This window comes from Dipodomys merriami, unplaced genomic scaffold, assembly GCF_024711535.1.
Source record: "Dipodomys merriami isolate MVZ:Mamm:240054 unplaced genomic scaffold, mDipMer1.0.p SCAF_21, whole genome shotgun sequence".
Classification (NCBI taxonomy): domain Eukaryota; kingdom Metazoa; phylum Chordata; class Mammalia; order Rodentia; family Heteromyidae; genus Dipodomys; species Dipodomys merriami.
Window position 1 is genome coordinate 10,188,003 of NW_027203493.1, and position 144,179 is coordinate 10,332,181.

General features: G+C 40.9%; 2 protein-coding genes across 3 annotated transcripts in view; both read right to left on the bottom strand.

Annotated features, from left to right (window-relative positions):
* Positions 1–42,020: 42,020 nt before the first annotated feature.
* Positions 42,021–118,950, bottom strand: Ttc17 (tetratricopeptide repeat domain 17). The gene is made up of 24 exons (XM_070032548.1): positions 118,786–118,950; positions 97,179–97,268; positions 96,126–96,295; positions 95,114–95,225; positions 94,822–94,953; positions 91,037–91,146; positions 90,497–90,641; positions 89,962–90,101; positions 89,193–89,353; positions 86,870–86,982; positions 84,785–84,931; positions 83,253–83,368; positions 82,931–83,096; positions 81,682–81,759; positions 81,322–81,546; positions 76,126–76,312; positions 61,501–61,760; positions 60,905–61,058; positions 56,983–57,103; positions 53,387–53,546; positions 52,126–52,209; positions 46,099–46,218; positions 44,595–44,738; positions 42,021–43,100 (listed from the first exon to the last, which is right to left on the bottom strand). The coding sequence occupies exons 1-24, from the start codon at positions 118,942–118,944 to the stop codon at positions 42,969–42,971; spliced, it is 3,426 nt and encodes a 1,141-aa protein (XP_069888649.1). The 5' UTR covers positions 118,945–118,950; the 3' UTR covers positions 42,021–42,968.
* Positions 118,951–122,713: 3,763 nt separating this feature from the next.
* Api5 (apoptosis inhibitor 5) overlaps positions 122,714–144,179 on the bottom strand; it is a 22,843-nt gene continuing 1,377 nt past the window's right edge. The window contains exons 2-14 of one of the 2 annotated variants that reach the window (XM_070032547.1): positions 139,068–139,229; positions 137,497–137,590; positions 136,962–137,027; positions 135,721–135,872; positions 134,315–134,521; positions 133,375–133,479; positions 132,283–132,372; positions 130,900–131,081; positions 129,969–130,062; positions 129,516–129,572; positions 127,669–127,745; positions 126,678–126,814; positions 122,714–124,760 (exon numbers count right to left, since the gene is read on the bottom strand). In XM_070032547.1, the coding sequence (XP_069888648.1) occupies positions 124,738–124,760; positions 126,678–126,814; positions 127,669–127,745; positions 129,516–129,572; positions 129,969–130,062; positions 130,900–131,081; positions 132,283–132,372; positions 133,375–133,479; positions 134,315–134,521; positions 135,721–135,872; positions 136,962–137,027; positions 137,497–137,590; positions 139,068–139,229 (1,446 nt within the window). In that variant the 3' untranslated portion in view covers positions 122,714–124,737. Of the gene's footprint in view, positions 124,766–126,677; positions 126,815–127,668; positions 127,746–129,515; positions 129,573–129,968; positions 130,063–130,899; positions 131,082–132,282; positions 132,373–133,374; positions 133,480–134,314; positions 134,522–135,720; positions 135,873–136,961; positions 137,028–137,496; positions 137,591–139,067; positions 139,230–144,179 lie in introns of both variants that reach the window. The other variant, XM_070032546.1, reaches the window with a different exon arrangement.

Below are 144,179 nucleotides of genomic sequence, written 5' to 3' on the forward strand. Positions count from 1 at the left end.
TTGAGGGGCTGAGGATTCTCTAGTTGTCCCTTTTGGTCTAGACTGCATTTTCTCTACCTGTTCTGGGAGGCTGGCCTTAGGGACTGCATCCACACATTCTCTTGATCCCTAGTTCAGCTAATGGAGGACACTGGGTGGGGGATCTAAAGAGGTGAGGAGAATGTGATATGTTTATTTTCTTACCTCCCTGCCAACCCAAAGGCTTCTCAGTGGCTGTGCCCCTCTACTAAGGTCACAGATCCTGCCATATGGCGACTGTTATGGTTCTTTCCTTACCCCTGCTCTGTGTGTGTGTGTGTGTGTGTGTGTGTGTGTGTGTGTGTGTGTGTGTGTGTGTGTGTGTGTGTGTGTGTGTGTGTGCACATCTAGACCAGTGATTCTTTCTAGAACTCTGAAATAGAACAAAAGTCTACACATCTCATGGACACCTACTCACTACCTAAAATCATCTCTCAGAAATGCTGGATAGTGTCTATATTCTGACCAGAACCAGGGGGGAACAGAAAATCAGAATAGATGGCACCACTGGTGGTTAAGGAGTGCTCTAAATGTAGGCCATCTGCCTAGCTGTTTACCAGCTTTGTGCTTGTGGGCAAGGTCCTTAATTTCTATAAGGCGCCACTGCTTCCTCTGAAAAAATGAGAATATTTACAGCACCTTGCATTCAGACTTGTTAAAGGGATAGAGCAGGTAAAATGGTGTAACACAGTGCCTGGCAGAGAGGTAACCCACAGAACATGCTAGAACATAAGTATGCATTCTACAAATGATAATCTATGGGACATCTTAAGCAGCTGAAGTTTTTGGGATATAGTCAACCAAAAGGTATTTACTTTAAATCATGACTTAAGATACACACACACACACACACACACACACACACACACACACACACTAAATTAATACTTAGATTTAAATCTACAACATGCTCTGATATTTCCTTGTTCCTTCTATTTCATCAAAATATATAGGTTTACAATCCATTAACAAGTTGAGATCCATAGTTAGAGAAATAACAATATGGTAGACCTACCAAATATCACCCTGATGAAGCCTGGATCATCTTCAGGGTATCAGAGTAGGTAAAAACTATTTCCTGGTATCTTCTAAACACTTGTCCCCTCTGATTAGCAGTTTTGTATTCCTTGGTTTCAGTTAACCTTGACCTAAAAATACTGAACAAAAATTTCCAGAGTTAATTCCTGTTTTAAATTGCAAGCCATTCTGAGTTGTAGGAGGAAAACACTGTCCAGTGTATCCACACTACAGATGCTATATACCCCAGCCACTTAGGTGCCACCTTGGTTGGCAGATCCACTGTCACAGTTAATTTTGGTCACTAGGCCACTACTCAAGGCCTACATTGTTCACCTCACTTCATCCCATCACTGAAGCATGGTGTCATTTCACATGTGCACAAGAAGAGTGAGGACAGTACATAAGATCTCAAGAGAGAGACCACATTCACACAATTCTTATTATGTTATTCTATTTTATTATTATAAATCTCTTACTGTGCCTGGATTATAAACTAAATTTTATCAGAGTCACATGGCTTACGTACATAGAACTTTGTACTCTTGGGAGGGGGTTTACAGGCATCTGTTGTTACAGGCATCCCCTGTGGATAAAGGGACTACCAAAATTGACTTAATGGTGAGAAATCATGTGGGAATGGTCTCTTCACAATCTGAAATTCACACAACAAATAGATGAATAGACTTATGGGTAAGACACAAGGAAGGATCTGAAAAGGAAGACTCAAATGTCTAAAACATGGTACTTGTCCTCAATCAAAATCCATTAACTTATTCACAGAGTTAACAAACTGAGCACCTTGGATGTGTTAAGAAACTGTTCTATGTCAAGGAACAATGAAGTTCCTGACTTAAGGCTTACCTTCTCATTGTAGTGACAGATCAGAAATAAATACCTATCAAATAAACCTATTATGTTTAGTGACAATGTTTCTGAAGAAAAAAAAGCAAAGGAGAGGGGAGTCACGAGTTGGAAGGTGTATTCTAGGTTAGTTGCCAGGGGACAGTTCTCTAAGCAGAGACAGTTCTCTGAGCAGAGACAGGATTGAAGTGCTGGAATGAACCACATAAATGCTAACAGACATGGACTCCATTGAGGGGCCAAAAAGTGCAAAGACTCTGGGACAGAAATAAGCTTGCAATATTCTAGGAAAGAAGAAAGCCAGGCTGATCAAAGCTTAGTAAGACAAAATGAGAGGTTTCTGAAAAAGTAGATGGAGCCAGAAATCTTAGGTCTTCACCATCACATTAAGGTCTTAACATCTGCATATGATGGGAGATCATTACAAGGTTTTGCACAGGAGAGTCATCTGTGTGTGTGTGTGTGTGTGTGTGTGTGTGTGTGTGTGTGTGTGTGTGTGTGTGTTTTAATTACTCTTGGTGCTTTGAGGAAAGTTGACAGAAGAGAACAAGAGGGAAGCAATGGAACTGCTCAGAAGGCTGTGACATAGCAACCCAGACGAGAGATGATGAGGCTTGCAATGAGCCTATTGGCTCATGAATGGAGGTGGTGAGAAGCAGCCGGATCACCAGCACTGATTTTGAAGGATGTCTCTACACACCCATAATACAACGTCGAACGTGAGGTGCCAAGAAAGAGTACACAATGTTGTGGGAAGTCAGAAGAAAATTACATCTGGCTGGGGGATGAGCTGGCAGTTGAGCTGTTTTTTTCCAAGGATGAGTAGGCAGAAATGGTGAGGGGGAAGAGGACATTCCTAAGAAAGGAAAAAGCATGTGAGTGAAGACACAAAAAGAGAACACAGAAGGGAGTGGGTATGGATGGCTCACTCCTGTAATACTATTTGGGAGGCAGAGATTGGGAGGATTAAGGTTCAAGGCCAATCCAGGCAGGAAAATTTGCAAGACTCCTTCTCAACTGAGAATTGTCAGCAGTAGTATGTAGCTACAACCGGAAGCCTAACTTAAGCGTTAGGCTTAAGTTAGCGTTCAGGTATCTTCAAAAATAACCAGCAAGGCCGGGTGCCAGTGGCTCACACCTGTAATCCTCGTTACTCAGTAGGCTGAGATCTGAGGATCACGGTTCAAAGCCAGCCGGGGCAAGAAAGTCCATGAGACTCTTGTTTCCAATAAACCAATAGAAAACCGGAAGTGGCACTGTGGCTCAAGTGATAGAGTGCTAGCCTTGAGCTGAAGAGCTCAGGGACAGCGCCTAGGCCCAGAGTTCAAGCCCCAGGACCGACAAAAAGTAAAAATAACCAGCAAAAAATGGCATTGGAGGCACGGTTTTGCAGTAAAGAACCTGTCTAGCAAGTGTGGGGTTCTGATGGAAACCCAAGTGCCACTGAAAGTACCAAAACAGAGGGCATTTGGGGGGGTGGTGAGAGGTTAAGTGTGTGGATAGCATGGACTAGAATAAAACCATCTTCAGTGTTATTATTGGGCAATGGACAGGACTTGCACTGCCTTTCTAATAAAAGTGAGAATTGAGCTTTAGAGTATTAGACACCCAGGAGCTTCCAAAGAACTCAGAAGTCTCTCCTTTAAGCCTCAGTAGATTCATTCTTCAAGCATATCTTCCTGCCTTTGCCCATCCTGAATCCTGTGTTCCAGACAAATCTTCCTGACCATAATCATCCCTTCCTCTTTGATTTTGCTTTTACACAGTGCCTTCAACTAAAGCTTCTGTCCATTTATCCAAACCTTCCCGTTCTTGTCTGGCCCCTTGGCTTTGGCCATTCTCTCCCTTCTATCAAAGTCATTCTATACCAGTCATGGTAGTTCTCGATCTCATATACTGGCATTTCCCCTAAGGGTGTATTTTAAGAGCCTACGATTTCTTCTCAAAGATAAAAATTCCTTTGGGCTAGGGACCTTACTTGGCATTCCCTTTGTCTCCTGGTGGCGTCTAGCCATTCAGTTGCACTGACCATTCTCATACCGAATTGAGCATCCAAAGGCAAGTAGCTTACTAGATGATCTAGGCTAGAAAAGGTAGTTGTCTAACCCAGGGATATTCAGCCAAAGAGGACATCTCCCTGCCTCCATCCCTTCACCCACTCCCCCATTTCCTGACCATTCTGGAAATGAACACTAAGATCTATCCTATGGCAATTACCCTTGCCTAGGAAATAAAATCCACACTCAAACACACACTGCCTGATTTCTATCAGGCAATGCGCCCAGGTCAGATCAGTCCTCCCCATCCTACCTCAGCCCTGCCCTCTCCCACAGCTTGGCATCGGTTGACAGGTGGCTTCCCTGGCTCTTCAATCCCAGGCTTGGTAGCCACTTTAAGCACGGCACTGTGGAGGCATTTTATTTGCTTTAGGAGGCTTGGCTTTGGAGTCATTTCAGGCAGCCCTGCCTTCCTGTTCCGCCAGCCACTAGACAGAGCAACCAGCGGAGGCACAAGTTTCAACACAGCAGCAAGGCTGTGTTGGCACCTGACACCTTGCAGAGATGGGTCACTTAAGGACATACTGCACAAGCACAGAAAACGGGGTTCCTTCGAGTCTGTTGCTTGGGGAGGCTCAGTTTGCCTGTCCTGTCCTTGGCCTGCACTCCTTCCTCCCGATTTGTTCCCAAGCCGGGCCTGCCTGGGGGTTCCCGCAGGGGTGGGGATGGGGGGTCCTGGGGAGTCCATGAAGGATGACGAGGCTGGATTCGGGTTCTTGCCCCAAGCTCGCTGCTGGGCCCAGATTCCAGGAAGTCCGGGCGCGCGGGCCACCCAGGCCAGGCTGGGGGCGGGAAGGGAAGGCTGAAGATGCTGCTGGCCAGGGGGGTCCCCTTGACCCCCAAGGATCTCTCTCCAAGCCCGGGTTTAAGCACGGACCCGTGTTCCCTGGGGCGAGAGTTCCCTGGCACTGCCTCTTCCCACGGCGGGTGGGGGGCACGGCAGGTGCGAGGGGGGGGAGCGAGGCCTAAATCCGGGCCATGTCCCCCCCACTGCCCCCCCCTTCGCTCCCTCAATCGCTAGGTGAAGAAGGGAGGGGGGCGGATCTCCAGACCTGGGGGGGGGGGGCGAAGGTGCTGGTGCAGACGGAAGACTTGCCTGCAGGCCCTCCCTCCCCGCCCGCCCGCCCACCCACCCACGCGGGAAAAGTGTGTGCACGCGCGTGCGCGCGCGCGCGAGGGCGCTGGCGGCGGTCACGCGGGCAGCACGCGGCCCGGGCGCCGCGGGCACGTGAGGGGGCGGAGCCTGCGCCCAGGATCCCCTCTCCCGGCTGCTGACGTAGCAGCCGCCGCCGCTGCCCCCCCTCCCCGCGTGCCACCCACGCCTTGAGAGCTCCCGCGCGGGGGCGGACGTCGCGGGAGCTCGGGAGCGGGGGGGGAGGGGGTGCAGGGGGACGCGGAGAGGCGTGGGCGGAGGCCTCGCGGGCGGCGGGACGCCCCCCCCCCGACCTCTGACCCTCCAACAGCGCGCGGGACCCTCCCGGGGGTCGGGGTGCGGGCGGTGGGTGGTGGGGACGCGGCGCGGCCCCCTCCGCCCGCCCCCGCGCGCGCGTGCTCCGGCGCTGACGCCGTCCTGCCCGCTCCGCCGCCCCGGCTGGGCTCGTGACTCTGCTTCGTGCTGGCAGAATTCCGCAGCGTGCGCCGCGGGGAGGAGGCGGTGGGGAGCGGGCTGGGCTGGGGAGATGGGGCCTGGTCACCACCGCCCCCCCACTGCCTGCCCTTTCTCCACCGCAGGCCAGCCATGCCCCCCCCCATCCCATCCCAGGCCCCGGCAGGCCAGCCATGCCCCCCCCCCCACCCCAGGCCCCGTCCCCAGCGCGGACCACCTCGCATCAGGCAATTTTGCAAACGCCCCTTGATTGTGGACAAACCTTTCCCTGCCCGCCCTTCCCTCCAAGCCCCAGTGCTGGGGTGGATGTGGCCGTGTGCAGCAGAGGGGGTAAGGGTGTGGGGAGATGGACCGATCGGGGCTCCACAGAGATCAGCCGTGGACACACCCTGGCCCTGGGCAGTGGAAAAATGAACAGGAACTGACTGCAGTCAGACACCATCCATTCCCCCCGCCCCCCCCAGGTAAAAACTGTGACTTAGGTCTGCCCAGGTCACCCAGGATTCAGGCACCCGGTGCATGGGGACACACAATGGGATGATTGAGACAGCCAAGAGATTCTGTCCTCAGAAATCAAACCAGAGCATTCGCCCTGATGGTAACACCTTGCCCTGCTCTGTCTTCTAGTTTGGGGCTTATTTTGGATGGTGTCCAGAGAGACGGCTCGAAGTGGCTGTGGCCTGGGCTGGTGTTTGGCTGGGAGAGAGTCAACAGGGCCAGGTTTCTGAGCTGTGTTTAGGATCCAAGGTTCCAGCACCCAACGCTATCTGAACTTTCCTTACAAACAAGCTTAGTCAGTTCCCAAGGAGAAGCTGGAGTAGATGACTCAGTTTCTCTTCCTCTTGCTTCTGCTACAGCCGAATGGACATGTTGAATCTGGATGTCTTTAGCAGAACCTTTTTCTCCAGTGTGTACCCTCAAGTTTGGCTCTCTACTACTTGAGCCACATTTCCATTTCCAGTGTTCATTGGTTAATTGGAGACAGGAGTCCCTTGTATCTGTCACCTTGGAGCTGGCTTTGAAATGAGATCCTCAGGTTTCAGCCTCCTGAGTTAGCTTGGATTATAGGCATGAGCTACTAGCTAGCTCTCTGCTTTTCCAGGGTTGGTTCTCAGAATAGCCGTTCCATACAAGTTAGCAGCAACTTGTTTCTTAACTTGGATTTTGTCACCGGATGTCACTTTGAAGGCAAAGGGTCTCAAGAGGGATGCACTCCTGAGAGAGGAAAGAATGTGTAGAGCTTTAGGATTCTTTGACTATTCGTTAATACTCTTCCATGCTGGCTGTGTTCCAAGCACAAGGGAATAGTTAAATGGTATGGGTCCTGCAAGGGGGGGGTGGTGGTTGGAGAGGAGGGGGCGTCAACAGGACATGGTTTTGGATCTACTGGGAAGTAAAACTGTAAATGATCATATTAGTGTGAGGTAATGGATAGAATTGAATTTGCACATGAGTTGCAATGAGAACATATGGAAAGAAGCTGTGGAAATCTGCCCCAGGGAATGAATTAGTCAACTCAGGCTACATTATGCTGCAGAAACAACTGAACCCAATATCAGTGACTAAAACAAAACCACGAAAGATTTATCTTTTTGATATTCACATCTCTTGTAGTTCAGCTTTATGTTCTCTTCCTTCTAGAACCAAGAGTAATGATGCCATCCCTACATGGGAGCTTAAAGATCCTTTGTCATTTATTCATGTTCTTGTGTGAGACTGGATGGTCCTCTTGGCAGAGGAGGAGAGGTGGTAGAGCCAGGTAATGGCTTCTTCTGCTCTATACTCCCACGCCCATTTCATTAGTCAAAACAGGTCATGTGATTGAAGAAGAATAATCCTTCCACGGGGTTAGGCAGGTAGGGAGGGCTGGACCGAAAATATCTTGGCTTCCCAGAAGAGGTAATGCTGAGACCCATTGAATAAGTAAGTAGGTTAGAACTGGAACCAGAAGCCAGGCAGACAAGACAGGAAATTCCTGTAATGGAACCCGGTTGGCTCACAGTTGTGTAGGTATAAAACTGACTGATGTTGTCTGGACAAATGAGACATTACTCATTGAACAATCTTTCCACCAGGTCTACATAGTGTTAGGGGCACATTATTTGTCCATCTTCATCTACCATGTTTGGATCTCTCTTTAAGAACTTACCCTGTTTCAGATACTGTCACTGGGAAGGGAGGAGGAGAGGATGCTGACTGAATGTTGTACATCTTCCCATGGAAAATTGGCCCCAGGTACTCAAAAAGACTTGGCTTCCATGAATATTGGAATATCTCTGGCAGAGAGGTGTCATTAACAATGACTCAAAAAGTCATCAGGTTCCCATGATATTGAATCCTTGAAGCCTTAAAGACTACCCAGTGGTGGGTCAAGATTGCTAGGTGTGAATCACCTGCAAGTGACCACTGCAGAGGCTTCAAGATTTCATCTGCCTCCTGGAACAGAGCAAGTTCTCCCGCAACCCAGCCTCTCTCACCTTGTGAGCTCAGTCAAGATAGGCCCCACAGTACCTCTCTCTTTCATTTCCTATCCTGCTTTGGGTGTGAAGAAAGAAAAGTTGGCCAAGATGACGTGGTAGTGAACACTCTCCCTCAAATGCTGTAAGGCAAAATAAGAAATGTGTTGGTGTTTAACTATAATATAAACCTCTTATTGTTGTTCGGATGTTATTTAAGGGCCTAGCTCTACTTCCCCTCTCTTAATCCCCTAATAATTTCCTGGGTACCAAAGTTGCCCCAGGATGGTTTGCTGATGGGTTGGCTAGTTGGAAAGCAACCATAGTATAATGAAAAATCCAGCCTCATTGATTTAGGTTAAAATGAATTTTGTTTTTAAGTTCTTAAAATGAAAAAGTCTCTGGAGTCAATTTAACCTCAGACGTAGCTTCATGTAAGGGCTTAAGGAAGACACTTTTATCACTCCTCTCTCTCTCTCTCTCTCTCTCTCTCTCTCTCTCTCTCTCTCTCTCTCTCTCTCTCTCGTGTGTGTGTGTGTGTGTGTGTGTGTGCACATGTGGTGTATATATTAAAATAGTGGTAATTACTTTCTCACTGAGTCATGTGGTTAGGATGTTTGTACTCAAGGCTTTCCAGGTTGGAGAACTTGGTTTCAGGGTGGCTGTGCTCAGATCGAGGCCATTCTCTGGTATCCTCCTTGGAACAGAAGCCATATGGGGTGCATTCTTTTCCTAATGAATTTAGGAGTGTAGGTGGGGTGGGGGAGCAAAAATACACCAAACCTCTCAAGATGTTGGTTTGGAATGGCCATGCAATTGGCTCTGTCCATATTCTTTTGGCAAAAATAAAAGTCACAATGAAATCCAACATCACTGGGTCTGAGAAATATGTGGGAAAATGATCCCATTATCATAGTGTCATATACAAAAAATGAGATCAACAGTAGGTAGGGTTAGAGTAGGCTGTTCCACATTTTCCAAGCCCCACTTCCTTGGTGGCTTTATTCACATTTGTTGCATGTCCACATGCAAGAAGTTTTGACACTGCACTGATTTACCCATAACCTAAACCCAGTATTAGTCTTCCTCCAGATTTTCCTGCATCAACTATGATTCATTTTGCCTTTCTTGAAAGCCACAGGACTGGTCCAGGTGGGACTGTGATGGTGGGTGCTGATAGCAAACAATGCTCACCTGTCAGGAACATTGTGGAAGGTGTTCTTGCTGCATATAGGAGATTGGATACCATGGGACTTTTTTTTGGGGGGGGGGGAAGGTCCGGTCGTGGGGCCTGAACTCTGGGCTTGGGCGCTGTCCCTCAGCTTTTCAGCTCAAGGCTAGCGCTCTACCACTTGAGCCACAACACCACTTCTGGCTTTTTTCTTTTTGCTTATGTGGTGCTGGGGAATCGAACCCAGGGCCTCATGCATGCAAGGCAAGTGCTCTACCACTGAGCCAACTTCCCAGCCCCCATGGGACTGCTTTTTGAGCTCCTTTCCAGTGTAAGGTTCACTGATTCTGAGAATCCTACCTCAATACCTTACCATAAATACCAGGATGATTGTGTGAGAGCTGCCCTTGGCACAGATTCATTCATTCAATGGTCCCTGCACACTTGCTCCTTCTTGAGCCCTGTGATTCATGCAACTAACTCTGCTAAGATAGACTTCAAGGTGTGTGTGTGTGTATGTGTGTGTGTGTGTGTGTGTGTGTGTGTGAGAGAGAGAGAGAGAGAGAGAGAGAGAGAGAGAGAGAGAGAGAGAGAGAGAGAGAGAGAGAGAGAGAGAGAGAGAGAGAGAGATTTTACTTTTTTTTTGGTCGGTCGTGGGGCTTGAACTCTGGGCTTGGGCACTGTCCCTGCACTCTTCAGCTCAAGGCAAGCGCTCTAACACTTGAGCCACAGTGCCACTTCGGGTTTTCTAGTGGTTTATTGGAGGTAAGAGTCTCACAGAGTTTCCTGCCTTGGCTGGCTTTTAACCATGATCCTCATATTTCAGCCTCCTGAGTAGCTAGGATTACAGGCATGAGCCACCGGCACCCGGTGATATTTTATTTTTTTGTCAGTCACAAGGCTTGAACCCGGGGCCTTGGTGCTGTCTCTAAGCTTTTTTTGCTCCAAGGTTAGCTTGTACCACTTTGAGCCACAGTTCCACTTCTGGTTTTTGGGTGGTTAAAATAAGTGTCTCATAGTCTATCCTGCCTGGACTGGCTTTCAGTTGTAATCCTCAAGATATCAGTCTCCTGAATAGTCAGAATTACAGGTGAGGGCCAGTAGTACCTAGCTCTATTTACCTTTTCTGTGAACTTTGTCTATTTTAGAAACCACATGTAAGAGCAATCCTATAGTATTTGTCCTTTCCTGTTTAGTTTGGCACCATGTTTTCAAAATTCATCTATGTTTTATTCATCTATCCCTTTATCAAGCTGAATAATATTTCATTGTATAAATTTACCACATTTGTTTCTGCATTCATCTCTGGATGGACAACTGGGTTATCTCTAATTTTGGTTATTGTTCAAATATTCATTGGTGTCCTACTTCTAATTCTTTGGGGTTGTCTATGTTCTTATTATACTTTAACTTCAGTTAAATAACCAGCCTCCACTTGTTCTTTTGTTCATAAGTAAGTGTTTCATAAGGTAATAAAGAACACTTGGCAGGTCCACTTTACAGATGTAGAAACTGAGCAACAGATTAGGGGTGGGGACTGGAACCAGAAGCCAGGTGTTTGGGGTCTGTTCTCCCTTACTGGCTGTCACTTCTCTGAGAACAAGACTCAAGTCTGTCCTTGTTGCTGACACATCTATAAGACAAATAACCAGAATGTAGTAATATGTTTTGAAAGAATGAATGAATTTAGTGTGTATGTGTGTATATATTTGCTTAACACTATAAAAAGCCTTTACAATTATCTCCTAAATTGGAATTCCTAAACTCCACTCCTTTTCTCTCAATCCCCTTTCTCCATTAATTAGACAAACCCTTACCCTGACCCCTGGGGGGATAAACTACTCATGATTCCTGTCTCCAGTGACAACTTCAGCTTCAGCCAGGCCCTAGACTCCCCACATTCTTCCATCCACAGTCCTAGAAACATAGACTTCTCCAGCTAGTGTGATGTTGCTCCTGAGAAGCACTTGGTTCCTGGCTGGTGTGAGAAGCATACCTGGTACACCTATAGTATGGAAGATGGGGATATTTGACTGTGTGCTAGATTTTGTCAGGAAAGGTATAGTGTGTTTGGGGGGGGGGGGGAGGTGTCAGGAATCTCAACTCCAATTCTCTTTTCTTTAAAAATTGAGACAAATGTAGTCCTAATGGAGTGGTTTAAAAAGATCAGCTCTTGGTAAACCAGAGTATTGACTTTTAGCATTTGTTTAGAAAAATGGGATCTCTGAAAGGCTTGCCCATTCTCTTCTCAGAGGTGCCCCCTCTGTGCTCTCGGAGGAAGTGAGGGGTGCAGCTTAAATCATTGTGGTCCTTTCCACTGCTGGGTGCTTACACCACAATGAATGCTGTCGTTCCTGGCACAAAGAATGCAGAAGGCATCTGGACTGTCTCCTGATTCTGGGGAAGGGTCTGGACAAAAAAAGGCCAGTGATCCTGAGAACTACCCTGAGCATCCATTTCCCCCACCCACCCAGTCAGGCAGGCTTGCATTTCAGCTCCACCAGGGAAATAGCGTACTTAGAGATTCTGAAACAAAAGATTTAGTGGGGTGGGGAGGGTGAAGGTTTAGCATAAACAGAGGACTTCATCCATTGATATTGCCTAGGCACCTGAAGGCATATGGCACTTCTATCTGAAAGTGGGCAAGACATATGTTTGGATTTATTGGGATTTGGTTCTCTTTTTTTGATGTTTAAAATATTTAGAAGGGATTAAAAAAAATTCATCCCAGTGAAAGGATTGGAAAACAACTAGACCTAGAAGGTAGGGAATTAATTGAGCACCCCTTAGAAATCCCTGGTTAGCCCATGAGCAGGGCAGCCAACCTTACCTGGCTGCCTTCCATCTCTCCATGCCTCTGAACTCTGAACATGGCCACCTAGGCAATGAGATTTCCTGTACTGATCTTCTGTGAGGACAGTTATCATTTCTGGAAACACCAACACTCCAAGACACAGACCCCCTTCTGATCAGCAGCCTCTGTGTGGCTGGGGTAGGAAGCAGAAAGATTACATACTCCTCCCCACCCTGCCTACATTCTTTTCTATACTGATGAACCCAAGAAAAATGGCTTGAAGGAGTAGACATACATTCTGAAAGCAAGTAAGGAAAATGATTGCTACTGAGAAAGATGGAAGAGATTAAGTTAAGAGAAATTAGGGTAAAAATCATCTTGAGTACTCAATGACAATTTAGAGTTCCTCAGACAGCTGTTTAGAAGATATTTTTGTAAAGAAATGTCATAACTGGGGAAGGACTGAATGTTCAGCCCATGGCCATATGGGTCCATATTTTCTCAAACCAACAGGTTCTATATTAAGAGTCATTAATCCGAAGCAAAAGGCACTGAGCACTAAGATCAGGTGAAAGGTAGATGAGATACCACCTGGATGTGAGAACTTGGAGCTGAAATTTGAATGGAAATGAAGAGAGAACCACTGAAGACCACTGAAGGCCAGAGATGGAAGAGGCACCTGAGAGCATCTAGGCGTAATTTGTTGCCAAGATCAAGAGCATGAATTGTGTTGATGGTTGGCCCTGAAATGGAAGCCTCCATCCAACTTGCATACTTTGGACCCTAATGAATCATGAGAATGGACAGTTTTTACTTCTCAACAGAGCCTCATAACTTGAAAGCCTTGGAAAATTGCATATGTTGGGAGTTCAGAATGCAAGACAAAAATAGCATTTGCATCATTTACTCAAGTATGTGGTAACTGATACAGAGAACAAGCCATGGTTAGTGGCCTGCTAATGTTCAAGATCAGAACTGAGTCTTCGGAATTAAGACATATAAAAGAGACTTTCTGCCAGGCATAGTTCATCTGATGGGGATTGTGACAGTGGCTCTTAGAAGGAAAATCTCCATCAATAGAACTTGGAATTTAAAACTAGAAGGGAGTTTTAAAAAAGAATCCCAAATACCAAGTGCCAGTGGCTCACACCTGTAATCCTAGCTACACAGAAGCTGAGATCTGAAGATCATGATTCAAAGCTGAAAGTTGGGCAGGAAAGTCTGTGAGACTTGTATCTCCAATTAACCACCAGAAAACCAGAAGTAGAGCTGTAGCTCAAAGTATTAGAGCTCTAGCCTTGAACACAAAAAGCTAAAGGACAGTGCCCAGACCCTGAATTCAAACCCCGTGACTACTACCACCACCACCAACAACAATACAAAGAATAGAAGTGAAAAGTTCTCAATTAAGAAAAAATAGTCTTAGATTTGTTCTAGATAACTTGCCTTCCCCTGTAGTTCTACTCTCCAGCTATCTGTTTTGTGCCTTGGAGGCCTTCCAAAGCCTGCTCTTAGGCCCACTGGCTTCTTTTGGTTCATCCAGTTAGACTCAACTGGTATGAAACTCGCATCCCAGCAAAGTCTCAATTACTTTTCTCAAGTTCATAACTCTTGCTAAGTGATGCTTTCTTTAAAATCTGGTATCGATGCCTGTCCTAACTCCTCCAGGCCTTGGGATACTAACAGATCCCTATTGTTGGCAGCCATACCCGCTGGGTTCCCCTAATCCCGCCCACACTATTTCACCAGTCCTTTTATTAAACTGTCCTCAATTATCCCATCTGAGAGTGCCATCTGCTTCCTATGAGGACCCTGACCAACACAATAATCTAATAAACCATATAAAGTTGCAATTGTAACATGAGGTTAATATGAGTGCAAAGCCATCAGTAAGATTTGGTTGAATGAGATGTATGACATGGATTCTCTGTGTGATCTCTCTTTATCTGAACAAATTGCTCTCATTGCAGTGGGCTAAGGAGAACTTAGTTCATTTATTTGTTTAAAGAAATACTGAGTACATTGTGACATGTACTACATTAGGTTCTGGGGAGTCAAGAGGGGACAAAATAGACAAACCTTCATCCCTTGTGGGGTTTTCAGTGTAGTACTAGGAATACAAATGTTAATCACATGGCCACTGACATAAATATTGTGTAAGTTTCCATTGCGGGGATAAATACTTGAAGGAAATAGTTTGTGGGAGGAGAAGCCACAGTTGCAGAGGTTTCAGTCCATGATCACTTGCCCTCTCTGCTGTGGGCCTGTGGTGAAGAAAGAACATCATGGCAAAGAAGATGTGAGGGAACAGAGCTGCTTGCCTATAGCAGCCAGGAAGCAGAGAGACAGAGAGACAGAGGAGGTTCCTGGAACAAGACAGAACCCTAAAAACACACCACAAGGACCAGCTTCCTCCAGCTAGGCCCTATCTTCCAGTCACCCCTTGATGAACTTAGTGCTCTCATGATCTATTCATGATCCATCAATGATTGCTTTTGCCAATTAGGGAATCAAGCTTTCAATACATGATCAATTTTCTTTGTGTGTGTGTGGCGGGGAGATACTTCATACCAAAATTAGAGCAAATATTTAGGTAATATCTGGTTACCTTGGAAAGGTAACCATATGATTCTCTGAGAGTAGCTAAGGAGCAGCCAATAAGGGTAGACCATCAGAGAAGCCTCCTCTAAGGAAGCCACATGGGCTTACCCAGGTAGGGAATAAGAGAGGTGGATGCCCCATTTGTTAGGAAATGGAAAGACTTGGAAAAAATAGTGAACTAAGCTAGACCCAAAGAAACATAGGTCCCATGGTTTCCCTTATTTGCATTAACTAGTATACATCTAGGATAATCTTACCAGACATGCAGAAAACATCAAAAGCTATGTACATATGACCACATAAGATGATGCTAAGCGAAATGAACCCCAAGATAGGGACACAGAGGTTTTTTTTTCTTTGTTGCTGTTGTTTTTAATGTACTTATAACATACCGTGTACTTTTTTGTTTCTTTTGTATGTTCTTCCCCCCTGGTATGACCCTTGTTGTCACTGTATTTGATTACAGTGCCCTGAATCTTGTATATACATTTTTCTAATTTGGGGAGGGGAAGGGAAATAACAAAATGCTAAAACAAGGATATAGGTTGACCCACTATAACAAGGAGATGTACAAGACAATATATTGAAAATGAACTTTACAACTTTGGGGTTTGGAGGGAGAAGTTGGGGAGGTGGGAGGGAAGGGATGGTAGGAGAAAAACAAAGGAGGGGATAACAGTGCTCAATAGGAAATGTACTCATCACCTTACTCATGTAACTGTAACCCCTCTGTACAGTATTTTTACAATAAAAAATTAATAAAAAAGAGAGGTGGAAAAATTGCACCATAAACAGAAAGAAGAGAACACCCAAAGAGCTGAGGCAGAAGCCGACCATGTTGTCTCTGAGGAACCTCTGTATGTAGAGATTTGCTTTGAAGTCTCATGGGGAGTCATTTCTGAGTTTGAGAAGGGGAGCATGAAAATTGTTGGTGGTACCATCGGGAGCCCTGGTAACCATGAAAGGAGAGGAACAAGTGACATTACTGTGGCCTCACCTGGTTTACAGTGATGTATTGCTTTTCTTGTCCAGGAAATCTGAGTCAGGCTTGGAGGGAAGATGCCAGCTGGATTCATGGGCACAACCATTAGGTACCCGGTTCTGTCACCCACATTGCGTAGATTAAATTCTTGGTCTGACAGGTTTGTTTTGTTTCAAAACATGAGAAAGCAATGAGAGGAGTTGTTACTTGAATCTCAGTTCTAACCAACCCAGAAGAAATTGTTGGTAAAGTTGAGGGATATGCTTAGGAGAAAAGTGTAGGTGATCTTGTGGGGGCAGAGAGAGACAGAGACATAAATACAGAGACAGAGAGATATGCTGGAAAAGCATAGATCATAGACTACAGAAAGAAAATAAAAACAGGAGTTACCGGCTTCTGTTTAGAGATTTAAACAAACAAAGGATTGAACAAGTACTTCAGATTGTTTTCTGTGTTTCAGTTTTAATGTGTGCCTGTCTCTGTACCCAACTACCCCCAAATGATTTATTAGAACACCAATCATTTTGAGCTAGGACACACCCTAGTTCACTTTAACTTACCTACCTCTGTAAAGACCCCATCTCCAAATACGATCACATTCTAACTGAGGATCTGGGGGTTAGTCTCTAACATATTTGTTTTAGAGGGATATAATTTGACCCACAGATAGTAAGCAAAACAGGTACCTATTCTGTCCCAGGCCCACTGATGGTAGAGAGAGGAGTCAGTGGAAGTGAGAAAAGTATACCTGACTCTTTTAGACAACTGAATGTGGGATTATGTTTTCATTTTCACAAGGAAAGATCAGTGGTGTTTCTCTAATGAGTTAACGTAGGAACAAGAATCAGGGGCCTAAATGCAGGAGGACGTGGGGGTGGGGGGAATATGTGTTATGAAAAAACTGATATCTAGAGCAAAGTGGATGTTAGCCTTGTAGGCAAGATACAGTGGAGATGATGGTGGTGGTGAGTCCAAAGATGAGCAATAGCAGGAAGTTGAGAAGCTCCCAAGTAATATCATCTGTTTATCTGTTTATTTTTCTCCTGAAATGTAAGAAATAGTTCTTCTCTAGAGAGGAAGATGAGAGGTGCCTGGAGAGCAAAGATGAAAATTGGTAAAGAGAAGAAAAGCTTGAAAGGGAGGCATATTAGTCAGAATTCAGTTGCAGATAACAAAATCCATTACAGATACTCTAAGAGAAAACACGGTATAGTGAGTTGGGTATTAGGATGGCTGGAAGGCCGAACTCTGGAGATTTCAAGAACAAATCTAGAGCATCTCATCACTGATCTCCCAGAGGACTCGCCACCTCTACCACAATCAAGAGACTGAGGAGTCTGGAAACCACTCAGACAAATGCTGAATCTAGGAACCTTCCCTTCTACTGTGATGTGAGAATCAGAAAGCTGATATGGCAATTTTTGGGTACAGAACCAAGGTTTCAAATTCAAGTCTTACCAAGTGTTTCTCATGGACACAGCACAAGTTATGATTGAAACTCCATCTACAAAGAGTCTGGGGAAGATTTTTGGCTTTTCCATATCGGCAATAAGAAATGCTCTCCTTTGCTCTCACATTTAAATTGAAGTACAACAGGCTACTGCCTAATGTAACTATCCCTTACAGAAATTATCTATCCATCCATCCATCTGTCATAATAGGTGTCAGAGGCTGTGTTGACATGTTAAAGAGAACAGATACTGAACAGCAACTACAAGTCCAAGAAACAGATCAACAAACCAAACAGGTAAGTTACATGTAAATATGGAAAGATCAGTTTTTTTTTAAAAAAAAAAAAAAGGAAAGAAAAACCCTACTGATTTGTAATGTTTGACAATTTCCTTGGTGGAATGATTCCCACAATAGCTAATTTCAAACTACCAAGTGGCATCCCTGAAGATCTCATGAGGACAACTCCCACAGATTCATGGTAAGAGCAACACCAGCCTTCCTGAACCTCCCTCAGCTGATTCCAGTTCACGACCATATCACTGGCCTTGCATTTTCCCAAGTCTGTGGCTGTACTAATCTCTATGATCCTCTTTAAGATGTGGCATTGGTTTTGGATTTACCACTAAATTAGGAGGCTTCACAAGGAGAGTTTCCTGGGTCCTTCATGTCATAACAGTCTCTAATCTAGAGGTTAGGAAGCCAATATGGAGAGTCTGCCCATCTGTAGGCAGAATCTAACCTTACATTCAGGATCTAGAAGAAAAAAAATTGAACGACACAGGACCACATGAATCTATTTTGGCCCACTATGAAATGGTCTAAGCCCAAACTCCATTTATTTCCAGATTCCTGCTAATTCCCACTGAACTCATGACCAGGGATGCAGAGACAGTAAAAAGCCCTGAAGAGTATTAGTCTTCTCAACGCACGGTCACTCTACTAAATGACAGTGATTCCTTCGGGGGGGAAAAACTGAGAGGAAGATTTACAATATAAACTTGCAATGTCATGTGCTATAGACTACATAGTTTTTCTCTTCACCTGACTTGTGTGGGAATTTAGTGAAAAGTTATGTCCCTTTGATGTCCATGGGCTATTTGTCAGATCTATAGGTGTCTAGGGTTTTTGTTTTTCCAGATCAAGAAGGACCTTAATGTAATGGCCCATATAGTTTAATTCATAGCATTCCTGAGCAATTAACTTCTACCAAAGGCCCTGTATCAGTCTATTCTGTCACTCTGACTGCTGCCTTCAATGGACACTTTATTTGTGGTCACTAAGTGTTACTACATAGCCAGTGTTAGGATCTCATTATCCTCATTAAAACCCAGGAATGTATTTTAATGGCAGTATCTCCCATAATCTCTAGCATACTATTGTACTTTTTAAAAGGAGATGATGCCCTTGCCCTCCCTTGCCCTCCCTTGCCCTCCCCTCCCCTCCCCTTCTCTTCCCCTTCCCTTCCCTTCCCTCCCTTTCCCTCCCCTCCCCTCCCCTCCCCTCCCCTTCCCTTCCCTTCTCTTCCCTTCTGTTCCCTTCCCTTCCCTTCCCTTCCCTTCCGTTCCCTTCCCTTCCCTTCCCTTCCTTTTCCTGCTTTCTAGGTTTCCATGATCAAAGTTACATATTCTGGCATGAACTATCTCCTAGGTGAACTTCATAACTGGTTCCCTGGACATGGAAATTGGTTTTCAGCTGTGGGTATGGAGGCCAGGTGAGGCATTTGAGGGCAGGAAATGGCCACAGAGTCTTCCAGCAGGGCAGGGTCAGCTGCATTAGCCTAGGTAGAAGAGGTTGTTTCTCCTGGCAACAGAGAGGAATCTTCAGATTTAATGGAATATTCCTAAATATTACCGCTGCAAATTCCTAACCATTTCCATGATGTTCATCTAGTAACTAGGTAAGGCAGGAATTTAAGCCATAAGCCAGCAGCGTGTAGGATTAAACATTTGGATGATTTTGGCTATATCAGTTCATTAGTTCTAAGAGAGAGGATACTAGTTTAGGGCAATGGACCATAGGGTGTTCTTTTAGGGTAGTAGGTACAAGAGTATCTGATTCTCTATCATCTTGAATGATGAGTTCAAAGTTATCAGCTTGTTATTGTATTAGTTTAACATTCACAGACGATTAGAAGCAGCCAGCCTGCTGCTGTCTGTGTATTCCTCAGGGGTCTGTGCCCCAAGTGGGCATAGTCTAGAGGAAGAGGGGGATGGAGGGGATCCTGCAGGCTGGTAGGAAACACCACGGAGTGAGGGTAAACACATAGGGATATCAGCAGGTGATATGGTTTCATAAGGAGGACATGATAGCAGGAGGACCTAGGAGTAGAGTGGGAAAGCAAAAGGATACCCCAGCTCCTTCCTCTAATCTTCTGCCCTGGAGTAAGGGGTCACCTCCTCTCATCAAGTGATTAAATGAAGAACATTTGCAAACACATAGTCAGTGCTCAGTAAATATTGGCTCTGGTTATTGTGAAAATAAAGGAGTGGTGGAAGAAGAGAAGGGCTGGGGAGGGGAGGGAGGGAGCAGGTCTTCTGGTAGTATAAAGGGTCAGGAAGGAGTGACACTGGCCGCTGCCTATGGAATTTCCCGTCCTAGAGTTGATGAAGGGCTCCACCTCCTCTTCTCTTTTCTGTCTCAGCCTTTCCCTTCTCCTCTCCCCCACCTCATCTTCTCATAATAGCCAGATAAAGAAACAATATACATCCCATACTACTCACCCATGTAAACTACCCACCCAATTCAGTGTTTTTTTTTTGTTATAGAAAGATAATTGTACAACTATCTGTACAATTATAGAACATTTTCATCACCTCAAAAACAAAACAAGGGCTGATGGGGGGGTGGAGTAATAGGACGGTGGCAGTGTTCTACCCTAGCATGGGTGGGACTCAGAGTTAAGCCCCCAACACTGCAAATAAAAACAAAAGCAAAACTCAAGAAACTAATCCGTCCCAAACCTAACAAACCAATCACTAAATAGGCAAGGCAGCGAAAGACAGACTTCTCAGAAGAAGAGATAAAAATGGCAAAGAAAACCCTGAGATTGATTTAACACTGGTTTTGAGACACAGACTTTGTTCAGCTATCCCTCTATAATAGTACCATCAACAGTGCCATTAATCCAAACAGTGGGTATTTTCTAAATATTAATTGGGGGACTTAATTCAACAAAGCCACAGATATGTATTTAAATATTCTTCAGGAATTTTCTAGTGAAAACCCAGGTCTAAAGTAGCTCCAGAAAGGTATATGTTCTGTGTGATTATTTTTCTTCATATGCTATATCCCCAGTTTTTCAGACTAAAGGCCAGAGTGAGTAAGGAATAGAATCAAATGAGGTAGGTGTCTGAGCCATGAAGTATAAATACTGAAAGATGTCATTTTTATTCAGGAATAAGGGGAGATTCAAGTCATATAGATCCCTAAAGACTTCACTTCACACCTGACTTTCCAGGATGCACATTTTCCTACATAGACCAGTTTTCTCTTGGTTTTCTTCAGTTAATTTCAAACTACATGTTCCTCCTTGCCCATATATTTTGCTCATTAGTGTATTTCTTGGGCTGTTTTCATATTATGCCTTTCCTTTCTGTGAAATGGTTTTTGTTGTGTTGTTGTTGTTTTTAACTTGGGATCACCAAGTTGTACCACAGGTGGATTGTCAAGTTACGGAGAGTGAATTGATAGCTTATATTTGTTCTTAAAATTAAATCAATCCTTGATAAAAGTTGCTTTTTTTAAAAGGAGTTCATCTTTGATCACGAGTTTGATACCATCTCCATTTTGGGTGACCCGTTTCACCAGCAGGCCTGTTAATCTCCATGACTAACTGCGTGAGTGCTTATAATGGAATAAATTGCTTTTCTACATAAAAAATGGCAAAGAAACACCTGGAAATGTTCATCATCCCTGGCTGTAAAGGAAAGGCAAATAAAAACAATCCTGAGATACCATCTTACCCCAGTCAGAATGGCCCACATCCTAAATTCAGCCAAGGACAAATGCTGGAGGAGATGCAGAGAAAAAGGAACCCTATTACACTGCTGGTGGGAATGCACACTAATACAACCACTTTGGAAAGCACCACTTTGGAGGTACCTCAGAAAGCTAAATATAGACCTCCCCTATGACCCAGCCATACCACTCCTATGCATCTACCCTGAGCAACAGGAACCAGGATACAAGGATACATGCACCTCCATGTTCATTGCAGCATTGTTCACAATAGCCAAGATATGGAAATAACCCAGACGCCCCACTACAGATGAACAGATCCAAAAATTGTGGTGCCTATATACAATGGAATATTATACAGCCATTAAAAAGGACAAAATAGTGGCATTTGCAGGGAAATGGTTGGAACTAGAACAAATCATTCTGAGCAAGGTAGCCAAGAACAAAGAGACAAATGGCACATGGTCTCCCTGATATGTAGATGTTAAATCCAAAGCAAGGAGATATGACAAAGTAAACAGGACTTGAGAAACAAAGGACCTCCATTCATTTTGTCATATCATTATTAAATGACTCCATGTTCTTGACCACGTATATGGTATATATATATATATATATATATATATATATATATATGCACATCTGAGGGAAGCTAGGAGGAAGACACAGAATCAGAGGGAAACAGGGGAAAATATGCAAGAGAGGGGCCCATCAGCTGCTCTGGACATTGTTGAAAACGAACTAAACAACTCAACGGCAGCGATGGGAGGGAGGGATGGAGAGGGAAAGGGAACAGCTTACACTAAGCAAAAGGAAAGAAATGTACATATCACTCCGTGTAGAAGAAATAGTTGAGTTGTCAAAGCTCATAGACTTCACAAACCTTATAGACCACGATAATGACAACTTGCATCATGAAGATTAAAATGTGTTTGTGACTTTAACCAAGGATCACTGTATCACAATACTGTGAAATTTATGTAATCACAATCTCAATAAAAAATTATAAAAAAAAGATGCACTGTATTCATAAACTGCTTTGGTGAATGTCAACTCCTTTGTACAACTACTCAATGATAATAAAAATATTTTTTAAAAAACAAAAGCAAAACAACACCAAAAAAACCCTCCAACATCCTTCAGCTACCATCCTCCAATTCCCATTACCCTTGACCCCAGGGTCCCATCACGAATCTACTTTCTGTTTCTATATGTTCATTTGGTTTAGATATTACATACGAAATGAATCAGAGTACAGGATAAGCCAATTCCTTTCTTAAATTACTTCGTATTTCAGTGGTAAAATTACTTTAATACAAAGGACTGAAGCACTAATAACAGTGGACTGTCAGGCCCTAGGGGTGTGTGTGTGTGTGTGTGTGTGTGTGTGTGTGTGTGTGTGTGTGTGTGTGTGTGTGTTGGTAGGAGGAGAATGATTTGGAAATTCTGGTCTTACCTCCTCTGTACATAATGTTATCTTGCGTGTTTTTCCTCTTCTAACTGCTTATAAGGGAAAATGTCAAAAGCCCACCAAAAGCCACATCTAGAGTCAGCCATTGAATTGTGGTAGTGTCTGAGACCCTGCTGAGCACTGCACAAAGAGGGTTCTTCTCTGGAACCAACCAGTTGATCTGTGAAGAGAAAGAGACCGAACAGTGCTGATCTGGAAGTGATTGGTGAGGTAAGCAGAAGGGATGTGAGTAGATCCCATAGTAGACCATCCTGGCTAAGGTCAAGGATCATGGAAATTGATAGAGGACCACACGGAAGAGAAGTGCTGGAGGTTATAAAGTGTCATCTGAGGGAAATATGGAAATATGTGCAGGGAAGGGCTAGGACTCCCATCAGTGTTTCTCAAAAGTCTTGGAATCACATAATGGTCCCAAGATAGAGTTAAGGTCCTGGCAGGCCAGTGGGGCGCACTTCCTTCTTAATTCCCTTCCATGCCTTTTGAGTAAAAAAGCAAATTGTGGTATAGGGGATCAAACACTCCAGTAACACCAGCTAATTTCCCATTTCAGTAGAGATTAAGCCTTAGAATTGGGCTTCATGGCAACAATATTAGCCTCTTAGAATTTAATAACATTTTTAAACAATATTTTATAACATAAAATACATAGTTGGATGATAAAGGGTTGGTTGGTTCAAATGGTAAAGCACTTGTCTAGCCAGCATAAAGTCCTAAGTGCAAGCCCCGATTCTGCAAAAAAATAAGGTAAAATGCAGGCTGGAGATGTAAAGCTCCCATTTCCCCCCCCCCCCCAAGGCTTCTTAGGGAGGTCAGTGTAAAGACAATGGTTAAATAACAGTAAGTGACATGGAGACATGGTTGGGATGTAACGTAAAGTCGCACCCAACACAGAAAACAAACTGGAAGAATATCATGAGCAGTTGAGCTCAGATGATCTGGAACTCAATGGCTCAGCACATGAGAGATGCCATTGATGTCAGCCTCAGGGGGCTTCTGACCTTGAGTCACAGATACCACATTAAGGAATGGCTTCCAGCACCTACTCTGCCCATTGTCAAGCTCCCGGCTGCAGGATGGGTGGTTTATTCATCTGACTTTCTCACCTGACATGGAATGAACCAGCTATCTGTCTTGCTGTCATCATGTCCCTAGCACCCAGCACAGTGTCTGACAGCAAAGTCTCACTGCTTATTTACTGGGTGAGGGAGAGGGGAATGGGTGGGTGTGTGGTGGTCTTCCGTGTGATTGCCCTGATACAGTTTCAAGTTCCTCTGAACACCGACGTTGTCCTTCACTGCCAGACTTACCAAGCAGCTGCCATGTGCAAGACGTCCTGCCCTTCGCTTCCTTGAAATGGCTTTATTTTTAGTCAATAATCAATCTACTTATTGTGCACAGCAGTAGTCAAGATGTTGTCAATGGCAGGGAGAATGTGATCTCGTCACTGGAAAGCGGTGATGAAGGAGCCAGGCAGACCTGAATCTGAATCCTGCTGGATACTATCTGGGGCACCTTGAACCAATTACCTTCAGAAGGGCTTTAATACTATTGCACATGCACTTGGTCCCAAATCCCTCAGCGAATGTGGTTGAGTGAGAGTCCAGTGAAGGAATGGGTGAGGGAAGAGCCACAGCCCCCGCCCAGGAAGGCAAAGCCCTGCTTTTCCCTCCTAGCCAGGGACCTGCTTACTGGCTGAAAATTCAGGGTGGGTAAGAGGAATCCTAAACCCCAAGCTTGTTCAACCAAGAAAAAAAAAATGGAGCAAATTGGGCCAACGCCCAGAGACCAAGGAAAATCCTCTCCCACTGTGGATTCTAAGGCTTGTGGCCAGCAGCAGGGGCCCTTAGGCAGGTTACTCAAGGGACATACCAACTGTTTTCCTACACTGCACAGTGTCCCACTGCTCCCTCGCTTCCCCCTCCCCTGCAGGGACGTGGGCAGTGTGAGGTTGGCATGGTGACCAGCCAGCCTGTCTCCCCCCTCCTCTGCATCTTGAGGTGACAAAAGAGACCCCCGAGGAGTAGAATGGGGGCCTGCTAGCTCTCCTGTCTCAAGAATGGTAAGGAAAGAGTGGGGTCCCACCACTGAGGGGGCCTGGCACTAAACTCCTACAATGCAACAATGGAGCCGTTGCCCTGGCAACCGAGTGCAGCCGCTCCTGGGGCCTCAAGGCAGAGTCTGGAAAGAGGTGTCCTAGGAAAAGGAAACAGAGGATTCTGCCCTGTTCTCAGAGCTGTTTATTCCACAGGGAATGGCAGCCGGGACCCCTGTTTGACTGTCCCCCCCCGCCCCGTTCTCCAGAGCCACTCATGGAGGCCTTGGGGTGGAGGCCAAGGGGCTGGGGGAAAATCAGAAACCTGGGGCTGACACCTCAGGGGTTGTCCTAAGAACTGTGGGACGCAGGTGTGGAGGGGATCTTTACAGGTGGTGCGTGTGGAGCTGTGGTAGGGAAGGGAGCGGCTGTGCTTGCTGACCCTGAGAGCAGACCTTGCCCCTGAGAGGCCTAGGGGTTTGTAAAGGTGCTAAGGGAGCAGTCAGCCCTGATCTCAGAGCTCGGCCCCATTAGCTGACTGCAAGATCCCAGAGATGGCAATCCATCTCTCCAGCCTGCTCAGCTACATCACAGCCCCGGTGCTGGCATGGATGTATTGAATAAAGATGCTCTCCCCAAAGCCTTGGGGGCACAGACTTGATCAGCCCCCTTGTTTCTCCTTGGAGGAAAGTGGCTTGTCACCCCTAGAGCCGTCTCCTTGTTCTACACCGACTGCCCAGACACCTCATCAACACAGGTGTCCCTCCACCTGTTGCTTATTAACCTCATGAAGCCGAGTCTGAAGGAAGGATGTTTCTCCCCACACCCTCCTCGACTCCCCACCCTATCCTTCCCTCCTGGTGATGGGGGTGTCTTTGAGAAGGGGTGGTTACAGGTGTCCTTTGCCTAAATGGATTTCTTCATTTCCCCTCTGAACTTGGGTTGCCTTTTGCAACCTAACAAAAGGTTAAGAGGGCATGAAGCACACCTTGAAATTTTCCTGTGAATGCCCAGGCACTGGGGGGTGGCGGGGGAGAGGGACACTTCTGGCCACAAAGGTATTCCCCTGGCCTTCTGACTGTTGGATCTGGCCCTGATAGAAGCAAGTGACTGGGAAGAATCTGCCTGGTTGATTCTCCGCTCTGCATCCCCATGCTTTGCCCACCTCCCTGATCTGCACCCAACACCATGATTAGGGAGCCTGCGTAGGCGTAAGCAATGAAGGCGGGAGACATAGACGCAGCCAGACGCTGTGCTATCAGGACACATGGCTCCCTCTGGTGGCTGCGAGGCCCCTTGGACAGCTGTGTCTCATTCTGGTGCCCTTGGCTGATGCTCAGAGCAAACAGGCAGAGGGGAATGGGTGGGTGTGGGGCTGGAGAGGGGGAGGGGAAGGGACACAGAGAGCCTGAAGGAAGAGACAGACACCCAGGACTCTGAGCGGGTCTGGCCTGTTCCCTATGTGCCCAAAGTAAACACGGCTCCCACGCTGGAACCCTGAGTGGGAACACGGAGGCTCTTTCCTGTAAGAACCTTGCTGAGGTCAAAACCGTGGCTTTGCTGAGAAGATGCCCTCCCTGCAGACTGCATTGCTGAGCTGAGGGACCCCAAGGACCTGGGGGTCACAGAGTGAAGAACAGCGCGCAGGAAGGTCATGGATTGTTTCTGGAAACCTGTTGGCTCTTCCTCCCTGGGTTATATTCATGGTGGTATATAGGAGCAGAAACTAAGACACAAAGGAAACCATGGCTTTTGTTCTCCAGTGCCTTAAGTCTGTCTCCATGGCATGGTCCTAGAGACAGGCTCAGTGCACACATCAGATTCTCTAAGGATTCAAAGGACTAAGAACCTCAGTGCAAGCAAACGAGATCAGATGTTCTCCTCTAATGATACAGGGGCCGTTGATACAGTAGGTGTGATGGATCACAAGACATTGTCTTGGTTTCCTTCCATCCTGGGCTCCCGTGGTCTCTTCTCAGGGACAGCTTTGGAATGATGAAAGACTCCCAAATGCAATTTCGTTCTAACTACATTTCACAGCTGTCCTCAGGATGACCCAGCTTGACTAGCCGCCTTAGTCACTGCCATCGGATCCCAGAGGCTGATAACCTGTTTCCCCAAATTCTATCCACCTTAACAACAGATGTGTCACCTTCACGCATGTTCAAATGGATGGGATGGCACTTCTGCAAGAGTTCTTGAAATTTCCTGTGGGACTCAGAATGGTGGTGTACGAGGATGATCTATTGAGGACTGAACTATAGGGGCTCACACTTTACACCTTGTGGCACACCCCCAATCATTTTGGTTTTCCTTTCCTTTTCCAGATGGGATTTTATGCTTTTTCTCAGGCAAGCCTAATGCTTCTATTTCCACCTCCCAAGCAGCTGGATTTGCAGGCATGTACCACCCTGCTTGGCCTTGGAGGAAACTCTTTTGAGGTGACTACTTCATATGGTCTGATAGGTCAGTAAAAGTCAGCCAATGGAGCTGCTTGCCGCTGGCTCATGCCTGTAATCCTAGCTACTCAGGAGACTGAGATCTGAGGATCATGGTTTGAAGCCAGCCCCAGCAGGAAAATCTGTGAGACTTTTATTGCCAATAAACTATTCAGAAAAAGCCGAAGTGGCACTGGGGCTCAAGTAGTAGAGAGCTAGCCTTGAGCAAAAGAAGTTCAGGGACAGTGCCCAGGCTCATGAGTTTAAGCCCCAGGACCAGCAATAATTATAATAAATAATAATAATTTCAGCCATGTAACTTTATAAACAGAAGAGCCTAACTAGCCATACATAGAAGAGGAGAAGAGTCAAAAGAATGCAAAGAAGCCAGGTGCCAGTGGCTCATGTCTGTAATTCTAGCTATTCAGGAGGCTGAGATCTGAGGATCACAGTTCAAAGCCATCCCAGGCCGAAAAGTCCCTGTGTGACTCTTATCTCCAATAAACCACTAAAAAACTAGATGTGGCGCTATGGCTCAAAGTGGTAGAATGCTAGCTTGAAGGAAAAGAGATCAAGGACAGCACCCCGGTCCTGAAATCAAGCTCCACAACAGACAAAAAAATAATAATTCAAAGAGGAAGTCATAGAACAGAGGAGTCATGGCGGCTTGGACCGTGCTATCATTTGGTGCCTAAGACATTTTGACACTTGTTCTGGAATTCCTGGGGAGAGGAGAGAGCTACATACAATAGCTGGAGGACCTGTGGTATATGTTACAACAGAGAGGGGTAGAGGGCACTGAGCTCTATGAGAAAATGACTCCTCAAAGTTCACTTTGAGTGACACATGGTTCACTCAAAGGTGATATATCCTGCCAGAGCTGTGAGGTAGACAGAGCAGACAGCCAGTATCCTGTCTCCACTCACTGAAGGGGCAATTTGGAAGAAAGCTGTGGTAGAGGAATCCAGCAGCCCCAATTCTCCACTAAAGCCATGTCCATTGCCATGTGATTTCACAGTGTGCTCCCACTTGAGGGAAAACCACAATTTGTCTCTAGGCTATGAGATAATAGACATGGGATGCAGCAAGGTCTTTTAAGAAGCATCACATGACTCAGCTTCGATGATGCAGAGTTGCTTCAAATAAGGAGCCCAGCTGAACAGAAACAAGAACCCATCAGCAACGCCCAGAAGTGGAAGCCACAAATGTAAGATGAGCAGATCCCTCACCTTGTTCAAGCCCAGCCTTGATCGGCCTACTTGTCAATCTAGAAAGGTTAAGTATAGGATAACAAATGACTGTCGTGTTAAAGCTGCTAGTTTTGTGTTTAATTGCTGTGATGAAACACCTGGGAAATTAAAGCTCAGGGTTATATTAGAGTTTCCAGCCCAGGATGCTTTGGCTCCATTGTGTTTGGGCCCATAGTGAGGCAGAATAGCTCAGTGTGGGGGGGGGAGGGGGAGGCCCTTGGTAGAGCAGAGCTGCTCAACCTCATAGCAGCCAGGAAGCAGAAAACATGTCAGGAAAGGGCTGGGGACAAGGCCTGTCATTTCAGGGCACACCCCCTTATCACTTACATCTTTTATTTTAGACCCCCATCTCCAAAAATTAGTATCACCAGTTGAGGGCTAAGGCTTCAACACAAACCATAAAACCATGTTCAACCATAATAGTGTACATGATTGTAGAACCATCACTACTATCCATCTTCAGAACTCCTCCATCATCCTATACTGAAGCGTGGTCTCGATTAGATAACAAATCTCTGTTCTTCTTTCCTCCTACCAGGTAAGCGCTAGTACACGTTCTGTATCTGAATTTGACTAACATGGACACCTCCTATATTTTGAATCATACAGAATCTGTGCTTTAGTGTCTGGCTTATTTCACTTAGCATCAAGTCTTTAAGAGTCACTCATGCTGTGGTGTGTGTTATAAAACTCATTCCTTTGGGAAGACCATTCCATGGTTATATATGTCTCACATTTGGCTACCCACTCATCTCTCGATGGATACGTAGGTTGTTTTTTTTCCATCTTTTGGTCGATGTACAAATAGCTATGTGAGGCTCTGCCTTTTCAGTTCTTCTGGAAATTTAATTCTAGAGTGGAATTTCTGGTAACTTTATTTTTTAAGGACCCGCCATACTGCTGTCTACAGAAGCTGCACCATTTTATATACATGCCCAAAGGGTTCCAATTTCTCCACATCATTGTTCACACTTGTTTTCTGGTTTGTTATTGTTGTTGCTGTTATTTTTTGGGGGGGGGAATCTGGTCATGGGGCCTGAACTCTGGGCCTGGGCGCTGTCCCTTAGCTCTTCAGCTCAAGGCTAGCACTCTACCACTTGAGCCACAGCGCCACTTCCAGCTTTTTTTTTTTTTTTTGCTTATATGGTGCTGAAGAATCGAACCCAGGGCCTCATGCATGCAAGGCAAGTGCTCTACCACTAAGCTACCTTCCCAGACTGTTGCTGTTATTTTTAATAACTATCCTAATGGGTGGGAAGTGGTGTCCCATTGTGGTTTTGATTCACATTGCTCTAATGGGTAGTTGATTTGATATTGAACAATTTTTTTCATGTGCCTATTTACCATTTGAACATCTTCTTTAGAGAAGTATCTGTTCAATTTCTTTGTCCATTTTTAAGTTAGGTTGACTTTTTGTTGTTGAGTTTTAGAAGTTCTTTATTCTGGATATTAATTCTTTCTCAGATAAGTGGTTTGCAGATATTTTCTCTTCTTCTGTGGGCTGCCTTGTTGCTTTGTTGATAGAGTCTTTTTTTATGCACAAAAGTTATTACTTTTGGTGAAGTCTAATTTATTTTTTTCTTTTACTGTGTGTCCCTCTTTTACTGTGCTTCAATTATTCTCTCTCTCTGTCTCTCTCTCTCTCTCTCTCTCTCTCTCTCTCTGTCTCTCTCTGTCTCTCTCTCAGTATGTGACTGAGGATTGAACTCAGGGCCTTGCCCTTTTTTTCAGGGAAGTGCTGTATAATTTAAGCCATGTCTCCAGTCCTTTTGTTTTTAGAGTTTTTTTCAGATATGCTCTTGTACCTATATCTCCTAAGTACCTGATATACAGGTATGTGTCACCTGGCCTTCAATTATTATGAATGCAATTCTCTTCCCTCTGTCCCATTGTTTCTGTGCTCTAAGTTCACAATCTTAGTCCAGGCCTTTGTCTCCACATTTCCAAGCTCTATCTTCTGTCATCAGTAAGCCACAATTAAATGCAAATTTAATCACCCCATGCCTTCACTCACTTATTCAACAACATATATGGAGTACCTATGATGAACTAGACCCTTTTACATAAGGAAGATATGGTTGAGAACAAGATGGGTCTTGGACCTTGTAAATTCCTGTTTTGTTCATGGAGGTAACTCATAAAACAGATACATGGAACCAGGAATGGGGCTTTAGAATACTCCTGACTGCCTGGGAAGGTGGCTCAGTGGTAGAGTGCTTGCCTTGCATGCATGAGGCCCTGGGTTCGATTCCTTAGCACCACATAAGCAGAAAAAGCCAGAAGTAGTGCTGTGGCTCAAGTGGTAGAGCACTAGCCTTGGGCTGAAGAGCTGAGGGACAACGCCCAGGCCCAGAGTCCAGGTCCCACCACCAACAAAAAATAAAATAAAATAGATAACTCCTGATACTTCCTGCTATGGATTGGCATGACAACTTTCCTGCAAAGGCTCCATGTAAAATTTGGTACACAGGATAGTGCTGTCAGGCAGGCTGTGGAACTTTGGGGAATTGAGGCTTAGTGGGAGGGCCTGCAGTCATTGGGAGTGGAGGGGTAAGGTAACTTTTGTGAGATGCTTTGAGTTCTTTCACGAGGATTGTTATAAAAGAAGCAAATCTGGGTCTACCTGCTCTTCTTTCTTTCTAGTTCAATGTGAGATGTTCCTTTGGCCCCTGTACATGCTTTAACCATGGTGTGTCACCATCTGCCACCCCTCACCAGATCCCTGCCCAGTGTTTACCATCCCCAGTGTTAGACTTTGAGTCTCTCAAACTGTGAACTCCATAAACCCTCAATTCTCTGAAAGACAGCAACCTTGGGGACTTTGTTGTATTCATGCAAAGCTGGCCAGCGCATATTCCTTCTCAATTCCTTTTCTCCATCCCCCTTCAGATGTTTGAGAAGCAGGAAAAGCTTGGAGGGTGACTGGGATGTAGCTACCAGATGGAAGCCTGGTAATGATCTCAATGTGATGTGGTCCTCCACATTCCACATTCTCTAAGGATTCCTCATGTTTCAAAAGGAAGCTCATTCTGAGTCAAGATGCAGCATACACCTCCCAGCAGCTGCTCATCCACTGACACTGGAATACAGCTTCTCTATCACTTGCCCCTCTCTTCATCTGCTACATTCAAAGGCCCCGCTTCTGCCATCTCCTCCAAGAGGTTTCTCTGGCCTTTCCAGATGCAGGGACCACCTTTTCTTTTTGCCTCCATGTGTGTTTTTTTCTTCTTCTGTGTACTATGACTATTTCCTCTGGTATGAGTGCTCTTTGATTCTTCTCCCCCAAGTAACTTTGAGCTCTTTGTGGGTGGGGACCAGTTCTCATTTTTGTGCTGCTTGTGTTCACCTAGTACATGTTTATATCTGCACTGAGGTCTCTCCAAAACCTTTGCTGTATCCCAATTCTTTTTTTTTTGAGCTTTATTTCCATGTATGTACCTACCAGCTCACTCAAATGGTCTAGCACAGTGCGTACAGGCCCACCTGGACACACATCAGAGTCACCTGGAGCCAGTTCGGGAGACAGTTGTGTAGCATCTCTCACTCTGCGTTGGAATGTTTAGCAACGATCCGGTTGATAGAGTGAAACAGACTCTGGTGGGATTTTTTTAGGGGCGGGGGTCAGTCGTGGGTCTTGAACTCTGGGCCTGCGCATTATCCCTCAGTTCTTCAGCTCAAGGCAAGTGCTCTACCACTTGAGCCACAGCACCACTTCTGATTTTCTGGTGGTTTATTGGAGATAAGAGTCTCATGGACCTACCTTTCCAAGCTGGCTTGGAACCGTGACCCTCAGATCTCAGCCTTCTGAGTAGTTAGGATTACAGGCTTCCTACCTCTACAGGACCAGGTGTTACACATTACCATTGCTGGTCCCCTCAGTTCCTGAGGACCTACATTTGAGGATGTGTATTTTTCAACAAGTTCCTAGTAGTTCTATAACTGAGATAACTGGTGACCTACACATACCCTGAGATTGTGTTTAAAATTAAAGTCATGATCTGTCCCTTCCTAAACCCATTCCTTTTCTGGCGTGTATGTGCTGACAATGGTAGCACCATCCACCCTGTTTCTTATGCCAGAACCTGTGGGGGTGGGGTGGGGGGTAGGATAGTCAGCCTCTGTCTCCCTCATCCCCTGTGACTAAGTAATCATCTGGTTCTGGCAAATGTCCATCAACCCCCCTCCTTCTTCATGTCATGTCTTCCCCACACTAGCCTCCTAGATGGGGATCTGGCCTTTATCCTGATCTTAGTCCATTCTCCATATCCAGGCTGAGTGATCTTTGTGAAATATCAATGTAGTCATACTACCCTAACACTGGAAGATGTCCATGGCTCTCTGTTCATAGTCTGGAGGAGTGCTTTTGTCTGGAGTCCCCATCCCTCCCTAGCCTGTTAGTCTACTAGTTTCTTCCCTCCCCTCTACCTCCATCCAATCCTGGGTTATACTGGCATCTCTTCTGAGGGCTCCTTATACACTTCCTTGCCCCACAGGCTGCAAATCACCTATTTCCCTGCTTACTCCATGCATTTTGCTACTCATGCAGGAGGGAAGAATCTAGTCCATAGTTTTATTTTTAAATTTAAATCTCCATCTTCCTCCTCCTCCTCCTCTTCCTCCTTCTCCTCCTCCTCTTCTTCCTCCTCCTACTTCTCCCCCTCCTCCTACTTCTCCTCCTCCTTTCCTCCCCTCCTCCTCCTCCTCCTTTTTCACTGTCTGGCAAATAAAAGGCCCTTGGCTTGGCTTAGTATGGAAGAATTCTAAGAATTCTTGCAAGTCATTCATTTGAGAAATGTCTGATGAAACACTAGTAGGGAAAGGGGAAGAAATCAGGAAGGTAGGAAAAGTTGCCTCCAGAGCCCCCCCCCCAAAAAAAAAGCTCCATCCCTTGTGGGATTTTAGGGAAAAGAATCATGCCTCAGAGTAATCTCCAGGGACATCTGTCTGTCAACACCTCATCGATTGGTGCTGGAAGGCTGCTTCTGTGGTTCTTCGCTCTCCAGCCCTACTCCTACCTGCAATAGCCAAAAGCCGGATGCTTCACCTGCAAGGCATGGAGACTTGGATGCCTAGATCAGTGGGCAGCCCTGGTTACTCCAGTGCAGGCTCCCTGTTTGGTTAGTGTGTATGAAAGGAAGGCCATCTTCTGCCGGGGTGACACAATAGTCAAAGGCCACTGGAGTCCCAGGGAGCCCATGTTGGCAGGGCAACCTGCTTCTATCTCCAAGTAGGGCCAGGGTGAAGGTCATTGTTTAGGATCATGCAATCCCACTGTCTTTCTGATTTAACTGACTGCAGAACAGTCAGAGAAACCGAGGAAGTGAATCATAAACTGTGTTCCACTTTCGTGACCGTAAATGTAATTTACTTAAGTGTCCATGTTAGTAGGCTGATATGGTTAGTGGTTGCTTCTCTGGACAGTCCAGTTTTCTGCCTCTCCTTTTCCCTCTCCCTCTTCCCTGATGCGAGGCTGTGAACATCACCGGGCCCAAGCAGGGCGTGGTGAACGCCCCTAGCTGTAAGTGGTGACTATGCCTAGATACACAGCCTGGAATGCTGTTCCCATAGCTGCCCAGCTTAGTGCTCAGATCCTTAGTCTTGTGTCCAGCTGCCCCCTGCTGGATTTGGAGAACAATGGGCAGAAATGATACTAGACATTATCAGAGAAGCCAGGCTCCCATGGTAGGAACCTGCAGAGATTTTGGGGGGCTGGAAGCCATGTCCTAACTTTGGAGGAAGTGACTTTGACCAAGAGGCTTATTTTACTAAGTTAGTGCATTTGAGCGCTTTTTGTTTTTGCTTTTCTTCTTTTGTGTGATAGTCTCGGGGCTTGAACTCAGGGCCTGGGCACTGTCTCTGAGCTTTTGTGCTCAAGCCTAGTGCTGTAGCACTTTACCACTTGAAGCCACAGCTCCACTTCCAGTTTTCTGGTGATTAATTGGAGATAGTCTCACAGACATTTCTGCCTGGGCTGGCCTGTGATCTCCAGATCTCAGCCTCCTAAGTCACTAGTATTCTAGGAGTCAGCCACTGATACCCGGCTCACAGTGCCTTTTTCTATTTTAGTCCTTGTGATGGATGTAATTCTTGTCTATTAGTGGTGATTGATTCCTACATAGGAGTTCACACGCTCCCCTCCCCCACCACACCCCCTACAGGGAAAGGTCCACAAACCGCCCTGGGCTAGGCACACACATTAATACTCTACCTTCAACTCAGAGTGTACAAAGACAAGACACCGTATTTCAAAAATACAGAACCAAGAAATAACCAGGTATAAGAGGTGGAATGGGAACTGTAGCTTCTCACACCCTAGGTAGGGCCCTGAGATTCCTACGGGCTTCAAAACTATGGTCTTAAGCACCATGAAGAGATGGCTGTTTAAAAACTGGGTTCAGTGTGAAGCCAGGAGCCAGGGACCAGACAGACCAGGAACCTTCTGTCTACCAGGTGATGATATTAGGATACTGAGCCCCCTAGTGGTAGGAAGGGGGAATTCTAGTTCATAATCTCCAAATAGTGTGGAATCCCCAAGCTAACATAAAAACATGTTTGACCTTGTAGGGAATTCTGCAGTGACAATCTCATAGAACCTCATATAATTTGTGGACTTATTTCATGCATTAACTCCTGTGACAAAATAAGAAATTAGCCAGGCACCAGTGGCTCACGCCTGTAATCCTAGGCTGAGATCTGAGGATCACAGTTCAAAGCCAGCCTAGGAAGGAAAGTCTGTGATATTCTTATCTCCAATTAACTGGCCAAAAAAGCTGGAAGTGGAACTGTAGCTCAAGTAGTAGAGCATAAGTCTTGAGCACAAAAGCCCAGGGACAGTGCCCAGGCCTTAAGTTAAAGCCCCAGGGGTTAACATAAAAAATATGATCCAAGGAACCTCACAAAGAATGTAGTGAGAGGTGAACCAAATGGATATTTAGAAGAAGAGTGTTTCGGGTAACAGGAACAGAATGTGTAGATGCCCTGAAGCAGAAGCAAAAATGGAAATTTTATAGTACAGCTGGAGGGTGGAGTACCTGAAGGGGAGGAGAAAGCAAGAAGGTGAGTCATAGGAAGTTAAGTCAAATTGGCCAGCCAGTTTGGATACTTCTTTTTCTTTCTTTTGAGGGTTTTTTTTTTTTTTTTTGTCGGTCGTGAGGCTTGAACTCTGGGCCTGGGCGCTGTCCCTCAGCTCTTCAGCTCAAGGTGAGCGCTCTACCATTTGAACTACAGCGCCACTTCCAGTTTTCTGGTGGTTTATTGGAGATAGGAGTCTCACGGGCTCTCCTGCCCGGGCTGGCTTTGAACCGCAATCCTCAGATCTCAGCCTCCTGAGTAGCTAGGATTACAGGCGTGAGCCACCAGCGCCCGGCTCTTTTGAGGGTTTTATGTGTTAAGAAACTCACATCCAACAAGTAGGAGGATACATTCCTGATGAACAAGAAACAATAAACCAATTTGAAAAGGATGCTTCAGCTATCCAAGTGGTTAAAAGGAAGATCAAAATTCATAAAGCAAAGAGAGAGTATGAAACAGAATCCAGTGGAGGACCACCAAGAACCACTGAGGGGAAAAGGTAACTACTGAAATAAAAATCTCAGCAAGTGAGTTAAACATTGGACTTGACACCAACAATGAATTGGAAGAAATCCATGAAAGTGATCAAATATAAACATTTCTCCAGATATTTCTACCAGGTGCTTGTTTGCTCCCTAGGCTTGGAATCACTGACTTAATAAGCCACACTTTTAAATCAAGGGTTCAGAAATGGAACAAAACTCTTTTCATTTGTTGTTGATAGCATTGGGGTTTGAAGGCAGGGCTTCAACTTTCTTGTTCTGGCCCGCTTAGTGGCACTCTACCATTTGAACCATGACTCTAGTCCAGTTTTCTTGCTGTTATTTTGGAGAGAGTTCCAAGATTTTTCTGTCCAGGCTGGCTTCAAACCATGATCTTCCAGATCTCAGCCTCCTGAAGAGTGAATTACAGATGTAAGCCACTCACTAGTGCCTGGCAACCATTTGCCTGGTAACTGATTTTTGCCATTGTTTTGTTAATCAGTCAACTGCTGTGTGAAGACTTCTGTGTTGTAAGAGAAAGGATGTAGACATGGATTAGACACAGAGCTGAGCATCTGACTGGAGGCAAGATACATAATCAGCTTATTTTAATACAGTGTGGAGAATGCCATCATATGGGGCATTAGCATCCCGTAAGCAATGCCTGAGAAATACCAGAATTAAGTAATTACAAAAAAAGAGGACTGCAGGGAATTGGCCTTCTGAGTCGTGGGAGCAACACGATCATAGGCATGGAAAGGCAAATGTTTGGCAAATACTAAATTGTAGTTGAAAGTGTAAGATGGAGAGAGGCTCTGAGTTTTACTCAGGACCAAGTCCAGTCTTCTTAGCTGTGGTGTGCTAACTTTCATCATCTGACCCCAGCCACCTCTCCCACCATCTGCCTCATCCACCCTCCATTCTTCCGCCATTCTAAACCAGCCTTCAGTGAGCAGCCCAGTATTCAATCCATGTTTGCCGAGTGAATAAACGAATGGCAGAAGAAAAATTTGGAAAAAGCAAGTAAGCCATGGAAGAAGGTCTAAACTGAGATGTGTACACCTAGAAAAAGTGTTACTAACTCTGAGAATGAAGACGGCCAGTGCACCAGAGATTCAATTTGTGGGTCTTCAACATTCATGCTTCAGATGAAGTGGACTCTGTATCTTCTAACTCAGTTTGTTTAGTCAGCTAGATCCTGACACCCTGAGGGCAGAACCCCCTAATGCCTCACTGACCAGCACTACACATGATCTCAATGCTGAGCTGTCTATCCTGTAGGAGGGCTGCAATGCCGTTTGCATCTGTAAAGACAGGAGGATGGGACTTGATTGAGGGCTGCCTGTCTGTCCATTAGAATAACTGCAATAGCTTCAGTTTAGAAGACCAATCTTCTCCACTGCTGTGCCTGGTCCACCAATTAGGGCAAGATGTCTGATGATGTGTAGGAGGCTTGGGACAGAGACGGAGCCCCACAGTGTCCTGTGTGTGCGCAGGACAGTGAAGGGAACAGGCCTGTCAGCTTCACAGGCAGATGGGTGCTTTCCTCTATTAGCCAGACTGAGAAAGAGGGAGCCCGAAGCAGATGGAGAGACCCATGTTTTGGTTTCTTTTTTTTTTTTTTTTTCTTCAAGTTCTATGGCAGAGATGCAAGATATTTCACTTTTCTGAGACTGGCTTCCCCCCATTCATCAGATGTGGGTAGAAGTTCTCCAGAATGCCACAACAGGAAGCAAAAGAACCTATCAGTGCATGGTGTGTCCATCGTTTACTATTTAATGAGCATTTGTGATATGCTGGATCTGCATTCAGTGCTACCAGACACAGGCACATGAAATACGACGCATCCTTGAAAGAGACAAGATCGATATACCCAAAGCCAAATAGGGAACAGTTAAGAATAAAGCAAGTGTGAGACACAATTTACACATGGAAGCAATCTGAATTGAGCAACTGCGGAGCTCTCATTTTGTGTCAGGCACATCTAGGCTTGGTCTGCATGAGAACACTACTGCACCTGTGTGATTATGAGCCAGCTGCTTCACCTCTGGGCCTTGGCTTTCTCACCTGTAGAGAATGGTTTGTAGTGCTGAGGTTGAAGGGCACAGGGTAGGGTGTCAGCTTTAGAATTAGATTGCCTAGATTCAGCCTTTCCCCATCCTTTCCTGCCTGTGGTCTTGATCAAGTTCAGCTCACAATAAACACTACTGGGTCCGGACAAGGCTTCGGGGAGCTTTATCCTGCATAAAGACAATTCTTACTTTTAGAATCCTTTCTTTGTAACCCTCAGACACATTTGGTAAGTAGGCAAATCCTTGCGGTTTGAGTTTAATGATGCCCTTTATTTTCCTTTGGCCTGCTGAGCCATATAACTCTTGGTTAGCATAACAGTTTTTACCCACTCAGATTTTATATAGACACACATATACACATACACACATGCTTGTGCACCGATAGTTTAAAAGTGTGTGGAACTGAATTTACCTCACATCTCAAAACACATGGCCAGTGTAAGAAAAACAAAGAGAAAAAGCTGTTGCCAACAACAAACGGCACCTCTACCCTCAATCATAGATAGCCAAGAACTGAACACCTCCAGAGCAGCCCTGCTACAAGCAGGGCCTCTCACTGCTACCCACCTACCTACTGTGAACTGACCTTGAACACTTCGGGGCACCCTCAGGATGTCCTCAGTACCCCTGGCCCTATTTCCTGATTCTCTGGTAGTGTACTGGGGACAAGCTTTACCATAAAAGTCAATGGCCCCCACAATCATTTTGACCGTGGGCTCCCCAGGGCCAAGAGTCAGGAAGCCCAGTCTTCCCTAATCTGAATCCTGTGTGGCCAGGTGATTTCCTGCAGGGCCTCTGCTTGGCACTTTCCTTTCCTGGGAGGTGGTGTTTCTTCTGGCTTGGCCTGGCCCGGCCCCCTTTTCCACTGGCTGATGGTGGTGGGCTTCCAGGCGATGGCCCATGCACCTCTACTGACTCGAGGGCAGTCAGGGCAGCTGGCAGAGGTGCAGGTGCGTCTTCCTCGGGGTCTTCCTCATAAATGGTGTCTTTCTGAGGCCCAGGTGGCTTTTTTTTCTTTTTGTTAGTCATGGGGCTTGAAGCCAGGGACTGGGTGTCATCCCTGACCTCTTTCGTCCAAGGGTGGCACTCTACCACTTCCAGTTACAGCTCCACTTGTGGTTTTCTGGTGGTTAATTGAAGATAAAGAGTCTCACAGAACTTTCCTGCCCAGGCTGGCTTTGAGCCACAATCCTCAGATCTCAGCCTCTGGAGTAGCTGAGATTACAGGTGTGAGCCATCAGCGCTTGTCTCAGGTTTTAATGGTTTTAGTGAATTCTCTGCACCCATGTCCAACCCTGCTTTGGTGCCGTGTAGAACAGAGAAGGGGAGGACCCACTTGGCCTCTGTAGCCATTGGTCATGGAGCCACAAAATTGAACCTGAGACACAAGCAAGTCAGGTTAAGTTCCTCCCCATACCATACATTGGGATATGTGGCATGTCTTGTGGGGTTGTGTGTGTGGTGGGGGGATCAAGCACCCCTTTCTGCCCATACGGGACAGGACTTGAGTTCCCTTTACCTTCCCCAGGGCTTACCTAGTCTGGATGCGATGCCAGGTGAGTTGGTTCACTTCTTCCTGGGACCCAACACTGCTAAGAGGGTCTGAATTCTGGGGTGAAGGACCTAGCCTGGCTGCTGGCTCAGAGGGCTGGCATGGTTGGAATCTCCCAGGAACCTAACGTTACAAGAAAACAGACTAACGGGAAGCCAAGCACCACTGGGAGACGAACTCCTGTTTGTTCACACAGGGTGATGGACCCATGGGAGTTTCTACTTCAAACTCTGAGCCCCAGCTGATAGGCACACAGTCCTTTCATCAAGTACAGCACAGGTGTTCTGAGTTCTGGTTTAGTTTCTCAAAAATTACTGGCAAGCTGGTTCTAGCAGTATTGAGGTAGTGCTGATAATGGCAGGGTTGGGTTACTTCTGACAGTGGCAGGTTTTCCTTATCAGTTCAAGTTCTGGGTCTCTTCTTCAAACTTTCAGGCCTCCTTAGACATGAGACGTAAGGATACTAGCTATTGGCCCCGCGCCTAGAGAGCTGCAGTCCATGATCCACTTCTAGCAAGTGGGTACCAGTGTGACGTCTAGTTTAGACTTTTGACTCATTTAGTGAATAAATGCTATGAAGAGTTCTGGGATGTGGGCAACAGGGCAGGAAGTGGCCAGGCACGATGGGGAAGATGGTGGCCTAGCCAGCTCCTACTGGCCTGCTCCTACCTCACATCAGCAAGGGCCCTTATACCATGGGCCACAGTACAACACCTTCTTGACCCTTGTGAACGGCATGGAACGGCATTTGAAATGGAACAGCATTTGAGGTGGAATAAAGTCCTGGAATCAGGCACTAGTCACTTCAAAGAAAAGCAAAATTCTTCCCCCTTCCTTTCATGTAGGCAGACTCACACTTACCCCAAGCCTGAACTCCTTCTATTTAAATACAGCTGGAACCAACTGTGGGTGGCTCGTGCCTGTAATGCTAGCTACTTGGGAGTCAGATCTGAGTATCATGGTTCAAAGCCAGCTCGAGCAGTGAAGTCCATGATACTCTTGTCTGCAATTAACCACCAAAAAGACTGAAGTGGATCTGTGACTAAAGTGGTAGAGCACTATAGCCTTGAGCAAAAAATTAAGAGAGAATGAGCCCAGGTCTCAAAGGACAGCAAAGAAAAAAGAAAAGAAAAGAAGAGAGAAGGGGAGGGGTAGGGGAGGGAAGGGGAAGGGAAAGGAGAGGGGAGGGGGGCAAAGAGGGGGGAAGGGAAGGGGGCAGGGGAGGGAGGGTTTAGGGGAGGGGAGAGGAGAGGAGAAGACCTAGAGCTTCTTCTTTGGTGTTGTGACTGCTCATTTTCCAAAGGTCCAGAGCAGGAAGACGGCCGCCCAAGTGCATGCACAAATCTACATGCAAAAGTTTACATGTTAGTAATTGCCAAAAGCTGGAAACATCCTAGTGTCCTCCAGCAAGGTGAGCCAATGAGCGGAATACTAATGAACTCGTGGTTCACACAGCACGGGCGAATCCCAAGGACAGTATGGAAGGCAAGGCGGCAGACTGAAAAAGGATGTGTACTGCGTTACTCTGCAGGACACTATAGGAAAGGAACAATGGTAAGCACAGAGAAAAGGCCAGTGGTGCAGGGGTGCTACTACAAAAAGGAAGAATGACGGAGTCTTTTGTCTTTTGTGGTGCTGAGGAGAAAACCCTGGGCTTCACACATTAGGTGGGTGCTCTACCCCTGAGCTACACCTCCCTCCCGCCATCGCCCAGCCCTGATGGGGAGGGTGCTATGACTCCATGTCCGTGTTAAAAACCACAAAATTCTACACCACAGGTTGAGTTTCATATATAAAATTTATTTATTTATCAATTTATTATGTCAGTCGTGTGGCTTGAACTCTGGGCCTGGGTGCTGTCCCTCAGCTCTTCAGCTTAAGGCAAGTACTCTACCTCTTGAGTCCCTGAGCCACTTCTGTCTTTCTGGTGGTTAATTGGAGATAAGTGTTACATGGACTACTTTCCTGTCTGGGCTGGCTTTGAACTGTGATCCTTAGATCTCAGCCTCTTCAGTAGCTGGGATTACAGGCGTGAGCCACCAGCACCCGGCCATATGTAAATTTAAAAAAAAAGTAACTTGAAAATTTCCAGAAAAAAAAAATCCAAATGGTGAGGTATGGGGAGTGGAGAATTATACCAAGACACACATGATCAGGCTCCTCCTGGCATATAGAGGGTGGCGGTGTGCAGTAACAAATGAGCTTGCTGTTCTCCAAGTCCATCTGAGGAAGGTGGAATTAGCAAGACTCCAGCTGCATAAAGTTTGGAAGGATTGCATGGTTGTCAGAACCAACCAGTCCCTGTGAGGGTGCTCTGTGCAGTCCGTGGGTCCTCAAAGGGAATTCTCCACCTACTACAGGCCCAACTCCCCCAAGGCTCTGGATGGGCCTACTGGGACGGAAGTTAGCCTCAGGGCTCACCTGAAGTATGTGTGTGTGGTTCAGATTATTTCTCCTTTTCGGGAAGGCATGGACCAAACTCTGAAGACTTGCTGAGGGTGCATCTTCCTGTCAAACGTGCCACACCACTATGTTTACCTGCCCTCCAGTACCGTTGATGGCTGTGGAAAAGTAGATATAGCCCACTTGGGACCTGAGCAGGGGAGGGACACAATACAGCAAGGTTTCACAGCAATGCAACCAGCCTGGCTCTAATGAAGTCACACTCCAGACCTGTCTTGCGCATAAGCAATTTTTATTTTTGTTTTCAGTATGTGCCCTTGAAGATTCCAAAATGCTGGAATTTCAATTCTACTGGGACCAAAGGTAAAGGCATTGTATGCAGACGCTCAGCCCTGGCTCTGCGCGCTCTCCGGAGGAGCTCGCGCCGGTGGCCTCAGGAAGGGAGCCGACAGTCGCACCTCATCTCAGGATGGGTAGCACAGTGAGCAGAGAATTAGTAAAACATAGACTCAGCCTGTAGAGGGTTTCAAATATACATATTCTATACATATAAAACCAGTTATATATGATTTCAACGCATTGGGTTCCTCTGATCTGTAATTAAAGTACAAATGGTAAAGATGTTGCACACCGCTGACTCCCCCTGCTCAGCCCCCCTCCCGCCCCAACAAAAAAATAACTTACAAAGGTCAGGTGGTCCTAAGAGTTTCTGTTGTTGTAAATACTTGTTTTTAAAATCATTCCCCTTCCTCCCCTGCAAACTACCTCTGAGAGTGTAACGTAGCAGCATGGAATGGACGCGTGAGGACGGCGCGGGGCTGGGGGGCGGGCACTGTCTCTCACGGCCCAGGCCAGAAGCAGAGACGGTGCAGTGTGGTTTGGCCTCCTCCACGGAGGCTGCTTGCACCACTGAGAGAAGCCCTGAAGGCTTTGGAGGTCTGGGAGACAGAGCAGAGCTCCAGAGATGTCTTGGCTCAGTATTTACACAGTACCTTTAAGCTGCATTTTCCTTTGAAGAAATTTTATGTTTCCAAAGATTCTTCTTCTGAGGTTGGCAGGGGAAAGAAGGAACTTAAAATCAAGCCAAACCACATACATAAAAGTCCTGTTATAAGTCTTACTTGGTTATTTGCACACACGTCATTAGAGTAGATTCAGACAATGATTGGGTCCTGTTCTGATTGTTGCTGGGACGGGTGGAGGGGACAGAGGAGGAAGGGGCACTATGGAGAGCGCCGCCCCTTCTTCAGCATTAAGTGACACTGGATGGTCTGGATCCGGTTCTTGGCTGGGACAAACTCGGGCTGTAGCTTCAGTGTCGACTCATACCACACCAGTGCCTTTTCAAACTCTTCCTGTGGGGGACAGAGGACGGATGTGAAAGGGATGGCACCACCAGACTAAATGTATGTTGTGACCTCTTTGCTCTTGAAAAACACCTCTGTACTGGTGACAACGTGCAACACTTTTCAATGGACCTAGTCAAGTCCACAGAGCGTGCTCAGGCCGGGCAGGAGACTGTGGCTCCCCAGTTTCAAGGCACAACAACATAACAAGGAAGATAGCCAAGGCCAAGGAACAAGTGGAGACCAGCTAGTGCAGGTCAGCGCCAGCCAGAGGAGTAACAGTGGAGTTACAGAACTGTCATCCCTGAGTCCCTGCAATGTACCAGGAGTGTGCTCAATGTCTGTGAATACTTCTGCTTAGGCCTCCCAGAAACCTCTGGAAGGCCTGGCAAATGTTCACTATGCAACTGCCTAGATTTACTTAGACCATCAATCGCAAAGAGCCTAGCCAACTGGTTAAGTGATTCTGTTTACCTTAGGAGACAAAACTGTTCACTTGTAGCAGCAAAATTTCATACTTACTGGGGATAAAAATAGATTCTTCAATTTTAAGGTACAGAGAGGGAAATCTGTACATTCAGCAATATCAATCTGGTCAGGTTCTAGTTCATGCCTCAAAGTCAAAGCTGAAACACAGGCTTATAGCCTATGGCTGCTCAGTCTTTTAGCTTAGTGACAGTGGCTTGGTCAAAGCCACTTGTGAGGTGTGACACAACACCTTAGATGCAAGTGGATTTTTACATCAAATTTGGTTAGGACAGGTTTTAGGGGGCCATCTGATTCAAGTTCTGAAACCAGTCCTTGTTTCTGACCAGAATATGGGATCTGGATGATAGCTTTTCCATCTTCTCTGAAAATGGAATCCATGAACCTAGTGGGATTACATCATTATTAAGTATTTAATGAGCAACTGCTATGGGCCCAACACTGTGAGGTGCTAGGAACAGGGAGAAGAAGAGGAATCTGATCCTTAAGGACCCTGCAGTCCAGAGACAAAGACAAACACTTAAACAAAACTTGTAAAACACTACGAAAATTCAGGAAGAGAAGTACGCACAGGGCATTGTGTGTGCAAAGACAGTCTAGCTCAACCCAATCGGGAAGCATAGGAGCATGTGAATGTATGTCTACATGAAATGTCAAATGAGGGTCTGTGGAACAGGTGGTATCTCCAGAAAATTATAGGTAAGTATGATTCTATTACCAGTGTGAAACTCATTCTGAGGAACCACAGACTTATAAATACTTAAGATGAACTTTATGGATTAGTAAAAAAAAAAAAAAAATCTTTCAAACCCCTTATCCATACAATTTTACCCTTGGTGGAGCTGGTGAGTTTTAGGCATAAGATTTAGGGGAAACCCGAGGACAATGACATATTCAAAGACATTTAGGGGAAACCCTAAATGACAATGACATATGACATATTCAAAGAAATTCTGGGATCGAAGATGTGCCGCTGTGCCACAGCAGTTGGCATAATGGCTGATACCCCAAACTCACCATTGCCACATAGACGTTGCCCAGCGTGAAGTGGTTGACAGCGAAGTGCGGTGCAATCTCTACTGCCATGGTGGCCACAATGACAGCGTCATTCCAGAGTTTGGCGTTGTGGAGGATGTTGGCCAGGCTAATCAAGGGCACATCCTGGGGGGAGGCAGGGAGAGTGGAGAAAGAGAATATTGACTTTCATCATGGATTTTTCTGATTGGAAAGAATGCTGCCAGTGTTTCCTGGCCAATGACAGGGTAGTAAAATTCACGGTGCTAGTCTGCTGCTGGCTGCTGTTCTGTGATGGGAGACCAATTACTTCTTCCATCGACAAAGTCTTGTCTCAACATACCAATGAAAAACAAATGCATCAACGGAAATAAACAACCTAGAGCGATGTAGTTGTTTTATTCTGGTGCAGTTCTGTGTTACCAGGGATTGGTTATATAAAGTCCACAAAAGGGACAGTTTGGGCCCACTGTGGTAGAGCTGAAGTATTTCTGCAAGGATCACTGTATCTCCTGGAACAGCTGGCAAAATTCTGCCACAGGTCAAATCTAGCCTAATGTCTGTTCTTCCCAAGTTTTGTCAGAATGTATCCTCGTATTCCTCTGTGTGTTTCTTCACACTACCATGTAATTCATACTACAATGGAAGAAGCGGGTAGCTGCGACATATCCACATATCCAAAATGTCTAACTGGCCTATTACAAAAAGTCTGCTGGGCCTGACAGTCTTGGCCTTCTTCTATTGTCCCAGAGTCAGAGGTACTAAGTGATGGACTGAACAAATAGCACTTTTGTCAAGTTATTTTCCCTTTAAACATGTGACCTGATCAACTCCTGGCCATCTCACACATCTGATGGGTCTACAGGAGACTCAGAAACAAGGGATCCACTTCTGTCCTTTCTGGGCACCCATATAGTGCATGTCCTTAGATGAGACCAGCCCAGGTTTTCAGTAACTGGCCTAAGGTCATAGAGCTAGTAAGAAGAGGAGCTGATTAGAAATCAATTCCTCCCAACGAAGCCTCTACTATTTTCATATACTTCTGACAAGATGTATGCCGGCTTTTTAGGAAGTACAATTATGATGTTTGGATTAATTTGTATATGTACGAATATATATACACAAATATACATGTATATATACAAATGTAAATTTGCACACACACACCAATGTAAACATGCTTCTGTCTTAGTGAACTCAAGCTCCAGTGAAGGGCATAAAGAGGCCCCTGGGGATAAGGCAACTCACAGAGAGGCTTCCAGGTGGCTGGCTGCCTGTTTAGCTGGTTTACTCTATGTATAATGGTAGCTGTCAATGCAGTGGAAGAGGTCCTAAGTGATGTGCTAGTGGGGGCAGCTGCATGCTTGCTGTGGCCCTCTGCCCCACCCTATTCACACACCACCTCTACCCTGGCTGAGTGTGAGGAGGCTAGTTGAAACCTCACAATAGATGTCTGAGCAACAGAAAGGGCATGGCTGACAGCTGCTCCATTCTGCGTCCCACTCACCTTCATCTGGTGTGGAGCGTAGTGGAGGGCCTGGCGGAGGCAGTCGATTGCTTTCTTCCCTTGGCCTTTCACTCTCCAGTAGAGGGCCGCCATGCTGGAAAGGACCCAGGATGTCTGGTTCTACAAAGGAATGGTCAGCTAAGGCCAGTGTCTGCCCAGTAATACACCAGAGTGCCCAAATTAAGAACAGTAACACGACTCACTACTGTCTGAGTATTTACTAAATGTAAATGTGTCTATTAACACTACATGTTTGGGCTCTGGATAATGCTTTAAACAATTTTATGGCCTTGGCTATACTATTTGCTCATTTTTATAAACAAAACACTATGATTCAGAGAGGTTAGGTACTGTGCCCAAGGCCATGGAAGTAGTAAATAGCAGAACCATGTTCTCTCTCTCTCTTTTTATTTTGTTGCTCTTGGGGCTTGTCTCTGCGCTCTTCAGCTCAAGGCAAGCGCTCTACCGCTTGCGCCACAGCACCACTTCTGGTTTTCTAGTGGTTTATTGGAGATAAGAGTCTCATGGACTTTCCTGCCTGGGCTGGCTTTGAACTGCGATCCTCAGATCTCAGCCTCCTGAATAGCTAGGATGACAGGCGTGAGCCACCGGCGCCCGGCTCCATGTTCTCTTTTATTTAAAACATGTTTCAAAAATCTGGAAGTATAAAAAGTTACATGGAGAAAAGCCCCCTCCTATCCTCATTTCTACTATATAGCAGACCATTGGTATTTATGGGTATATGATTCCAAGACCACTGTTTAGGATGCTAGTGGTTTCCACCTGAAATTCTAGATACTTAGGAGTCTGAAATCGGAGGATCATGGTTTGAAGCCAGAATATGTATAGGGGTGCGTGTGTGTGCATGTGTGTATGAGTGTGTATGCGCATGGGGGGGGGAACTGCTGGGGCTTGAATTTAGGGCCTTGCACTTACTCAGCTTTCTGCTCAAGGCTAGATCAAGGCTGGTGTTCTACCAGTTGAGTCACACCTCCACTTCTGGCTTTTTGCTGGTTAATTGAGGATTTAATGGAAGAATTAAACTTTTACAAACTTTCCTGCCTATAATCTTCAGCTCTCAGCCTCCTGAGTAGCTAGGATTGCAGGCATGAACCAGCAGTGCCTGGCTTACAAAGAAATTCAACATTAGGTTTCCTTTTCTTAAGGTGCCTTTCTCTTTCCCTTCCCTTCCCCTTTTACTCTTCCCTTCTCTCCTCCTCTCTTCCCTTCTTCCTCTTTTCTTTTTGGTGATAGGACTGGGGCTTGTACTCAGGGCCAGAGCACTCTCCCTTAGCTTTTGCTCAAGGCTGACACTCGACCTCTCAAGCCACAGCACCACTTCTGTGAGCAGCTTTTGCAACATACTTTAGTCACCATAATACTGTGCCCACAGAGATGAATTCAGCCAACCTTATACTTAAACCACTGAAATTGTGAGCCTACTCCCTCTTCCCCCTAGACAGAGTCTACTATGTAGCCCCAGCTGGCCTACCTCAGCCTCCTGAGTGATAAGATTACAGGTAAGTACTACTACCAAATCCAGCCTTTCCTCCTGTAAGATTTATTTAAGGTATTTGTCACAGCAATGTAAAGCCTGACTAAAAGAACAGGATTTAAATTTAGTCATTTTGATTTATTATCTTTTGTACTGGCTCTGAGGCTTGAATACAGGGCCACAGCTCCACTTCCAGCTTTTTTTTTTTTTTTTGGTGGTTAATTGGAAATAAATCTCTCACAGACTTTCTTGCCTGGGCTGGCTTCAAACCTCAACCCTCAGATTTCAGCCTCCTGAGTAACTAGGGTTACAGATCTGGGTCACAGGTGCCCAGCTAGACATTTTTTTTTTAACATTTACAAATTATTATTTCTCATAGGCAATGCTTACATACCTGTTTATCATTTTGCTTGGCAAGTCATGTGTCTCAGATAATTCTCTTATAACTAGTGTACAGAAAAGTTCTTTTGGGTTAGGATTCTTAGAAGTAAACCTTTTCCACTTCTTAAGTATCTTTATTCTTCCTTCCTTGCAGGTTACACAGTTACAGGGGGTCTGGAATCCTTCCAAAATTATCCCCTGGTTTTACCAGTGCTCTTAGACAGGCTGTTATTTTAGCCATCACTCCTCTGTAGGTGATATGTCCTTTCTCTGTTCCTATGAGTCCACAAGCCTGTTTCAATTTTTCTACACTGATTTATCCCACTTAAAAAGTAAACGGCAAGTAAGCTTCTACTTACTATGTATCTCCTGAATAAACGAATGAATGCCTGTTGTGATAATTATTAGGCTATTCTCTCTCAAGTCCAAATCCACATTTTATAATCTGCACTGTCATCTTGTAATGCAGAAAATCCTGTTTTTTCTTTTTGTGCAGGCTTCAGTTCTGTGAATATGTGCGCTAAAAGACTGGAAAGCAAGAGGGAAGGGACTTCTTTCTTTTGACACAACCTTTGTTGTTTCTGGGAGCCTCCGGGCTTTCCTAGACTTAGCAGAAGCTATTTTCCAAAGAATCCATTTCCTTTTAGTGGAAAATGATACTTAAAGACTGCATCATCATCCACAGCTGCACTTCACAGGTAACTAAGAACATGGGACATGTGGCTTTCTGTGACTGGCTTATTTTGCTCAACATGATGATCTTCAGTTTCATCCAATTTCCTGAAAATGGCAATTTCATTTTTCTTTACAGCTAAGCAATATTCCATGGTATGTGAATTGTATATAATTTCTTTATTCATTGGTATTTGGCATCTCAGCTGATTCTAGTCTGGCAATAAGTATATCCATAGCTGCAATAGGTATGGATATGCAGGTGTTAATACTGTCTATTGATTTATATTCCCCCAGATATATGCCCAATACTGGTATATATCAGGGAGTCTTATGAACTTTTCTGACTAGATGGCTTCAGACCAGGAACCAGGATCTTGTGCTTTATGTGTTTTGGAGAACTGGGATGACTGACATTTAGGATCATTGAGAAGTATGCAATCCCTGCCTTTTTGTTGTTTTTGGAAATGTTTTTGTTGTTTGTTTCTTTCCTGTTCTCGTTTGCTTATTTGCTCTCTAAGGAGATTTATTTTCTTATTTTTATGACTACTTTTGTCTTCCTTTTTTGTGTGTAAAACTGGGTATTCCTTCTGTAGTAATGCTTTAGTGGTTATAAATTATTTTGTTTTTTACCATGGTTTTTGTTTGTCCTTTATGAATGATAGTTTTGCTAGTTAATCTATGTTGGCAATTGTTTAATTTTAGCACTTAAAATACATCATTCTGCTGGGTGCTGGTGGCTCATGTATGTAATCCTACTCAGGAGGCTGAGAGGTGAGGATCACAATTTGAAGCCAGTTGGACAGGAAAGTCTGCGAGTCTTTTTGTATTTCCAATTAATTTCCAAAAAAGCTGAAAATGAAGCACTAGCCTTGAGCACAAAAGCACACAATGACCAGTCCCTGAGTTCACGCTCCAGGACTTGCATAAAAACAAACTTCAGGTCTAGGAATGTGGCTTAGTGGTAGAGTACAAACTTTCCTAGCATACATGAAGCTCTGGATTTGATTCCTCAGTACTATATAAACAGAACAAGCCAGAAGTGATGCTGTAGGCTTAAGTGGTAGAGTGCTAGCCCTGAGCCAAAGAAAATCAAGGACAGTGCCCAGCCCCTTAGTTCAAGCCCTAGGACTGGTAACAACAACAATAACAACAACAACAAAACTAACAAAAATAAACATCATTCTAAAACCTCCTTGTGTTTAAGTGTCTGCTGAGAAATTTGTTACTCAAATGGCTTTTCAACTTTACATGACTAAGTGTTTCTCCTGCAGTTTTCATTTTTTTCCCTTGTTCTACACACTTATTATTTTAGCTGTGATATGTCTTTGATCAGCTGGGTATCCTACAAGCCTCCTGAGTCTGAATGACTGCTTCTTTATCAAGCCTTGGGAAATTCTGTCCTATTACTTTATTGGATATATTTTCATTCCCTTTAGGCTGCATCTCTTCTCTTTCTTCTATGCTCATGATGCTTAGGTTTGGTCTCTTAAATAGAGATTTTTGCAAGTTCCTACTCATACTTTTTGGATTTAGATCCCTTTACCTTTTCTTCATTCCTTTTGGATTTAGGATCATTTACTCATTTGTCTTTTTTTTCCCCTTGGGCACTATCTAGTTTATTTGCTCTTGGGCTAATTCTTGTATTGTCTTCAGTTGGAAGTAACTTGCTTGTACTTATAATTCTAATATTTGGTAGAGATGCTGTTCAAATTTTCCCATTAGTCAATAATCTCATGTTTTAGTTTTCATAATTCTAATTTATGTTGTTCTTGCATGACTTCTGTCAGTTCAGTGTAGGAGTCTGAGACTCAGCTCCATTAATCATTAGTTCAAGGCTCAGTGAGTACTGATTGCTTGACCATCCGTCCTTAAGATGGACTAGCTTTTCCATATTCTGGCCCAGCTCTCAGCTAGTTCTGACACATTTCTATTCAGACTTCTCATTTCGGCTTTCTTCATAAAGAGAAAGGCTTTAGAGACCTACTTTTTGTAATACCAACAATAAGTGGAAAAAATATGCCCTACATAAGGTACAGTTGTTCCACAGTAGAAGGATCTCTCTTGAAAACCAATTTGCTGAGCCGTGCCACATGTTAAGTGTTAAGAACTCTTTCCTTTTAAAGTCAAATGATTTGCCTGAGTAACCACTGTGGCTGTTTTGGGTCAGTCTGCTTTGGCAAATGTTATGCTCTTTTAACTAAATATATTTTATAGACCTAAAACAGTAAAAGTCTTATTTATTTTATTCTTGCTTTAAGTTATGACACCTATAATGTTTTTTCCATTCTATTTAACTCTCTGTCTTGTGGTGGCTGCTGTTCTCACTTCAGTTTCCTGTGGTCTGGTCTGCATTTGGCATGTGTTCTTCTTGCTATCCTTCTGACTGTGTCATTATTACCTTGATATTTTTCCTAAGTATTGTAGAGAAGGGCTATTCAGCCTGTATTTCTGTTTTCTATCTCTCCTTTTTACATTTTTTTAACCTATCTCTTCTGCAGTTTTGTATTTTTACTTTGTAATCTTTATTCATAAAGGAAATTATTTGATATGGTGGTAAAACATCTATATTGAATTATAACTTATCCCACAACAATATTTTTCTGCTCTTTTTAGTAAGTTTTGCTGCTGTTTCCTAAGTTTTCTCATTATTTGTATTAGTACTGTGTCTGCTCTGTTTTTGTTACTCAGGATCTTCCTGGCCATGCTATTTGTAAAAAGTTCCTGTAGTGGATGTTAACATATTTTGAAACTGATATATCTTAGCTCATTGTATATGGCTCTGCATTGATCTTAACCACTTTTGGCAATACTTATTCTCTTTTTTTGAGTCTAGGGAGGATATGTGTGTCCTAGTTTCACTATACATGTGTTTTGTTGATGATTTTGCCATGTGTGATTTTTTAAAAAAAGGAAGAAATTGTTATCTCACTGTCATATTCATACTGAAGGTTAAACTGCTTATCTTAATCATTGTATATAACTTCTTCAATATTATACAGTAATAAAGTGGAGACATACTTAGTCATAAGGTAGTCAAATTAAACTTTAAAAACTTCCTTTATACAAGTATCACATGGAGTAGAAGAGCAGCCTTAGAAATTTTCAATTATATTTTCTCTATAAAAATACTATGAAAATAGTTTTATAAATACTTTGTTTCATGATTTCCAGAGAAATTTTCATTGAAGTCCTTCATCACCAATGAACACCTGATTTAGGGTTTCCAACAGTATCTACTCTATATGTCAATGCTGGTTATGTAAGTTTCACCACACGAGACAAACAAAAAGACAGAAAAATATACTAGTGAGAGATGGATATAATGGGAAAGTGATTAGAACACTCTAATAGGACCAATCACATTCTGCCTTTGGTCTCCAATGTTAATGAACAGAAGAGGTGACTTAGGGACAAGTAATCTGGAAAGCAAGTCAGAAGGTGAGCAATTGTTTCCAACTTTCCTGTAGGTGACTTACCTTTTCTAAAACTTTTGCAATTCTGGTGCCAATTTGTTCAAGTGACTGTTGTGGATACTGATCTTTGCCAAGATTCTGCAATACCTGGGACAGAAGGAGATGGTAGATGAGACAGGGTATTTGTGATGCTAAGATGGGCACTAGAGCCTAAAAGCACTCCGTGTCTCTGGGATACAAGGTATATTCCTATAGGTGATGTGCCTGTGGAAGACAACTTTCAGGCTGGCTTGCCGGCCTTTCAGTCTTTCTCCACTTTATAGAAAATAGTACAGACATATAAAACCACATTCACTACAGCAACTTTGGAAAATAAAGGAAACAGAAGCTACTTGTAATTCTGTCACTCAGTGTTAATAGCTTTATTTTTTCAGATACTTTTTTCTATGTATTCATGTATTATTTGTCACAAAATATAGGACTACACATCGTAACCTAGAATATATTCTGAACATTACAACAATATCCTAAAGTTTTCTTTATGCCAATAAATATGTTTATCATATATTTCCAAATGGTGCCATTATATATTATCTCGTATTTGCATCAAAATTCATTTAACCCATTTTCTAGTGAGGTAATTTATGGCATGCTTTCTAAGTCTTTCAGGTATATTCTTTTGCTAGGCATTTGCTGATTTGCTCTCTGTACCTGGCTTAAGAATGGCAACAGAAGGTCAGGTATGTTGGTACATGTCTTTAATTCTAGGTTCATTGCTTAGAATTGTTGTTTGAGATAAGCTCATGTAAAAAATGAGTGAGACCCCATCTCCACAAAATAAGCCTCGAGGGGCTGTATACGCCTTAAATCCCAGCTACATGGAAGGTAAGAAGATCACAGGCAAAAATGAAATACCTTGTCTGAAAAAATAACTAAAGCAAAATGGCTAAGACTTGGGGGATAGGGAACTCATGTAGTAGACTGCCTAGCAAGCATGAAACCCTGAGTTCAAATTCCAGTATCACATACACACACACACACACACACACACACACACACACACAAATCAGGAAAATCAACTGCACCAAATATGTGTCCCTGAAGGTAAGTAAGAATACGACCCACTCTGATGAATTAAGAAAATATAAGTTCATTCTTTCAGGTCCTGAAAGAAACGAGTCTTTGCTTAAAGCTACGTAGGTAAGAGCCTAATGAAAAAAATAGCAACAAAAGAAAAAAAAAAGGAAAAAATGAAAGAGTAACCCAATTATTTGTGCGTTCTACCTCCAGCTGAGGACTCAAGAAGACAAGGCTGTGCGCTCACCTCTGTCAGCTGACTCTCACCCATGTAGTGCAGACTGGCTCTGTTGGACACCCCTTGCAAGTGGTCCAGAGTGTGCATGCTCGTGGGGAGATTGGCATTGCACAGCGGCTCCACTGCTGGCTGCTGTATGGGGGTAGCAAAGTCAATGTGTTCCGTGATGCTGGAAAATAAAGCTTACATTAGCCGTGGAAAGTTCAGGTAAGTGGAGAGAGAAAACAGCATTACCAATATCAGAGATAGGTGCCAGTGGCTCATGCCTGTCATCCTAGCTACTCAGGAGGCTGAGGTCTGAGGCTCACCAGCCCAGGCAGGAAACTCTGTGAGACTCTTATCTCCAATAAACCACTCAGAAAACCGGAAGTGGTGCAGTGGCTCAAGTGGCAGACTGCTAGCCTAGAGCTGAAGGGCTGAGGGACAGCATTCAGGCCCAGAGTTCAAGCCTCATGACCTACAAACAAAACCACCCCCCCCACCCAAAAAAAACCAGCAACCAATTGGCTCATCAGAACTAACCTCACTGGGGAGAGGTTTTGAAACAAGTGAGTTTTCTTCTAGTATTTCTTTCATGGTACAGATATTGCTACTACCTACTATGGATTCCAACCTTTGCTATTTCTTTTTATACACAAAAAAACACTTTTCCTCAACAGAAAAAGCCATCTCCAGGCATTTTAAACAGATAGTTTAAAAAACACTGTACAGTTGTGCAAGTAGTATGTGTAATATATATTTCCCTTTATGATCTCAAGTGGTCATTTCTTACTATAAACAGGCCAATTGGTATCGACAATACCACAAGCACTGACAGTACTGATAAGGCAAGTTGGCACTACCAAATTATTAATTTATTTAGACAGTACAGAGGTTTGAACTGAGGTCCTTGTGCTTAATAGGCAGGTGCTCCATCACTTAAGCCAAGCTCCCAACCTTTCAAATTTATTTTAAATTTATTTTAAAATTTAAATAAGAAAAAAATTTTAAAAGTTTAATTTGGCTGAGCATGGTAGCTCAAGCTTATAATCCTAGCTACTTGAAAGATAAGGAAGGAAGATTGTGGTTCAAGGTCAGCCTGAACATAAAAGTCCACTAGATACCATCTCAAACGGTGGTTTAGGTGCAACGGTGCACATCTGTCATCCCAGCTACAGAGGAAGCACATTAGCTGGGCACAGTGGCAAGTGCCGGCCATCCCGAGTTATAAATAGAAGGACTGCAGCCCTGGCCAGCCCAGGCATAAAATAAGACTTTAATTTTGAAAACAGCCAGAAAAGAAAGGCACCAGAAATATGGCTTAAGTGGTAGAACAACTGCTAGCCAAGTGAGAGGCCCTGAGTTCAATCTCCATTATCACTAAAAATGAAACCAAACCTGAATTTAACTAATATTAGGCAAATATTTATTCATTATTATTCATTCATCCATATTTCCTATAAGATACTGGGCTATAGTATATATTAATATATTATACACACATATGTGTGTATCTCTCTCTATTACACACATTTTCATTATGAGGGTATATATTTCCTTAGCACTATGAGGAGGGTATTTGTTAGTGAAGACTTCCCCAAGTTAATAAGAATTAAGAAGAGACCAGAAGGATGAGTGTGAATGAGATAGGTGAGAAAAGCAGTGGGAACACCACTGCAGGCAGTATAGCAAGAAAGAAAGGAAGCAGAATCTGAACACTTTGTGGGCTATTCTAAATAGTAATCAGTTAGTAGGCTGTTTTCAGAATGGTTTGAGTTGCATTCCAAGAACTCTCAGTATCATGGAGCAAGTGCACCAAGTAGAGGCAAAAGTGAACGGAACAAAGGCCCAGCTAGAAATTTATGCCATGAGTCTAGGTAGAGAATGTGGCTTAAGGAAGTAGCAATGGTAATGCAGAAAAATAAGGTAGTTTGGAAAAGTACACAGAGGATAAGAGTGATAAGATTGTAGCAGTCTGGGTTTGAGGGACAAGGAAGAGGGCTATTAAGAATAATAACCAGCCAGGCGCCAGTGGTTTATGCCTGTAATCCTAGTTACTGAGGAGGCAGAGATCTGAGGATCATGGTTCAAAGCCAGCCCAGGCAGCAAAGTCCATGAGACTCATATCTCCAATTAATTACCAGAAAACCGGAAGTGACGTTGTGGCTCAAGTGTGAGAGAGCTTGCCTTGAGTTAAAGAGCTCAGGGACAGCACCCAGGCCCAGAGTTCAAGCCCCATGACTGACCAAAACAAAACAAAAAACAACAGAAAAAGAAGAAGAACCATTCCCTGTTGTCACTGTATTTGATTTTGGTATCCTGGGTATTGTATGCACGTTTATCTGATTTAGGGAAGGGAAGGGGAACAACAAAATGGTGAGACAAAGGACAAAGGGTGAACCAATGCAACAGTGATATTTACAAGACAACATGTTGGAAATCATCTGTACGACTTGGTAGGGGACATTGTGTGTAGGGGAAGTGGAAGAAAAAAGAGAGAGGGGGTAACAATGTTTAACAAGAATGTACTCAGTACCTTATGCATGTAACTATAACCCCTCTGTGCATCACTTTGACAATAAAATATTTTTAAAAAGAACCAGGTTTTTTTCCTAAAAACTGCTAGAGAAACTTACCAAGAATAGGAAATAGAGCTGGACGCCAGTGGCACACGTCTGTAATCCTAGCTACTCAGGAGGCTGAGATCTGAAGATCGTGATTCAAAGGTAGCCCCCAGCCCAGGCAGGAAAGTTTGTGAGACTCTTACCTCCAATAAACCACTCAGAAAACCAGAAGTGGCACAGTGGCTCAAGTGGTAGAGTGTTAGCCTTGAGCTGAAGAGCTGAGGGACAGTGCTCAGGCTCAGAGTTCAAGCCCCATGGCCAACAAAAACAAAACAAAAAGAATATGAAATACAAAAAAGAAAAACAATGATCTTTTTAAGATGGAACAATGATCTTTTTAAGATGGATAAGTAAGAAAATTATGTGCTTAGTTTTCTTGAGTTTGGAATGCTTGAGAGAGATGCAGGACTGGTAGAACACTGGATAAATGAGCTGAGGGCTTTGAAGAATGGTCTGGTCTAAAGATCCAAACTTGGGAGTTGTCAATGCATCAATGACGACTGAGCCTTTGGGAGTTCAATCTGTCTGGGAATGTTTAGTAGGAAATCCTGGGGAACTTCAGCATCAATAGGGCAGAAAGAAGGCTACCAAGAGATTGAGTGTTCCCTGGGGACAAAGCCATGATCACAGAAGGGTCCTAGCTCAGCTTGTATCTTGACAAGTGTTGGTAAATCTGGATTGGCTCTGGTTCCTCTACAAATGCAAGGATGTCAATGAGATGAAGCTTTTGTTTCTACAGAGAGGTGTCTGACCTTCCGTTCAAACTAAGTCCCATATTAGTTCTGATAGCTTGCACAATGTGGGAAAGGCCCTGTCAAGAGAGCATAGTCATTGCTTCTTGACAATGGGGTGAATCCATCTGTGACCTGTAGGTAATAATAGTCATTCTCTGCTCACCTGAGCTCCTGAAAAGTGACTCTTCTGACAACTGTTGACATAAAAAGCAACCTTGAAGTTATTGAAGGCTGGTATGCTCACTGGCACACAAGTGAAGATACTCACTCAATGTTTTTTGAAGAAACTGCAAGCCAGGTACTCACGATGGCAGTTAGCTCTACCCAGCGGAGTTTGAGGCACTCATCTGGGCTGGGCCATCCCAGACTCTGGTAGTCACGTTTTTTCCCTGGAAGGAAAGCATGTCATGAATGGACACAAGTGCAAAGGAAAAGAATCCAAGGTACCATTTGCCCTGGTGTATTTGACGTTGCCAACTATTCTTCTAGTCTTTATAATTTCCACCATCAACAAACAGGAAATTAAAACCTCACCATTCACAGCAATGGAAATAAAAATCATCTTTACATAAAGCCTTATTCTCAAAAAAGACTGTCAAAATACAAATAGAATCTTTAGTTGCATTTAAGATTAAGACATTCTAAAATACTAACATTCTTACAAAACTTGTTTTATCTTTCTTTATGATGATTTTGTAAAGATAACTCTAACTTAATAAAAACATGTATCTCTACACCATGGTTTCTCAAGACCTGGTACTACTGACACTCTGACCTATGCAATTCTTTGTTGTAGGGGCTTGTTTTGGGCACTGAAGGGAGTTTTCCAGGATTCTTGGTGTTAACCCATTGGGTGTCAGCCTTAGATCACCACGAATGTCTCCAGATATAGCTAACTGTCCCCCGAGGTGCAAGATCACCTTAGTGGACAACTGTAAAGTAAAGCATCAGGATGAGATATATGATAATGTAAGGTTACTATTTATTTTATGAGTACTTTCTATGTGTTCAGGTCATGTGTTAAGTGTTTTATGTTTGAAATTGTATAAGGAAGGCTTTAATTCTCATGTCTAAGAGGAAAAACTAGTTTCTAAGTCATTTGCCCCAAATCAGCTGGCTAGCAGGTGGCAGAACTGGGATTTAGCGCAGGATGTTTGACTCTAACATACATACTTCTCCCAATAGCTCTTTAAAGCTATCTAGGGCTTCTAAAATTTTGTTTATTCATCTAACCCAGGTACTATCTTTTGGGTGAAGGCCCTTTAACTTAGATGAGAGTTCCCATAAAAGACTGAAACCAAGTCTTATCTGAGAAAGTAGCTGCTAAACGGATTAGAATAGTGTGGACAGAAAGTAGAACTTTAGTTTTGCATAGCACTCTTTACACTGTAGCAATTTACCAGCAATAGAAAATGATGTTAAGTACAGGCAGGGATTTAGATTTAGACTTTAATAAAACAGAACAGTTTGGAATAGTTTCAGTTAACTGTTAAATTAATCACTTTAAACAAACCATACATTTCACCAAAAAACTTATTTTCCGTTTGCATTGAAAAAGCTTATTAAGTATTTATTGAGCACGTACTAAAGGGACTCAGAACTGTGTAAAACACTGGGGTTACAGACAAGAGTATTAAGGCAGCCTGCTCTTGAGCTCACAGTCTAGTGAGGATGGTGGACATACAGACATAATATGAGAGGGGAGGGGCTAGAGTCGACTGCTGCTTGGGGGCAACAGCAGCTAATCCTGTTTGAAGGTATCAAGGAAGAAATGGCACTTGAGTTTCAAGTTTAAGGTTGCGTGATAATTTAGTACTGCACAGATGGCAAATTGGCATTCCAGGCAGAGGGAACAGCATATGCAAAGGCACAACTGTAAAATAAGAGCATGGTTGGTTCAAAGGATGGTGCTGAAGGGTGGAGAGAGGCAGGGTTGTAAAGGGTCTTGTATGCCACATTAAGAAGTGTGCACTTTATCCTGCAGGCAGTGGGAAACTTCGAGCCCACATCTCTCCATCTCGTTCACAAAGATATCATGAAAGGCTCTGTTAAGTGCCTCGCTGAAATCCCGTTACATTATGTCTATGGCACTTCCCTGGTCTTCCAGTCTAGCAGCCCTAACCAAAAAAGGAAATGAGATTAGTTAAATGTTATTATTAGCTCTCAGTCAATCTCTATGGCTCTCAGTGATCGCCACCCTCCACTCCATGGACTTACAATCTGTTTAAGAACTTGCTTTAGAATTTTGGAAGAATTTACCAGGAAGCTTATTATTTGGTAGTGCATGGAATGTTATTTATTTTAAAACTAGGATACTGAATCTTTCTAGTATTTTTGCATCTTTCCCATAGTGAGGACTTTTTACTTCAATGACAATGAGCATTTTCATGATCTTACTTGCAAGTACATCCAATGCTCCACTTGGGACCAATTTGTGTCCAATTAAATTGCTTACATGGTTCTAGAGTGTAGCTTAATGAAATAGCACTTGCTTAGCATGTGAAAGGTCCTGGGTTCAAACCTTAGCATTGTAGAACAGAACAGAACAAAAGAAAAACCTGTTCGAATACTCTGTCATAGCTGAAGTGTAAGGGAGTTTGATCTTCATGGGTATGTCTATAAATGTATATATGTATTTGGTGAAATAACTGCACATACATTATTCAAGTGGAGTACTATATTTTTCATGTTAGTTGTAGGTATTCTTTCAATGACCCTGGTGTCTTTTATTATGCATTCTATAAATTTATATCAATATTCTACAAAAATAACTTTTAGTCCTTTGTCTTTCTAATGTCAGTTACTGCTTTTAGTTTTTTTTATCCCTGCCTTAGAAAGTCCTTCACATTAAGAGAACAGGGATATTCATGTAAATTTTCTTCTTTCACAATTTATTGCACTTAATATTTGATCCACTGGAATGTACTTTTCCACGTTTTATAGCCTGGATATCTTTTTTACTGACAGAGACACAGACAACAGTTTTTCCTTCCTTGACAAATGCTAGCTTACTTTAACCGGAAGAATAATTGAAGCTCTTAATTCCAATGATGACAAAATGAACTTCTTACAGTCCCTAGGATTTATTAGAAATTTATTTTGGGGTCTAGTCAAGCTGATCCTACTCCATATTTTATCACGTGTCTCTGCTTTCAAGCACTCTGGAAAGTGCTTATACCAATACAATGAGACACATTTTATAAGTTGAGTTTTCAGTCAAAGGTGGTAAAAATTACCCAGTTTAAGTATAACAGCCTGGTACTGGTTGTGTATGCCTAAAGAAGCTGAGATCTGAGATTCTTGGTTCAAAGACAGCCCAAGGCAGACAAATGCATGAGGCTCTTATCTTCAATTAACTATCAAAAAGCCAGAAGTGGGGGCATAGCTCAAGTGGTAGAGCACTGGTTGTATGAAAAAGATGAGTGAGAGCTGTGAGCGCAAAAGCTGAGAGAGAGTGAGAGGCTTGAGCTCAAGCTGCAGTATTAGTATTGGCACACAAAAAATTTTTTTAAAATTTTTTTTCAAAAGTAATTTTATCACCATTATTAAGCACTACAAAAGAGAGATTTAGGTGTCTGGAGCTCAGAGATGGGCTTCAGGACTACTAGGAACCCCTAAAAGTACATGTCAAATCTGACATTTATGTTCTCCAAACCTGACATTTATGTTTCCATTTCTGCAAAGCAGTTCTAAAACATTTACCCAATACTTTTTGTCTGACCTACAAAAAGCATACTAGTTATTATTTATTGTGCTATAAGGTTCCTAGTGAATTTAAAGTCCTTCAAATATATAAAAGTGTTATAATTCTTCATAATTCTTAGAATTGAGACTAATCTTTATAAGGTAGAGAAGAGGTGATTAGTCTCATTTTATAGGTAAGAAAAATAAGGAACAGGAAGATAAAATAGCAGAACTGGTACTTGCACTCATGTGTTTTAAATCAACACCTGTATGTATCACAATGGATTGTAATGTAAAAATATCTATAGGATAGTTAAGCTTCATGTGATAAAAATATAAGCCAATACTTAAATAGCAAGTAAATATCAAAATAAAATTTTCATACCAATGACTGATACTGCCCTTTTATCTTCTTATCTGAACTACTCAGTCATACACACATGCCTTATGAGAAATGCAGAAATGAAACATGAGGGAAGAAATTAGCATCCTAAATTCTCCTTTACCTTGTGGTCCAGGAGATGCTACCTTTGGGCCAGTGATCTCTAGGTTTGCTTGGTAACGATGTCCATTTTCTGCTTGATGAGATTCTATCTTTTTCACAGGAGTTTTTTTATGATCTCCTTTGGGTTTTTTTACACGTTTGACTTGGAATGTGATCTGGGGAAAAGAAACATGTTACAGACAAATGAGACCAATGAGAAACTCTGTCACTCACTCTACCTCCCCTCTGGCTCCTGAGCCACACCTACCCAAGTTTAAGTTTTAAGAGGTCTAAACGAAAAATGGTCAGTGAAACGACCAAAACCATTTAGTCTCAAGGAGTGTATAGAGAGCACTGAAAATAAAGACATCTGATGAGGATAGTTCCTTCAAGTTTACAGGATTTGAATATGGTTTCACACCTCTTCCATTCTTCTCACCTCCCCAAAGAGCTGGCTAAGCACACTGAAATGCTCCCTGGAAGACAATTCTAATGTGAATGTGGTCCCAGAATGTGAAGCTAAATAGTGTCATATTGCCAACAACCACTTTACCCTTGCATATCACGAGTTGCTGAGCTTGGCTAATTATCCCAAGGACTGAATTGGCAAAATCGTACCCATTCTGTGGCTTCATCGTCTTCACTTCTACAGTCCCCAAAGCAAGAGCTTTTGGCTACTCCATCCTGAGGACCCTTCTTCAGCACCCGTATTCCCTGCAAGTCTAGACGCCGCCCCTTCATTTCTAGTGCTCCCCCGAAGCCTTCCAGAGGCCATGCCTGTTGAAACTCATCCACCAAAGCCAGTATCTCTTCTGACATCTGTGTTTCATCTGAATTCTCCATCTCATCAGAGCCATTGCTTTCTTCAACCACTGTACCTGAAATTCAAGAACTAGCATGTTATTAACAGATATACAGCATGCACTCAAATCTTGCTTTTAGTTTGATTTCAGCTCCGCTCAAAAGCACTTCTATAGCCTATCTTCTTACAAATACCATTCAGCATCTTCAAAATTCACAACTGAGTATCATCTTTGTCATGAGCTTTTGCCAAAAGCCTGCTGAGAACAATGGCAATCGCTAGGTGACAGGCAGTCATGGATCATATCACCAGTGAGCAAGGAGAGAGCTACAGTCTACATAGGTTTTGAGAGAAGATTCACTTGCTTTGTATGTAAGATGGAAAAGATAAACTTTGTTATTTATCTAATAAAGAACATAAAGCTTGGATGCTTGAAGCTTTATGCAACTTCATGAAATATAGGTGTGTGTCCCACCTGAGAGCTGCTTAATTGTCTGAACTGAACAAATAAATGGCTTAATGGAAACCTAATTCCAGATGAAGACTCCTATTTTCCTAATGGCAGATGTAAGAAGTAGCACTATACTGATACAAATTCTTCCTAAAATGGCTACTGAGGTATCATTGATGCTGCTGAAGTATATATAAAGACTTCCATGAATTTCTCAAAAGACAATGTTCTAGCAAAAAATCTCTCCTAAGGATACATACCCCTCCAGATTCCCTCTGTGCTTAGATAATAATGAGACTCCTAAGATTAGGCCAAGAGTCTTAACAGAATGTTTTCTTTTTTCTCATGTCTTGGTGACATTAACTTTTGTTCTTTATTTTGAATTAATGGCTGCATTTTATATTATGTGCTCCATGAAAGACATCTCTAATCTTTTTTGGAAGTGATGGAGTACAAAAAGAAATGACAATAATGCCTCCTTTTTTAACATGCAGCCACTAGATAACCTGAGCACTCTGGGTTGACAACTCCCACAGTGCCAGGCTGCTATTCCAGTTGGAATTGCAACTTCTATTGTTGGCAAGTCCAGCCTGCTCTGGCCAATGTCAAAACCCTCAAACACATATAACCAGATTAACCTGAGAAATACCACTATCAGTCTCTGAGGACATAAGCACAACTGACCATTGTAGCTGCAAACACTTAAAACTCTGAGCCACTCACAAATCAACAGTGACACTTCAGTGCTGGTGCCGTCTCTTCCTTCTCTCCCTAGTGCTTGATGTTAGATAGTGGGATAAACACAAGTTGTTCTCTCTTAGGAAAACAACAACAACAACAAAAACTAACAAACTATTGAGCTCATCATTTATGACCAAGTGACTACAAAACGTACTGCTATCTTTTCAAGTAATTTCTTTTTAGATTTTCTAAAATCACTGTTATTGTTTCTACTGCTTTTGGTACTTATTACTTTAAAATTGAGTTTTGAAACAAGCGCGATGGTTTGCTGATACTCTGTAAGATACTCAGACACAAGTGGTTGGTTACCTGCTTAAATGATGTGGTTGGTAGTATAAATATAACTTCTAGTGTTGGCCTCAGGTGCTACAATAGTGTGAGTTGGCACACAGCAGACACAGCTATGGAAGGAACTAATGGGAACCCCAAAACAGTCTGGTTTTTGAGGTTCTTGAGAGTTTGCTGCTCCTGCTTCTACCTTGCCCTCCTGACAAGATTCTAAACTCTTACAGTCTAACGCATCTTGTCATGTGTTAATGTACTGTCAACTGAGCTGAATGGTAAGCAACAAGTGAATCATCCTACCTTTAGCATCATATCTGACACTCTTATAATCTAAAAGTTCTTGGCGCGTTGCTGGTGCCTCACACTCCTACTTAGCTACTCAGAAGGCTAAAATCTGGATGACTGAAGTCTAATGCCAGCCTGGGGAAAAAAAGTCTGTGAGACTCTATCTCCAAAATAGCCAGCAAAAAGTTGAGCTGGAGGTGTGGCTCAAGTAGTAGAGCCAAACTATGAACAAGCAAGTCATGTGAGTTTAAGGCCTTGAGTTCAAGTTCTGGGACTGTGCATGCGTGCACAAAAGCAAATGTTATTGACAGGCAATGCAGTTAAGAGAGGGCAACAAGACAGGGCTGAAATTTCAGACTCTGTCCATGAACTTGTATCATACTCTGTTACATGTCTAGCAATGTGCTTGGCACGTCATTCTACAACCCATGAAACAAGGAATGTATCTGGAGATCTATCCTATGTGGGGCTTCTTGTGCAGACCACTTCCCTTTGCAACTCTCTTCCACAATGGGAAAAACAGATTCTGCTATGGTAAGAAGTATGGATTGCACAGAAATCTCAGAATGTTCTAAATTATGTCTGAAGCAAGAAGTAATCTCAGGCCTCCTGTCTGTGGGACAGATGGCATGATATAAACTGAAAACACAGAGCGTGAGACCCACATCTCTATTTTTTAGGCACCATTTTCACACTGGGAAAAGAAGAATAAATATTGTGACGTTGAACAGAACATGAGTACCCACAGTGAGGTTTATGTAAGTTCACGTTCTTTTCTTGGAGTGTTGGTAAAAGTGACAGCTAAGTTTGAGTTGTGTAAGGCAATCTGTCAAGAACCACAGGTAGGCTGGTTGTAGTGGCTAATGTATGTAATCCCAACTGCTCAGAAGTTAGATATCTTAGAGACCAGACAGGGGAAAGTTAGGGAGACTTTATTAATCAATAAGCTGGACATAATAGCATGTGCCTATGATCCTAGCTATGTGCTAGGCCATAGGTAAGAATTGCAGTGTGAGGCCAGCCCTAGGAAAAACCAACATGAGACTACCTGAAAAATAACTAAAAACAAACAAGACTGAAGGTAAAAAATGGCTTGGTCTCAAAAAGGGCTCAAGTAATAAGTGTGAGGCCCAGAATTTAATGTCCTCCTCCAAAAGTAAAAGGATCATAGAGACTAGAAGTGGTGGGGGATGATGTAAGCACAGGTGTCTGTGATTAAAATAAAAGCAGCCTAGCATGAATTTGGAATATTCCAAACAAACCTGGAGAGTCATGTTTAAATTTAGGCACTACAGTTTAAGAAATTTCAAAAGCTGGAAGTGGTGTTGTAGCTCAAGTGGTAGAGTGCTCGCCTTGAGCTGCGCCCAAGCCCAGAGTTCAAGCCCCACGACTGCCAAAAAAAAAAAAAAGAAATTTCAAAAGCAAAAATATTCATAGAATAAAAACTTGGTGAATGTATGTGAAATTGCATGAAAAGAAAAGGATTGAAGAAACCAAGGGCAAACCAATTGTGAAAGCTGCTAGTATACTATCTAAAAAAACCTAACTGAAAACCCCAAAATACAAAAACAAAACAAAACTAACCATAAAACACAAAAACCAGGCTTGAAATATATTTTGCTAGAAAGATTTTGAAAATCTCCAGTGAAATTAGTCTGACAGTGGTGATGGGGCTAGCAACTGTAACAAGAGTTGTTGAAAGAATTGAGGATGTAAACAGTCATCTAGCTGAAAGGAAATGAGGACATGAAGAAGGGGGTGAGACAGGAACAATAATCATCTCCAGGCACCTAAGGAGATCTAGGATAAATGAGAAACAAGACTGACGTTAAGTTTCACAAAGCAAATCTAGAAATGAGTAGTCATATTTTAGTTTAATATTACGAAAGGCTTGAATCAATGGAAGTGGAAAGGGTCATCTGGAAAGAAACTGAGTCATGATGCCTGCCAGTGAATGATGTGCTGTGGTTACTGCCAGTAAAGAAAAGTGAGTAAAAGAAGGTGACTGTATTTGATACGAAATACTATTAATAAAGGATGGGCAGATGAGTGCTAGATTCACAATGGAACATATGGGCAGGGAACAGAGCTAAAGACCACATACTCAAATTGATGGCAAAGCAAAGTCCTTCCTTCAAAATATGACTCAAAATACTCCTCCAGGAAGCCTTGTTCCAGTCATCTCAATAGTTTTGAATACTAAATTGTTTCTGAAGGCTAGTAGGGCACATTTGCCTTTGATAATGACATTATAGAGCAATACATCTCTTTGTCTTGCAAAACAGAGGGTATACCAAGGACTTAAGACAAACTTGGTTCCAAATTAAGATTCTACTGACACAAGGCCTTTGTGCAATACCATCTGCAGTTTTAGTGTTCTCTTTCAGTGCAGTGATTTGTTTGTAGACAGATTGCAAAGCTGCAGATTTGCTGAAGACAATGCATAAATAATAATGGTATACATATTTCAAGTCCAATGAATAATCAGAAAATACAAAAGACTTAGGTTCAACTATCCAGACTAAGGAAGGTAGGGAAATGATTCACTTCTGAGTAGAAAACAACAATCATGAGCCTAGTGGCACTCTTCTTTTATCCATTATAGCAAGAGAAACAGATGTTGGAGAAGATAACTTAGAAAACAAACAGGACAATAACTCTATGCAAACATGTTTTAGCTCCCTTTAACTGAACAGATGTTTACTGTGCATCTACTATGTGCATATGCTTGTGAAGACTTTGTACTTTTGTGACATTAAAATATTCTATTTTAGCTGGGTACTGGTGGCTCACGCCTGTAATCCTAGCTACTCAGGATGCTGAGATCTGCAGCGCCCAAGCCCAGAGTTCAATTCCCACGAGTTGAACTGACAAAAATAAAAAAATAAAAAAAAATAAAAAAATTCCTATTTCATAGTCTGAGGTGTGGTTTGAAGTGGTAGAGTATCTAACAACCATAAAATCAATCTCCAGTACCATCAAAAAAAGTTGGTTTCATAAAATAATGGTAGAACTAGATGTTAGTTCCATTAAAAAAATAAACTACCACAAACTAAGATCTTAACCCATCAAACCCCTAATCCTGAAAACCACAGGTAAAAAACACTGTATTAGAAGGTCTGAGGATAAACTTTGTTATTCCCCCTACTGAAGAGCTTGACATGGCACCTAACTCCTCCTAATTTTCTCAACTATAAGGTGGGCTTAATAGTATCTACATCACAAAAGACACATAATTCATAATGCTTCATACATTTTAAAATACTAAAAAGTAGACTTATTATAAGGGTTATTGGAGGACTACTTGTATTTTTTATTTTTCTTCAAAACAAGATTTTTCAAAATGCTTTTAATGTTGTATGAGTACTCTAATGCAAAAAAAAAAAAAAAAAAGACGTAAAGCTGGGTGCTGGTGGATTACTCACATCTATAATCCTAGCTACTCAGGAGGAAGATCTGAGGACAGAGGTAGTTCAAAGCCAGCCTGGGTAGAAAAGTCTTTGAGACGCTTCTCTTCAATTACCCACCAAAACAACTAGAAGCAGAGTGGTGGCTCAAGTGATAGAGCACTAGCACTGAGCAAAAAAGCTTAGGGACCTTGCCCAGGTCCTGAGTTCAAGCCCTAGGACCAGCACAAAGGAGAGAGAGAGAACAAAAGAGAGAGAGAGACAGAGAGAGACAGAGACAGAGAGACAGCCAGCCAGCCAGACATGAGGCTGGAAGCCCACTGCAAATTAACAAACTAGCCAACCAGTTTAATCACTGGGAATTAAAGGAAACAATTTTCTTAAAACAATAGTTTCTGATAAAAGATATTAAACTAGTTCTCTCAAGTGACTGCAAACATCAGTTTTCATTCACTCTAGCATTCTAGCTTTCTTCTCTCCCTTTAAGGTGTAATTGGCTTCTTTTAGACATCATTTTTACAGATAATATTAGAGGGAAGAAAGATTTTGTAATTACTAAGTAAATAATCAAATATATATAAGACAAATACAACATTGCATTAACAAATACTGTACACAAGAATTCAAATTACAGTGGACATGGTACACACAGTCTAATGGGAGACAAGCTATATAAGCATTTAAAGGTATAAGTAATGTGCTTTGAAGAAAGTAGGAAGAAGATGGTAGATGTGCCTAGAGATCTTTGTGAATGATCACAGAACAGGTGATACTTGAACTGTATTTAGGAAAGGTGAAAGCATTTTCTCTTTACAGAAAATCATATATAAGGGTCATTCCTAAATTGAGCAAGCCATGGAGGATCAAAGCAGTATGGCATGAGAGTAAAGGTGAAAGGTTATTCTTCCTCTGTTCTTCCTGCTGGGTGACTCAGTTGACAGGGAACAGGGAGGGTGGAGTGCAGGGGGAGTTAACCTCATTTCCCACATTAATTTGACTTCTTCCAATAGGTAATGGAGAACCACTGAAAAATTGAAAACTAATTCTTCCAATAGGTAATGGAGAACCACTGAAAAATTGAAAACTAGGAAACTTACCTGAGCAGAACTATTTTATTAACTCTTTGGACACATAAGAAATTGGTAACAGCAGCTACTTCTGCTTTTGAAATTCTGTTATCATTTATGTATACCTTTTCTGACTGTCTCTCTCTCCCCATATATAATATAACAGACTACAATCAGGGAACAAAATTAAAAGGCTAACAGCACAGACAAAACTATTTGAATGCAGGCCATGGCAGAAAGAATAAATGAAGATCTGATAGATTCAGACAAAGTAGTGTCTGGTTGAATTGTGATAGATTAGGAGACCAGGAATATAGGAATTAATAGCAGTTCAGAAAATACAGCAAACAATAAAATCAAGTTCAACTTTGGTTATGTTACATTTAAAGTACCTGTGGCACACTAAGATAGGAATCCACTTAAAAAGAGGAAATAAGATCCGGAGTTGTAGAGAAAATCGAAATTTTGAGTCATTGGTATATACAGGTATCAAGTTACCATGTGGTAAGACACAGTAGGAGAAGAAAAGAAGATCAGCTTAGAATACTGAATAACCCAACAAATGAAGGCAGAGTAAAGAATAAGTGAAGGAGACTAATAAAGAAAGTTTGAGGACAGGCAAGAGTCAAAAGCAAATAATTTTAGAAGCCTAGAGGGAAGAAGACAAGAGCTTCAGAAATGGGAAGTTGTACTTAATTCCAAGGGCAGAAAACTGGTAGGTTGCATAATAAAAAAGAAGATGTTTGTTTTGGTACTTTTAAACAGGGAGATAATCTTACTGAGAACCGTTAAGATTAGCTCAAAATAGGACCACAAAGTGGAATATTAATACAACCTATGTATGCCCATTAAAAAAATCCTCAAATTTTTATTGGGTTAAAATAAATACATTTGACGTTCTTTTTTTGTTGACTGGCTCAACAGCGTAATGGCATTACAAAGAAAGACCGGTACACTGACGAATAAAATTTGTTCGAGTTAATGAGAGACTGGAGAGGAGGAAAAAAGGAAACATGAAGAACACTTTCACATGCTGGGTTATCTTCAGCCTCATCAGCTGAGGGTCACCTTCATGATTCTAGAGCACGAGTGGCTGTTACAAGAGGGAAACACACTTTCAAAGAAGAGAAAAGCCTATGCTTAAAGCTTGAGAGTTGATTTTTCCCCAGAAGCACAGCTCAGGTCAAATCAACTTACTTTCAAGTCTAAGAGCACCCGTGTCCCTCCCTGAGTCCTCAACAGAGAGTACAGTGTCCGCCTCTGTTCCTCTCTCAGAGGGCTCGTCTTCAGCAGCATCCAGTGACTGGGAGTTGTCAAAATATTTCTGCTTGTCATGGCTGTTGTCCAGGGTTTTCTCATGACAATGACCTCAATGACAAGAGACACAGATAAAGCACATTAGAAACATCTCTCATGTTACCCCATAATGCAAGGTCCCAAAACATCAAGAGGAGTAAAAAGGCAATGATGGTGGTAGTTTTTCTTCAGCCAAACACACACAAGTCAGGGAACGGGAACACCCAAGGTCAGACCATTATTGTGATGCAAGGTTTGGCACCTGAAGTTTCAGTTGGTGTGCTACTGCAAGAATCAGTGTTTCTGGGGTTGGAGATTAGCAACAAAGAACAAGTCTCAAGACCTCATTCTATCTATGATGTCTGTGACATAGTTCCTTGACTTAAAAAATATCACCAAGCTTTCATTTGCTTTTCAAAATTGAGAGATGGCAGATTCATACTGGAATAAAACCAAGGAAGATGACTAACTGCAGAGAAATATCTTTTCTTGCATCACAGCTTAAAATGAGATAGACCAAAAGGTTAGGGATTATGAAAAAATTAACAACCAAGGAATTAAAGGAGAAGGATGGCAGAGATTTCACCTTAAGACTGCAACATAAAGGTCCTTTTTATTTTTCCTAGAAAATAAGCTCTGGTCAAGTGGATAAAGATTTTTCTAAGCAAATGCCAAATCTTAAATGGAATCCTAGCACCCTTTGGAACTTTCTAACACATATAGTAAGACTGACCTCTCCTATAGTTTGCCAATGAGATGCCTGTAATCTGTGCTACTGAGGAGGCTGAGGCTGAGATCTGAGGATCATGGTTCAAAGCCATCCCAGGCAGGAAAGTCCATGAAACTCTTCTCTCCAATTAACCACCAGAAAACTGGAAATGGTGCTGTGGCTCAAAGTGGTACAGCACTAGCCTGGAGCAAAAAGAGCTCAAGGACAGCACCCAGGTCCTGAGTTCAAGCCCCATGACTGACAGGGGGAAAAAAAAGGAATTGTTAATATGGTCAAAATGCTACTATTTAGCTCTACTTGATGGTTATTTTCTGGGTAAGGAATACCAGGCTGCTGTGTCTGGTATGTCAATAACTTGCCTATGACATGCTCTCCTTTGCAACTGGTTTATTCCAGATGATCTGGCTGGCTGAATGGGAGTTTTCTTTCTCTTATATTCTCCCATGTTACTGAAGACACATATTACCTGGAAGGCCTTAGACTTTCTATTAAAGGGTAATTATTTGGTTAAAAATGTGTAAGTAATTCCTCTCCTCTACCAGGACATTGGATAGTGCTCTAAAGGTTTATTTTTTAGAGGATGTTGTCTAAAGGAGATATATGTTATCCCATCAAGCTCTCTGAACCAATGAAAAACAAGACAAGCCTTTTTCTGGATTTGATGGTACCCTTTTAGGTTCTGTAATGTAAGTATACCTTACCATGCTAAGAAAAAGCAATGGACTCAACATCTTTGCTAATGAATGAGTTCAGAGTACATGCTTAGTGAGTCACTTTTCATTTTCCAATTATGTATTCACATATATCAGAGACTACCATAATACAATAAAGCTATGTCAGAAAATGAGGATTTTTGAGTAGATTCGAAACCATATGAAAGACAGTCAATACAAAACACACAGCACATAGGAAATATGGCATTCCAAGTTTCAGAGAAAAGCTCTGAGCAGGCAAAAGTTGAATTTTGAAGCAGGTATAGTCTACAAAAGGGGGAACTACAGGAAGGGAGTCAATACTTACTCAACGTTTTGTTTCTTCCTTCTACTTAATCCTTATAAAAAAAACCCTGAAGTATTATTAATCCTTCCTTTATACACAAACTAATTCTCAAGGAAATTAAATAACCTGCCTAAGTAACAGTAAGTAAGTAATAGATATGAACCAGGTCTATCTAACCACTAAGTTTCTTGGCTTTCCGTGAGTCAGTGCTATCCCTAAGAGAAAGAAAACTGGTAGCAGTATTTTAGCAAGTAACAACAAGGTGTTGGGCAAAGAAATAGTACCAGGACTTCTCTCCTGTGTTTCAGAGGCAATGACAGGGACAGAGGATGTGGTGTATGTGTCCATGAAGAGTTAATGTGGTTGTGTTTTTCTTTCTCCAGATTATCCTATAAAAGGACAGAGATAGTAGCTGATTTGTCTCCATATCTGTTTTCACCATCTGGGATGAGGCATTAAGTTCAGGGGAACTAAATATAAGAACATTAAAATAAAATAAAGAAGAATTCTATACACCCAACTGACTGAATATAATTCATTATGAAGAACAGCACACTTGTCAAAGACAGCTCTTAATTGGGAAATAAATAAACCTAACTATACTTAATAGTCAAAAGGAAATAATGATGATAAAGATGCTGAGTAAAGCTTTTTTTCCCCTACTTTGACAGAGGTAGTACAAAACTTAACACTACCAAAGCAAGGATAAGCCAGTAACACCAGAACTCAGTACAATTTTGTGCTTTCTGAAGTAATGTCCCATATCCCTACTTGCATCTTTTCTGTTTTTCTATCCTCTTCCTACTACAAAAATTTAATCCTGTTCATTTTTTTGAAAGTCTGTAACACAAACAAAAACTGTCTTATAGGTAGGCAGTTCACAGTACATGATGTGTGCAGGACCACAGGCTAGGGAGACAAGACTTCCTTAGGCTTACTGAGACCTTAATAGAATGGCTGTTAATTTACTCATCACTGTTAATTTTGAACAGGAGACAACAGGGTATTTGTTTCTAACTTTCATTAAAAACAGCGAAGACTAAGCAATAAGAGAATACTTACTTGATGTATGAGCTTATAGTAGATAAGACTTATTTTTCTCATCTATCGTAGAAGCCGGGCCATTAAAAAAAAGAGCTATGTATCTACATGCATACTGAGTTCATGTTTGGGTAAATAATGGGTGTAAACAACTTAATTATTCTTTGTCATATTTATTACATAGGTGTTCTGAATAGATCAGACACATCCTCAGCTACTTTGTCACTGAAGTGCATTTTGTTACTAACCACTGGAGGGAGAGTTTAAGAGCACATGGTAGGTGAGAGGGAGCACGATGATAAAAAGAAAGGGATTGGATCTTGCTCCTAAGAAGCTCAGAGAATGTTAATGAAGTGGTTTAATTACCAGTAATTTGGGGATCAGGCAAGTCATTATAGAACTGGGCCTTGAAAAGCAAATAGGTGCTTTTGGTGGGGAGTAAGGGTTATGGGTAAGAGCAGCAAAACAAACAAAAACATGCAAACACATGGAGACAAGAATATTGTAGTACTGTAAATAGACTATTTACAATGGTGTCCTTGTATACTAGGATTTGGTACAATTTCCACAGATTTCATAAAGGGTTAAACTTCTTCAAGAGTCTGTGAGTTTAAATACAGCACATTTCTGATTCAACTACAAAACTGCATTAAAAGAAAAACCCTGTATTCTACTTCATTCAATTCTAATCTTAGAATAAATTTAAAAACAGATGGGGGAGGGCGTGGAGGCACATTATTTTTCTTGCTACCCATAAGTGTAAGGGTTTACCAGTTGCCTCTCCTTTCTCTTACTGCAAGTGAGTAGTTGGTGGGGAAGGGCCCTGTAATCACAAGTACATGTGAGAGCAGATTTGCCTACTTGTCTATAGCAAGAACGTTATATGAGACCCAGAGTAACAGAAAATAGTCTTTAACATTCCTTAGATTTAGGGCATTTTAAGGATAGCATCTTCAAGTGAGAACCCTAGATCCTAGTTATTCTATAACTGATCAAGTTTAAGAATATCTTACAGGAATTACAAATTACATTTAAGGAAGAAAACATAAGCATCAGGAATTCTTTTCGTTGATAACACACAGTGAGTAGGTTAACAGACCTACTTGTTTACCACAGATATCCAATGTACCTGCAATTTCCAGCACAGCCTGTGGATTTTAGTAACAAAGTTCCCCAATTCCCTAACACAGAACTCACTGCAGAGCTATGAAATTGGAGACTCTCAGATTTGGGCATATCTACTTACTTTTAAGTGCTTATAGCCAATGCACAAAACAAACAATTAAACAAGCACCTGCTGGTACTTAGGCTGCACTCAGGACATTGTACTCTCATTTGGCTTCTTTTCTTCACAGCTGGCACTCCAAGACTTGAGCCACACCTCCATTTCCAGCTTTGTGTTTGTTTTTTGGAGGTAAGAGGCCCTTGGATTTGTCTGCTTAGGCTGACATCAAACTATGATTCTCAGATCTCAGTTTCATGAATAGCTAGGATTATAGGAATGAGCCACCAGCACTTGGCTTCGTCTTATATGTTTTTGAGGGTTAGTGTGTACAAGCACTTTGTACTTACTAACTTCCCCATCTGATAAGTAAAATATGTGACCATAAAATATGATTAGCAATGCCAATTAGTGGATGTCCTCAAAACCAGAGAGGATGAACTACAACTGAAACTTAATTTAGTATTCACAAACTACAGAGACTTAATTAACCCTAACACTAGCATGGACTGTTTACACATTAATGTGGTAATAAGGTTATAATGCAGGGAGACTACACATTTGTAACTTATTTTAAATCAATACACACTAAGTACTCCACAAATGCTGTGCTAGCTATTCCACAGGTGCCATGCTAGTGCATCAGAGCTGACTTCTAGTGACAGCTTAGTTGTTACCCTTAGTCTCAATCTTCTTTAAGTATCAGACTCAAGTGTGCAGTGTGGAGATTCATCTCCATTTGCTTTGTGTCTATTATATGCTAGGCTTACAAAACCTTCCTACTACTACTACCACTTTCCTACTACTTCAAACACCTACCAAAGCCTCCTACTATTTTGTTTCAAACCTATTTACTTTTTCCGTGTTTCTAACAAGAAAAAAAAATTTAAACATGTGTTTCTTTGTGTTCTATTATTATTAACATCTTTTTCTAAAGAATGATTCTTGGTATCATTTTCTACTTACCTTGAAGTTATTTTAGTCATTACTGGGCAAGATAAAATGAGTTATATTTTAGAAACAATGCTTATGGCTGTAAGAGTAATTTAATTATATCCAGAATTCACTTTACTACTTTCATTATCTAAATTTAAATTAAGTCTAGATAGCTCCCTATTATTTAACAGAAAGTGCCACTGATAAAATGAAGCCACCAGGCCTTTCTAAACTGTTAAGCCCAGAACTCATATACTTGATTCATTTCTCAACTATTATGAATGTTCCACAAGAACCCGTATCATTTTTACTTAATGGTTTTCTCTAAAGGAACTCACACTCTGCAGTTTAATCTAACAGCAATTTACCTTAAAAGGGAAAACTGAAACTGGTTGAGCATCCTTAATAGAAATTCCAAAATCTTAGCTAGGTGCTAGTGGCTCCTGTCTCTAATCCTAACTACTCAGGATCTGAGAAATGTGGTTCGAAACCAGTCCAGGCAGAAGTGGAGCTGTGGCTCAAGTGGTACAGTGCCAACCTTGAGCAAAAAAGCTCAGGGACACCACCTAGGCCCTGGAGTTCAAGCCCCAAGACCAGCACACACACACACACACACACACACACACACACACACACACACACACACACACACACACACACACACACACACACACACACACACACACACACACACACACACACACACACACACACACACACACACACACACACACACACACACACACCCATACCCACACACACCCATACCCACACACACCCATACCCACACCCACACACCACCTAGGCAGACCAACACACACACACACACACACACACACACACACACACACACACACACTCTCTCTCTCTCTCTCTCAACTTTCTAAGCACCATTTTTAGTTATAGCAAAACCTCATGTGTACTAAATATATCATTAATAAATTGTCCTCTATGTGATTTATATATAAAACATAAAATCCACTTCATGTTTAGACTTGTAGCCCATTCAAAAGATATGTCACTATGTATATTCTAATAATCTAAAAATAAAAAAAAATTTTTTTAAAGCTAAAACATCTCCGTTCCTAAGCACTTTGGAAAAAGATATTCAATCGTATAACTTCCTATAAATCTTAAGCTTTATGTGCTACTTGTATATTTTTCTTCCCAGGCTGGCTTTGAACTCTAATTCTCAGATCTCAGCTCCTGAGTATCTACAATTACAGGTGTGAGTTACTGATGCACAGTCGATATCTTCATCAATCCTTATGCAGAACTCAATAAAGCACAGGCCTTAACTGTAAGTGGTATATACTGGGTTGTACATATGAAGACCACAAACTGCACCATTTTTCTCCAAAGGCTTAAGAACATATAAAATTGTTTTAAGCTGCAAATCATGAATCTATAGAATTGATTGGTTTGCAACAGGTTTGGATATTAGTTTTATCAAGGTAGGTAACTTAAGTATGTGAATATGTACCCAGAGCAGTGAGAAAGATACAGAAGGGAAAGGGTATCACTTAGTGGTAGGTACCTATTTGAAAGAAGGTTCAGTAAAGATCTGAATCACCTTCTTTGAAAGGTAAAGAGCTGTGACTGTGTATGCAGAACTGTTTCAGTCTCACTATACACTTTGACTTAATTGACAAAAATCTATTCTTTACTTCAAATATCAGTCATCATTAAACAGATTTATCATCCCTAGATGAATATGCTATCTACTTGAATTAGCCTTTCTTAATTAGGTATTGTGAGATAATTAAGCTTATTAGTATCTTGAAGTACTAAATTAGCTTTTATACAGTATTAAATTAGCACATAGTAAGTAATAAATTAGCTTTTCCCCTGTATATCTAGAATTACACCAGCTATCTAAAGTCTTTCTGAAGAAATTCAGAAAACCATTCCTATGTTCTGTTGATCAGAATAGAAACTCTAGGTGAGCTCATGATTTTGTCAGCATGGAACAACTTCTTACCACTGCAAATAGAAGAGGTGATGTTGTACAGAAAAGGGTAAAACTGCATGCAGCGGATCAGCTTCAGGCTGTTTTCACATTCTGGGCATTTGGTAGTTAATTTCAAAGCCTGTCTGAAAGCTTCAAGGGCCCCACTGATATTCTTTAGAGCAAGGTAAGCATTTCCCAGGCTCAAAAAGGTCAGGGGCTAAAAAGAAAAAGAAAAGAAAATCAAAGGTGTTAATGAATTAGCATTTACAAAACCTTTGCAGTATACATATTTTGGTTTCTCTTAAGTTGCACATAAAGGTTTATTATCAACTATCTGTTTTACTCACACCAGCCGATTCTAAACTGTGAAGCACATGTAAATGTACTTTTTACTGACCTAATAAACAAAGTACAATGGATGCTAGTTGTAAGTATGTAACTCAATAAATTTTATGAATGAATACATTTCTGTATCTGGTACTCACCTCAAGATATAAAACTTTTAGAAAGTTTCCTATGTCCTTGGTAGTTCCTTGGACAACTCAACTCCATCCCAAAAGAAACCACTTTTGCTACATTGTTATATCTATCACCATAAACTACCCTCGTATGTTTTTGAATTTCATAAAAATGGAACCACATTGCATGTTCTCTTATATACATATACCACATATTCTTCAGTAGCTTTTTTTTACTCCATCTAAAGTTCATTCATGTATTTTGCATATCTGTAGCTTTTCTTTTCATTTTCTATTTGATGCATCATAGTGTTTCATGCTATGAATCTGCTACAGTTGTTCATTTTTGGCACTTGGGTTTTTATCAGCTTATGGGTATTCTAAATAAAGCTAAATGAACATTTTTGTAAGTGTCTTTTGTTAGGTATATTGTACATGTTTTCCTTGATATATAAATATAATACCAGTGGGACACAGGTTGTGATAGGTTTAGTTTTAGTGTATGACAAAGATCAATCATGGAAAAGAAAAAAAAAAAACAGATTGTTTCCCCCCAATTTTTTTGTGAGACTTCAAGATGAGCAACAAAAATCAAAACTGAGGACTCTGACAAGTCTAATGGTAAGTCAAATAAAAAGGCAAAGAGAAAATACTGTTAACTAAGACATGGAGTCAAAAGACTCTGTTAAATGTATTTATACACAATTTAAAAACTAAGTTCCAACAAAATCAGCAAAATGTACATGTACTTTTTTTTTTTTTTGGTCGGTTGTGGGACTTGAACTGTGGGTGTGGGCACTGTCCCTCAGCTCTTCAGCTCAAGGTTAGTGCTCTACCACTTGAGCCACAGTGCCACTTTCTGATTTTCTGAGTGGCTTATTGGAGGTAAGAGTCTTACGGACTTTCTTGTCTGGGCTGGCTTTGAACAGAGATCCTCAGATCTTAGCCTCCTGAGTAGATAGGATTACAGGCATGAGCCACCACTGGTCCCAGCATAAACTTGTTTTATATGTCTTAATTCAGAGCTCACAAAACATCACTAAAGAGCTCTAAAAGCAGGGCGCTGGTGGCTCACGCCTGTATTCCTAGCTACTCAGGATGCTGAGATCTGAGGATTGTGGTTCAAAGCCAGCCCGGGCAGGAGAGACCATGAGACTCCTAACTCCAATAAACCACCAGAAAACCGGAAGTGGCGCTGTAGCTCAAGTGGTAGAGTGTTCGCCTTGAGCTGAAGAGCTGAGGGACCGAGGGACAGCACCCAGGCCCAGAGTTCAAGCCCCTTGACCGACCAAAAAAAAAAAAAAAAGAGTGTAAGCTCTGTGATCTATCTCTCTGAGTTCAAATCCAAGTTCTGTGAGTTTCAGTAAACCTCTTAATTTTTCTGTTCATTTAATTTTTAATGTCTGTTCATCTACCAAAGGGAAAATTCTATCTGATAGGTTGATCTGTTAAGTGTGCTATTATGGATAAAATGTTTAGTATAGTGCATGGCCCTAGTTTTTTTTTTTTTTTAAGTAAAAAACAAGTGTGCAGTTATTTCAATTGGTTATGCAGTTCAAGATACAGGTCCCACAAGTATTTGTAGATCTTGATCATAATAGATAATCTTATACTAGAGCTACCAAAATACCTATTCTCTTATTGGGTTATTTATTCCACCGATAACAGTCTACTAAAAAAAAAACCATGGAATATACAAAAGGCTTTATGTAAAAACTCATTCTTGGTAATAATCAACCACTGCTAGTCACCCAGAGAGTAAGAGTTACAGCATATCAATCCTTTGGCTTTTTAACCATTTAAAATTATGACTTTAAAATTATGTACTAATTTTAACATAAGAAGCTTTAAGAATCATTTGTACAGTTGACAACACAATGAAGTATTTTCATAGAAGTCTGTATTCTCAAAAGTTGGTAGCTGGACCAGCATGACTATGTTTATTGCGGCATTATTTACTATAGCTAAGATATGGAACCAACCCAGATGCCTCTCAGTAGATGAATGGATCAAGAAAACGTGGTATATATACACAATGGAATTCTATGCCTCCATCAGAAAGAATGACATTGTCCCATTTGTCAGGAAATGGAAAGACTTGGAAAAAATTATATTAAGTGAAGTAAGCCAGGCCCAAAGAAACATAGGTCCCATGGTTTTCCTTATTTGCAATATCTAGTATATGTCTGAGTCAAGCAGGAAAGGTCAGATAATGTGATATTAGGGAAATGAACCCTAAGATATGTATTCAAATGTTTTTTTTTCTTTCATGCAATTGTTTCTAACACATTTATAAGATTATTTCTTTGTTGCTTTGTATGTCCCTCCCCCACAGTATAACCCCTGCTTTCACTGTATTTGATGTCGGTATAATTTGTGGAGGGGAAGGGGAAAAACAAATCGTTTAAATAGGGATACAGATGGACCCATTGCAACAATGAGATGTACAAGTCGTTATGTCGAAAATGAACTTTACAACTTTGGTGGGGGGGGGAGGGAGGGGAAGCGGGGAGGATTGGGGGGGCAGGGGGAGGATGGGAAGGAATGGGAAGGGGAAACAAAGCAGGAGCTACAATGTTTGATAAGAAATGTCCTCATTATCTTGCCCATGTAATTGTAACCCCTCTGTACAGTACTTTCACAATAAAAAAAAACATAAAAAAAAAGTTGGTAGCTGGAGAAAGGGCACTGATTAAAGTACTTTTTTTTGGGGGGGGGGGAGGATTATCTATCCTGATCCACCATTGCCTTACCTTTTATTCTGAATGCAGTACCACAATATTTGACAATTTAAACTTTTAATAAAGATTTTAAAACATGAAAAGGCAACTAATCTTCGAGAGCTCTTTTTGATTCAGAAAAACATTGCCTAGGTGCCTTAGCTGGTAGCAGTAGAAAGTGAACCAACCATAGGAAGTGTTATAAAGAAATGCAGCCTGTGTGAGCCCTCCATGTCCCAAATGACATATATGTCATTGGTTCTCACTATACCAGGACCTGACACACAGTAAGCATTGGATAAATATCTACTTACTGGCAACTTCCTCTGATAATAAACGTTTGCTTAAAATCCAGTTGTAAGCCAGGTGCTGGTGGCTCAGACCTATAATCCTAGCCACTCAGGAGGCTGGGATCTGAAGACTGTGTTTCAAAGCCAGCCTGGGCAGGAAACTGAGACTCTTATGTCCAATTAACCACTAGAAAACTGGAAGTGGAGGTGTGGCTCACAGTGGTAAAGTGTTAGCCTTGAGCAGAAGAGCTCTGGGACCGTTCCCAGGCCCTAAGTTCAAGCTCTACAACTGACCTATCCCCCCAAAACAAAATCCAGTTGTAAACTTGTGTATATATTCCAAAGGAAACTCTTAAGAGGTTTTATATATATATATATATATATATATATATATATATAGAGAGAGAGAGAGAGAGAGAGAGAGAGAGAGAGAGAGAGAGAGAGAGAGAGATAGAGATAGAGAGATGGGGGGGGAGAGTTGTTGTTGTTGGTGGTGGTGGTGGTAGTGGTGGTTGGTGGGGCTTGAATTCAGGGTTTGGGTGCTGTCCCTAAGCCTCTTGGCTCAAGGCTAGCAATCTACCACTAATATTTTCTTCTCAATCTTAAAAAAAAAATCTGTATTGGGGGTATCTTAAATAAATCTAAACAATTCATGCATACTTCTTCTAAAGGTTTCTCTAAATATAAAGCATATTTAGGTATTATTAAGTAAGATCAACTTAACTATGTATTATAATGATATAAAATATTAAAGTTAATAGGACAAAATTATAGCGTGTACCATAATTTCAGGGATGCTAAAATTAGACAAAAAATAAAGAGAAATGATATCTCTAAAGTTAGGAAGTACAGACAGTCACCAAGTACTGATATAACTCTACTGTTTGACTGCATGTGGGAGGTCCAGAATATGGATATTTACCTGCCTACTTACTCTTATCAAAACAGCTTTTAAACTGTGCTTGGTTTGGATGGTATAAATATCTCTATAGATCTATAAATAGTACAACATTAAGCAGTATGTTTGTGTGCTAGAATGAATAGTATGATGAACACAGAGCTCTTCATACTGTTCAGCCAAAGACTGGAACATTGGAGTACCAAAAGATGGTGTTAAACCCCAAGTAGCAGGGCTGGGAATGTGGCTTAGTGGTAGAGTGCCTGCCTAACATTCATGAAGCCCTCCCTGGGTTCAATTCCTTAGTATGACCATATCAGAAAAAGCCAGAAGTGGTGGTAGAGTGCTAGCCTTGAGCAAAAATGAAACAACAACAACAACAACAACAAAATCCCCAAGTACCAGAGCTGACCCTAGGAAGCTTCCTATCAGAAGACTGGCTTTTCTAGACAGGGATAATATTTTAGGTGAGATTGAAGGTGAATAGATTCTCTGAACTCTTAAGGATTTAACCAAACTAATGAATGTTGTCTTTATTACCTGTTTATTTATGAATAATGACAAATAAACAAATTATTAATTAGTAAAGAATTAACTATCATTAAAAAAAACTGGGTGTTTCAGACTGATGTAAGACAGTAGCAATTACCTTTTTACAGTCGTGTCTTTGTTATTTAAATTAAGTTCTGAAAAAAAGTTAACTGTATAATTCTAAATTTCACTCATTTAAAATTTAAAAAGGACAAATCAAAATAAAAACACATTTTTACTCTTAAAATATAGAATCACAAATTGTACTATAAAACAGTTATTCTATGTAACAATATGGAGCTATAAAAAAAATGCATAAAAACCCTCACCTCAGAGCTATTGATGGCCAAAGCTTGAAGTAGCAGCTTCGTAGCATCAAGGTGAAGGCCATAGTGAATCAAAAGGTTGGCCAAGTTGACAAGAGGAATGTCCTGGTATTGAAGTGGAGCTAAGTTCAAAGCCCTCTGAAGACAGGCAATAGCAAAAGTGCTATTTCCCACTGCTCTCCAGTATAGTCCAGCTTCATTGAGTATTAGCCAGACAGGAGCATTTGGCTGAAAAAACCCAAATACCTCAGTTAGTTAAAAAATTATAGTACTTGTTCAATTGTATCTTTAGCAAGTATATTTTAGCATTTAATTATAATTAGTAAGCATCTAAGTTTCAGATGTTCAAAGAAAACGACTCACCTTGTTAATAGCATGAAATAAGAAAGACCCAATTTCTTCCTCTGGGACAGTATAGTTATTAATACGGGAAAGTAAAATCTGAAAACATCAAAAGAAAGACATTCAACTGAAAAGAACAAGAAAGGTATTTAAAAAGAATTTCTATAGATAATGGCCTTAACTTAGCTCTTCAGGAAAAACTTCTTTGAATAGCTATTTACAATCATATGTAAAGCATAAGATCATTGACATATTATCAGGTGCTGACCTGTTCACACTATTTTCCTTTAACTAAGAAAGTTAAAAAGATACAATATAGACACACACAGATACACACACACAGCATGAATTTGCTGTATCTGATTAAAGTCCACCTAAGAGCCAAAAATACAGTGAAAAATTATTTAAAGACAACATGTAATATCTAATATGTTAAGAATCTGCTATCTTGCCTAACTGGAATGCACTAGATCCCCAATTAACCTACTTCATTTCCCCATAGTGCTTATGTAACTGTGAGGAAATCTAAAACAAAGGCCATAGCCTATTTGTCTTTTATTTCAAGCACTAAAACGTACCTGGAAGATATTTTCCTGCCTCAGTAAATGTGTGCTGAATGTAAGTAGTAATTGCTGGTTTTGCAGTTAAGTTTTAAAAAGGTGGTTGTGATGGTCTGTTTTTTCAACAAAAAGCTAATTATTTCCTTTGTATCTACAGGATATTATCAAATATAGAAATCTATAATCAGTAGTAACACATTGCTGGCCATATAAAACAACAGAAATGAAGAAAATAGCATAAAAAACTCATTCACAACTTTGCAAAATAGTTATCAAATTGATACAGATTCCTAAGGATCAAATGAAAGACAAAAGCAGGGTTGATAAATCCAGGGAAATAGAACTTTCAAGCTTTCACATTATATAAACTTGTATTTGCCAGAGGACTCGAGGCTAAAATGCAGGGATCAGAGTGGCCTCTGGTAGACAGAGAGGTTAAGAGAGAGTTCTCTGTTACTCATCTTCTAAGCCCTCTGAGTTATTTAGTAAGTAGTATTCAGGTGGTCTATGAATGTAAGCAGTGCTAAGGAACACTTCTTGGCACTCCTTTAATAGTACAACTGACTTTTCAGCAATTCTTTAACTCTGTCTTTCAGTTTCATAGACTTAAAGCTAACTGACTCCCTTCTTTCAAAGTTTTGTTCTACCTAAGAGGCTTCTGAAGTCACCCATACTGGACGGCAATAAACACCAGCCTAAGTGAGCCTTACTTTTCGTGCATGGTCATCTGGTATTTTGGCTTTCAGATCCATGCGGACCTCTAATTCTTTGACTAAGTAGGACAGAGTGTGGCTTTTTCTGAAGTCAGTTATGGAACAGTCAGGGGTTTGGGCCTCTTCTTCTGAAGAATAATCATCACTGCTGAGTTCGTGGATCCTGGCGTAAGAAAAAGGAACAAGATTCACATTTTCAAAATTTGGGTGAGTTCAAGATAAAAACTTAACCTTTTAAGTCCAAGGCTGGTGCTCTCAAAGAACTGTCAGATGACAATCATGCAGAATCAGGTGCTTTGCTAAATCCATCAGCACTTGCCTGAGTCCTTTGTTCTCTGGAGGCAGAAAATACGTTGGCAATTCTCCGCCAACAGGGACTCGAGGGTAGCTTTCTGTGCAATCTGCTCTTTTAGGCCACAGAACATGCTGTTTGTCCTGAAGAAGAAACAGAACTTCTCAGAGATTACTCTAGACTCACTATTTCAAGATGCCAAATGTCATCTTGATAATGGTATGGAAATTTACTACTATAAATGTAGATACTGTGGTATATACTATGTGATAAATGTAAATACTGTAATATTCCTTCTACTGCAGAATCTAAGTCTAAAGTGGTTGTTCCACCCACTTTACCAGATTGGTTAAAGCTTGGGAAAGCCTAGCCCATTTAAGTCATTGAGATACAAGGAGAAATGCACTTGAGATATCTAGAGAGAAAAACAAGTGTTATTTATCACTCCAGTTGCTACCGGATGTCACTCTGTGACATGAGGAAAACAAGTTTTCATATGAAACCAATACTGCACATGACAGAATGAAGACAAGTAAAGAAATGAGTCACTGGGAACATTACTGAGTCACTGGGAACATTACTGAGCCAGTCAATCAAACCTGAAGTTAGCCTATCTCCACATGTCCCATAATAAAAGACAGATTTTCTTTTGTTTAAGGTAACTGGAGATGTAGTTTATGACTGACACTTGAAAACATACATATACTTATGTTTAACAATTGTTTGATTTATAAAATTCTCATTTTTCTAAATATAGGAGGCTTACTAAACTTATACCTGAAGCTACCAAATTTGAGTTTATATAATAAATAGTTAAATAGAATTGCTAAATTAACTCTGTTAGGATAAACAAATTCTGAAAATTTAATAGTGAATAAAAAAATACACTGCTTTTGTCTTCATACTTCTTTACTGCCACCAGCTAACATATGACTTTTTTATAGCTGGCCTAGAAATGGGGATTTATCAACTTGCTTGCTTATTATACGTATCTTCCACTAGAATGTAAGCTCCAGGAGGGTAAGACACTTTACTACTTTATTCCTAGAATTATATTAATACATAGTTGTGAAATGAGTTCAGTTGTGAGATAATGTGAGTTCTTCAATGAAAGAAAGACAAAAAGTGATATATATAAAAGCATACTATTACAACAAGTTTAAATACTTGTTAAAAGTTTGTGCTTACACTGGAGAGTACAAAGCTATGAAATGAAATCAGAGTTTCTTTCATGCTATGAAATTTTTTAAGGCTTTTTTTTTTTTGGTTGGTCATAGGGCGTGAACTCTGGGCCTGGGCCCTGTCCCTGCGCTCTTCAGCTCTAGGTAAGCACTCTTACCACTTGAGCCAAAGCGCCACTTCCGAAATCAGAGTTTCTATTACTGCATGTGATGAAGAATTCAAGGTAGAGCCTGCATCTTTTTCATCTACTACCTAGTGGAATGTCTTCCATTTAATAAATATGATACAAATCATCATAATTACTGGGTTTTGGAGCCACTGCTTAAAGAGATCTTGTCTGTGGGAGAAAACTCATTCATCATCCTGAATACACTTACCCTGTATGCATCAGAGTCCTGGCCCCAGATCCAGAGAACAGAATGGGCCACAGGAGAAGACATGATGGAATCACTGTTGTCACTCTGATTTGCTGGAACATCAAAGTTCACCGACATCATACTGGAGGTTGACGAATCTTCACCAAACTAGGAAATAAAGTTCAATCCAATTTCAAATGAATAGGAATTATGATTTGTACCTAAAAGTGCACATATACTTATAACACTGGCACAGAAAGCCATTTTTCTATTTGAGTTAGAATTTAACTAAAAATGCTATTAGATAATCACAATTAGTAGAAAATCAGAAATTAATTAAATTCATTAATTAAAAAATCAGACATATACGTGAGGAAGAGTAATCAATATTCCAGAAAGACATCTTCACAGCCATGTTGATTGCAATACTGTTCATAATAGCCAAATGATGGAATGTGCCCAACAACAGATGAATGGATAAAGCAATTATGGTATACATATACATCATGGGATATTACATAGCCATTAGAAAAAAATGAAATCATGTCGTTTACAGGTGAATGGATACAACTAGAGGACATCATACTGAACAATACAAATCAAGCTCAAAAACAAAGTAGCATATATTTTCACTTATATATGGAAGCTAGACCAATAAGACATTCATTTATACTCATGGACATGCACATAAGTATAAATACCCATACACACCAAAAGACTACTCAGGAGGAGAGAGGAGAATGGAAAAAGAAAACAGGTAATTGTGTAATACATCACAAGTATACATGAGAACAACATGAAGAAACTAAAAAAAAAAAAATCTGATGATCAATAAGGGTTGGGAGGGAAGAGAAACAGACTGTAGGTGGGTGGGGACTAGCAAGAGGGGATTCTTTTGGGGAGAGGATAAAGAAGACTAAAAACTATCAAAAGTGGGTTAAATATAATGGGAAAAAAAGTTTTTGGAGATGCTATTTCTTAGAGGGAAGAACGCAGGGAGTATGATGGATTAAAATTGGTTGGAATGCAGTATAAACATGTGGAGATGTAACAATGAAATCCCCCCCTATAACTAATATAAACCAAGAAAAATTACATGTGCTAGCTGGGCACTGGTGGCTCACGCCTGTAATCCTAGCTACTCTACGAGGCTGAGATCTGAGGATCGCCATTCAAAGCCAGCCTGGGCAGGAAAGTCCGTGAAACTCTTATCTCCAACAAACCACCAGAAAACCGGAAGTGGCGCTGTGGCTCAAGCGGTAGAGCGCTTGCCTTGAGCTAAAGAGTGCAGGGACAGACAGAGCCCAAGCCCAGAGTTCAAACCCCAGGACAAAAAAAAAAAAAAAATTACATATGCTATACAAAATTTTAGAAAGAACTAGGCAATAAGAGTAGTTTTCCATGGATATGCAAGCAACATTGTCATTGAAAAGAACATGGCTTGCCTTCCTGGCCCTTTACTTCTCCTGTATGATTCAGTCTCTTTTAGGTTTAATGATTAACTAATTAAGAGATTTAGTTTATTATTTCCCTCCTTGGTCTGGACTAAAATGAGTATGATGCTATAAAATTCGTGTGCTGTTAGTAGAAGCAAAGAAGATTAAGAAAGCATTTTTTTGTTGTCAGCCGTGGGACTTGAACTCTGGGCCTAAACACTGTCCCTCAGCTCTTCAGCTCAAGGCTAGTGCTCTACCACTTGAGCCACAGTACCACTTCTGTTTTTCTTGCTGGTGTTTTGGTAAGGTAACCTAAATGGATTGATGATTCTAGGACAGAGATAGTTCTCATATTTTATAAATAGGTTTACTCGCAGATTAAGAGTAGAGGTAAAAGCTTTGAAGGAATAGTAGTAACAGCCCAATTCTAGCTCCTAGGGTAAAGTAGAAAGAAGCAAATACATGCATACTTTGGGAAACACATGGAATAGTTGAATATTCACAACAAAATCTGACTTCACTAACAAAACACTCAAAATCATAAAAACTTTAAATGACAGCCATAAGTTTCAGTAAACTAATACACAGAAATCAAAGTAGTAAAATGTGCTATTATTCTCAAATATGCAAAAGCTAATTAGATTAGGAAAAAAAAAGAAAAGAAAGACACCTGAACATAGTCCACGTTTTCAAAAATATCTCCTCGATGGTAGCGCACAGGCTGGTCCCACTGGCAATGTAAACTGTGCTGCTGGTTGACCAGACGGCAAATCTGATGGTTTCCTGGTATAAAAAAGAAGTTACACAAATATAAGCAAGGTCAGCAATAACCTATGTTTTCATAGTCTAAGCCCAGAATCCCTCAGAATCTATCAGAGTACTTATTCAAGGATACCTGGAATAATTCCAAAAAACTTCCCAGTTTCTCCAATTATAAACCAAGTAATCAGTAGGGGTTGGTGGCTCACATCTGTAATGCTAGTTACCAGGAAGCTGAGATCTGAGGATCTCAGTCCAAAGGCAGACTGGACAGGAAACTTTATTCAATTCTTATATCACACTAATCAGCGAAAAGTACAGCTCAAGTGGTAGAGCTCCAGCTTTGAGTAAAAAAGCCAAGTGAAAACACGAGTCCAAGTTCAAGCTCCAGTACCAGCACAGAAAAAGAACAAAACAAAACAAAACAAAACACCCAAGGACTCTCTACCACCTGATCATTGAAATCTCTGACTGTACAGCCAACTGATTGCAGTTTTAAGACTCTGGACATTTTCCTGCAGCCCCACTTCCAGATTTCTGGTGGTGAACTAGAAACAAGAATCTCAGACTCTCCTGCCCAGGTTGGCTTTGAATGGCAATCCAAAGACCTCAGCCTCCTGAGTATTATAGGTGAGGCAACTGGCTTGTACATATTCTTCCCCTGCCCTCCCACTGCCAGTCCTGGGGCTTGAATTCAGAGCTTAGGTGTTATTTCTTGAGCCGCAGATCCACTTCCAGCTTTTTTGGGTAGTTAATTGGAGGTAAGAGTCTCATAGGCTTTTCTGCTTCAGTTGGTATCAAACTGTGATCCTCAGATCTCTACTGAGTAGCTAGATTTACAGGTGTAAACCACCAGTGCCTAGCTTCTAAGAGGTGGTTTTTTTTTTTTTTTTGTCAGTCCTGAACTCTGGGCCTGAGCACTGTCCCTCAGCTCTTCAGCTCAAAGCTAGAGCTCTACCACTTGAGCCACAGTACCACTTCTGGTTTTCTGGTGGTTTATTAGAGATGAGTCTCATGGACTTTCCTACCCAGGCTGGCTTTGAACCACGATCCTCAAATCTCAGCCTCCTGAGTAGCTAGGATTATAAGCTTTAGCTACCAGTGCCCAGCTGAGTTTTAATAAAAGCTATATTTACTTTTCTCCAGAAAAAAAAAACTACATAAACAATTCTATATATAGTTCTGAGAACCCCTTGCAACTAATCCATTGAACTATGTTGAGAATCCTGTCTGAGACAAATTATAGTCTTAAATCTTACTTCTGAAAGTGTTTGTTTTTAAGGGAACAAGAAATAAACAAATAAAGGAAGTTTATTTTGCTAGTGTTAACCAGAGTATGTATAGGTTGTTTCTATGGCATGTCTGGCTTGTGTTTGCTTACTGTGAGGCCTTGTTACACAAAGTGCAATATTTAAGCAGGAAGCAACATTTGTCACCAGGGAGCTTGTTAGGAAGGCAGAACATCAGGTCCCACTTCAAATTTCCAGAATCAAAATTTACATTTTTTTAATGCCATTACTGAGACCTGAACTTAAGTCCTTGTGTTCTCTCTTGGCTTTTTCACTCAAGGTGGGGACTGTACTACTTGAGCCATGCCTCTAGTTCTGAATTTTTGCTGGTTAATTGGACATAAAGAGTCTCTTGGATTTGCCTGCTTGGGCTGGCTTTGAACTGGGATCCTCACATCCCAGCCTCCTGGGATTACAGGTTTGAGCCAACTTGTATTTTAACATGATTTTTAAGAGGCTGATATGAATATTAAAACTAGAGAAACACAGAACTCTTAGAATCTAAGACTTGCTTTTAATTTCAAAATGTGTATAGGAAGAATCAGCCAAATCAGCTCCCCAGGTCTCTTGTAATACTTAGCATGATGAATCTAAATTTTAAGAACTAGGAAAGGGACTGGGAAGGTGACTCAGTGGTAGAGTGCTTGCCTTGCATGCATAAGGCCCTGGGTTCGATTCCTCAGCACCACATAAGCAAAAAAAGAAAAAAGCTGGAAGTGGTGCTGTGGCTCAAGTGGTAGAGCGCTAGCCTTGAGCTGAAGAGCTGAGGGACAGCGCCCAGGCCCAGAGTTCAGGCCCCACGACTGAACACCTCCCCCCCCCCAAAAAAAAAAAAAACTAGGAAAGTCATAAACACAACTTTATACTGCTATAAGGCTGCATGAAAGTTATGAAAGTAATTCAATTTTCTGGTATGCCTTCAATTACTTGGGAGTCTTTACTTACCTAACTGTGCCTCTTTTGCCATCTGAGTCTCATGGATGATATTTCTTAAGATTTGCTCTTCCTGAATCAGCTTGTGTTTTTCTAGGATCTCCTGTTGTCTCAAGTAGTGGTCATGCTGTTTCTGGTACTCTTTCAATTCATTCAGTGTTCGCTGAAGAGATCTTAATAATTTTTCATACCAGAAAAAGAACTTTAAAATCCTACTTAAAAAATCTACTTAAAATCTACTTAAAAAGAACAAGCTTCTGTTTTTCCATTATAACAATCTTTAGTGTACATCCTATATTATAAATTCAAGAGTGATTTAAATAAATGTTATTTTTTAGAAGAAAAACTTAGATGCAGAAGTCTTTTCTTGGCTCTAGATGTGTGGTGGTGTAGGTAGGAGGAAGATCAGCCTAGGCAAAAGCATGAGACTATTTAAAAAAACAAACTAAAACGCTCAGGTGGTAGAGCATCTGACTAACAAGCATGAGTCCCTGAGTTTAATCCCCAGTTCCACCACAAAAATACAAACAACATTAATCTGTGTTCCACAGCTTCATGAGAGAAATGGATGGTCAAAATGGTGAAGATCTAGACTGACCACAACACTACTGCAAATGTTCTCAATGGACTGTGCCAGACCACCTGTATTTAGAGAAAAGGAACAGTATGGAGTTTTCTTTCTTAATTCTCATGACAATGTTACTTAACAGTGACGTCATCCTTATCTAATCTAATGGTCCATGGAGCATATGCTTCAGTGAAACATTCTTCTTTCAGTTACCTATGTTGAGCCTCCAATTTTTGTTCAAGTTTTTGTTGACAGAGGACAGCATGCTTCCTTTTTATTGCTTGTTCAAACCCAGGTTTTGCCTGCAAAGCGTGGTCATAACAGAGCACTGAGTGGTTGTACTCCCCAAGCATCTGAAGAGACAAAAAACAATGAGGAAACATCAGCCATGGCTGGTTGCATCTGTACAAAATCCCTAGTGATTTAAAAAATCACATCTGTATCTCACTCTGCCATGAAAATTATATATGAAGGCATGCCATAGGAAGATAGCACTGCTATCTTTAAAGTACATTCTACAATTTAAAATTTGTATCAATTTAATTATGATTTTTGTTGTTGTTGTTGTTAAGAGGCTAGGACCTTAATACACAATTTTGTGTTGTTTTTTTGGTGTTTTTGTTTTTGTTTTTTTCTCACTCCCTAATTTCATTTCCATTGGAAAAAAGAAAACTTCTACAGACAGAAAAGAACAATAAGGTCCAGAAAGTAGAGTGCTATGGTTCATGAAATAGCAAGTAGTATTTACTGCATAAATATTGCCCAGTGTGTAGTAGCTGGTGAAGAAGTCGCTGTCATCCAGGGCCGCATGAATCACAACAGCAGCATCAGCAGAGAAGTGTGCTCTGTGCAGGACATTTGCCAGATTGACCAGGGCAACATCTTTATTGTGCCTGAAAGAGGGAAAATGCAAGTAGATGTTAGAAAGAGACATGTGTTCCATAGTTATGTACTACTAATATCACTTGTTGAGGAAAAATGACAAATAAGGTAGAGAAAGTAAGCTGAGCATGCTTCATTTCAAAATTAATGGCACCTACTCTAACTTTATTAAGATAAGTAAAGTTAAAGTCCTTGCACTCACATTGCAAGAGAATCACAGATATCTGTATTACATATATGTTTTTTTCTCAATGGAAATGATCAGTATTATTATAGAACTGTCACTTTTAACCTCTGTGATTTGTTCTGAATAAGTGAGAGTATTATGCAAGGCTGTTTCTTCTGTATTGATCTTTAACAGTTCTAGGGACTATGGAAAGTCTGGAAGCGCAGAGAAGAATTTTACCTGGAAGAGAAGTGAAGAGCTCGCATGGCACATTCCACTACCTGATATGGTTCATTTTTTATTCTCCAGTAAAATGAAGCCAAGTTGTACAGTACCCAAGAGGAAGAGTTCTAGAGATTAAACAAATAAAGCAACAATAAAATACAATTCAAGATAGTTTCTTAAACTACGAATATTCAAAATGAATAATATCATGTCTCTTCTGAAATTCAAGATGAAGATGAGCAAGACTAGTTCTGGTAATAAGAAAGCAGAGGACATATACAAATAAAGTACACCTGTCCAAAAATACTGAGAATCAACAGCTAATAAGTAAACAGATATAATTCACATAGCTTGTCTAGCTCCAGAAAGAGAGCTGAAACACTCATCAAGTGGCTATGTCCAGTCAGGTTCTACTTCAGGATTTATTTATTTATTTATTTGTGGAGAGGGCAGTTATTAAGTTTGAAATTGGGGAATCACACTTGCCAGACAAATGCTTTATCACATGAGCCACATCCCAGCTCATTTTCCTTTTTACATTATTTTTCAGATAGGGTTTCATGCTTCTTGATCAGACTGGCTATAGACTATGATCCTTCTACCTACACCTCTTGCACAGCTATGATTAAGGTTGTGTTGTGATTAAGAGTTGTTTACAACTATGCCCAGGTTATTTGTTAAGATGAAATCTCTCTAACTTATATCCACAATTTTCTGATCTCTATCTTCCAAGGAATTAGAACGATAGGCAAGATCTTACCTGGCCTAACTACCTCAGGATTCTAGAAGTTAAGACAAGCTACTTAGAAATAGAAGTTGCTTTAACATGCATTTCCTATAATGAACATTTCACAAAGAGTTTTCTTTTCTTTTTTTTTTTTTTTTGCCAGTTGTGGGGCCTGACCTCTGTCCCTCAGCTCTTCAGCTCAAGGATAGTGCTCTACTTCCGGCCTTTTCTGCTTATGTGGTGCTGAGGAATCGAACCGAGGGCCTCATGCATGCAAGGCGAGCACTCTACCACTGGGCCACCTTCCCAGCCCAAAGTGTTTTCTTTATATACCATTTAAGTGAAGGTACAAACTTCAGCAAATAGGCTTTTATGAAATATACATGTTTGTTATTTTAAAACTTGTCTTCAAATTCTAATTCAAACATTCATGCTGTGAAACTGAAATCTTTAGTATATTGTAATTAAGTGTATTATTTGGTCAAGTTAAGCCAAAGTTTTGACAGATTTCTTTTACAGCTACATCTTTGTTTTCTAAGATTCTGAATTTTGACATAAATGTCAAAACACTAAACTGGACCATGTTGAAAACTCAACTGTAAAGAAGTTTAAACCTAGCTGGGCACTGGTGGATCATGCCTATAATTCTAACAACTCAGGAGGCTAAGATCTGAAGGTTTTGGTTCAAAGCCAGCCCAGGCAGAAAGGTCCATGAGACTCATCTTCAATAAACTACTCCAAAAAGCCAGAAGTAGTACTATGACTCAAGTGGTAGAATGCTAACCTTGAGCAAAAGCAGCTCAGGGACAGTGCCCACATCCACACAGTTCAAGCCCCAGGACTGGCAAACAAACAAAAAAAGTTGCCTTCAGGGCTGGAAAGGTGGCTTAGTGGTAGAGCGCTTGCCTTGCATGCCTAAGGCCCTGGGTTCTATTCCTCAGCACCACATAAGCAAAAAGAAAAAAAGCCGGAAGTGGCACTGTGGCTCAAGTGGTAGAGCGCTAGCCTTGAGCTGAAGAGCTGAGGGACAGTGCCCAGGCCCAGAGTTCAGGCCCCACGACCGGACCCCCCCCCCCAAAAAAAAAAAGTTGCGTTCACAAAGCCTTTTGTGTCAACCTTCAGTCTTCTGCAAGAGCTAGAGCTTGTGCCCTGCCACAGCTGGGGATTCCCCTACAATTTGCTACATATCTTTGAACTTCCAACAGTAGCTTCTACCAGCTTTGGTAAGGGAAAGTAAGGGAATGATCTTCCCAAAGGCTCAGTTCTGCTTTGCCTAAAGTGCTGGAGACCAAATAAAGACCAGTCTACTACCTCTTTTATTTCATTTCACACCATAATCCAAAGAGCAATGCAATGATTTCTTTAAAAAATATAATAAACTGAATTGTATGGTCCCCAGTTGGTTTCTGAAGAATTACATTGGATCTGAGGGAAAGATCCAATGTATTGTGAAGATCAGTGTAGTGAAGCAGAGTCAGATCAAAGTGATAGCAGTTTGTTTAGATAGCCTGAAAAAAACAAATAAACCACCCAGGCTCAGTCAGTTGTTTGCCTTGGCCTGGAATGCTTTACCTGATTTAAAAATTTTCTTGTTCCTTCTTGTATCTCAGATGTTAGCTTAAAGTTCACATTTCCAAAAGGGTATTTCCAACTGATCAATCTAAAGTAGCCATGCAGTTACCCTCTATTTTAATTTCCAATAAAAAACTTACCACTATGGTCTACTCTCAACTAATCAGCCTCCAAAGGATACTGTAAAATCCTGAACCAGTTTTTCCCTGATTCTCTTAAGCTCTGGAATGCAAATGTTTTACATTACTTTCAGGAACACAAGATGAAGATGGTAACTTAGCTACAAAAATAATCAGAATGCATTTGAAAGTCAAACTATTTTCTTACTTTTATCCAAAAACCTCTCTCTGATACCATAGTGTTATGTAGTTGAGTAATGTATATATTTTAATTTTATTTATATATAGCCTTATTTATTTTATTTAATAACATAATTAATACTGCTTAGAAATTAACTTATATCTTCTGATACTCAGACATAAAAGAGTAAAAACTATTAAAAATTACCACATTATCCTGAATGATTACATTTAAACTCTTGGCTCATAATACATCAATTCTTATTTCTTTCTTTTTTCTTTTGAGAGAGTATTTCCATATACTGCTAAGGCTATTCTCAAATTTGTGGGTTCATGTGATCTTCTTGCCTTAGTCCCCTGAGTACAGGTACATGCCATCACATCTGATTCCCTGTTTCAGTTTTAAAAGTATATGATCCCAGCTGGGTACTGTTGACTTACAACTGTAATCACAGATACCCAGGAGGCTGAAATATAAGGATCACAGCTTGAACATAATCCAGGCAAGAAAGTCTATGAGACATTAACCACCAAAGACCTGATAGTAGAGCTGTGTCTCAAATGGTAGAGCATTAGCCTTGATCAAAGAAACTAAGAGACAGCTCCCAGGCACTGACTGAGCTCAAGCCCTAGTACCAACATAAAACCAAACCAAACCCATGTGTGATCCTTTAAAAGAAAATTTTATTAATTGTGGTGAGTCTTTTCTAGTTCAAATAACAGCAATATCTATGTACTGTATGTAGATATATCAATATAAAAATTTTTTGCAGACTTAATGTACATAATCTAGCTTATAAGCACTACTGCTTATTACTTGTTTTTTAGTCAATTAGTTAAAAAGGTTTCAGTATTTTTCTGGTAAGGAATACTATCTCTCCATGTTATCCTTCTGTTCAAATATAAAACTTATAACAATGTAATTGAAGTAAAGGAAGTGTGGCTCAAGCAAATGTCAGGCCAAGTTTAAATCCCAGTATTGCAGGCAACAAACAAGCAAGCAAGCAAGCAAATAATGCAGCAACAACAAAACCACATCAAACCAAAATAATTTTAGATCATCCTCTAGACAAAAATAAGTAAGCTGAGTATTTCCTGAGAGGAAAATATCTCTTGAACAGAAAAATAATAATAAATTAACTAATTTTTTTAAAAAGAAAAGTATCAGAGAGCCTTTGGCTCTTTGGATCATGATGACTCACCTTCTGCAAGCCTTCATGAATGAGGTGACCAATATCATCTATACTTCTTCCTAAGCGTTTAGATAAATAGGTGAAGATAGGATCTTCCTTAGGTAATAAAGGAGCAGAAAGATTAACTCTCTCTTGTACACCCTAAAGAAAAAAAAAATTGAAAAACATAGTAAAAGGAAATTATAGGACTTAAGAACAAACCAATTCAGATCAATGAAAGAAAAAGCTTTTATAAACAAAAGACCAAATGAAAGGAGAAAACAAAAACAAAAAAAAAAAAACCCAGAAGTTCTCTACTTACTCGCAAGTGCTGAAAAGCATGTATACTGTATGGGAGTTCTAAAATTTTGGTACAATCAGGTTGTTCAGGGTCTGGAGGAACAGGAGATTCTGTGTCTATATAATCTTCTGGGCTAAAATCAAGAAGCAAGGAATAAATGAGAGTAGTGATGCACAATACTTCACGAAATGTCAATTTCCCCCATATTCTCATGTCAATTAACATTCATATCTTTTCACGGAGCTACCACTAGAAGCCAAATATTTTGGGAATTCAGATTAAAGGGGTAAATAAAGAATTAGGAAATTGTAGTAAGTCACAGAATGTTAACACTATGGAGTTTCAAAAATCAAATACAGCACAGATAATTCTTTTTACAAAGAAAGAATTTCTACATCTATTTATACTTTAATTAAAAGCCTCTCTATATTTTTATTGGTTACTGATTTAAATTTTTTTCCCTAATATGGCAGGGGAAAACCAGATGTTTTCATATGTACTTATTAGATTATTTCTGAGAAATATTTTCCACATGTCTACTGGCCATTTGTGCTTACTATTCACTATAAACTGTTCAATTTTCTAGTGGTATTAAACACTTTTGACTTGTTAGAATTTTACCTGTAGTATTTTGAACTTCTGTTTTTTAATGAATGTATCTGTGATTGAAGCATATTTTTACTACAGAATTAGTTTTACATTGATTTAAGAAAGGTCTATTTGGAGCCGGCATCTGTGGCTCATGGACTATAATCCTAGCTACTCAGGAAGCTGAGATATGAAGATCTTGGTTCAAAGCCAGCCTGGGCAGAAAAGTTTGCAAGATTCTTATCTCCAATAAACCACTCAGAAAACCGGAAGTGGCACTGTGGCTCAAGTGGTAGAGTGCTCGCCTTGACCTGAAGAGCTGAGGGACCGTGCCCAGGCCCAGAGTTCAAGACTCACAACCGACCAAAACAAAACAAAACAAAACACAACAAAGAAAGGTCTATTTAGAAAAACAATCTTATTTTTGGAAAAAGAATCTCTTTACCTGATGTCTTTGCTTTCCAAAGTAATATATGTGCCATCATACAAATCTAGGTCCCCTAAGGGCACTTTGGCTTTGATACAGTCTGGGTCTTCTTTATTATGCCTCTGTTCCAGTCCTGTGTCTCTGTCCTCATTCTCCTCTATATGAATTTTTTGAGCAACTAATTGCTTCTGTTGAGAAAGAGGTAATAACAGAATGAATTCTTCTAATAAGTCAGGCTTGGTTCCATTGAAGAGAAAGAACAATTTTATGACAATTTTCTATTACAGAAGATAAATATGTATAAATACAGAAGAATATGCCCTTAATTAACTTAGTGAACATACACAGACTTTCTCTATTATTCCTTTAAAGTAAACTAATTAAGTAAACTACTACTTGTAGAAAAAGCAAAATTTTCTAAGTGAATTAGAAGACTGAAATACACAGATGCAATATACTCCTGTGTATTTTGAATAAAATCAGATGGCTTGGGCTGGGAAGGTGGCTCAGTGACAGAGCGCTTGCCTTGCATGCATGAGGCCCTGGGTTCGATTCTTCAGCATCACATAAGCCGAAAAAAAAAAGCCGGAAGTGGCACTGTGGCTCAAGTGGTAGAGCATTAGCCTTGAGCTGAAGAGCTGAGGGACAGCGCCCAGGCCCAGAGTTCAGGCCCTCTACTGGACCCCCCCCCCCAAAAAAAAAAAAATCAGATGGCTTTAGGGCTAGAAAGAATCCTAAGATCATTTTGCAAGATAGGAAACAATTAGATTGAAAGACAGTAAATATTTAAATGTGCAAATATTAACTGGAGATAAGAATCTCAAGACTTTCTTGCCCAGGATAGCTTTGAAACATGATTCTTACATCTTAGCCTCCTGAGTAGTTAGGATTACAGAAGTGAGCCACCAGTGCCTGGCAAAAACATAATTTAAAGGTAACATATTGCTATAAAAGTTGGAAGAGCTGGGATTAAGAAATAATGTGCTTGAGCTCTTCTTTAAGCCCAGTATTAACTCCTAAACTATGTACTTAATAAGTTTCAGCTGCATTTCACACGCTCAGTTGCCTTACCTCCAATTCTTTGAGGTAGTTCACTGTGGTTTCTTGTCTCATTAATATGACTAAGTCATGAGGATGCTTCAAGTTCATTGGTGAATCCACCTGAAAGCAAGCAATAAATAAGTAAATAATATATTTTATCAATCAATGTCTGTTTGGATTATTAACGTCTCTTACATGAGACAATTTTTTTAAGTCTCTTACATGATTAAAATTACTGTGCAATTATCATTATAATCAGTTTTAGTTGCTCAGGTAAACTCAAACTCAAGGAGTTTTTCAAAAGTGATCACATGCAGAACTGGTGGGGTGAAGCAAGTGGTAGAGCATGTACTTACATGATTTGACAGTCATATAGAAAAACTTAAGAAGGGGGTTGGGAAAGTGGCTCAGTGGTAGAGAGCTTGCCTTGCATGCCTGAGGCTCTGGGTTTGATTCCTCAGCAACACATAAGCAAAAACAAAAAAGCCGGAAGTGGGGCTGTGGCTCAAGTGGTAGAGCACTAGCCTTGAGCTGAAGAGCTGAGGGACAGCGCCCAGGCCCAGAGTTCAGGCCTCACAACCGGACCAAAAAAAAAAGAAAAACTTAAGAAGTAGCTAGGTGCTGGTGGTTCATGCCTGTAATCCTAGCTACTAAGGAGGCTGAGATCTGAGAATCATGGTTCAAAGACAGCGTGGGCAAGTTAAGTCCATGAAACTCTTATCTCCAGTTAACTATGAGAAAACTGAAAGTGGAGCTGTGGCTCAAAGTGGTAGAATGCTAGCCTTGAGTGAAAAAGCTCAGGAACAGTGCCCAGGCCTTGAGTTCTTCAAGCCCCACAACAGGACAGAAAAGCAAAGCAAAGCAAAGCAAAGCAAAGCAAAGCAAAGCAAAGCAAAATATTTAAGAAGTATTTGGCAATGAATGATAGAGTAATTTCCTTAGAGAAAAAAATCTATATTCAAAAATGTTATTACTGTATAGTAACAACAAAAAAGAGAGTTGTGTTTTGGTAGTACATTCTATACTTGAATAGATTTGGAAGCAACAAAAAGAAATAAGCAACTTTCTTTTTTTCTTTTTTTGGTGCTGGTCCTGGGGCTTGAATTCAGGGCCTGGACACTGTCCCTAAGCTTTCTTGATCAAGGCTAAGTGCTCTACCACTTGAGTCACAGTTCAATTTCTAGCTTTTTGATGGTTAATTGGAAAAAAGTCTCATGGGCTTTCGGGCCTGGGTTGGCTTTGGATGGTGATCCTTAGATTTCAGTCTCTTGCCAGGACCACAGCAAAGTACCTACTTTTGAAGGCTATATACAGAAGTCATAAAGAGAAGTTGACCTTGAGATTTATTACTTACAATTTGTGTTCTCAGGGTCAATAGGTAAGATGTAAGAAAACTAAAACCTCATATACTGATAGCAGGCTTATTTTTAGAACATTGACCACATATATCAAAATGTTAAAAGCATGTAATCTTGCCAGGCACCAACAGCTTATACCTGTAATCCTAGCAACTTAGAAAGCTGAGAAGGGAGGATTGTGGTTCAAAGCCAGAACAGGCAGAAAAGTCCATGAGACTAAACCAGCAAAAAACTAGAAGTGGTTGATGGCAAGCCTAAGACATTCTTAAATAAGCAAAGCTGTATGCAAAGGCTACTCAGTACAATATTCTTGGCTGTTTAAAAGACAAAAGAAAGGAAAAAAAAATCACTGAACTTGATCAATAAAGAAACAGAGCTTCCATCAGAAAGAATGACATCACCTCATTTGTAAGGAAATGGAAAGTCTTGGAAAAAATTATACAGTGATCCCTAACCTATCTCGGGAGTTACATTCCAGAGACCCCCGTGATAGGTGAAAATCCATGAAGTAGCATTGTTAGTTATATAGTTGTCCCTCCTTATATCAAGAATCACTTCTTGCTACATCTTCTACTTCGAGGATTTTCACCTACGACAGGTCTCTGGAACCTAACTCCCACTGTAGGTGAGGGATCATTATGTGTTTTGTTTTGTTTTGTTTTGAAACCTGTGATACAGTGAAGCCACAATAAGTGAACTGCAGAGGGATTACTGTAAGTCAAGTAAGCCAGACCCAAAGAAATATAGGCTGTATGTTTTCCCTCATTTGTAATAACTACAATGCACCTATAAATCTACAAGTAAACCCAATGGACAATAAAAGACAAATAATTACAGCTGGACATGATTAATTAAACAGCAATCTAAACATTCACATAGTGAGAACAAAGGAAGATATTCTTAGAAGAGGATTACAAGGGCTCAATAGCTATCTATGTGCTTAAGATCGTACAAAATGATGCTTATCAAAATGAACATCAAGAAACAGAAGAGGTTTTTTTTTTTTTAAATTATACTGTTTGTGGGTCCCCCCCTTTTCTTCTTTACAAAGTCTTTGGTTTATTCCCTTCTGTTTTTGATTTCTGTACCCTTTGTCTTGTATATATGTTTCTCTGATTTGGGGAGGGGAAAGGGAAGCACAGAAACAGTGGGACAAAGGGTGAACTAATACAGCAGTGAAACCCACTAGACACCATGCTGGAAATGAACTATACAACTTGGGGAGGAGGGGAGTTGGGAAAGGAAAAACAGGAGAGAATAAGGGAGGGGTGACACTTAAAAAAAATGCACTCATTACTGAATCATGTAACTGTAACTCTTCTGTAAATCACCTTTACAATAAAATAACATTAACTAAACAACAACAACCAGAGACCCAAGCCAGTAGCCAGTGGTTCAAGCCTGTAATCCTAGTTACTCAGGAGGCTGAGAGCTGAAGATCATGGTTTGAAGTCAGCCCAGGCAGGAAAGTCCATGAGACATTCTTTATCTCCAATAAACTACTCAGAAAAAGCTGGAAGTGGTACTGTAGCTCAAGAGGTAGAGCATTAGCCTTGAGCAAAAAGAAGGTCGGGGACTTGCAAAAGAAAGAAAGAAAGAGAGAGAGGGGGGGGAGGGAGGGAGGGAGGGAGGGGAGGGAAGGGAAGGGAAGGGAAGGGAAGGGAAGGGAAGGGAAGGGAAGGGAAAGGAAAGGAAAGGAAAGGAAAGGAAAGGAAAGGAAAGGAAAGGAAAGGAAAGGAAAGGAAAGGAAAGGAAAGGAAAGGAAAGGAAAGGAAAGGAAAGGAAAGGAAAGGAAAGGAAAGGAAAGGAAAGGAAAGGAGGAAGGAAGAGAAAAAAACCATAAACAGAGACCCAGTGCCCAACAGAATGGAACATAGAGGAAAACAGAAAGATTATAGACAGTGGCAAGAGTGTAAAAGAGCTTTACGTATGTAGGAAGCCAACGTATGCTCCCTCTGCATCTATGTCCAGACCTCAAGAGGTAGTTACTTGGTTGATGAAAAATTTAGTTTAGAAAAACACTGGGTAAGAGCAACAAATATGGTAGTATAATACTTTTGGTTCAAACTATCTAACCATGCCATTTCTCTGATAATACTTTGTTTTGTTTTTTTTTTTTTAAATTTTTGAGTTTAGCAAGAAAACTGCAGCTAGAAGAGATACCAAGATACAACTATCAGCAGAAGGGAAGGGAGCCCACTGACAGCTGATTCTCTTTTTGAAGTGACAAGTGGCATGGCTTTCTGCCAGATAAAGGTTTAGCAAAGGAAGACGTATATCCTGATATATTGTTATTGCAGTACCTTCCAGTTTTTAAATTTTAAGATGTTTTAATGATTATCTTTTGCAAATGCCAGCTTAATTTTCTCTCCTTTCATAAACCTTTTCTCTTCAGAACATAAGAGGATGTTGGACAACTTTTTAAATATCATAACATCTACTCAATCATCAATAAATGTTTATTAAGTCTATAAACAAGGTCCACCATTCAATAGTTGAAACTTATCCACTCCTATGTTACATACAACTTGTGAAAGGATGGTAACATGTTCCAAAATATTTAGCATTTACAAGAGGCTACTACAAGTCCAGGAGTGAAATGTGGCCGGTAATAGAAGTAGGTTAGAAAAGGCATAGTGCAAACATAAAACCTGAAAGTACTTCCTGGCTCTTTCACAAGGGACAAACAACCTAACAAATTTCTACTACCATATGGTGGGATGAATGGATACTCAGAACAATGTACCTGAATCATAAAGAAAAAGAATTATTTTCATCTACTCTAAGAAAATGAAGAAACATGAAGTACATTTAAAATGTACTTCAGGAAAAATCTGACCAAGCATTTAGAAATCTGGCCATGTGCAAAACTGGTTACTCACCTGTAGAAAACTAAAGCTCAATCCGTATATATCACCCTGCACCAGAATCAACTCCAAATGGATCAAAGACCTCGAAGTCAACGCAGACACCCTGAAAACATTACAGGAAGGAATAGAAGAAATTCTAGGGCTCCTTGGCACAGGCTGAAATTTTCTTAATAGAGACCAGAAACACAACAAATCAAAGAAAGGTTGGACAAATGGCATTGCATGAAACTGCAGAGCTTCTGCATGGCGAAGGACATTGCTAGCAAGGTCCATAGAAAGCCCATGGATTGGGAGAACATCTTCATTAGCCATATAATGGACAAGGGTCTCATATCTAAAATACATCTGGAACTCAAAAAATTAAATCCCCCAACAACAAATCCTCAAGAAACACCTGCCCGATAAATAAGTGGGCTAAAGACTTAAAGAGAAACTTTTCTGAAGAGCAAATAAGAATGGCCAATAAACACATGAAGAAATGCTCAACTTCTCTAGCCATAAAAGAAATGCAAATCAAAACAACACTGAGATTCCACCTCACCCCAGTTAGAATGGCTATAATCCTGACATCTAATAACAACAGATGCTGGAGGGGATATGGCCAAAAGAGTCCTACTACATTGTTGATGGAAATGCAAACTTGTTCAACCACTTTGGAAAGCAGTTTGTAGGTTCCTCAAAAGACTCCACATAGAGCTCTCCTATGACCCAGCAATCCCACTTTGGGCCTTTACCCAAACGATCACAAACAAGGGTATACTAAAGCTACCAGCACAACTACTGCAGCATTATTCTCCATAGCTAAGATATGGAACCAACCCAGATGCCCCTCAGTAGATGAATAAATCAAGAAAATGTCATATATATATATACATATATATAATATAATAATATAATATACACATACACAGTGGAATTCTATGCCTCCATCAGAAAGAATGACATTGCCCCATTTGTTAGGAAATGGAAAGACTTGGAAAAAATTATACTAAGTGAAGTAAGCCAGGCCCAAAGAAACATAGGTCCCATGGTTTTCCTTATTTGCAATAACTGTTTATGTCTAAGACAAGCAGAAAAGTCAAAAGCTATGCACATATGACCATATAAGATGATGTTAAGTGAAATGAACCCCAAGACAGGGACACAAGTGTTTTTTTTTCTTGCTATTGTTTTTCATGTACTTATACTCTGATTTTTTTTTTTGTTTGTTTCTTTGGTATGTTCCTCCCCCATAGTATAACCCATTTTCACTGTATTTGATTCCAGTGCCCTGCATCTTGTATATACACTTTTCTAATTTAGGGAGGGGAAGATAAAAAACAAAATGCTTAAATAGGGATATAAGCCCCAATACGTTTTTTTATTGTAAAAATACTGTACAGGGGCTGGGAAGGTGGCTCAGTGGTAGAGCGCTTGCCTTGCATGCCTGAGGCCCTGGGTTCAATTCCTCAGCACCACATAAGCAAAAACAAAAAAGCCGGAAGTGGGGCTGTGGCTCAAGTGGTAGAGCGCTAGCCTTGAGCTGAAGAGCTGAGTGACAGCGCCCAGGCCCAGAGTTCAGGCCCCACAACTGGACCAAAAAAAAAAAAAAAAAGTATTAAAAAATATGGCCATGTGGACTTCCATTTTGTAGAACAAATTATTCTCCAACAGTTCCAGGTAAACAATTTCACTATGAGTATAGTGATTTATTTTAGTAAAGAAAATGGCAAACCATCCCATGCAAAATTTTCACTTGAAAACATTATAAAAGTACATGTATTCACGCCAGGAGCCCGTGGCTCACGCCTATAATCCTAGATACTCAGGAGACTGAGATCTGAGGATTGTGGTTCAAAGCTAGCCTGGGCAGGAAAGTCCGTGACACTCTTATCTCCAATTAACCACCAGAAAACTGCAAGTGGCGCTGTGGCTCAAGTGGTAGAGCTCTTGCCTGAGCTGAAGAACTACAGAGACAATGCCCAGGCCAGAGACAGTGCAAGCCTCATGACTGACCAAAAAAAAAAGTACATGTATTCAATTAAATGTAATAGTAGTAAATATTTTATTCATATCAACTTTATATTCATATATTTCATTTGTGTTATCTCTAATTAACTAGAACATTATTATTAGCTACTTCTCTAGTCCAGAGCCCTATGATAGTGAATTCAGAAAATCCACCTTAAACTTAGTAATTCAACTGGATTTTTGCATAACATTCCAATGAGTATTTCATAGTTTAGAAAGTGTTGATGCTATTTCTAAAACTCTACCTTTTTTTTTTTTTTTTTTTTTTTTTTGCTTTGGCCAGTAGTGGGGCTTAATCTCAGGGCCTGGGCACTGTCTCTGAGCCTTTGTACTCAAGGCTAGCAGTCTACCACTTGAGCCACAACGCTACTTCTTGCTTTTTCTGAATAGTATATTGGAGATAAGAGTCTCACAGACTTTTCTGCAGGGGCTGGCTTCAAACAATGATCCTCAGATCTCAGCCTCCTGGGTAGCAAGGATTACAGGCATGAGCTACCAGTGTCCAGCTGTGTAACTTTTTAAAAAGCTGTTTTTCCTTTGTGGTTTGGACTCAGAGCCAGCTCTCTACCACTCGGTTCACGCCCTCTTCGTGACTCTTTTCAGTCTCTTTTGCCTTGTACATGTTGCTTCTTCCTTCTACTTGGAAAGAAGCAACTGTCTATCTCTATGCTTTTGGTAAAGGCCAAATGACTTGATTCAAATGACATAACTTTTCACAGTACTTAATACACACTTCCACAGCAACATTCTGTAAGTTTTAATGGTATTCTTCTGTGTACTTATCAAACAACATGGGAAATGCAATAGCAGTTTGATATTACTATATGTCTGACTAACAAAACTTTCATGTATTCCTCTTCCTGCTATGGGTGTAATAGACTGAGTAAATGTCAGGCACTTCCTATGCTGCTGCTAGTTTGATGACAGTGTTCGATTGGTTTTTGTTAGCTACTCCATCTCCAATTCCTAATATCACTGATTGCTGCTTAGAAAGGAGGTAAAGTGATGAGGCCACGAGGGGCCAGGAGCTAAATAAGAAATTGAAGCAAATTACCTTCCCTACTGGAGCATCTACTTATTTACCGTCAAATAACATCTAAAGTTCTTTCCATCTCTAAATCTTAACTCTATAAAAGTTTTAATATACCATAAAAAGCACTATATTTTTAGTAGTCTGATCTATACCCTTGAAAATAAACTGAAATTCAAATGAAGGAAATGATCATGCTTTCAGTTTACCATGCAAATTCTTTTTTTTTGTTGTTGGTTGGGGGACTGTCTGGGCCTGGGTGCTGTCCCTGAGCTCTTCAGCCCAAGGCAAGTGCTCTACCACTTGAGCTACAGTGCCACTTGATGTTTTCTGGGGGTTAATTGGAGATAACAGTCTCATGGATTTTCCTGTTGGCTGGCTTTGAACTGCAATCCTCAGATCTCAGCCTCCTGAGTAGCTAGGATTACAGGCGTGAGCCACTGGCGCCTGGCTTACCATGCAAATTCTAATTTGCTCTGGAGAAGGAAGATTTTCTAAGTTAAGAATTCAAAGTTTCTGGGGCTGGGAAGGTGGCTCAGTGATAGAGCACTTGCCTTGCATGCCTGAGGCCCTGGGTTCGATTCCTCAGCACCACATAAACAAAAAGAAAAAAGCCGGAAGTGGCGCTGTGGCTCAAGAGGTAGAGTGCTAGCCTTGAGCTGAAGAGCTGAGGGACAGCGCCCAGGCCCAGAGTTCAGGCCCCACAACCAGACCCCCCCCCCAAAAAAAAAGGAAAAAAAAAAGAATTCAAAGTTTCTTTTAAATTCTCACGTCAAATTAAACCAGGGATCCAAGTAACTGGTTATTTCTGAGCAATTAAGCTATTCTTGTATCATAGACAAAGTGAACTCTTAGTTCTTATGATTCGTCATTCTAGCAAAGATTAAATTTTTTTCTGATTATAAGCTGTGTGTTACTATAAATTCAAACAACATATACTACATAGTTTTATATTGTTAGATGCTATTATGGTATATATACTATATATTGTTTATGTTTATAGGAACACATAGGGAGAAAATAAAAATCACTTGAAATCTCATCCTCAAAGGTATTTGTTGCTAGACAGGTAAATATGTCAGGCAGAATATCTTCTATATACATACAGCTAAGCAAATGTTTTCAGAAAAAAAGCAACAACATATCTATGTTATATTCTTCCCTTCCCTACTCATCCCCATACACCATTAGATAAAACCCATAAATATGGAATTACATCATTATTTATAGTGTCAAGGGGAATGTACTTTGAGACTCCGCATGATTATTCTCTTTTTGTTTGTGTTTTCTGTTCAACAGTAAACAGTATCACTTAAATTAATAAAGCATTTCATTTTTTTAAAAGTTCTTTTTACACATCATGTTGTAAACATGAAGCATGTTTTACTTTAACAAGCTATAATGCCAAGAATAAGCTAAAGTTTGAAGAACAAACTCACAGTTTTCCCTTATATATTCATGGAGATGAAGACCCAGGAAGAATCCCTTTAAATTGTATCCCCTTCTATATTTTTTTCTGTTCTGTACCTTTTCTCCAATTTTCATACTCAAATTGAGTTCACTGCTATTGACAACTGACTACCCAAGGACTATTTCCACCATGGACTACTACAGTGGCAAGCAAGGTGAGTTTTGTTTTTGTTTTTATTGGTAGTGGGGCTGGAACTCTGGGCCTGGGCGCTGTCCCTCAGCTCTTCAGCTCAAGGCAAGTGCTCTACTGCTTGAGCCACAGCACCACTTTCGGTTTTCTAGTGGTTTATTGGAGATAAGAGTCTCACAGACTTTCCTGCCCGGGCTGGCTCTGAACTGTGATCCTCAGATCTTAGCCTTCTGAGCAGCTAGGATTATAGGTGTGAGCCACTGGCACCCAGTTACAAGGTGAGTTTTAAAGGGAAGGGAAGGCAGCAAAGTCTTTTGTCAACACTGTTCATAAAACTCTCTTAGGTTTGATCACAATGAAACTTCATCTTCTTCCTGGTTTAAAAGGGCCAGTTGAAAATACCAGTATAACTTTGGCTTTTGAATAGGCCTTCATAGGCTGTTAAAACCAAGTATGTACTATGAACACATATTTATTAGGAACATTTAACGTATGAGTGCTACACTACTATTGCAGACTGTCAGGAAGGAGAAATGTTTTTATTAAAGATAACTTTGGCTACAATTTGCTAGAGTACTTTTATTTTTTCTGTTTCTGTGGGGCCGAGGAATCGAACCCAGGGCCTCATGCACACGAGGCAAGCACTCTACCACTGAACTTCCCAGCCCTACTTGTATTTTTAAATGAGAAATTTAAAACCAGCCTCAGATTTGTAGAATATCAAAGTCATCAGCATTAAAACAAACTTTGCCAAGTGCAAGTGCTCAAAAGGCTAAGATCTGAGGATTCAGATCTTAGCGGCCAGCAGGAAAATCTATGAGACTCTTATCACCAATTAAGCAACAAAAAGCCAGAAGTGGAGCTGTACGCTAAGTGGCAGAGTTCTCTAAAGCTGTTCTTACATCACACAGAACCTGATTTCAAGTCACGCACACACACACACACACACACACACACACACACAAACACACACACACACACACACACAAAACAAACTTTAAACAAACAATAAAACACTGGATCCTGACCATCACATAGAATTTGTGGCCTTATATCCCTGTTTTCTAAAGTTTACTCTCAGCTACATTTTGCCCTCTCATTTCTACAGTTCCTAGAACACACCTTTGTAAATGTTTCATATAATTTAGATATGTGGAGCACACTGTATGGATATTTTCTAGATTTGAACATCTATATGTCAACCAATTTTATGAGAATTTTCATGTAAACAATCACCATTTTCCTGATGAGTGAGATAATCACCATTTTCTATACAAACAGTTATCTAATTTACACATCTAAGAAGTATATAAATAACATACAAAATAAAAAAGATAAAATTTTCAATTTTACAAGAAAAGAAAATAGAATGTTGGATCATATCACAATTGTTATGGATGCTTTCCCTCTTTCCCTCTCTCCTTCCTGGTAGTACTGGCTTTTGATCTCAGGGCCTTTCGCTTGCTAGGCATGTGCTCAATTACTTTAGCCACACTCCCAGTCTAGTGCATTGTCTTGTTTGTGTATTTTATGACATTCTTGTAAACAAACATATTTCAGAAGCAACATTGCTGTTTTATATATAACTCAGAAATTACTGTAATTCAAGCAGCAAATATTTACTGAGCAAAGCCACAGGCAGAATAAAGGCCCAACAAAGAATACCATAACTTAATCTCTGAACCTCTGAATATATTATATTGCATGACAAAAAGGAATTAAGGTATCAACCAGATGAAGACTGCTTTCATTAAGAGAATACAGCTTGGATTATCAGATGGGCAAAGTAAATCACAGAGTCCTTACTTTGGAATAGGGAGGTCAAACAGAGAGACATGACTAAGAAAGACTGGTCAGATGGATATACTACTGCTGGTTTTGAAGACTCAATCACACAGGACCAAGAGCCAGACAAATTCCACTTCTTAGAATTCATCTTACCTATATATTTATACATTTGCGATACATGAGTACATATGTTAACTTGCTGTGGCATTTTGACAGTAAAAAACTTAGAAATAATCCAAATATCTGCCACTACAAACTGATTAAATACATTATATGCTATCCAGTATACAACAGAATACTACCAGTCTTGAGAAAGAAGCTGGTAGGTTTTTATTTCTAACATAAACAGATGTCTAAGCCTTATTTTTAAGTTACTAAAAGCTAGTTGTGATGGAAAAAGAAATCTGTAGAAGTGTTTGCATATCCATAGAATTATTTAGGAAGAATACAGAAGTAACATTTCACTGTGATTATGGCCATGAACCATTTTACAACTCCTGTGAAGAGACACTATGTTCTTAATTGGCCAGGACTCTTATTTACAACAAGGTGAATCAATAAATTGGCTTCTCATCTTTAAACACAGTTTCTGTTCCAAGCCATTCAACATGCTGACAATCTCTAAAATATTGTCTATGTATACAGACAATTCTCTCTCACTTATCCATTATTGCCTGAGTACATATACTGTTTTAGATATGGAATTACTTCACTGATGAAAGCAAACTTACTATCTTCTTGAGAAAATAAGGCCATAAAAATATTTAATACAATGCAGTGACAGATGTAAGTGCTATGAAGAAAACTAAAGCAGAAGAATACAGAATGATAGGAGACGATGCTTTAGAAAGAAATGTTAAGAAAAGAGATGCAGACACACTGTGAACAGAGGCCTGAAGAAAGCTGAGGTTTTGTTTGTTTGTTTTTTGGGTCTGGTCATGGGGCCTGAACTCTGGGCCTGGGCGCTGTCCCTCAGCTCTTCAGCTCAAGGCTAGGGCTCTACCACTTGAGCCATAGTGCCACTTCCGGCTTATTTCTTTTTGCTTATGTGGTGCTGGGGAATTGAACCAGGGCCTCATGCATGCAAGGCAAGCGCTCTACCACTGAGCCATCTTCCCACCCCTGAAAGCTGAGTTTTGAAGTTGCTAGTTATGATAATACCTGCAAAGGAAGAAGCAAAAGCAAAGGTCCAAAGTGAGAAACAAGTTTGATGGGTTTAAGAATATCCCAAAAGCTGTTACTGCTGAAATGTAGCACACCAACCTAGGAGGAAAGTGGTATCTGAAGCTGGAGAAGTGACTATGTCACAGGATTTTGGGGGTCTTGTAGGGCACAGCAGAAACTCTAGGACTTAATTGTTGTGTGTGATGGGAAACCACTAAAGGTGTCCTGATACTTTGTTTTGCTTCTATCTCAAAGGGAATCACATGACCAGATCGATATACATATACATATATATGTATATATGCATGTATATATATGTATATCGATATATATATATCGATCTGGTCATGTATTTCCCTTTGAAAAACATATATATATGCGTGTGTGTGTGTGTGTGTGTGTATACATATATACACACACACACATTTTAGCTGCTTCTGGGGAGAAGAGAAACTATGCTGCTAAAGTGGAAGTAGGAATCCAGTTAAGGACAGCACAGGATAGGATCAGGAGGGAAAGATATAGGGATATAGACTAAGATTGTAAGTGGAAAGACATGGCTAGATTCCAATGCATTTGGAAGTAAAGCTGACATATTACTGTTCAGTTGGGTATGAAATGTGAGAACAAGAGAAGTCAAGGAAGAAAACAGTATCTTAGACCTGAGCATCTAGTGAATGGGAGAACAGGTTTGGTGGGTGGAAAACTAAGAGTTTGGGATATGACATATTTGTGATGTCTATGAGACAGCTCAGCAGAGATGTCTAAAAAGCAGCTGGGTATATGAGTCTGAAGCTCAAGGGAGGTTGCTGCAGATAAGATTTGGGTGGTCCTCAGACTACACAAAATCTGCTGATATATACGTGCACAGAGAGAGAAAGGGGAAGCCCCAACACTTAATACTCATCAAACAAAGAATTCAAGGGAAAAGAATACAACGTTCTGGTCAGGGCTTTAGGAAAAAAGTTATGTCTGGCAGCCAGGTATGAAAATAAATCAGTAAGGTAGAAGGGCAAATGCTGAGTTGCTAAGAGGTAAGTAAGATTACTGAGAATTAAATTTGATAATGAGGAAAGCCCTGAGTGTTTTGACAAGAGCTGTAGAGGTGAAGGATTACAATGGCTTTAAATGAGAACAGGAGGAGGAATCTGTCTACACCAACATCTCTTTGAACATGTCTGCTATAAATGCGCAGAAGTTTCCCTTGATTTTGCTTCTGCCATAAAGGAATTTAGCTGAGAGACAGGCATTGCTTATATCCTGCTCCCTATCTTTTGGAGTGCAAAGCAGAGCTAATTTTGACTTGACTGACTCGCAAGCCCTTTTATTCTTCACTGCCAGAGTGCCTTCTGTTTACTTTCACAGTGCTTCTTCCAGAACTGAACAGCTGATTCTAATCCTTCCTCAAAAGTGCAGCTGCCATTTCTCATCTGTGTCAATCCTACCCTTTCTGATTGTGTTTTTGTTCATTATCTTTCTTTTCTTTTTCATATCTGTTCAATGAAGATGACCTTTTAGATCTGACATCAGCAACAAAGAGGGTGATTTCCCTTGCAGAGAAGAACCTGTCCGCAGTAGCTAAGTAAAAGCGTGAACTCTGAAATTTTGGCCCTTTCTTCCCTCTGTTGTGTGTGTGTGTGTGTGTGGGGTGTCTAAGGACAAGTTAGATGGGTTACTCAGAGCTTTAAAGTCTTCAGGAAGTCTGATGTTTCCTTTATGCTAAGTATCCAGTTGATGATCACACTAGTGAGTACTGTGAGGCTTTATTCAAACGATATGACAGAAACCACTTATCCAACCTGCCTGTCATTCAGTTAATGGTAGGTATAGCAACTTTGGCAACGTAAGAGATGCTAGAGCTGTAGAGACGGATGCAGCTACTCCCTTCATGGAACATGTGTGGTTCTTGTAGGATATTTAAATGAGTATGTGGATACCTCATGGTGCAGTGAATGCTTTCAAAAGGAAATTCAAAGCCAGGCACCAGTGGCTCAAGCTTATAATACTAGTTCATGAGGCTAAGATCTGAGACAGAGGTTCAAAGTCACCCTGGACAGACATATGGCTTACTACTCCAATTAATCAGCAACAAGGGTGGGGGGTGGGGGGAGGATGGGAAAGGATGGGAAGGGGAAACAAAGGAGGAGGCTACAATGCTTGTTAAGAAATGTACTCATTATTTTGCCCATGTAATTGTAACCCCTCTGTACAGTATTTTCACAATAAAAAAAAAAAACTTTCTAGGAAAAAAAATCAGCAACAAGCCAGAGGGGTGTGGCTCAAAAATTAAGAGTGCCGGCCAAGCAGTGAGTGAAAAGGTTGAGTGAAAGCATGAAGCCTGGAGTTCAGGCCCCAATACCTACACCAAAAATAAATAGCCAGGCACTGGTGGCTCACACCTGTAATCCTTGCAACTCAGGAGGCTGAGATCTAAAGATCACGGTTTGAAGCTAGCGTAGGCAGAAAAGTCCATGAGACTTCAATGAACTACTTAGAAAAAGACAGAAATCTGTGGCTCAGGGACAATGCCTAGGCCCTGAGTTCAAGCTATAATGCTATAAAAGAACACATAAAAGAATCGATGGTTCAGTTTTGGACATCATAGATGCTTCACTGGGAAAGGGATGTCTAAGTTATGAAGCAAGAGTTAGCCAGATTGGAGTGTTGGAGACAACATGTAAAGGCCCAGGAGCACAGCATTTTTGGAGGAATGTCACAAAAGTGAGCAAGGCTAAATGTGTATGTGCTATGCTGGACTGAGGCACTCAAGAAATGGTCACATTTAAAGATGGGGAGGAAGGCAGATAAGGTCACAAGACATGGTAAAGGATCTGGGTCATCTCCTGAGAAATGCATCAAAAGGATAAGAGTAGTTTTCTCTGGGGAGTAAGCAAGAGTTGAGGGTACTTTGTTTTATTATTTTACTCTAGTTGTTTATTAGATGTTTATCTTCCCAATGCTACAAATGCCTGCTGTAATTCAACTGTAATGAAACAGTTTTAGCTGGCCTTGGACTTGTTCATCTCACTCTTGCTTGGCGGGTACGCTACCACTTAAGGCATAGTAGGTTGATGAGCAGTCAATAATATTTGCTCTCCGAGAGATGGTGCTCATGCCTGTAATACTAGCTACTCAGAGGGCTGAGATCTCAGGATCACAGTTCAAAGCCAGCCCAGGCAGGCTCTTATCTCCAATAAAACCACTAGAAAACAGGACTTGGCGCTGTAGCTTAAGTGGTGAAGTGCTCACCTTGAGCTGAAGAGCTTAGGGACAGCGCCCAGGGCCAGAGTTCAAGCCCCAGGACCCACAAAAAAAATTTGCTCAATATGTGATTAGCAACATTAAAGTAATAGTTTACATCTGTGTATTTCTAAGCTTCTGATTGCTTTATAGCATAAACAAAGTTAGTATTTCTAAGTAGATGACTTACAACAGTAGACAATATCTGAAAACAAATGGACTGAACCAGAATTACTTTTCTGATAAGGTCCAGAGCAAATGGCAAATATTAAAAGGGGTTTAGCAATTTAGTATGTAGTCTCCAAGGTATCTCTTGCTTATAAAAAAAGAAACAGGGGCTGGGAAGGTGGCTCAGTGGTAGAGCGCTTGCCTTGCATGCCTGAGGCCCTGGGTTCGATTCCTCAGCACCACATAAGCAAAAAGAAAAAAGCCGGAAGTGGCGCTGTGGCTCAAGTGGTAGAACACTAGCCTTGAGCTGAAGAGCTGAGGGACAGCGCCCAGGCCCAGAGTTCAGGCCCCACGACCGGACCCAAAAAAAAAAAAAAAAAAAGAAACAGTGCTTGATAACAGAAAGATGGTTTTCTTTTTGAAAAATGCTGAAATAGAGCTGTCTACTTCACAGTGCCACTTAGATGCTCTTTAAGATTAATCAAATTACTGAACACCAGGCCCAGATTAAAGCATTAATTCACTTGTAATCTATTAAGGACGAATGGGTAAGAGATTCAGCTTCTTTGTTAACTAAATCTGATAGTTCTTCTTTGGGTCCTAGTAGCTGAAATACTTTACCAAGCCCTTTACCTAGAGCTTCAGAGCGTTAGTGCTGTTAGGAATCCCTTTTGTTGCCAGTGATTAAAATGATCTGTACTCCCAAGACATTTGCCTAATTGAAGGCAAAATGTTTAAGTAATTGCCAAAGGAATTCACACTTACTTAGGGCTCTCTCACTTTTGTCTATTCCCAATCTCAATTTATTATAAAATATTTCACAAAGATGAAGCAACTGAGAGAAGGTATTTACTTCATTATTTCCACTTTGGCTTTTATATTTCTTCTCATTCCTAGTTGGTATTATGAAAAGAAAATAAATTCACACAGTACAAAGAGCTCACTTACAGGCTACTATAGACCAATGCATTTCTATTTAGCTAACTGCCACTCATTAGCTGTGTAACTCTGGGTCATTTTCTGGAAAACTGTACCATGTATTTTGAAAGAATTTTATCCAAATCTAAAACTCCATGGTCCTAACATAAGACGAGAGGAAAAACAAATGTTACTTTATGAGAGCATGGCTAATAATGACACCTTAAATTTTTAGACATCAATTTCTAAAGAAAAAGAAATAGGTCAGAGGCAATGAATCCTGTGCTAGACATACAATTTCTTGTTTTAATAAGCTTGAAACTAACAAATTGGCAACATGTTGAGTTCATTTGTTGGTTGGTACAAAGTATGGAACATAAAATTTCTACAGAAATTAGATGATATGCTGGGCATTGGTTGCTCATGCCTGTAGCCCTAGCTACTTAGGAGGCTGATATCTGAGAATAGTGGTTCAAAGCCAACCTGGACAAGTCTATGAGACTCTTATCTCCACAATTAACTATCAAAATGCTGGAAATGGTACTGTAGCTCAAAGTAGCAGAGCACTGGCTTTGAACACAAAATCTCAGGGACAGTGTCTAGACCCTGAGTTCACACAGCAGGACCCTAGCATGTATGTATGCGCATGCGTGCGCATGCGTGCGCATGCGTGCGCGCACACACACACACACACACACACACACACACACACACACACACACACACACACACACACACACACACACACACACACACACACACACACACACACACACACACACACGGAAATGAAATGAAATACAGTGATTAGGTTCTTAAACTAATTTTAAAAGCTTATTTAACATTTGAGGCAATTGAGTTTCAGGCATTAAAAAAAAATAAAATGAATAGGCCAAATGCCAGAGGCTCACTCTTGTAATCCTAGCTACTCAGGAGTGTGAGACCTAAGACAGTGGTCTGATGACAGCCTGGGCAGACAAACCCAAGAGACTCTTATCTCCAATTAACTGGTAAAAAGACAGAAGTGGAGGTCTGGCTCAAGTGGTAAAGTGCCAGCTTTGAGCAGAAAAAGCCAAGCAAGAGTGCAAAGCCCTGAGTTCAAGCCCCAGTATGAACACACACACACACACACACACACACACGCAATATTGCCACATGAATACTTAAGCAAAGAGAACATCAAAATTAAAGAAAAAAATATTTATCTTGAAACTTATTCTTCACAGTCAACCAAAAGTCCACTGAGGATGATACTGTATATCCTTGTAATGAGCATACTCTTCAAGCCCATGGTCTGCAAATTAATAACCAGTGTTAAAACAAAGTGAGATCTGTCTTCCTAGTTGCCAAGTATAGGCAACAGTGGGGGATTGAAGATATGCCAAAGCCCAAAGCTGAGAGCAAAGCACAGAATTGGAGTGAGGGGACCTTTTCTTAGCCTTCCTTGGCTCACAGTGGGAGAATTTAGCAACTGGAGTATTCTTTTCACATCCCAGCTCTAGGATTCCCTAGACCATATTTAGTGGCAGTTCAAGAACACTCAGTCGTAAAGCTAGGGAGTGTATATGCACTTGCTAAGGTAGGGATTATGGAAGAAACAATTCCCTGGTTTGACGTAAGTACTTACCTGCTGCTCCTAGCAGCCCCAGCTCTGACTGGGAAGACACTGAACCCACTTATGGACAGTGGAGTTTCTAATATATGCATATTCACAAGTCTGCAGTAGGGAACTGGTGGATCCATATCTTCAGGGTCTACTAAGGGTTGAGATATGAAAATCAAGTCAATATTCACTTCTCTTGGTAATGACTCCTTGCTGAACTTTTGACTTTAACTGTAACGATGGAAAGTGTCCCTATTTAAATTTAAACCTTGGGCTGTTTACATTTTTATTTCTTAGATATTTCTCCATATTCACTGTGGAAAATAATGGCCTATTATATTTAATTTGGATAGGTTTAACTATCTCAGTTTCAATCAGAGGGACATCAGCAACTAATTTTTTAAGATTTGCAGCTTCAGTTTGCCCTTAGATCTTTTTATACCAGATCATTTTAAAATTGAAATGATACTTCTGCTCTCAATCAGACAGTAAAACCAAGGATAAGCAGCAGGTATTTACTAAGTCAACACACATACAAAGGTTTAAGTTAATTCTGTTTCTGAAGTACAAATAGATCTATAGATAGTAATGGTATCTCTTACTTGGTTATGTATATCTCAATGTGAAAATTAATTACAATTTAAACTGAGTTTAGGCTAGGTGCCGGTGGCTCACATCTGTAATACTAGCTACTCAGGAAGCTAAGATCTGAGGACAGTGGTTCAAAGCCAGCCCAGGCAGGTCCGTGAGACTCTTTATTTCTAATAAACCACCAGAAAACTGGAAGTGGCACTGTATCTTAAGTGGTAGAGTGCTAGCCTTGAGCAGAGGAGCTGAGGAACAGCACCCAGGCCCCGAGTTCAGCCCCACAACCGACAAAAAAAACCCAAATAACAAAAACAAAAAAACAAAAAATGAGTTTAGATTCTATATGCATTCAAATTATTACCAGGAAAGGATGAATGAGTAATGCATAGTTTATCAGAGTGACACTTAAAATCTGTTTATATTATTTAACTTTTATTTATATGTGCTGCTTTTCCCTCATGAAATCCAACTTGCAACCTCTTTTTAAGACTATAGACAGCAATTTTTCTTTTGATATACAATTTCATGAGTATTTGAAATTTTTCATGGTTGCCTGGACTTTATGTAAATTTGATGTAAATTTAAGTATAGGAAAGTATTAAAAAATTGAATGAAAAGAATCATTAAAAAAAAAATATGAGAGCCGGGTGCCGGTGGCTCATGCCTGTAATCCTAGCTACTCAGGAGGCTGAGATCTGAGGATCACGGTTCAAAGCTAGCCCGGGCAGGAAAGTCATGAGACTCTTATCTCAATAAACTACTAGAAAACCAGAAGTGGCATTGTGGCTCAAGCAGTAGAGCACTCGCCTTGAGCTGAAAAGCTTAGGGACAGTGCCAGGGCCAGAATTGGAGCCCCACGATGAACAAAAAAAAAAAAAAAAAAAAAGAGGATTCTAGGTGCTAATGTCTCATGCTTGTAATCCTAGCTACTCAGGAACTGAGACCTGAAAGATCAAGGTTCAAAGCTTCTCTGGGCAGGAAAGTTCTTGAGACTGTCTCCAATAAAACAGCAAAAAGTTGGATTGGAGGTGTGGGTAAAGTGGTAGAGCACCAGCCATGAGCAAAGCTGAGGGCATAAAGCCTTGGGCTCAAGCCCTAGTACTGGCACTTATGCCAACACACACACACACACACACACACACACACACACACCTTGCTTTCTGAACTTTAACTACTCACAACAGAGTCTAGGTTGCAGAGATCCAAAAGATTCTTCAGCTTTTCCTCCTTTTTCTGAGGCAAATTACCAACAACCCCTCTCTTTCCCTAAGACATATGTATCCATGTGAAAAAGAAGAGATTTGTTAAAGTGCAAAACTAAATCAGGTTTCATTTTCCCATTGCAATGTTCAGCACATAAATAATACATGTTTACCAGTTTTACTCTCTAGATGGGCTGCTACTTTTTAGCTGAGTGGCAGGACACCAAAATGGGAAAGGAGAAGTCAATGTCACAGAATATAAATAGCTGTGGCCAAGAAAATATATAGCACAAGAGCCAATAGGAAAAGGGCTCCCCAAACTGAGCAGGAATGACTTACTTCCATGTTTCCCTTCATGAGCACCTGAGGGAGAACCACCATTAGAAATTAAAAGGTGGAAGTAACCAGAGCTGGTACAAGATTTCCAATCATACATCAGAAAGACAAACTTGCAGTGATTCCTAGGATTCCTGGGACACATATATATACATCTCAAGGCTTAGTACTCCAATGAGAAGGAAACTTTTTCTAATGTAAGCTGCATAATCACGTCTGTTTAACCTGCATTATAAAACTTATCACCAGACAAATAAAAATCTTCATCTCACTTTAAACAAAAGTAAACCTTACACTGTGTTCCATTCACCGTTCACTACAGTCAACCCAATGGCCCAACAATTGCCCTTCACAACGTCTGAACGTTAAAAACGTTTGAGATCAGTTTTCTTAAGTCGCAGAGGCACACACTTCACTTTCTAAATGCGGAGCGTTACTTGATTGTTCTCATGTGCTGGAAATCATTAAGTTTACCAAGATTCTATCATTAAGTTTACCAAGATTCTGTGACCACACACACACACACACACACACACACACACACACACACACACGTTTACCAAGATTTTGTGACCACACACACACACACACACACACACACACACACACACACACACACACACACACACACACACACACACACACACACACACACACACACACACACACACCCCTCTTCAGACGCCAGCAGCATAAAGCAAATGCAGGCATCATAAAGTTATATAAGAAAAGCGGAGCGTTACTTGATGGTTCTCATGTGCTGGAAATCATTAAGTTTACCAAGATTCTGTGACCACACACACACACACGCACACACACGCACATACACACACACCCTCTTCAGACGCCAGCAGCATAAAGCAAATGCAGGCATCATAAAGTTATATAAGAAAAGCAGTCTCTCCTCTGAGGAATGAGTTCAGGCATTCAAGAATCCAGGAAACTGCATATCCTGCACACTTGGGCTGGAACCACCGGAACTGGGTAACGAGAGAGAAACAATGCAAAGTACAGTATACCGGGAAATGAGAGCAAGTAATTGCCAGGGGAAGGGGGGGGGAGGGAGGACGGAGGGAAGATGCAGGCGATGCCACCCGAGGCATCTGCAAGCATTCCTTTGCATGGACAGAGCGAGAGCTCGCGCGCGTGCAGTCTCTCCCGAGTCCCTTGCTGACCTGGGCACAGGGTCCAAGCTATCAACAACGAACATCAACAAACCACTCCAGCCCGCAACCCATTCCGCCCGGCGGGTGGGTGGGAGAGGAGCTCGGAGGGAGCAGGGGCAGGGGCAGGACAGGATCCACACCGTCGGGGCGGAGGCGCGGGCGGTGGCGGGGCCCCCCGCTGTCACCGCCCCGGCACTCGCGCAGACCCCGGCGCGGCCACCTGCTTTCGGCTTCCTCGGGGAGGGGTGGCGGCGCGTGGGCCCGGAGGCCCGGGACGCGGGGCGGAGACCGAACAGGGGATGTCTCTCACCCCCTCCAGCACCAGAGACGGTCCGCCGGGGAAGGAAGGCGGACAAGTTCCCGGACGGCCGCGGGCGGGCCGGGAGGCCAGGCGGGGAGGAAGGGCGGGGGTCGCAGGGGCCAGGACGTCCGGGCCGCCCCCGGCCACGGCGAGGGAAGGGGAGGCCGGGCGGGTCCGCGCGGAGCCCCCCTCCCCCGGCCCCCAGGCGCCCGGGCCGGAGCGAGCGTGCGGGCGTGCGGGCCGGGCGAGGCGCCCCGGGGCGGGCGAGGCGCGGAGGGGGCGCCCTGGCCGCTACCTGCTGCTGGATCTTCCCGTCCTCGGTGACGACCCAGTGCGTGGTGGCGAAGGACCCTCGCGCCGCCACACTCAGCAAGGCAGAGAGGCTGAGCAGCCAGCCTGGGCCGGAGCAAGGCGGCAGCTCGGACCGGCCACGGACCCCTACTGCTGCCGCCATCTTGGCCCCCCCCACCCTGCCTGGGCTGGTCACACCGGAAGCGGAAGTGCCTCGTCGCGGCCCGCCATCTTGGGGAGGTCAACGGCGGAGAAGGAGGACGCGGGAGGCGGAGCCGGGAGGGCGCTCGCGGTGCGCTGTCCGCCCGCTGGCTCCGCTGCGGAGCGAGGCTTTGGCTGGGCTGCAGTGACACGGTGCGGGCGCTGGGCGTGGGCGCCGGGCGTGGGCGCGGTCCGAGCTTCCGAGCTCCGGGCCGGCGCTCCGCCGCGCCGAGCCGCCGCACCGCTTCCGGCTGCGGGGTGCTTACCTTGCCTGTCGGGCCCGGCCTCAGGCCGTGACCCGAGCGGCGAGGCGGGACCCGCCGCCCTGCCTTCTGGGTTTGTCTTGGTGCCCGTCTGAGGGCTGGCATTCGAGGCCTGACCCTGTTCGCTCAGGGCTGTCGTTCACCCTGGCGCCCCACGTCCAGCTTCTGGGTGGTCAGTTGGAGAACAGAGTCCCCTGGGCTTTCCGGCCCTGTGTAGCTTTGATCCGCAGTTCTGAGATCTCAGCCTCCTGAGGAGCTGGGGTGACAGGGGTGAGCCACCCAGGGCTACCACGTCTTCAGGACTGTGATCCCGTCTCCAGGGGTGGGCACTGGAGCCAGAGCTGACGGATCGGGATTTTTAGGATTTCCCTTTCTTATACGTTTGCCTTTTTTTTTTTTTTGTTAAATTTCTGATAAATTACTGGGAAAACAAAAGGTAAGCTTTTGAACTGCCTACAACTTGGAAAGTTTCCCCATGTTCAGTGTTAAAGGCAGGGCACGCTGATAGCACTCTACTGCAGGCACGCCTAAAAATTTTAGGACCTAGCCCTGTCATTTGTAAACATATCCCATTGTATATGAGACATTGCCTGCTCAAGGTGAAGTCTGTACACACACGATTCAGCTATTTTACTTGCGTACCTTCCCCTCCTCCCCTCAGCCCCCCTCGCTCCCCTCCCCAAGTCTTGGAAATTTGGTTTGTATTTAGTTGAAGGCAGGCAGATTTTTGGTGCTTAGTAAAACTGCATGTATCCAATGGCTCTCCTAGAGGGCACCAGAGATAAGTTCTGCCTGTGGGAAAGCCGTGGCATCATGTGGGAGCTTATTGTACAAGTTCAGAGTCTGGCCTTCTGTCCTTCTTCCACTAGTAGCCTGCTGAGTCAGAGTGCTTTTAACCAGAGCTTCAGGTGTTTGGTACTGTATATGAAAGTCTGAAAGAACTACTTCCTTCTAGTGAACCTTTGGACAATCAACTAGTTTATAGAGTCTGTCTTTCTAGCCAGATGGGTTATTTTTAGTCATTTCACTACTAGCTTTCTGTGTCATTTTGTATTTAGGTTTGTCATGCTTTTGGTTTTTTGGGGAAAAGCTGAATGAGAGTATTGTCTGACCACATTCCTACAGTAAGTATGTGACAAGAAAATAAAAACGAGTGCATAAGCACGTGATTCCATTTCATGCTGAGTTTTTAAAGTGTGTGTCGTTTTATCAACAGTCTGTGATGAACTTATTTTGCCTGATAGGTGAAAAATATCTAGGTATGGAAATCTGACCACTGAGCAGTATGCAATACGATGGGATATCAGCATTAATAATTAAAATATAGTATGAAGGAAGGGGCATACAGGTGCATAGAGAAGAGGACAATTAACCAACTGAAGAAAGACTTGTCCAAAGGTCATGGTTCAGGCAAAACAAACAGTTAAATGTATACAGGTGAAGTTGGTTTCAGGCTATAAGAACTTGGGCATATTTAATGCTGAGCTTAAACAGAATAAAGAGGATAGCAAAGTCTTCTGAAGAGGCAAATGATGGCATCTCTTTGTTTTCATTTATTTTACTTTTAGGTGTAGAGGTCTACTCGTGTCTACAAATAAAAATTGTTTTATAGTATTTATTATTTTATAGTAGCATATACATATATATGTAGGTATTTGTTTGTGTATATGATTTTATGGAGCAAGATCAGTGGAGTCATAGACTTCTGCCTACTAGACATAGATCCTGACTTGCAATTCATTATTCCTTCAGTCTTTTGCTGAACTGTTTTAAATATCACATCAAAACACTTAGGAGTGCTTTTACTTACCCTGTTCCCAGTCTTTCCTTTTGCTTCCTCTCAAGTCTGTCAGAAATTACAACTTAAATTCCTGTCTATAAACATGTCTACTTCCTTTGAATTCTGTAACACTGACTGGTAAATACAATGTTACTTTGTGATAAGACTCTATAAAATTTGTACAGTTAAGTCTGAAGCATGAGGACTACTGTGGCTGTGACCAAGTGTCAAATCAGTTGAGACGTCTCTGACACTAGGGTTGTTCTGAGGATGGCAGGACAGTCATCCTCCAATTTTCTTGTCATATTGTCCAGCCACTTTTATCCAAATGCTTGCAGCTACTACACTTGAGGACAGTCTCATTGGTCAACAGTGTTTTGACTGTTCATACTTGCCTTCAGCCACTTAAGTTTTCTCTCTCTTGTCTATACTCAAGCAATATACTACTTTTGTGACTAAGTTCAAACTCATGAAGACATGAGTTTGGGTCATTGTTGTTCTTACCACTTGATAAGATACAACTAGTTCTTCCTCAGAGGAATAATATAATGGAACTGTATGTATTCTAACTATGGCTTCTATCATCAGCTGCCCGATGACCAGTTTTGCTGAATCTTGTTTGTGCTTTTAGGGAGTGTTAATATTTTCGTGAAGATTAGATTTCATTAAATTTTAGTTCCCATAGTAGTTAAATCCACTTCGCTTCCTGGTGGTTAATTAAGAGATCAGTTTCACGGACTTTCCTGCTGGGGTTGGCTTTGAACCACAATCTTCAGGTTTCAGCCTCCTGAGTAGCTAGGATTACAGGCATGAACCCCTGATGCCAGGCCCTCTTCTAGTTTCTAACATGAGAGAAAAAAAAAAAAAAGCTGAAAGCTAAGGGAGTACACAGGTGCTATGGCCATGCTGTAAGCAAGGCTTCACAGTGAAATCTATTCTGACATAATGATTATGCAGAATGAAGGGACAATATTCCCAGAGAAAATATTCTCCAATACTATAATAAGCAGTTCTGGGAATTTAGGAGTTCTAGAGAGAAAGAACCTAAGAGATTTGATACAACCCATTTTCTTACTCAAAAGTTATTCAGCTTTGTCTGGCTAGTCTTACTGAACTTGCTTTAATTACACATTGGAATGCTGTCCTCATAGCCCTTACTATTCTAATATTAAATGCATCAGAGCTACATAGTAAAATGTAAACTCCCTGGGTTGGCCTGTCTTACTGTCTCTCTGTAGTCCACACCAACTTGAACATGTCTTAGTGCTTTTATAGGAATGACTGTATAAAAGGCTGGCAACCTTCTTAGTTCCAACTTGCTTTGCTTATTACTTCAGGATGGGAACAACATTTCATGATTTGCTAAGAACCCAATTTCTTTGTTTTTTAAAAACAGGGTCTTGGAATGTATTAGGAACTCATTACTTTCCATCTCAGACTCTCAAGTGCTGGGGTTACAAGTGTGATGTTTTGATGAAAAGAACCAAATTCTTTTTTTTTTTTTTTGAGACTATAAATTCATAAAAAATAAATCTAGATGAGATGATTTTTCAAGAAAGACTATCCTCCTTGAAGGGCTTTGTCTGTCCTTTTATTTTCAAGGTCTAACACACTGCTAGGCACAGGAGAAGCAATCAATGTTAATAAATATCCAAAAATTAGAAAGTTATAACACCAGACACAAAACAAAAATTACAAAAGGAAATTTATTTAAAAAGCATACGGGAACATTTACATTTAAACAAGTTGATAAACAGGTGTCTTGCAAAAGAAAGAACATCCATGGCATGACATTTTCAAAGAACGGAAGCAAAAAACCCCAAGTTGTGCACTATTGCCTTAGGAAAGGGAAGGCAAACTACAAAGTAGTAAGGGAAGAAATGTCAACTCAAAATCAGACTTGAGAATATCAAGCCACTCCTGTGAGTCTGAGTTTACAAATACGCTTTTTTGAAAAAAAAAAAAAGTAAAGGAAAAAAAATCACCCTTAATGTTCAAATATACATAGCTGTAGTTTCTATTCTTGAAATGGCTTTAGGCCATCGGCCCATCTATCTGAGGTCCAGACTAGCAGGTCACAGTTTTCAAGTGATAATTCCATGTTCCTATGTCTGTTCAGATAACAAGTGAGTTTAGGTTCAGCTCAGTCTTTTGGAATGTTTAAGGATTATTGCCACCATTCCATAGTTAAGCTGACTAACTTCTTGTGCTCACTTGTATCACTTTAGCTTTTAGAAATGTCTGCCCTATAAACGTGCAGTAATTCTAACAAAGGGGTTTTTGCTTTTTTCCCAGTGTAGAAATAATGGTAACAAAGACACCTGTGTTGGAATCACAAACTATTCCTTATAAAATACATGAAACTACTAGAAATGTCACTGGGCATTTGATTTGAATAGCAAACGTGGGAAGGGAAGATTAACTATAGAACAAAAAAATAAGGAACATTCAAATGCAGAGTAAAAGGGTCTATGCTACTAAAAATGCCCATGACATTAGACACTCCACAAACCTCCCATCTGTTGTTTTAACCTAGTTTCTAATGGCTAACTTATACAATAATTGATTAATAACCTGAGAAGTTAAACTCTTGAAAGTGGCAAAAGCAAACGTAGAGAGCATCCCTTACTTATAGGTACTATGTTATCAAGTCACTTTTCCTGGGTAGCCCTGGTTTTAAGTCTCCAAATCCTAAATTATACTATCTCTTCCTGTAGAAACCTATATGTACATCAGATCTGGCTGTACTTCATCAACAAAGATCTCCCAAGTTTATCTCTGGAAATACAACCTTTGTTTTAGTTTTAAATAACAATTATCATGTAAGTGCAACTGACTCAAAGTTTTTCTCTACTGGGAGTAAAAACCTAGGTTTTTCCATTCAATAATGGATTCAGCCTTAAAAGTATAATTACCATTCCTGGAATTTCAAATATTGATTTGTTGTGTACTCAAGTTTCACAGCATGCACATACACACACACACATGCTTATGTGTGTATGCATATTATACATACGCATTTCTATTCAAATATAAGATCACATATTCCAAAGGTATATCCCCCGACCAATGGAGAAGAGTAAGCAGTGCGGAGCACATTGCTTCCTCCTAAAGATGTAGTATTACCCCTGCATTTTAAGGAAGCTGGTATTTTCATGACATTGGGTGGGTGCTGCAGCACTGCCTAGCAGCTTTATTAAAGACAAATGAAGATAAAATGTTAAGATTGACCATTACTCTTCTCCATATACTGGGCAGAAAACTAAAAGGGGAGAGGAAAGTTAGTAACCCTTTAACTGATTATCTTTTACCAGATAACAGAACTAGACTGAATACGTTATACTTTAGACTCAAACAGCTTTCAACAACAAATTATCAGATGTTTAAAAGATTCACAATATGAAATCTGAATAATGAAGATACTGCAAAAACAAGTCAAGACTGCAGACAAAGCATCCAAAAATATTATTGTGGTTTTTACCTTGGACATAACCATGGTCTGTTACAAAAGTAGAGCATACATACAAAGGTATAAAGAACATTTAAGTTTTTAGCTGAAGGCAGCAGTCTTTTTTAAGGGACATCCCCGGCAATCCAATGAGTAGTAGAATTTAAGTATATTAAGCCATGACAATGCTGAAGAACGTGATGTCTTATTCAATAGAGTCTTCCTCGACTGCGATTTCCTCGTGTTCCCCAACCTCGGCCACCTCTACTTCCCCTGAAGGCTCCTCTCTGCTCTACGAAAAAGCGAACAAGGGTTTAGGACTTGCTTGGGATTTCATGGTACAAAAGAAATACAGCTGGGCTGGGAAGGTGACTCAGTGGTAGAGCACTTGCCTTGCATGCATGAGACCCTGGGTTTGATTCCTCAGCACCACATAAGCAAAAAGAAAAAAGCCGGAAGTGGTGCTGTGGCTCAAGTGGTAGAGCGCTAGCCTTGAGCTGAAGCGCTGAGGGACAGTGCCCAGGCCGAGTTCAGGCCCCATGACTGGACCCCACCCCCCCAAAAAAAAGACAGCTTTAGCTTTAATAACAAATTTTATAAATGTGAAATGGGTATATGCTTTTATTTGATTGTTGTGACGTTTGAACTCAGGGCCTGGGCGCTAATCCTGAGCACTCTACCACTTTGAGCCACAGTTCAATTTCTGGTTTTCTGGTAGTTAATTGGAGAGAATCTCATGGATTTTCCTGCCCAGGCTGGCTTTGAACCTCAATCCTCAGATCTTAGCCTCCTGAGGTGCTAGGATTATAGGCATGAGCCACTAGCACTGGCTACATCTTCTACAAATTCATTCTGACTGTAAAATGGGATGGAGCACAGGTTTATACTGAAGCATAGATGACCAGGTATAGGACAAGTTTCCAAATACACTCACAGTACAGTCAATTAAATATATCCTTTAACACATATTTCAAAGTGACATTATTATGGTAATTATATTTCTTAGTTCTTTATTTTGGTACCATATCATTACCAAGGAATTAGTGAAACTTTAAAATGTGTATACTTAACATAGAACTGAAAATATTCAATTCCAAAATAATGGTATCAGTGAAAGATGTACCTTTCATATGCATAAGAGGTTATTTCTTTTTCTTTTTTTTTGGTCGGTCATGGGGCCTGAATTCTGGGCCTGGGTGCTGCCCCTCAGCTCTTCAGCTCAAGGTTCTACCACTTGAGCCACAGCACAACTTGCAGTTTTCTGGTGGTTAACTGGAGATAAGCGTCTCACAGACTTTCCTGCCCTGGCTGACTTTGAACAACGATCCTCATATCTCAGTCTCCTGAGTAGCTAGGATTACAGGTGGGAGCCACCAGTGCCAAGCTAGGTTATTTCTTTTGATCACATTATTTAAAGCACTTAGATTCACATAACTGTAGGATACAAATGTGTATTAGCTTTTATTATTGCTTGCTCTTCCAAAATGCTAGCAAAAAGATATGTGTGTACTGTGTGTGTATGCGCGCGCACATGCACATCATTTATGACTTACTGATAGTTTACTGGAAGGTCAAGTCACTTGTGTCCACTTGTCAGTCACTTTTATTTTTAGAGACAGACTCATTTTGTAGTCCAAAGTGGCCTCAGCCTTCTCAGTACTAGGACTACGGGCATGAACTACCATTCCAGCTTTTGGTCAGTTATTTTTATAGTCTTAGAGAAATATTCCTCAAAGAAGTCTTTTCAATGAAGAAACTGAACTTATGAGATAAATCCCTTCACTGAACTTTAAAACTTCCTCATTGTAGCAAACTTGTTAGCAGCAATAAAAGCTGAGTTTTGCTCTTGTTTGATTTACTATCTTGGCAACTTGGAAATATCCTGAAAGTTAATTTTGTAACTTTTGTTTGTTTCTTGTGCCATTATTACTTATTAGTTAGTAAAATAATAAAACTGGGTACTGAGAAAGGTTAGATAAGAAGAAAAATCCTCAAATTATTATGAAAGCACTTATAATCTGAAGATGTTAAATACCCTGGTAGAATATATTCAATTTCTCAAAAGAATCTAGGTTCCAAGCTAATTCAGAAAAGTCATTTGGTAGAACAATGACACTATCTGTAACTAATAATTAGAATCAATTACAACCTATTCTTTAACTACTCTTCTCTCGTATTGCTTGTACCCAAACGGAAACGCTCACCATAATTAAAGTTGCCCAAATTGCTGCTATATTTTCCACTGGGAGGATTATAAATCTGTCTGGCATCCCTTTTTGGTCCAGCTGAAGATTTCTTGGGTGGTGAACTTGAAGTTGTATCTTCACTGGCTCTCTTTTGCCTGTAACAGTAGGAATAACCCAACAATTAATATTCTATTGTTCCAGGAGCTATCAACAAGATAACCTGCATAATAGTTGTAAAAAGACATTCTGAAGAAGATAGTACATTAAAAAAAAAAGACAATACTGTTCCATGTCAAATTAACCAGACTATAACATTGTCAGAAGGCACTTACAAGGCTTTAAAATAACCTGAAACTTGAGATTTACATGTAAATGACTCATTTTATAAAACTGTCAGAAAAAGCTGGGTATCGATGGCTTATACCTGCAATCCTAGCTACTCAGGAGGCTGAGATGAGGATTGCAGTTCAAAGCCAGCCTGAATAGAGTTAACTGGAATTAAGTGACTCAGACTCTGAACTTCAAAATATTGTGAGAGCAGTTATAACCTTATGGTGTTAAACCTCCTGGTAGAATATGTTCAATTTCCCAAAAGAAGAATCTAGTTTTCAAGCTAATTCAGAAAAGTCATTTGAAACTGTGAGACTCAGACTCTGGACTCCAATTAACCAGGAAAAAATAAGCCAGAAGTGGAGCTGTGACTCAATTGGTAGATCAGCAACCGAGCCCAGATCCAAAGTTCAAGCCCCAAGACTGGCACACTCCCTACCCCCTACCCCAACACCCAAAACCAAACCAAACCAAAGAAAACTGTCAAGAGAAATCTAATTTATGCTACAGAAATACAAAGAAGCCTGAGACATCCCATTAGTTTGACAAATACTAGAATTAGATTTTATATTTTAAGCCACGCTTTCAACATTTTCTTGAATCATTTAACAATGTACCCTCACATACAGTAAATTTAAATTTTGATAATGTTCAAATCCTTTTTAAATTCATTTCTTACCCAATCTCAACTTTCTGTACAGGTTTCCAAGATAATGTTACTGTGCTCTTATATGAAGGAGGAATGTGGAAGAGATCCTGCAGAGAAAAAAAAACAAAAACAAAATAAGATTCCTAATGTATTTGTCAGTCCCAGAGAGTGTGGAAAGGTAGGAAGCAGGAAGACACATCTTGAAGACTATTTTGTGGGAGGCTCTGGGTTTCATAGCAGCATGGGGAGAGGGGAAGAAAAGAGGAAAGGATGCTCATTAGTTTTAAACGAGGAAGCTTCAAGCTTCAATTATTCTTGCTGTTTCTTTTGCTTCCTTTTGTTTTTTTATGGATTGATCCAGGGCCTCACACATAGTAGGCAAGTGCTCTACTACTGTTATGTTCTCTGAAATACTTCCCTGTCTCTTTTGAAAGAAGAGCAATTATTTCACAAGGTTTCTATTAGCTTTAAGACACAGTAGTCCTTATTAGTGTTTAAAAAACAAAACAAAACAGTTTTTAGGGGCTAGGAAGGTAGCTCAGTGGTAGAGTGCTTGCTTTGCATGCATGAGGCCATGGGTTCAATTCCTCAGCATCAAATAAACAGAAAAAGCTAAAGTGGCACTGTGGCTCAAGTGGCAGAGTGCCCGCTAGCCTTGAGCTGAAGAGCTTAGGGATAGCGCCCAGGCTCAGAGTTCAAGCTCCATGACCAACAAAAAAAAAGTACTAGGCCTGAACCTCAGGGCTGAACTTTTTGCTAGTGATTTGGTACAAGCCACACTCCTCCCCTACCCTCTAATTGTCAAGCTTTGTGCTCTAGGTGTTAGTAACATGACAGTAAACACTTGGCAAACACTTGGAAAGGAACGGAAGAACTGGAGGGCTCAGTCATTTGGTATATTCTAGCCTACAGTACAAAAAGCTACTAATGTATTTCATTGAAAAGTTACAAAAAAAGAAAAAAAATTTCATGTGTTACACAGCATGTGCATGTTGTTAAGAGTAAGCAGTGCAGGGGCTGGGAAGGTGGCTCAGTGGTAAAGCGCTTGCCTTGCATGCATGAGGCCCTGGGTTCGATTCCTCAGCACCACATAAGCAAAAAGAAAAAAGCCGGAAGTGGCGCTGTGGCTCCAGTGGTAGAGCGCTAGCCTTGAGCTGAAGAGCTGAGGGACAGCGCCCAGGCCCAGAGATTAGGCCCCAAAAGAATAAGCAGTGCAGAGTTTGACAGTCTAGTCCAAAAGACCTAACAGCATTAGGACCACTAGAAGTTAAGCCACTAAAATATCTGAGTCTAAATCTATCTTTGGGTCAGGGAAGAGTTAGATGCTTCTCTTATCTTCTACAAATCTTTTAAATAAAATATGACTTTATTATAGCTGCTGAAATGTTGCCGAAAGTATAAAGCTTCAAAAGGGTTCAATATTAAGAATGAAATGGCACGCCGGGCGCTGGTGGCTCACGCCTGTAATCCTAGCTACTCAGGAGGCTGAGATCTGAGGATCGCGGTTCAAAGCCAGCCCGGGCAGGAGAGACCGTGAGACTCCTATCTCAAATAAACCACCAGAAAACCGGAAGTGGCTCTGTAGCTCAAGTGGTAGAGCGCTCGCCTTGAGCTGAAGAGCTGAAGGACAGGGCCCAGGCCCAGAGTTCAAGCCCCACGACCGACAAAAAAAAAAAAAAGAATGAAATGGCATCTCATCATAAAGCCTACCATTACAGACCAGGAAACCATGAAAAACCTTATACTCACTTTCTAAATAGTTGAGGTTAAGAAAGAAATGGCATCTCATCATAAAGCCTACCATTACAGACCAGGAAACCATGAAAAACCTTATACTCACTTTCTAAATAGTTGAGGTTAAGAAAGAAAAGACTTACCTTGATTAAAACATTGATGTTGTTTGTTATTTTCAATGCAACAACTTTGATTTTGTTCTGCAAAGGGAAAATAATTAGAAATAATCAGAATATGAGAATTGCTTGTCAGGTTTATAGATGATGCTTACTCTTGTTTCTTGTCTACACAAGTCTAGATAGAGCAAAGAAAGTAAATCATCTGTTTCTTCAACAGGCTGGAAGTTCATGTTATCAATAATTTACTTAAAAATGTATAAATGATAGATGCACACAGACTTATTTTAAAAGAAATCAAATGAAGCTGCCGTTAAGACATAATGAAAATTCAAAGTATCCCTTCAGAACTGGGATGTAGACTGATAAAACATTAAGTAAGAATGAAAATCCCAAAACACAAAACACAAAATCCCAACATAAGCCTACATAATCTGATATGGAGTTGGCAGTTCATGAGCTGTGAGCCAACAGTCTTACCTCTTCTGTTTTTAAGGCCTCGCCTGTTTTTCCCTGGAGAGCTAAGCGAAGCTGTCTGATATAAACCTGAAGGCCCCGTGCAAAGTACTGCAGCCTAAATAAAAAAGTGCTTAATTAGCAATTTATCATTCCAATTTTGTTTTAAGTTCAAACAATCTTCTATAGCAAAATGATCCTTAGTACATAAATGGCTGGCTACATGACCAATAAATTAGAGTAACTTCTTAAATTTCCTGTTTCTACTCAAGTATTTCATCAAATATTTTTAAATTGTTGATAGTCTTGCTGTGTTTGCTAGACTGTACTTAAACTCCTGAGATGAAGCGATCCTCTTGGCTATCCTCCCCAAGTGTCCAAGACTAAAGGTGTATGTTACTATACCTTTAATATTTCATCAAAGATTAAAGTACTCCTAGGGAAGTGACAGGTAACACTGTGGCTTGTGCTTCAAAATAGATGATGTGAATTTGTTGAAGGAATAATTCAATACAGTGTCTTTATGAAAACTATCAATACTGATTTCTTTAGCACTGATCATCTTATTACTACTGATAATAACGGCAACAGGTATCAATACTTATGTGCAAGACACTCAGTCTCACTGAATTCTTGCTTCTCCATTATTATTTAAACTGAACAGATGAGGAAAGTAGGAACAGGGGCTAGGAACAGGGGAACAGGATGGGGAGACAGGCTGTGTTCATAAAGGAAGTGAGAAGAGTCAGAGTCCATTCTTCTTGGAAGTTTATTTCCCTCATAAGAGTTCTATGTCACACCTATAACATACTTATGCACGTCTATCTTCTGAACCCTCTATTCTACTCCACTGTATAAAGTTTAACGTAGATGAGGGAGAATGCACTTGTTGAACAACAAAACCCACATAGCTTCAACCTTCACCAAACACTGAACCATTTCAAGCATTTATTACCTGATTTTGAAGTCTTTGAGCTTTTCTGCATTCAGTTTGGCAGTTAAGAAATCAGGAAGCTTTCGGCCCAACTGGTGAAAACTGTACAACAAACATTCCACGTAACTGAATTGTAGCTTGGGTTCTTCATTACCAGCATTCTCCCCATTTTCTGCTTCTTCTGGAGGGAGAGGCATGTACTCCTAAGAAACAGAAGAACAGAAATGTTTTTAATCTGCTCTCCTCTACAGACAGAAACTCAAGTAATTGTAAAGTATGCTTTAAAGAGAAGGCACATTAAAAACTACCATAAACAGGAAAACTTAGGTAAAGATCTCTTTTATCTACTGTATGAATGCTCTACTATGTCACCACTCATTATACTGCTATAGTTCCTGCTAATAATTAATGTGAAAGTAGCTACATCAGACACAAAGGAGAAGGAAGTCCATAATCAGGACTTTATGTGAAACCAAAAGTTAATGTTCTTTTATTTATTTATATTTTATCAGTCATGGGGCTTGAACGCAGGGCCTGGGAACTGTCTCTGAGCTTGTTTGCTCAAGGCTAGTGCTCTACCACTTTGAGACACAATACCACTTCTAGTTTTCTAGTGGTCAATTGGAGACAAGAGTCTCCAGCCTGCCCAGGCTGGCTTTGAACTGTGATACTCAGATCTCAGTCTCCTGAGTAGTTTAGATTAGATTATAGATGTGAGCCACTGGCATCCAGCAAAGTTGATGTTCTTAATGACTCAAAACATCCTTTGACTAGACTGTTTCAAGTACTGAATACCTGTATAGTGACAGGGTGTGCACAGGCATTTAATATACATTCCATAACACCCCCAATAAGTATGCAAGTCTGGATAAGCAGTGGACTCAGATGACTTAATTCATGCTGAAGGGCCTACAGCTTATTGCTGTGTTATACAATTGCTTACATTAACGAGAAAGTCACTCAGTGATGCTGATCCTGGTTTTTGTCAGATGGCCTATTTTATCCACAATTACTACTTGAATGACAGACACTGTTTCCTGGTTGTTAAAGCTCCTTGGCCTTAGGCAGCTACCTAGCTGCTGGACTGGAAAAAATGACTTTTTGCAATGGCAACTTCAGTTCTGAGATTATATTTAAAACAATCAAGAAGAGTTAATGCTAATTTCTTTTGCAGATACAAAATTATTCTGATACGGGAATATGAGAAAGATCTACTTTATAAGTCCAGTGTACTCTTGAAAAAAAAATCAACCGAAGAAATTACAATACTAAAATAGATGTGCTAGAATTATTATGTAATCTAAAGTTCAAAAGCTGGTTATCTGATATCTAGAAATCGATAGTAAACTAGATGTTAGGACTATATACTGGTTATAACATAAGGAAAGAAAAAAGTATTCTTACCAATAACTTGTCAAATAGTTTTCTTAAATTTGTTTCTAACTTCTCCATGTCACCACAAAATGAACTCATCTCTGCCAACAATTTTAATACCTAAAACGCACAATTTAATATTACTACTTTTGAATGATGTTTTATTTAAGACTTGGCTTATTTTTAATTAGGTCTGTACATGATCGTAAAATTCGAGCTAGAAAGAAACTTAAGAGATGCAATCCATAAATACATGATTTAGTAAAAATAACAGCATATGTGAGAGAGCCAGGGCAGATTATGAAACCCAGATCTCAGTTTCTAATGAATCTGTTAGAAGCAAGGAAAAGTTACTTTTGCTACATCTTAAAAAACCATAATACTAATTACAATTCAATGCATTTAGTAATTGAACTTGTACTACAAAGAGACACAGGAAAAGATCTCTCAAGGGCCTGAATTACTAGCATTTACTACCATAGGTAGGCTTTCATTTGCTATTAAACTTAATCTTGAGAAATCAATTTAAAACAGATAGTGGCCAATATTCTGAATGCTCATCCCTGCTTTAGCTAGTCCCAGTCAGATGAGCTGAGCCCAGGGCATATATATTAGTATATACTAAGACTCTAACCTACAGAGCTTAGAAAGAAATGGTACTTGGATTTCTATATTCCAATAGTTACTATGTGTTTTTCAACATCAGGCTCTGTATTGGATTCTGGGGGTATGAAGATAAATCAGATTAAATGTAGTAGAGAGATATTAATATAAATGTAATGTATGGATGATGTGAAAAAAAGGAGAATCATCAATTCTACTGAATGATCAAGAATAAAGGATATTTTGTAAATCTGGTCCTGTTAAGTTATGGAGAATACCAGTTTCAATGTACAGACTGATGAATGATAAATCTATAAAGTAGTGTTTTCCTGCTGTAGCAAACTGGAACTGAATCCACGAATTACTCTCTGTAATTAATCCTGGCCTAGGAGATTGCTGGCTGGACATTACCAAACATTTAAATTACCCCCTTAGAAATCAGAGCTAAGTTAGTGGTTTACATTTTGGTTCACATGCATGAATGAACGCTTTTCAATGCTGAAAGGGATTTTCTCTTACCTCTAACTGTATATCGAGCCCCTCTACTGGGGTAGTCAAGGTACTGAGGTTAGGGAGCACCTGCTCACAGAAGTATGTCACAAATCTTGTGGAATGGACATTTTTCTGTAAAAAATAAAATAAGTAAGAATAAAAATCCAAAAATCACTGACTGAATACTCTCAAAAAACAAAAACCCTTGCTGGACACTGGTGGCTCACACCTGTAATCCTAGCTACTCAGGAGTCTGAGATCTAAGGATCACGGTTCAAAGCCAGCCCAAGTTTTATCTCCAATAAACCACCAGAAAGCCAGAAGTGGTCCTGTGGCTGAAGTGGGAGAGTGCTAGCTTTGAGCTGAAGAGCTGAGGGACAGCACTTAGGCCCAGGGTTCAAGCCCCATGACCGACCAAAAAAAACAAACCCCAAAATAAGAAAAAGTATTTCCTGAAATATTAAAGTGCTAAATATAGCATATCAAGTGGTGCCCCTACAAATAATTATGCCAGGGAACCCCAGAAATAGCCTGGAGACTTTGTTGGAAGGTTGCAGAGAGTACTGAAACATCTCCACACCTCTGAACTCTTCTTTGATTCTCAAATCAAATTTAGAGGACACTTGCTGGATTGTTGGATTCTCATATTCCACATTTCTCAAAGAGTTTATCTTTTTCAAGCTAAGGTATGCACATCCCACAAGACTCATGGTCAAGGGAAGCAGAAAGCCAGAGACAAAATACAAAGTTCCCATGACTTCTAAAAAGCCTCTATTCAAGATTTCAAGAAACTTGTTGCCACTCTGAGGTCTTTCAAACCCTCCACCTGGTCTCCATCTATTGGCCCCATCTGTACCAATACTTCAACTGAAAGGTTTGAAGAGAATGTTCCAGTGAATCTACAGAAAGACATAGTTAAAAGGGAGTCATCAAAATACCAGCTCTGTAAATAAACCAAAGAGCTTACAGAAAAGAGAGGTACGGCCTGACGGGTGCACTGTAAGAGCCGGTCCACACAGTCTGGATCAGAGGGATTGAAAGTCTGTTCCAGGTCAGCCTGCTCAGCCACCAGCTCTACCAGTTGCTGTCTTCCACTCACTGTCTGTAAACTTTTTAACCCAGACAGTATCTTCATGAACAGAACAAATTCTTCACCAGTCACATCTTCTAGGACCTGGAGACGCAATTCAAAATAACAGTATTTTTACTGTTTGAATGTGAAAGACAAATTTAAGTGTTAGTTTGATAGTAATGCTTCTGAAATATGAAAAGAAAACTTCTACCTTCAGATAAACCATGCATTCTCCAAGGAGGCAAAAACTAGTTCTTAAAAATTTTTTTTTAATGTACAAAGCACAGATACACAGTTACCTATAGCATTAAAATTTTCACAGAATGATTAAAATATATTACCTAGAGGCTCTTTAGAGTGATAAAAATAATAGGCAAATTATGTAGCCAACTATTTGGTTTCCTGTATTTAAAGTAGTTTCATTCACAGTAATAAGGAAATTGTACACAAAATAGGAGACAGGATGCTAGTCTTACTTTTAAGTCTTTTGTAGCAGGGTTAAGCCATTGTGCTCCCTTAGCAAAGGGACTGGCAGCCATGAGATTATTATTCCAATAATCCTAGCAAGAGAAAAACTCATCTCTCAGTGAAGAAATCTTGTCAGTTGGTATTACTTTAGAGAAAACATTGAACATTATAATGAATTAATGTATTCTCAAACTCTGGCATTTTAAAATTGGGGAGAAAAAATAGTGCACAGCTTGTAAAACAGCATTTGTAACTGTTGGGTGCAGGGAGTACAAAAAAACAACATGATTTTAGACCCCCACTTCAGTGATGAAAAAATAGATTATAATAAATTTCCATTTTGAAATGATCCAGGAGACTAGGAAAAATAAAAGAGAATACTAGAAATCAGGCAGTTTTCTCAAACAGGTTATTTGTGTAGTCTTAAAGGATTTTTTTTTTTTTGGGTCTGGGGCTTGAACTCAGGGTGCGGGTCCTATCCTTGAGCTTCTTTTGCTCAAGGATAGTGCCCTACCACTTGAGCCACAGCTCTACTTCTAGTTTTTCTGATAGTGTACTGGGTAAGAGTCTAATGGACTTCCCAGGCTGGCTTTGAACTACCAGGATACATAAATTTGATGCACTGGAAAGGACCTCAATGTGATTACATGTCTCAATACACTGATTTGGCATTCTAAGTGACCAAAGGCTAACTATAAGACCTGAATTATACAGTAGCTCTTGAGGACCTATCATTTTAAACACAGCCACGTAAAACACCGATAAATACTGCCAATCTCAAAGATGTTCCGCTGTTGTAGAGAAATTTCTATTTAATAATAATTGAAATGTACCTTTTTGGATTCTGTAAGTATAAGCTCCTCTACTTCCTTTGTTAGGACTTCATCTGGTAAAGTCTTAAGTTTTGTAGAAAGGAATTTAATTGCGCGTTCTCTAACAATGTCCTCTCCTTGAAGTATTTGGCTAAACAAGCCACCTAAAGTTCCTGTAAAACAAAACAGTTGTCTGTAACAATTCCGTTGTATGGTGGAAACAAGGTAAATTTGTAGTTTGTTGTTGTTGTTGTTAGTCTTGGGGCCTGAACTCGGCCTGGATGCTGTCCCTCAGCTCTTGAGCTCAAGGCTAGTATTCTACCACTTGAGACATAGTGCCACTTCCAGCTTTTTCTGCTATGCTTATGTGGTGCTGAGGACTTGAACCCCAGGCCTCATGCATGCAAGGCAAGCCCTCTACCACTGAGCCACCTTCCCAGCGCAATACTATTTATTTTTAATCAAATAAGTTAATGTACATACTGAATGCCATTAATATTGTTGGCTGAAATATCTTTCTTTGGTGGTACTAGGGTTTGAACTCAAGACCTTGTGCTAGTAGGACAAATGCCCACCACTTGAACTATGTGTATAGCCCTTTTCATGTTCTTTTTCAGGCTGGGTCTCACTTGCCCAGATCATAATCTTCCTACTTATACTTCCCATATAGCTGGGATTATGGACATGTACTACCATGCCTGGCTTGTTAAAATGGAGTCTACTAGCTTGGGGCTGGCTTCAAACTGCAATACTCCTGAGTAACTGTTATTACAGGTAAGAGTCTAAAAGTAGTTTTAAAATTTCTACATCTCCGAATAAAGAGTGATCACACGTTTTGTTCAAACTTGGTTTGAACCCATCTTTCCACTTTTATCATTAGTAATAAAATCTATTCAGGAGAATTTCCTTTAGGTGGCAATAGAAGTCTTTCCAGCAGGTTTCTAAGGAAAAATGTGTAACTATTTCTATTTCTATTGAAAAGATAGAGACATCTTAAGAGTTCTTTCAGAATATTTATAATTTTTATAACATAAATATTTAGGTAAACCCCAGAAAGTTTTTTTTTTTTTTTCTTTTCTACCACCTGAGCCACGGCACTACTAGCGATAAGAGATTCATAGACTTTCCAGACTTGGATCTTAGCTTCCTGAGTAGCTAGAATTACAGGCATGGTGCCTGACTTAGTTTTTTCTTAATGAGGAAAGTCAATCTCTCACATTTCTAAGACATAAGTCACAATTCAGAGTAAGAACTGTCCTTACCTTTTGCATCCATTTTAAATATACTTAACAAGGCGTTGTTCACTAAGTTAAATTCTGCAGAGTCATCTGGATAAAGAAAAAGTAGCACAGTGAATATAAAGTAAATGCAAAATATTATCTGCCTTATATCAAAATTAAGATTCAACTACTTTTCATAGGTTGCATAACAAGAAACTGATACATAAGCAATTCTCGTAAGTATCAAAAGACACATTTTACTTATTAGAGTACAGAGTCTAATCTGGCATGCCAAAAAAATTTTTCTATGAAGATGTACAATGACCTCACGATAGAAAATTGGGAAGATGCATTAGAATTTCCAAGAGAATCCAAACATGCTTTTATAAAGGGAATTAAAATGACATCAGAATTACAGAATCAGAGGTCATAAAACTTCAAACTACTAAATAAAGAAGTTTAACCTATCAGTAATACACTCAGCACCCCATCTCCTATGCAAAAGTAAACCAGAATCAGAGCTACTATTTTCAGATAAGTTATATATAGATAAAAAGATAATAGTAGATTCCCTTACCTGTCTGCAATAACTGGGTGAGTATATCTGCTACTCGGGGAAGATTATCTCCAGTGGCAAACTGAGGCAACTCTTTAATTGCTTGGCGTCGAATCTGGAAATGATTTAACAAAGAAATTAACTCAATTGTACTGTTATTAAAAACACACTATATTTTTACAGAAAACTAGAAACTATAACTAGTATATAAGTTACAAAAAACATAAAAAGAGCCGAGTACCAGTGGCTCACATCTGTAATCCTAGCTACTCAGGAGGCTGAGATCTGAGGATCTCAGTTCAAAGCCAACCTGGGCAGGAAAGTCCATTAGACTCTTATCTCCAATAAACTACTAGAAAACTGGAAGTGGCACTGTGGCTCAAGTGGTAGAGCGCTTGCCTTGCGCTGAAGAGCGCAGGGACAGCCACCAAGCCCAGAGTTCAAGCCCCCATGACCGACCAAAAAAAAAAAAAAAACATAAAACATAAAGATTCTTGGCAGTTTAAAAGGTAATTTGCTTTTTTTTTTTTTTTTTTTTTTGAGACAGACTGGCTCTTATTATGAATTTGTGGGCTCAAGCAATCCTCTTGCTTTAGCTTCCTAAATAGCTGGGACTATAGACATGTGCTACTCTGCCTGGCTCAATTTGCTCCAATTTAATAGTATACTAATTATATAGAAACAATGGCTCCTGGGCCTTATTCCTCTAAAATGGCTTCTTTGGCAATGTCAGACCTAGAACTGATCTGTTTTAAATGTTTCAGTATTGAGCACTTAACACTCATGATTATAATTAATTTCAAATACTGACCTTAGTCTAGTAGTTTTTACAGTCTTTATAACCACCAAATTATTTTTTAAATTTTTATAACTGGTTCTGGGATTTGAACTCAGGGTCTTGTACTTTCTTGGCCTGTTTGACTGAAATACTACCAGTTGTGCCTTGCTTCTATCCTTTTTCTTTCTTTTTTTTTTGCTGACAAAGACAGCGTCTCACAGGCCCCCCGCCCCCCCCAGGCTGATTTTGAACCTCAGGTCTCAGCCTTCAATGTAGGTACCAGTATAGACGTGAGACACCTGGCTTTTATCTAGCAAATTCTGTATAAAAAATTCTGATTCTCACTGACTTTACTTGAAAAGCGAGGAGCCAACAGTTGAAAAATCCTAGAAAATTCTGTCAGAAGACAGAGATATTAATGGGAAATTGTATGTCAGGGAGAAATGATCTCTTTTTATTCCAATAGTCTTACAATTAATACAGGACTAATTATTTTTCTGCCATGCAAAATGTACCTGGTATTAAAACTATACTAACAGTCCAGTTTCACATAGTCAGCCACAGCCCAGCTTAAAAAGTAGATAACGAATAACCAAAAAAAGCGTTTTGCAATTCCAGGCATTTTCCACAAATAAAAGGAGGTGTTCTCAAAAGGAGATTTAAGCCTTAGTGTGATGCATGCCAGCCTGAGTTGTGATTTCATTACTCTGCACTGACAGGGTTTAGTGTGCACATACATGACTATTACTTTAGTTATATTACCCATTCACAGAAAAACTTGAAAACTTGCTAGAAGTGTCAAATGTAAACTTACTGACACATCTTCATCCTCACAGAGGTCTAGCTGTGCATTTATAGCAGAATCAGCCAATTCTGGAAAATGCTTAAAGAATTTTGGAATAAATTGAGCCGCTAATCGTTTTTCCTTGGTACCACCTTTCACACCATCCAGTATCACTTGATAGGCATCTTTATGCTAAAGAATGAAACAAGCAAAAAACACAAATTGTTAAGGCGACAATATTACTTCATTGTAGAGATAATTTAACTTGTAACTGCACCATGCTTAAAAATAGTAATGAATACTGTAGAATTGTCAAAAAATGGTTGCATTTATTTAATCATAAAATGTGCTTCAATCATAAACTGAGCCTAGTGTCACATGCCTGTGAACTTAGCACTAGGGAGGTTGTGGTAGAATAGGCTACATTACGAGATTCTGTCTTAAACCCTACCCCATAAAAAACGGTACCTGTTCCCAATAAGCTCCCTGAAGGAGGTGGAGGAACAGATTTCTGAAATTATTAAATTCAAGAAGGGTTAGGAAGTACAGATGAATTTGCTCCACATATCAGAATATGAAAAACGATAATTTTTTTCTATAGATCCAGTTGACTGGAATAACAGATTCTAAAGCCATGTATTACAATAAAGCATTCAAAGCTATGTTCACCTTATTTCTGCTTTAAATTGTTGTTAATAAAGGTGATATACAGAGGGGTAACTGCTTCCTAAGTCAGGTAATGAGTACAATTTTTTTTCTTCGGACAATGTTACCCCTTCCTTCACTCTCTCCCAGTTCTTCCCTCCATTCGTTTCCTTAAAAAAAAATCGTATTCTCTGATATTCAAAATTTCCCAACTCTTGTCGTTGCCTCTAAATTAGTCCTTTCATTAAACTACTTAGTTGAACTGATGACAATAATATAGAATAACACACATGTATCTTCTGTAAATGTATGAACAAAACCTGTGAGTGAGCTGGTCCTGGGGGGCTTGAATTTAGGGCGTAAGCAGAGTCCCTGAACTGTTTTTGCTCAAGGTTAGCCATCATTTGAGTCACAGCTCCACTTCCCACCTTTTTTGTGATTAACTGGAGATAAGAGTCTCTCAGATTTTTTTTTTTTGCTGCCCAGCAGCTGCACTCCAATCTGGATCCTCAGATCTCAGCTTCCTAAGAAGTTAGGATTACAGGTGTTAAGCCACGGGCACCCGGAAGAACTTTTTTCTTTTTTTTTTTTTGGGTCCGGTCGTGGGGCCTGAACTCTGGGCCTGGGCGCTGTCCCTCAGCTCTTCAGCTCAAGGCTAGCACTCTACCACTTGAGCCAGAGCGCCACTTCCAGCTTTTTTCTTTTTTTGCTTACGTGGTGCTAAGGAATCGAACCCAGGGCCTTGAGCATGCAAGGCATGCGCTCTACCACTGAGCCACCTTCCCAGCCCAAGAACAAAACTTTTAATAAATGCCCCTTGGAAACTGAGTGTTGATGGCTTCTGCCTATAGTCCCAGCTAAGGAACTAAAGATCTCAGGTCTGACGTTTGAGTGAAAAAAGCTAGTCTGAGCTCAAAACTCAGTTTCAACACTAGTACTGCCACACCCGTAAAAAATAAGCAAATGAATAAAATTAAAAACCCCTTAGAAACTATAATCTTGATACCAAATGTGTTCTCATTCTAAGCCCTAAGAGGCAGAGGCAGCAGAGGGTTTGGGGTTGCAGCCAGCCTGAGCTATAGAACAAGACCACACATTAACAAAGAAGGGAATTTATAGAGTGACTAAAACTTACTACATTTTGTTGTTCATATTTTCATGGACAATACTGAATCTTAATGCTAAACAGAATAGTAACTCCTAATGGAACTTTCCAGAAATAAGGTTAGTTCCCTCAAAAAATGGTACATACATCAGTCTTCAGGAATTATTACTCAAAGTGAATTCTGTATTTTCAGTGAAAAGGTTAAAAAAAAAAAGCTGATTTTTCTACCACTTTGCATTCCTGTGGTTTGTCTCAGAGGTTCTAGGCAGACTTTATAAAGTTGGTCTAGAACAGTTTTGGCATCCTTACTTTCTGCAGACTATCACAAATCTAAATTTCCTTCCAACTTAAAGACATCACAAACACCTTACATTATTTAAAGTTAAGTGGAAAAATTCTCCTTAAAACAAAATTGGAGAAAAATGAAATAAAGGAGTTATTAGGAACATTTATTGAAAGTCTGCAAGGGACCAAGTGATGCAATATCTACATATCTGACAATAAGTGCTACTACCTTTACTTTTCTGTGTGTGTGTGTGTGTGAGAAATGATTTGCCTAGGGCCACAGAACAAGTTATATAGCAGATTTAAGACCTAAACACAGTTGTTCTTGTTCAAAAGTCATGATATTTATCTGATACTAACCTTCTTTAATTGGAGTCTTTCATATTCATGATGTGAACTAATTATTTAAGAGCAAAACAAAACAAAACCCCTTGTCAGATCTAGGACCTTCAAAGGTAAAATTTAAGTCCTAAACACAAGTGCTGAGGGCACAGGCATCTAAACTGAATGTAGTATGGCAAACACAACAAGAGGCTGGAAAATGAAACATATTTCAATAGTTTCAAACCTGAATTCAAGAGTTTCTACCACTGGTAGGCCACCAGTTTCACCAAATAATTTAGCAACTATTACTAATACCCTTTATGTAATGCAAAATAAATAATTCTTTCTTGTCTGCTCTATGATTTATCTTTTGCTTACAGCATAGGGAAAAGACTTTTTTAAAACAAGATTTCACTGAAGTACAATGTTTTTTTTTTGTTGCTGTTAGTGGTTGTGGGGCTGTTCAGGGCCTGGGTGCTATCCCTGAGCTCTTTTGCTCAAGGCTAGCACTTTACCACTTTAAGCCGAAGCTCCACTTCCATTTTTTGAGTGGCTAATTGGAGACAAGAGTCTCATGGAGTCTTTTCTGACTGGGGTGACTTTGAACTGCAATCCTCAGATCTCAGCCTCTTCAATGGCTAGAATTACAGTCATGAGCCACCAGCACCAGGCAACAGTAGTTCTTACTTGCAGTTTTAAATGGAAAACAAAATAGAAGTGCTATTTTCTGTCATCACAGTGACTTAAGTAACAGAATAGGCACACCAGAGTAATATATACCAAGTAATGTTTAATACTACTTTCTTTCTCCTCAAGTACAGTGATGTATTTTAGTTGGGGATCTGCTTGAGGGAAATTAGCTAATGAAACCTCAGGTGACCTGTGTTTTCCCTTTCATGTTCTGAGGGCACTGCTCAGAAAGGACAGTTGACAACAGTGGGCAGCTGGTGGTTTGCAGTAGCAGCAACCTGAACAACTGGGGTACTCATCTAAGACTGCCAAACTCAAATTTAGCCTCAGAAGTATCCAAATAGGCATCTTCTAGTAAACTTGGTTGGCAAATTTTAAAAGATAAAATGAAAATCAGGCTTTGCTAGATCAAAAATTGTACAGATTTCCCTTCTCCTTAAAATGTTGAATGATACCCTCTTTACTAAGGGAGTTTTGTCTTTGTCAAAGAAGTCAAAAGGAATAGCCTAAAATCCACCATCTGTTTTGGTAAGCAGTTTTAAGTATTTTCTCTAAAAGGGAATTAGAAATATTCCACAACAGATAATTAGTAGGTATTATTGTTTGCCAGATCCAGAAACCTTTGTGTGTCTATAATTCTCCTACAGTAGTGAACAGTGTCATAAAGGAATTGATCAACCACCACCTACAGGGAATCATGCTCCACTCTACTGCCCAGCAAAGTCTGACCTGCAACGTGGTCAGAAAATTGTACTTACTAAATGAGACTAGGGGAGGGGGTCTTCCTTATGGTTTGGAAAACCAGGTCTCAGGGCTGGGAAGGTGGCTCAGTGGTAGAGCGCTTGCCTTGTATGCGTGAGGCCCTGGGTTGGATTCCTCAGCACCACATAAGCAAAATTTCAAAAGCCGGAAGTGGCACTGTGGCTCAAGTGGTAGAGCGCTAGCCTTGAGCTGAAGAGCTGAGGGACAGCACCCAGGCCCAGAGTTCAGGCCCTACAACCGGACCTTCCCCCCCCCCCAAAGTCTCTTTTCCTTTTTATTCATAAACTTGTCTCTTAAGAACTCTTCCTAAATTGGCATTTTTGATGACCTCATAGGGGAGAGCACTCAATTCAATCTGGCTTTTAAAATTAAAGATGACTTAAGAGGGAAATCTGAGTAACATTTTGGAGCACTTTGGATTTTTTTTTGTGTGCCTGACTAGGGGCTTGAACTCAGGGCGTGGGCACTGTCTCTGAGCTTTTTTGCTCAAGGCTAGTACTCTTACCACTGGGAGCCACAGCTCCACATTTGATGCTTTTTTTGGGGGGGGTATGGGGAGAGGAGTGGTTAATTGGAGATAGTCTCTCCAACTTGCCTGCCTGGGCTGGCTTTGAAACAAGGTCCTCAGATCTCAGCTTCTTGAGTATCTAGGATTACAGATGTGAGTCACCAGGAGCCTGACTTGTATTTTTGTATGTCCAACCTGTATCTATGCAAATACCTAGACCAAAAAATCTGAACATTTCTGGTCCCAGGAATTTCAGATAAGGGATAACCAACCCGTATATAACTTCCACATTGTCTTCTATTTGCCCCTAGATACTCTTAAGTAGTTGTTAATTATTTTCCTACTCTAAAAATGGGGGAAGGGGGTAGGGGCTGAGAGAGTATTATATATAGTTTGTTTTCCTTTCTAGAAGATTCTAGTCTAGCTTTACCTCATCTCCTCTTGTCAAGGTGTAAAAAAAAAAAAATCAACTTTGGGTAGAACAATCTGCTACACTCTTCCTCTAACTCAACCACAAACAAGACATACTAGGTTCCAGAGCATCTTCATTACTAGTTTTTCTAGGAGCAACAACAAATTCAAACTCCAATTGACCCCCATTTTCCCCATTTTGTTTTACTGGGCAGAAAATTCCTCCTTTATAACCAGGCTAACATTCTAAACACATTTCTGGCAACAGTAAAATTCTCTACAGAAATGGAAACAAGCTGGGAAGGAAGACCATTTGAAGGTGGTATATTTATAATTCTAGGTTAAGCTACAAAAAGACCCTAATGTACTATTATTTTTTCTCTAAACGTGGGATGCTCCAACTTGACCTAAG

What these genes read in the sequence shown, in the direction of transcription:
- Ttc17 (XM_070032548.1), bottom strand. Translation starts at nt 118,944, where the DNA reads ATGGCGGCAGCAGTAGGGGTCCGTGGCCGGTCCGAGCTGCCGCCTTGC. An exon ending in CACTGGGCAATATTTATGCA is followed by an intron (nt 90,102 to 90,496) that starts GTAAATACTACT and finishes TTGTCTCTTCAG; the next exon opens with ATGCTTGGGGAGTACAACCA. An exon ending in AAATTGGAGGCTCAACATAG is followed by an intron (nt 89,354 to 89,961) that starts GTAACTGAAAGA and finishes AAAATTATTAAG; the next exon opens with ATCTCTTCAGCGAACACTGA.